This window comes from Nomascus leucogenys, chromosome 12 (assembly GCF_006542625.1).
Source record: "Nomascus leucogenys isolate Asia chromosome 12, Asia_NLE_v1, whole genome shotgun sequence".
NCBI lineage: Eukaryota > Metazoa > Chordata > Mammalia > Primates > Hylobatidae > Nomascus > Nomascus leucogenys.
The window spans coordinates 11,822,093-11,965,121 of NC_044392.1; the positions used below are offsets into that span (position 1 = coordinate 11,822,093).

Consider the following 143,029-nt stretch of genomic DNA (forward strand, 5'->3'; position numbering starts at 1 on the left):
AAAAAAAAAAAAAAAAGAAGAAGAAAAGGAAGAGGGAAAAGGAGAAGGAGAAGAGGAGGAAGAAAAATCACATGATCATATCAGTACCTACAGAAAAAGTATTTCACAGGGCTGGGCGTGGTGGCTCTCACCTGCAATCCCAGCACTTTGGGAGGCCGAGGCGGACGAATCACTTGAGGTCAGGAGTTCGAGACTAGCCTGGCCAACATGGTGAAACACCGTCTCTACTGAAAAACAAAAATTAGCTGGGTGTGGTGGTGCACACCTGTAATCCCAGCTACTCAGGAGGCTGAGGCAGGAGAATCACTTGAAGTGGGAGGCGGAGGTTGCAGTGAGCTGAGATTGCACCATTGCACTCCAGCCTGGGTAACAGAGTGAGAGTCCGTCTCAAAAAAAAAAAAGAAAGAAAGAAAGAAAAAGTATTTCACAAAATCCAACATTCGTTCCTGATAAAAACTCTCAGGAAACTAGAAATAGAGGGAAACTTCCTCAACTTGATTAAAGAATGTTTACAAAAAACCTACAGCTAAATATTATACTTAATGGTGAAAAATGTGAAGCATTATTGTTGCTAAGATCAGGAACAAGGCAAGGATGTCCTCTTCACTATTCCTTTCCAACACTGTATTGGAAGTCTTAGCTTATGCAACAAGACAAGAAAATGAAATAAAAGGTATACTGATTGGTAAGGATGAAATTAAACTGTTGTTGTTGGCTGATGACATGATCGTCAATATAGAAAATCCAAAAGTATCTACAAAATAACCCCGGAACTAATAAGCAATTAATTATAGCAACATTGCAGGATACAAGGTTAATATACAAAAGTCATTTGCTTTCCTATATGCCAGCAATGAACAAGTGGAAATTAAAACATACTACCCCCCATATTGAAATACTTAAGTATAAATCTAATAATATATATATACAGAATCTCCTATTTTGTGGATATGGATATAGTAACACTGTGGTATTGTTTGAATATATAAAGAAGAGTAATGTAAGAGTTTTATTGTAAAATGACAATATCGGCCTGACGCTGTGGCTCATGCCAGTAATCCCAGCACCTTGGGAGGCCGAGGCAGGTGGATCATTTGAGGTTAGGAGTTCGAGACCAGCTGACAGTATGATGAAACCCCGTCTCTACTAAAAGAAATTGCAAAAATTAGCCAGGCATGGTGGCAGGCACCTGTAATCCCAGCTACTCAGGATGCTGAGGCAGGGGAACTGCTCGAACCCAGGAGGTGGAGGTTGCAGTGAGTCGAGAGCATGCCACTGCACTCCAGCCTGGGGACAGAGAGAGACAGCATCTCAAAAAATAATAAAATAAAATAAAATGACAATATCACATATCAGAAATTAAATCTCCTGCAAATATTTGAATTTAAGAAGACAAATTTGTAACTTCAATCTAAAAATACGCGAAGAGATAGTTTTTCAAATTCTTTTTTTTTTTTTTTTTTTGAGACAGGGTCTTGCTTTGTCTCCCAGGCTGGAGTTCAGTGGTGTGATCATAGTTCATGCATTGCAACCTTGACCTCCTGGCCTCAAGCAATCCTCCCACCTCAGCCTCCTGAGTAGCTGGGACTATGGGCATGCACCACCACACTCAACTAACTCTTGTATTTTTTGTAGAGACAGGGTTTCGCCATGTTGTCCAGGCTAGTGTCAAACTCCTGAGCCCAAGTGATCCACCCGCCTTGGTCTCCCAAAGTGCTGAGATTACAGGTGTGAACCACCAGGCCTGGCCTCAAAATTCTTTTAGGAAGTATGTGAGCAAAAAAATTTGAAGACAACTACTCTAGAAGAAAGACAGAGATGTGGAATTCGTTTTGAGACAGTGGAAGATGGAAAAACTGATATCCTAGGTTAGGGTCAAAACCACCCTCCTCTTGAACCGTAATTCAAAATCAAGCTCTTTGTCCATGACAATTGTGAGGCACTGGGATCCAGTCCTTTATGAGGAGAATAGGACAAAAACAGTGAGTCAGAGAAGAAAGGAAATCCATTACCACTTAATAAACACGCTCAAGTCTTCTCACCCATTGCTTCATGCAAACATGTATGGAATAACTTTTGTAAGAGATTGCATATTTTAAGGGGAAATTTGTGATTCCCCCGCTCCCTGATAAAAACTGGGTAAAGGAAAGCCCAATTAAATTGACAGGTCCTTACCAGCTGTCATTTCAAAGCATTAGTCAAGGCCTTTGACAAGCAAAGTGGGGACTGGGCAAGCTGGTTGGAGTTTGGGCCCAAAGCCTGAGCTGGGAAAGAGGCCAAGGGATGACAGGAGCAAAACTCCGTCTCAAAAAAAAAAAAAAAAAAAAAAGAATATAATATAAAAGATCTCTGGGGGCCAGGCATGGTCGCTCATGCCCGTAATCCCAACACTCTGGGAGGCCGAGGCGAGTGGATCATGAGGTCATGAGGTCAGGAGTTCAAGACCAGCCCGGCCAACATGGTGAAACCCTGTCTCTACTAAAAATACAAAAATTAGCCGGGTGTGGTGGTGGGGGCCTGTAATCCCAGTTACTTGGGAGGCTTAGGCAGAGAACTGCTTGAACCCGGGAGGTGGAGGTTGCAGTGAGCCGAGATCGTGCCACTGCACTCCAGCCTGGGTGACAGAGGGAGACTCTGCGTCAAAAAAGAAAAAAGAAAGCAAGAAAACAAAAGATCCCTGGGAATTCACGGAAACGTTGGGGGTGATTACCAGACTTTCCGAAACATTTGGAAGAGGGAAGATGATGTAACTCCAGCTGACACCTGCATTACAATATATATTATCTTATTTCATTTTAATATTACAACAGAAAAGAAACAGAAGATCAGAAAGGTGAAGTGACTTGTCCAAGATTATTCAGCTAAATAGCAGTGCAGGAATCTTAAATCAGCTATTTCTGACTCCAGAAACCATATTTTTTCCAAGACCCAGCATAACTGAGAAGAAAACTTGGCAACAAGTGTGTACTCAGTTAGGTAATGGTTCAAAGAATTGAGCAAATGCTTCATAGAGAAAGTGACAGCTAATTTGGTATTTTGATATCAGATAATCTTATGGAGAGACCAAAGGCAGACCAGGAGAAAGGGGATTGAACAAAAAGTTTTAGGGTGAGGAGCTGTCCTGGGAACATAAAGTACATCAGCTTCGCTGGAGGTTAGGGTGTGGAAGGAGTGTATTGGAAGATACGGTCTGCAAAGGCCAGAATATGGTTAAGGAATTTGGGCTTTATCATGAGAAAGTGGGGAGTATTAACCCATAGAATAATGTGGTCAGAACACATTTTTAGGAAGATCATTTGGGAAGCCAGGGTCAGGGTTACCAGATGGATTTGTTGTAGTAGGACCAGTCAAGGGTTCCCTCCAAAGCAATGTAGTATCTCTGAAACCCTGAAAGCGTGAGGTTAAACCCTGCCCTGATCAAAATGTTCACAAAATAGCCACTAGTTGGCAGGAATGTGCCAATGAATGGATGAGCCAGACTCCCAACTAGCAGCTTCCCTTCTCTCCCTCCAAGAGCTGTGGTGGGGTATGATCACCTAGTGGATAACAGGAGTAGGTGGGAGGGCAATCTCTTCGGAGGAAACTTCAAAGGCCCAGAGGAGAAGGAGAATGTGATCAGAGAACAGAGTGGATGGATGGCTGGAGGATAGGGTTGGGGGTGAGTGGGGGCAGTGGTGAGGGAGAGAGCTTGATCATGAATGACTTGAATTTTCAGGTTAAGAAACACAGACATCAATTATCCTGAGAGAAATGAGGAACCCAGGAAGGTTTTTAAGTAGGAGAGAGACATAACTAGATTTGAATTTTAGGAAGATCATCGATTGCAGTGTGGAGAATGAGGAGGAAGCAGGAAGCACAGAGATCAGTGAGAAGGCAGTTGCAGTGATCCTGGGAGAGGTGATGAGTGGCCAGCACTAGGCCCAGCAATTGTAATAGACAGACGGACCAGAATTGTAGGAGACTTATGAAATAAAAATCACAGAATGAAAAAGGGGTCATTAAAAATGTAGTTGACAGAAGAGAATGATATCCTTTCCCCATTATTAAATACATCCTGAATTGTCAGATCGTCTACCTAAAATTGCACTGGAAGAACTCAGATTTCAGAACTTCTTGGCTTCTAAATTCTACTTCATTCATTCAATAATCCTGACCAGAGTCTGTGGTGGGAAGTGGGGACCAAGGAATGGCTCAGTCCTGTTCCTGCGGCAGCTGCCCTCCCCCCAGCCCCCGCCCCGCCCTCGCCCCCTCCCCGCCCCGCCCCGCCCCGCCCTCGCCCCCAGTGTGGCGGAAAGTCAACTCCGGTACAGCGTGCTTTGATGGAGGAAATACAAGCCAATGTAGTGTTCCCGGGAAAACTTGATCCAGAAGGCTTCCAGGGAGAGGAGATTTTGCGCCTAAGATTTCAAATGAAAGATCTCATAACACTGTCAGTGAAACAACTAAGCACTGCTGGGAAAAGATGGCCTGGAGAACAGTCCTGTTACCTATTTACCTCTTTTCGTCAGAAACCGTAGACGTCACCTTATGCGGGATAGGAACTCGGGTGAGCTACGTCCCCAGGGTGCCCACCGATACACAAGTCTCCGTCACCGCCTCCAGAGTAAACAACCTCGCCTGGCAAGCGGGCGCCCAGGTCGTCCTTAAGTGCCAGCGCCTGGAACCGCCAGGGTGTGATTGGTGGAGTCTTGGAGCCCGCCCCTCATCGGGCCCAACAATGCGTCTCTGATTGGTGGAGACGCCACCTGGCCCCGCCCATCCCTAATCGTGTGCGTGCGCCGCCGGTGGCCGGGCTTAGGGGACCGCTGTGAGGTCTGGAGAGGATGCGCCAGCGACCCCGGCAGTACGCGGCCGAACCTTGGCCCCAAATCTTCTACTCCGGGGTGGATTGCGGCCCGTAAAGGAAAGGCGTCAGGGGACCGGCCGGCAGCTGTGCAGTCGCGGCACTCTGAGCCACGCTGAGGGCGGGCCGGGTTCCCTGCGCCTGCGCTGACATTTTGCAGTTTGGGAAATGGCGGTGCTCGGGGACGTGGATACTGAGCCAGGGCGGGAGGGAGCTACGAGTGGATTGTCGGGCCTTTTCAGACCGGGGTCTGAACCTCCGGGCCGGGGCGGGGCTGGGGTGCTGCCTGGCTCTACCAACGTTCGGGGCCCTCGAGTGTGAATGAGCTTCGCGGGCCATCCGCCTTGTAGTCCTCGCGTCCGGCCACCGGCGCGGGGCTCCCACCCATCCCCACCCCACCCCACCCCACCCCACCCCACCCCACCCCATCTGTTTCCTTTCTGGTCCAGTGGGGACAGCCCTGAGTAAGCAGCGTCGTAGGAGTAAGATACCCGAGTGGCAGCCCTAACAGCCTGGGCCCCGGCCTCTCCTTCTCGCCCTGCCCCCGCATCCCCTCCCGCACGGGGACCCGGATAACTCCTTTCAACAGAAGTCTTTTGGGAGCACACGATAAGGCTTCCTTTGACCTGGCCTCAGCCCTTCATCAGTTAACCGCCCTGTCCCCAGGCTCAGGCAGGGCACATTCTTCACAACCTGCTCTTCTTTGTGAGATGCAGATGGATGTCCTCATAGATTCTTTATACCTAATGGTAGTACATACAGGTATTTCCACTTGCTAAGTACCAGTTTTCCCTTCTCACACCCTTCTTACAACCCCTCTTCATGTCAGGGAGACAAAAGCCTGCCTGTAGTTACGGAAACAAACTTCTCCCAGATTTTGTCAGCTGAGCCTCTAGAGACAAATATCTTTGGTGTTTTATTTCCTCAAGTATTTTCTGAGTGCCTGCTGTGCATCAAGCACTGTACTGAATAGTGCTGAGGACCCACAGGAACCAAATCGGCATCTTCTCATGAAATTCAGACTAGTGGCAGAAAACTGGACTTGTGATGAAGGAGCAGATGAAGTGCTCTGGAAATTCAGGGGTGAAGGAGGAGGATGAGCTGTCTTTAGAGATGAAGCAGTAGTATATAGAAGAACCAGAGGGGGCAATTCCAAATGAAATGAACACAGGGCAGCTTGACAGCTCTCTGGGCCCATACAAAGAACGTGGTTCATTTTGTGTGGGGGGGAGGGGTGCAGGAGGTGGGTGGAGTTAATGGAGTAGGGGTTGTATAGTACCATTGTTAAAAGCAGGGGTTTTAGCTTATTCACTGTGCGACTTCAGGCACATACCCTCTTTGAGCCTGTCAAATAAAGGTACAGTATTTACTTCACATTCAAAATAACGCATTTCAAGCCTGAGCATCACGGTTGGCACAAAACTGCTGTTTTTTTGAACACCAACTATCAAATACGTGATAGAAATGCCTTGAATGTCAAGATAAAGAATGTATATATATTCTCTAGGTAACAGGGATCACACAGATTTTTGAGCAATAGAGGACACTGATGAGAGGTACGTGTAAGGGACTGGATCCTGAGTCAAAGTCTAAGCCGTTGCAGTGGTTGCAACCCCACTTACTTCTGTCTCACTCCCATCCAAACCTCCCTACCCTCAATCCACAAGCATTTCAAAACCATGTTTCTAAAAACCAGCCATTTATATCTGTTTAGGTAAGTAACAGGAGTGAGGTGGTGTATTTACAAGTTGGCTTGTCCAGATATACTATAACTTAGTGTCTGTATTTAATATTGACAACCAAAAATATATATAAATATCTTGCATCTATACACAACAGGGCAGGAGTCTCCGTGTCTTCTTGAGCAGTGAGTTTGCAGGCTCCCACAGGCCCTCTTCTCATGGTGATAGTGTGGCCCTCAGTGCAAAGGAGACTAGAACCCGGCAGCCCAGACTGGCCCTTCCCCTCTCCTCCCTGCACTCCAGTGCTCCCAACTGGTCTCAGGTAAGGAAAGATTAATTTCAGTGGTTGGGTAGGAAGAGATGGGAATGGGCAAATCCTAATGGAGCCTGACCCCTAGAGTGAGGAGATCCAGGCCAGCAGAAGGGGTGGCCATAGCCACCTCCTGGGATAGAAGCTTTGTAGTTCATAGTTCGATTAGTGTGTCCTTAGGACATAGGTCCAGCCCTACAGATTAGCTTGGTGAAGAAGGCAAGTGTCTGGACAGGGCTTAGTCTCCACCCTCAGGCATGGAGCCATTCAGGGTGAAGCCTGGGATGTGGGTACAGGAGACTCAGGCTGATATAAAAATAACAAAATCAGTAATAAAAAAATTATAAAACCTGTTGCTTGTCTGAATAGATTTGAGCAACAGTCTTGCTTTTGTTAAAATCCTGGAGCCGTTAAGTCCTGAATATTCTTCTGGACATCATTGCTGGCTAGAGAAAGGAGCCCCAGGCCCGGCTCGGCTGACATCTGTCAAGTTTGGAAGTCTCATCCAGCTGCCTGTGCTCCTGAGAGATCCTTAGGGCTGCTGGGAACAGGCCGGGCTGGTGGTCTGGGGCGCCTCACACTTGGGAATCAGCCCCCAGGGGATGGAACAGCTCCTCGGGTGTCTTGTCACTTTGGCTGGCTCCCCCCTGCCGGAAGCCGGAAGCGATCTCATCGAAGGTCCGGCCTTTAGTCTCAGGAACTTTGAAGTAGGTGAAGATGAAGAACAGAACCAGGAGCACAGTGAAGATGATGAAGACGTAGGGACCACACAGTTGCTGAAAGACACACAGACACGCTTGGTTGGAGTCATGACCCTACATCCTGGCTGTAGGACTTTGGATAAGTCACTTTACCTTTGGGCCTTTGAGCTGAAAAGGGAACATCCGCCTACCCAGGGATGCTATCATAATTAAATGAGACCACGCTTGTACCTAGAATGTAACAGGCTCCAGGAGCACCATTCAAGGCTAAGGGGAGAACCCTGGAGTTGAGGTCAGCATTCTTGGTCATGTGACCTGGGCTTCCCACCCTCAGTTTCCTCCTCAGCATGATTCCTAATGAGAATGCTGGGCCAGCACTTTGCACAGCACTGTGGGGTCATGCGTGCAGGCGAGAAATGGTGATTATGGACACAGTGGGGGTTCTCACCTCCACATACTGGAAGCACATGCCCACAATGAAATTTGAGGTCCAGTTAGAGAAGCCTGCAACGGCAATGGCAGCTGGACGTGGACCCTGGCTGAAGAGTTCAGCCACGATGAACCATGGGATGGGGCCAGGACCCACTTCAAAGAAGGCCACAAAGCCAAAGATGGCCACGATGCTCAGATAGGACATCCAGGGTAGCTGCTCCTGTTGAGGATGACGGAGAGGGGGAAAAGTTAGACTGGGTTGTGATGGATCCTCAGGGGAAACAGAAGCTACAGAGGCCAGAGCAGAGCTAGGCCAGAAGGCAGGAAGCCTGGGGATGGTCCTGGATTTGTTGTGTATCCAGCGTTGGGCCTAAAATGATTTAAGTCCTGCAGGGTGGCTGCAAGTGTTGAGTCCACCCCCTGGGAGTGGTAATGTGGTATGCATGTGGACGGTGCTAAGAGGCCCCGTGGTCCCCTGTCTGTGCCTGCAGCGCAGTCCGCCTGTGGCAGGATGCAGAAGAACATTCCTGGGGGTGGGGTGGATTCAGGTTCTAAGGCGTGTGAGGTGCCCAGCTCAGGGTGGCACAGAGTAAGCGCTAAGCATATGGTTCTGCATATAACCATTCTCCTTGAGGAGACCAGGGTAGAAAAGTTATGGGCTTTCCACTTGCTGCCTGTCTGGCCTCTCGGCAACCACCAAACTTTCCAAGCCCAGGTTCAGCTGTAAAAGGACAGTCATGGTGCTTTCCTTGCCAGAGGCTGAATAAACAAGTGCCTGTGTGTGAGTGCCAGGCACAGGGTTGGCACAGCGGTCACAGTCACAGGCTTGGGACTAAGGTTGATTCCTGGTTTCATCCTTTATCTGACAAGTTACTAACCTCACTGGGACTTAAGCTTCCTCCCCCATAAAATGGGAAGAACTGAATTACACCTCCAGTCGTGTGAACTGCATGAGGCAAGGTGTGTTTCTGCACCTCTGTGGGGAGGATAGCACTACTTCCCGGGGTTGCTGTGAAGATGAATTGAGGCTACAGATGAAGATTGGAAAGGGTTAATATTAGGCAAAGCAATTCCTTAAGGAGGTGAGAGTTTGGGGTCTGGGACCAGAGGTGCTGCGCTGAGAATCCATCAAGCAGGGAGGAGCAAGTTCAAGAGAGGATGTGTGTGGTTTGGAAGGAGACAACTTCAGGAGCCAGAAGGTCGGACCCACAGCCAGGGAGAGCGCAGCCACCAACAGGCCTGCCAGCCTGGGGCTGAGACAGGCATTTTGGGATCTGAAGCCCAGGCAAACTCTCCCGCATCCCTCACTCTGCAGAACCTAGCAACTCACCAGCAGTGCCAGCGCGATGGTCATGAGTATGGCACAACCCGCCATGCCAGCCAGGCCTATGAGGTGCAGGGTCCGCCGGCCTGCTCGCTCCACCACAAACAGCTGTGGGCAGAGACAGTGTCAGTGCCACCCCTGCCTGGTGCCCTTCTGAACCCATCCACCCAGAGGCCTTGCCTCAAGAGCTGAGAAAGTCACAGGGCACTGCAAAGACCAGTGGAGAAGATGGCACTACCTCCTCCCTGGGGTTTGGCTGGGGGGGCCAGTAAGCAAAGACTCACCGACACGACAGTGAAGGCCGTGTTGACGATGCCGGAGCCAATGGTGGCATACACAGGCTGCTGCACCCCCGCCTTCTCGAAGATGCTCGTGGAGTAATAGAAGACCTGCCAGACAAGAGCAACTGTTGGGGCCTACCTGGACATTGTGGCCCTTCCCTGCCTCTGTAGCAGTGGATGTGGGACCCAGGATGAGTAAAGAATGAAGGGGACAAATACTCAGGCAGAAGGACACTGCACTGCAGTGACCTTACGGGCTTGGGGTCTAAAGGGAAGCTTCTCCTTCGGCAGAGGCGTATCTGTTGTTTCAAGTTTGGGACTTGTTCACCATGCACACTTGACCAGGGGGCTTGGCTCAGGCACAGGAAGGGTGGGTGGGGGCACTCACAGCGTTGATGCCGGACAGCTGCTGGGACAGCTGCAGCACCACAGCGATCAGGATGGGCTGGCGGTAGGCGGGGGAGCGGAACAGCTCCAGGATGGTGACCTTCTTCTCCCGCATCATCTGCCGACTCTCTTCCTTCATCTCCTGCAGGTCATGGGTCACGTCAGCCGTCCCGCGCAGCTTCTTCAGCACTGGGGGGACCGGAGGGAAGGTGGGGGTGGCTCAGAGTGGGAAGAAGGCCGGGGCTCAGGGAGTGGGGAGGAGGGCAGGGCCCTGCCCGTACCACTCTTGGCCCGGTTCTCCTCGTTGCGGTTGATGAGCAGGAAGCGGGGACTCTCGGGGCAGAAGGGCAGCAGGATGCACTGCAGCAGGGCCGGGACGAATATGATGCTCAGCAGCAGGGGCCACAGGTCCTCGTTGCCCATGATGGAGTCCAGGCCGAACACCTGGGGGAAGCAGGGGCCGTAAGCGCCTCTGCCCTGACCCCCCTTCCCACCCCGTCCTGCCGGAGTGGCCTTCCCTACTTTGTGTCAGCTGCTGCTTCAGGGAAGGGCCCCAGTTCTAGAGGCTCTGCCACTAGCATGAGCCCTGTTTCTCAGTTTCCTCATCGGTCACATGGGAAAAGTAGGACCTACCCCAGTGTTGCTGGGAGGACAAATGACAAGGCCACAGATGTGTCCAGCACAGAGAATGGGGGCTGCTACTCTGCCACAGGAGGGTTTTGGGGACAGGGAAGGGGAAGCCTCCTGGAGAGAGGGTACTGTGCATAACAGCCTGCGGCATGTTGGGGGAAGGCAGGCCCTGTGGTTGGAGGCCTAGAGTGAGAAGAAAGGGATTGAGAAGAGTCAAGTCATCTTGCTCTCAACTGGGAGGCCATGGTGCTGTGTTCCCTGGACCTGTATACCATAGTTGTCCTCTGCAGGGCTGTGGTGGCTGGGTGGAAGAGAAACTCTGCCCTGCTGGGCACAGATCCGAGAGCCACTGAAGCTGTGGGCAGGGGCCGTGCCGGGCAGGTAGATCCTGCCCCAGCTTACCTGGGCGATGAGGATGCCAACGACGATGCCCAGCTGATGCAGGGTGCCCAGGGCCCCACGAAGGGCTGTGGGTGACACTTCACCGACATACATGGGCACGAAGCCTGTGGTCAGGCCGCAGTACACACCGATGATGAAGCGGCCCAGGATCAGCATCTCAAAGGACTTGCCCAGTTTCGAGAAGCCCATGAGCACGGCGGACACGAAGGCCAGCAGGTTCATCATCAGCATGGAATTCCGCCTGGGGATGGGATCACAGGTCAGGCCGGTGCCCACATTCCTTGGGCTCCCAGGGGCTGGGTCAGAGGTAATGCCCTGGAACAGGCAGGTAAGTCTCCCCCACTTCCCACCCCATCTGGGACTCCCTGGGCAGGAGGGCATGGGCCCTCCAAGGGCAGTGCCAGGACCTCTCCTACTTACCGGCCAAAGCGGTTAACGAAAAGGCCCACAGAGAAGGAGCCAATCATGCCCCCAACGGAAAAGATGGCCACCGAGAGGGACCAGAGCGTGGTGAGCGTGGTGGGCAGGATGCGCTCCCCGTAGCGGTGGACCCATGTCTGGTTGTAGAACTCCTCGATCACCTGCAGGGGGAGATGCAGCCTGGGTGAGCAAGCCAGGGGCTAGGATTGAGTCCTCCTTTTCCTTTCCCCTTGCACCCCTCCCTGAGAGAGGGCCGGGGCCTGGCTCTGCCACAGATTCACTGCATGCTCTTGAGCCAAGTCCCTCTATTTCTGTGGGCCTCCGTTTGCCCAGGCGAGAAACAAGGCGTTGAAGTTCATCTGAGAGCCCCGCCAACTCTCCCACTTCCCCTAACATGTGGTTTCCAGTGCCCTGTAGTTTCACAGGCTCAGTGTGACTTGCTGGGATGATGGCAAGTGATCAATGGTGGAAATTCAGGCACAGAACAGAGAGGTACAAGACCAAGTGTGGTGGCTCATGACCGTAATCCCAGCACTTTGGGAGATAAAGGCAAGCAGATCACTGGAGGTCAGGAGTTCGAGACCAGCCAGACCAACATGGTGAAACCCTATCTCTACTAAAAATAAAAAAAAATTAGCTGGACGTGGTGGTGCAAGCATGTAATCCCAGCTACGCGGGAGGCTGAGGCAGGAGAATTGCTTAAATCCAGGACACGGAGTTTGCAGTGAGCCAAGACTGCGCCACTGCACTTCAGCCTGAGTGACAGAGTGAGACTCTTATGTCTCAAAAAAAAAAAAAAAAAAAGAGATTCAGAAGGAAAAGGGTCTTCCCACTTGCCCCTTTTCTCCTTTCTCAAAGCCCCAAGGGCCATCTCCTGCCACCAGGCCCTCTCCCCAACCCCTTGCTGGGGAGGAAGCAGGGTTTGACAGACAGGTTCCGCCATCCAAGAAGTACAGACTCCCTGACTGCACTGAGGGCCTGGTGTGACAAACTCACACATGTCACCCTTCAGAAGTGCTTGAAAGACTCACACTGTGGCTTTCTGTTCCCCAGGCCTAGCTCCCTTGTGTCTGGCCTGCGAGCACCCCCTTGAAGGACCCACGGCCTCCTCCCCTCTCCCAAGGGCCCAGCTAGGAGGTATGGGGAAAGGCTCCACACAAGGAAGCAGTTCCAGGAACTGGAAACGCCTGTCCTAGGACAGCCCTGCCCACCAGCCCTGCCCCCACCCTGGCCAGCTCCCACGGATGTGGTAGGCAGGAAGCACCGGTTCTGCCTGAGCACACTCACCGCACTCTCAGTGCCATGGGACTGGCCAGACCCACCCAGCCACACGTATAGCAGAGTGCAGGCCTAGTTACCCAGAAACGGCTTCTTGTGCACGTATACCATCACACACACATACCTGTGCTCACAGAATCTGAATATTCCTGCTTCAGCCAGTCACAAACTCACATGCCCCTCATCCCCTACCACTTACAGCTCAAACTCAATTCCGTGTGAACCCAACCCCTCCCAACACCCCTCCATGTGTGTGCGTGCCGCAACTTCATGCACACACAGCGGTATGCAGCCTCTGCAGCCTCCATCACTGCTGTTGGCCCTCCCTATCCCTTCCAACCCACTGAGGTCTAGCAGAAGAGGAAGGTGTGGGCGGGCACACTTGCCAAACCAGGGCCTGCAGTCCCAGAAATGCCCACCTATTCGAATATGCTGGGCCTGCCTCCTGGTGCCTTCCTTCCCGTTGCCGTGGGTCCTCAGCCTCTAGCCATCTTTTTCCCTGCCCCATCAAAACCTGTCCCAAGTCAGCAGGCATCTGATGGAGGCCAGGCTCCAAGGGGCGAGGATAGTTGGTAGGGCAGAGGCAAGCCCTAAGGATCTGCTTGTCCGTTCCAAGGACGCCAGGCAGGGCAGTGAATAGAGAAACCTGAACTCTGAATCTGGACACAACTAAATTCAGGTCCTAGCTCCACCCCTTATTTCCAGTGTGACCATGAGCAAGTTATTTCATCTGTGAGTTTCCATGGCCCCATTTCTAAAGTGCAGACATTAGCAGTAGCTGCTTCACAGTGCTGCAGGGAATCAGTGAAACAGTGCTCGGTGTCATCATCCCTAAAATCACCCCACTGCACACTGGTGGCCTGAAGGCAGTGCAGACCACTAACAGAGTCTCCCCAAGCCTTCAACCCGTAACTCCTGCCAGGTCTCAATCCAATCTCCTTACCTACCACACCTTTGCGCTACACACCATTTCCCACCCCTTACGCCTTTGAGATGCTACGACTCCTGCCTGGAAGGTACCCCTGGCCTTACTGCTGAAACCTTTCGAGATCCAGGTTTGCCTGACTCCAGGAGTTTATCTTCCCTGAGGAAGACAGTTGATTCACACCATGGTCTGTCCCAGAGCCAGTGCCAGGGATACCTGGTGAGTAAATGGAGGAATCGATGAACCAAAGTTGTTAGGCTCTCCTCTTAGAACCCCTTGATTCTGCTGGGGGCAGACAGAAGGCAGATTTTGACCAAAAAACAGAGCAACAAAACGCAAAGTGTTCTTCTATGGACGAAACTAACCCCAGAGGAGGACTGCGGGAACGGTAATGCCCCGTTTATCAGGCTCCACCAAGAACAGGCTGCTCTGGATGAGGGTGGATATGGGAACTGTCCAGATAAATGGCGCTTGCCCTTCTGAGGGTCCAACCTTTCCTGACCCATTATGGGGTGAAAATGTGAAGAGATTTCACTTTGTTCTCCTGAGCAACCAGACCTACAAGCAGGGCTGCAGGGCAACGGTGTCTGCCTTTGGGGCTCTCTCCAGGGGCAAGGGAGAGGTGTTTGTCCCTGTGCAGACTGGCTCCTGATGGCTAAACTTCTGCATTCCATAGTTCTAAGGAATTCCCCCAACCCTCTGTGGTTCAGAGGCTTGTCTTGTACAACTTCCACACCTCTTTTGAAATTTGCCAAGAAGTCAGCAAATGGAATTTGTTTGAATTGTAAACAAAGAAAGAGTAAATAGGTGCTAAGTAAGGCCTGAAACTACCTAAATAAGCTTGAAGATCTCTTGAGATGTTGGGGCAACTGATAAGAGGGCTGTGTGGAAGTGAGGTGTGACCAGAGCTCCACCCTGAGTTAGGTCTCCTGCCTGTGGTCACACAGTCAGAGGGACCCAACCTTGTCCAGGGCTGGCTCCTGGATGCTGCCTAGCTGCTCGGTTACTCAGACCACTTTATGGGGTGGAGGAAGGGCGAGCAGCCAGCCCTCTGCATGTTAACCTTGGCCTAGACTCATCCTCTCCAGCCCGCAGCAGCACTTCCTGGCCAAGCTGAGGCTGGGTAGTGGGTTTCTGCCTCTTGATGCCTGAGATTTCTGGGAAGAAGCCACGCCTGGTTTTCCAATTCCTACTGCTGGTTCCGGTGCTCTGTGCCCTCTCCTCCCTGCGGATTCATATGGGGTTCCACACTGATTCTTGGCCCAGGAAAGGCAGGGGGATGCTGGAGAATGAGAAGAACCCTACATGGGGAAAAGCTCTGGGGTCACATCCTCCCTAGAAGTGTCTGGGTGCACCTCAGGAAAAAAGAGTCCACTTATTATGCCCTGACAGGATCCCACAGGCCCAATCCCGCTGGCTCCCAGCAGCCTCCACAACCCTGGGTCATGTGTGAGGTGAGACCTGGCACATGCCTGTTCTGAACGCTCCCACCTCACATGCCCATCCCAAGCTTAGGAGTTAGACACTTGATGCCGCCACCACCCCACATCCACCAATCACCAGGTCCTCTCGATTCTGCCTCCGAGTCTGTCCTACTTCTCTACCCAGGCAGCCTGCCCTGGATCTCATCTGGATTCTGCTCCCGACTCTTCCTATCCACCAAAGTCAGACCCCATTTCCCACAGTGAACCACCCCTCAGAATGCAGTCGGAGTCCTGCACACCAAATGTGCCAGGCTCAGCCATCCGCCCGCTTCTCTGCTCCCTTCCCAGCCCAGTCTCTTCACCCAGCTGTGGGGTCTGGGTGGCGGCAAGCGTGTTGAGGAGGGAGGAGCAGTTGTGGTCAGTTCCCGGGGGGGGACTGCCATGGTGTTGGCCGGCCTAGAGCCGAGGGGCTACTACAGATCTCTGTCCAGGTGCCTCACTGAGCCTAGAGGACACCCACCATGGAGACTACCCTGGAGGAGCAGGTTGACTCTGGGCAGCTGAGATCCTTTGGACCAGATGGCTTCTGGTACGCGAAGCTATTCCTCACCCAGTGGCTCTCCTGGGGTGAGGGGGAGGCCTGCCCAAGCCTAAGGACAGCCTGGGAAGCCCCACACCACCTCCCGCCAGTCTAGGCAACTGTGGGTGAGACTACATGTCTGCCCATCTACCAAGGAACTTCTCACTTCCCCTTTGTAGAGGGGCATGAGGTGGCGAACACTGCCTGGCACATGGGTAAGCTGTTACTGTTGTCTCTGTTGCTGTCTCAAGAAGAGAAGTCACCACCTTCAGCGGAGCCTTAGGGACAAGGTTTTCCATTTTGAAATTGCCAGAAATCATTACCCTAAGAATGTAAGAATAAGAAGGAACCTGAAGGAACTATGGGCCTGCCTCAGGGAGTAAAGCTAGTCTCCAGACCCTGCTCGGCTGCTCCTGGCAGAGGAACCCAGCACTCTGTAGCCCCAGAGGGCAGAGGCGCCAGGGCCAGACTCCAGCTCAGGGGAAGGAAGAGCTTTCTAGACTTCAGGGTACGAGGCTGCCCACCTTACAGGTGGTGAGTTCCCTGTAAGTAGGGAGCATGCAAGTCAAAGTGCTCCAGAGCCGGACTGGTAACATTTTATGTAAGAGGCTAGCTAGAATCCATTAGATAGGGTCAGTAAGCCACATATGGCCTCTGTCACTCATTGTTCTTTTTTTCTCAACCTTGTAAAAATGTAAAAACCATTGTTAGCTCATGGGTTGCACAAAAACAGGCTGCTGGCTGGATGTGGCCCTCCTGCCAGCCCTTGATCTAGGATTCTAGACAACTACCAGGAGGGGTGGGCGTTTTGGAACCTCTGGCTGGTCTCACCATCCTTCCTGCTAGACATTCCTTTACCCCAGGAGGACTAGGTCAGTTAGGTCATCCCCAGCAGGGATCCCCGGGCCAGTTTTAAGCTCGGTCTCAACCCTCCCTGTGTTCTACGGGATGCTATTGTGGGGAAGAAGGGGCTAAACTGCCAGCCAAGCTTTCAGCGCCAGTTACAAGGAGGAAGGGGCCAGCTTCTCTGGCTTAGCCTCTCAGCCTGGCCTTCACCCCTGTTCCCTGCCTGCCCCGTCTTCCAGTTGGGACTGGCCCCACACTGCCCCTCCCTCAAGCTCTCAGCCCAGGGCCTTATCTCCACAGCAACTCTCAGCCACACCCCACGGTCAGCTGGGAGATTGGGGCCAGATGTTCCAGGTGGCGCTGGACAGATAACCCTGCCCACTGGGTCCCCTGGGGCCTCACTTTGGGGCCTGGGGGAAGAGGCCCAGGTTGGGGCTAGAGCTGGGCCCCAACCCCCCTGCAGAGGGCTGGACCACCCAGGCTGCTTCCCTGGAACAGCCCTGACATGGCTAGCCTCCAAACCAAGGCCAGGCCAGGCCAGGCCTCCCGGCAGACAGAGGAATCATCCCACCGTGGTGGCCACACCCGAAGCCCTTCTCAGCTCTTGCAATAAAGCGTCTCCTCTACCCCAACTATGACTCACGAGGCACACGCAGTGACTCCCTCATATGACCTAGACACCCCACACCTTTGCTTGGGCCTCATCATCTTTCAGAGCATGCACAGACACTCCTCTGGAAAGCCTGCCTCCCGAGAACCACACCTCCCACTCCACTGCAACTGGCTCTCAGAGACGGTTTTGGCACCCCAGAGGACATCTGCCAATACCCAGAGACATTTTTGGTTGTCACAATGGCTATTGGCATCTAGAAGGCAGAAGCCAAGGACGCTGATAAACATCCTCCAACACAAGGTACAGGCCTCTACAACACCAGCAGAAACATCACAGTGCCAAGCTGAGAAACCCTGCTCTAAGGGCGAAGCACCCTCTCCCTCTTCCTTCCCTCTTCCCACTGCGCCTGCTCACATTTCCGTCGTCGCCTTTAGACGGCTAACTGTAAGGTACCGTGTGCTCCCTCTACAGTAAACCTCAGCACGGCCCTGGAGATGGAGAGTTGACACTAAATGACCAACAAGCCATGAATCTAACTGAAGGGCTTGAGGGGTGATGTGATATGACAGGGTGCGACGGTGTAAGATATTGTGCAACTGTGTGTGGGAAACTTGAGATGTTGGTACATGACTGAGCTTGACTCAGCTCTGAAGTGAGACCGCACACGGCCAGCTGGGTGGCAGTTGGAGGTGAGTGACAGGGTGTTTAGGTACCCATCTGGGACTGTGCCCGTCTTCCACAATGGTCAAGGGCACAGACTAGGGCCAGACTCCCCGGAGTTACATCGCAGGCTTGCCACTTACTAGCTGTGTGTCCTTGCTTTAATTGCTTAACATTCCTGTGCCCCAGTTTCTTATAGAGCAGGGAAAATTATGGTGTCTGCCTAATGGGGTTATTATGAGGAACAACTGAATTACTATTTCTAGAGTATGTATGACAATGCCTGGGCAAGCTGTAACTAAGCAGTAAGGGTTTATGGTAGTGGTGACAGGTGAAGGGGAGAGGGGACCAGAACTCTCTGGATATAGGAGAGAGAAGGAGAGGCTGCCTGGAGCACGAAGCCCAGCTCAGCCCAGTTCAGCCTGATGGGACACAGGGCTTGGGTTGGGAGGCGGGTGTTGCCTCCAGCTCTTTCACTCACCAAGCTGGGTCATCCTGGGCAGACCTCACCTCCTCTGCAGACCAGGTTCCTCCTTCGTCAAACAAGGAGTGTTGTTTGTCAAACAATGAGGCCCTTTCTGGCCCAAACTCTCTGGATTCTGAGGATGCCTTATTCTCAGACATGCCTGACACTGTCCCTTGGGCCAGGACTTCATGGTTTCTCAGTGGCCGTCAGTCACCTCTACTGGCAGCTCAGTCATTTGGGGAGGGGAAAGGCAGTGCTCGGATGAGCCCAGTACGATAGTCAGGATTCCCTGGTTCATTTAGTTGCTCCCTCTATGGCTGGGCTCACCTCTTCCGCCTCTGAACTCCTCCTCCAGGAGGGGGATGCGTGGCAGGAATGTCCTGTCATCACTCACAGCAGGGCAGGGGCAGTGTGCAGGGCTGGGGAGGCACAAGGTCTGGAGCCCACCTCTAGCTCAGCCTCTCACTCTCCAGATACCTCATCTGGCTTCAGTTCCCTCATTTGGAAGAGGGGAAGATGTCAGCCCCGCCTGCCTTGTAGAGTTGCTGTGAGGTGGTAATTTATGGGGAGGTGCTTTGTAAACATAGAAGGTAGTATAATTAATTAACCACTTCCAGGAGGAAGCCCTTTGGGGCCTGTTTCATGGAAAAGAACATGCTTCTGGCATCCTCACCATTCGTGGGGCGAAGTGTCTTCTCAAGAGTAGGCAAACCATGGCCAACCCAATGCTGTTTCCTAAGAGAGGTTCTTCTAAACAGACAAGGGAAGTCAGTGTGCCCAGTGCAGGCAGTTAGCGATTCCGCATCAGCAGAACATTTCACACCCCTGTACCTCTGCAGAAGCCGCTCTCACTGCCCAGACACCTGCCCCTCCTGCCCTATGAGGTCAACTCACCCCTCAAGGTCCAGCATGGCTGCCAAGTCCTCCGTGAAGCCCTTTTTTAATCTCCCCTGTCACCCCAGCCCCAGCATTAGTTGCCCCGTTTGCTCTCACAGCACCTTGAAGCCCTCTGTTAGTGACACTCTGGCTTTCTCCAAGGGGTCTCTCCCACTGCTGTGGAGACAGGGCCTGGCTCGGACTGTGTCGCAGGCAGCTCTCTGAGGGCCAGCATGTGCCTGCTGTGTTCACAGCTATACTTCTCCCTCCTCACTGTCTAGGACAGCATCTGGCACAGCGTGGATGCTCAGGAAGTCCTGGCTGAATGAAAGGGTTGGCCGGATGGAATCTCTGTGTCGCCCTAGGGCAGGCCTTCAGCCCTGCCCAGGCACAGGAGTCGCTCTGCCCTGTTACTACACGTGGGCTCTGAGCCTCACTTTCATTTCTTCTTCTTGGGTCCTTCTGTCCTCTCTTCACATGTTACATGTTTCACTTCTACTCTGGCTCCTGGTTGGAAAAACCACAGCCAGCCTTATGAGAAGTGTTTGTAAAGTACAAAAGTCAACACACCAAGTGTCTGGGTGCTTGCCCAGGAAACACCGCTAGATTTCAGCGTTCTCGGTTCTGGCCACTCACATCTCCAGCTTCGGTCTGCTGGGGCTGGTTCCTGAAGTGACCTTTGGACAGGTGCCCACACATGGTCCTATGAATGCAGTTTACAGCCTCACCTGGGCCCTCTGTGCTGCTGACCAGCCCCGTGACCATGCCCATATTCCATGACAGTTATAACCTCTTGCCTATTTCTGATTAGATGGGAGGCCCCAGGGATCACAGAAGTTCATCTCAGATTTGTCTACATCTTCAGAAGTCTCTCAGTCCCTGGCTGGGCATGGTGGCTCACACCTGTAATCCCAGCACTTTGGGAGGTCAAGGCAGGTGGATCACCTGAGGTCAGGAGCTTGAGACCAGCCTCACCAACCTGGTGAAATCCCATCTCTACTAAAAACACAAAAATTAGCTGGGCGTGGTGGTACACATCTATACCAGTAGCCCAGCTACTTGGAAAGCTGAGGCACGAGAACCACTTGAACCCAGGAAGCGGAGATTGCAGTGGGCCAAGATCATGCCACTGTACTCTGGCCACTGTACTCTGGCCTGGGCAGCACAGCAAGACTCTGTCTCAAAAAAAAAGGTATCTCAGTCCCTCCTGGCCAAAGGCAGCCCCTCCCTTCTGCTCTGACACCACCCTCCCTCCTGGAAGACCTCCGCCCTCACTTCCTTATCTTCGCCCTCTCCTGCTGATTCCTTCCAACATATTTAAAAATAACCTTCATTAAAATAAATAAACAAATTCCTAGCCATATCATCATTCCAAACCTCCTCAACTCTTTTCTCCCTCTCCCACCAACTCTTTTGGAAGAGCCGTCTCCACCCTTTCTCATCTGCCTGTCACTCTTCACCCAATCGTAGTGAGGCTTCTACCCACGCTGTGCCACCCAGTCAGCCCAAGTGGCCACAAGGCCACCATCACCTCTCTGCATTCAGCAATGTGGAGAGGCTTGCCCAGTTCAACCCCTGGGGTACCTGATGGCATTCCTCCACTCTGTTCATCCACTCACTATCTACCAGTGTCTATTACCATGACAGGCACCGTTCTAGGCACTAAGGACACGGCCGTGGACAAACCAAATACCCTGGCCCTTCGATGGCTTACATTCTCCCTCTGTCTTGGGAGGGTATCCTTTCCTGGTTTTAGAGATACCAGCTCTTGTTCTTCTACTTAGGGTCCTTTTCTAGCAATAGGTTGTTCTCTGGGGCTTTGATCTTTTTACTTCTAATTTTTATTTATTTAATTATAAAATTGAAATGAGGTCTTGATGTGTTGCTCAGGCTGGTCTTGAACTCCTGGGCTCAAGTGATCCACCCACCTCAGCCTCCCAAAGTGCTGGGATTGCAGCGTGAGCCACATGCCCGGCCTTAATCTTCATTTCTCTTTTTATTCCACAGTCTCCCTAGAAGATCTTCCTCCACTGTGTGGATACCAGTGAATAACTCTCAACATTTCCCCAGCCTGGGTCTAAGAAACAGACCCATACATGCAGGTGCCTCCTGCACATCTCCAGCTGTGTCACCCCACGCCTCCATTCCTGCACATCCCACGGCCACCTCTCAGCTCCTAGCACACCTGCTCCTTCTTCAAACCACACATCACCCATATGCCAGAAACCTAGAAACCATTTTTAAACCCTTCTCTGTTGCCCTCGCACGGAACTGATGACCAAATCCTGTCCATTCTTCCTCCGAGGGTTTGCTTTTATGTCACTAGTGCAACGGCAACTTTCTTGATGGTTTCCCGTCTCTAGTCTCACATTCTTAAGTCCACCCTCCATACCAGAAGCCTGAGTCATTTCCCTACAATGCAAGTCTGATCACGTCTGCCCTGGGCAGTGGGTCCCTATTGTGCTCATCCTGAAGTCCATGCTCCCTAGCTGGGCCCCCGCGCTGGTGCCCATCCACCCCTTCTGACTGTGCCGTGCCATACTCACAGGGCCCTTTGTGGTCTGGCTCTTGCCTACCTTACGTTGCTGACCTCCCCAACCTTCCCCCTCCTCCTGTTCACTCTAGTGACACACTAAACTACTCACGCTTTACTGAATGCCAGGCTTTCTCTCTTCTGGGCATTTTGCTTTGAAGGCCCCCTGCTCATCCCAACCCTGTTCTGTTTCTGGAAAACACCTCCTCTGTCCTGGCCTTAGAGTCCTAGTTCTGTCATTAACTCACTATGAGATCCCAGTCAAGACATCATTAAATCCGGTAGCTGTCAACCTTGGCCGCACATTTGAATTGGTTGGGAAGCTTTTAGTTGAACGCCCAAACAGCATCCCAGACCAATTAAATCAGAATCTGGGGGTGTCCTGGAAACCCCAATGTGCAACCAAGCGGAGAGCTCAACCTCCCTCTGCTTCCTCCCGGCCTGTCTTATAGACTCTCCATCTGTAAGGATTCCCAAAGGGAGCCAGTTCTGAAGCACACACTTTGGCAAGAGCTGTCAAGAGCACTTAGCAAATGCAGGGCTTGGGGCTGGTCCAAGCATGGGCCCACGGTTGCCATGCCCGGCAAACTTGGAAAAGTCCTATCACCTCCGCTACAGCTGAGCATGACTCAGCAGGCCAAGCCTTCCTGGTGACTTGCTCCTCGGCATCGGGCGTGGCCCCATAGCCACTGTCTGCCTATTTGGAAGAAGCCCAGCGAACTCTAGACACTACCTGGTTCCCCCAAACAGGCCCCTGATCTTTGGGAGTCACCGCACTCACTTTCTAGCCTCATCTGTCTGGACAAGAAATGTGGTCCTGACGTGAGGACTGCCCACTCTCATTTGGTCCTCTCTGGGAAGGTACAGATTTTTAAACTGGCAAGGCAGCTGGTTAGGAAGACAGCCTGAGGCCATGGAAATAACAGAGCTTGGCTTCTGACTCCAGCATTCAGTAGCTTTGTGACCTTGGGCCTGTCGGTCATTTCATCTGCCTGGGCCTCAGTTTCCGGGTCTACAAAATGGAAATCACCACCCAATCTCATAAACACAAGCAAAATGCCTGGTACAGAGGAAGGGCTCTATTTCCTTTCCTGTCCCTGCCTCGTACCCCCTACCCCCCTTTCCGCTTCTCTCCTCCTTACTGCAAATAGGCTGGGCTGGAGGAGATGGTCTAGGTCCCTTCCCAACCTGACATTCAAGTAAACAAGTGAGGACAGATTTAAGATGCATGGCAGGCAGGAGGAAGCCAGCACAGACCTTCACCCGCTGTGGCTCCCTAGGGCATGACGCCTTTTCTGCTTTGGCTGGCACAGGGCCTTCAGGGAGAGGACGCGGTTTCAACCTACAGTTGGATGCCTTAAAAGGAAGTGTGCTGCCTGTGGATGGGTATGAGTGCAGGCTCAAGGACCACCTGGCAGGCAGGTGTTGGATACCAGCTCTGTCTCTGACTTAGCTGGGTGATACTGGGCGGGTTTCCTCTCGCTGGCCGTTTCCCACACCTGCAGGCTGGGAGTGCTGCCTGTTGCCTCCTGACAGTGCTGCAGTGAGCATCAAGTGAGACAAGCCCATGAATGCCTCTGCAGCCCCAGAATGCCACGGAAATGCAGCATTATTGTATTGAGCTTTGCTTTGAGTTTATTATATCATCAAACATATTATTATATGACTGAGTTGAGTGGGGGGTTGGTCAAGAGGGCCTATAAAAGACCCCAGGATTCTGTGGGACCTGAGATTCTGGAATTCTGCCACCCTAAGATTCCAAAGCAAGAGAGGAGTCTCTGACATGGTCAGGGCCAGAAAACTGGCTGGAGAGGCAGACGGGGCGTTGATATAAATGACTGTAATTCAGGTGGTGGTGTGTGACTGTGGGCATGTGTGATGTGCAACAGAGCAGGCTGGTGTCCATAAGCCAACGACGGCACAGTACTCACCTTCTGGGGGGCATTGATGACTCCAGTGTTGTAGCCAAACTGCAGGGAGCCAAGCACTGCTCCTCCCACGGCCAGCATGAGGCGACCCGTCAGTTTCTACAGAGAAACAAACCACAGTTATAGGCGCGTCTGGGAGCAGGTTACTACAGGGCAGGGCCTGGACTGGCAGGTTCTTGTGTTCAGGTATCTTGCCTGACTCTTGGCACCACACCAGTCTTTCTCCCAGGAAACTTGGCCAATTCCCGACCTTAGGTGCCCAAACCAGCCTAGCTGACTTCAAGACACTGGGCTGGCCGGGCCATTTCCTGGGGAGAGAGGGGAATTATGGTCTTCTCTCTCTGTAGCCAGGTCTCAGAGAGGGAGAGGCTTTGGATTCTTGGGGGTCTCATTTCCCTGGTGGAGCCATGCCCAGGGTCTGGTGGTTCTAGACTCTGACTGGGAGGCCCAGGAACCAGCCCTCCTATGCAAGGGGGCCCAAATTACTTGGTAGGAATAGCACAGATATAGATAGGAGAAGCACCCTGGATTTGGAGCCGAAGGTGCTGGCTTCTGATTCCAGCCCATCCGCCTGTTTGCTCTGTGAATTCCAGCAGGCTAAGTCCCCCATGTACCACTTCTCCCTTATCCTCTATTTGCTTGTCAGCAAAATGGCAACGGCTTCGTTTGTCACACTGGAGATGTGATCCCACCTTGCCCTACCCTTCCTGCTGTTCGCAGGGCAGGAAACCGAGCCCTGAGAGGGTGAGGAAAGTTCCAGATCACTCAGGAGTCCGAAGCAGAACTCAGGGCTCCGGACTCCCTACCCAGTGCTCCTCGCGGCAACAATCCCCAAACCATAAGCCTCCCAAGGTTACATGGACATAGACGACATGCTAGGCAGGAATCCACTTTGAAAAGTGCACAAGGTAAGAGTGTGGGGCTAAGGTGTTTCCAATGGGCAAAGGGACGGGAGAGAAAAAGAGCAGTTTGCTTCTGTCCACTGGAAGCCGAGGCCCTGAGGCAGCAGGAAGGGCAGAGGCCAGCAGGTGAAGAGCCCTGCTTAGCCACAGGTGACTGAGAGGCCAGCAGGGTGTCAGCCCTGCTGGAGAAAAGTACTCTTTTCAGCTATAAAAATGAGGAGGTCAGGAAGTATGACATTAGGCAGGCCTTTAACTGATTGTGGGAGAACAAGGCTGCGGGAGGCGTGCCAAAGAAACGACTGCCATTCACTACGCACACTACACCAAGCTGGGCCCTGGAAGTGGGTGGAGCTGGCCATGGCCTGGCTGTGGGTCTCTGGGCCTCGGTTTCCACAGAACCCAGAAGCAGCCTTTACTTCAAGGTCATGACAGATAGCCCTGGGCGTAGCTGTTATCAGGCATATTCCCAGTATGGTCTTTTCATTCTCTGAAAGTGGTCAGTCAGAGCAACCACTGCAAAAGCCAAGGCTCTCACATCAGAGGCTGCAAAAGAGGAAGAAGGCTTTGGCCCAGGAAGAGTGTGCAGCTCAGAGCCCCCTCTGTGTGTGCGTTGCGTCCTTCCCATTAGTCTGTCTACCTGACCCCTTAGCCTGCCTCTGCACATTTATTCCACATGCTGGGGCTTCCCTCATACCACAGGGACTCCATTCCCCCTCAATCCTCTGCATTGCCCAACTAGAAAGACAGCCCCTACCCCCCGTATGTCCTGGCACTGCCCCCAGAATCTCCCTTCTCTCAATTCTCTGGGGAGCCTTCAGGCCCAGAGCTGTTGTTCTGAGTGGGTAGTGAGCAGCTGACAAATTTCTGGGGGACCCCAGCGACACACCAGGTCAAGCCTAATTCATAGGGTGGACACTAATTCAGAGGCTGTGGCAAGGCACTAAGCATCACCAGGAGGGCTCACTGAACAGTGACTGCTAGGCCTGCCACGTGCTGGGCTTTCTGCCTGCGGAATTACCTGCATTTGCTCATGGGATGCAAAGTATATACTGTATTTTTCTGGAACACATTAGAATAGATTAAAAAACAAGCAATGCAGCAACATCGATCTATGATTTAAGAAAACATGACATAGTTATATAATGGAATACATAACCTGGGAGTTCGAGGCCGCGGTGAGCTGTGATCACCCCATGGCACTCCAGCCTGGGTGACAGAGTGAGACTCTGTCCCAAAAAACAAAAGCGAAACCAAAAATAGAGCAGTGTGTATATTGTATGCTACCTTTTGTGTTTTAAAAAAAAATTGGCTGGGGGCAGGGGGAGAATATACACATCTATTTAAAAGAATGCACAAGAGGCTAGGCGCGGTGGCTCACATCTATAATCCCAGCTTGAGGCCAGGAGTTCGAGACCAGCCTGGCCAACATGGCAAAACCCTGTCTCTACTAAAAATACAAAAATTAGCTGGGCATGGTGGTGCGTGCCTGTAGTCCCAACTACTTGGGAGGCTGAGGGACAAGAATCACTTTAAGTGGGAGATGAACATTTTATAGCCTTTGGCACTTTTTTGAATTCTGAATGGTGTGAATGGAATCACCTATTCAAAATAATTTTTATAAGCCCTATGATTTCACAGTACTTAGAACAAAGCAATTTAAATAAAAACATTAAGCGGAAAAGAATACAAAGGATCCACGAATCTGGCAAAAATTATGTTGGTAGAGCATGAGTGAATGACACTGGCTGTGTGAGGTAAGTGCTATTATCACAGGCCCTGTTTTACTGAGGTCTGCATCTGATGTTCCAGGGGTCTGGAGCCTCTGAAGTCATCCCTGGGGCCCCACTGAGCAGCTGCTCGATTGTAGCCTCTGTCAATGGGGGCTGCTGGAGGCCAAGGATATACCCCTCCACTGGACCTTGTCATCGGCAGGTCGAGGTCAAACTCGACTTTAGAAAACCTGTCTACCCATGCCCCGGGTCATATCCACATCCACCCAGGCAGCTGCTGCACTAGGACTCACTAAAATACCAGTGACCCATGCTCTAGGTCTCATGCTAAGTAGAGCTGGGGCTCCGGATGAAACTGGACCCAGTCCTGACACCAAGGAAGGAGTTTCCAGTCCAGTGGGGTGGGGGTAGTGGGGAGGCAGATGGAGATGAGAGGCTAGTGTGGTCTGGGCTTCAACAGGGGGCTGGTATGAGGCACTGTGAGAACCCTGGAGGCAAAGATTTCCAGTTTTGCCTGGGAACAAAAAAGATGAGTTCCCAGGAGGTGACATTGGAGCTGGGCCGTGAAGGACACACAGAGAGTCTGCCAAGTGGGAAAGCAGTGGCAAGGCTACATTCCAGGTGGACAGAACAGTAAGAAATGGGGACCGATCAGTCAGATTAAGAAACAGGGTGCTCAGTGTGGCTCAGTGCTAGGTGTAGGGGGAGAGACATGGTCCCTGCTCGTCAGTAGGCACAAGACACTGCGACCAATGTCAGATTCATGCTGCCACCCTGCTGCGCCCACCATAGCCGGCTTGATCATTGCTGGGCTTAGAAGCAGACCCATGTTTAAATGCAGCAAGCTGCCTCCTTTCACCTTGGAGTTGGATATAAGGCAGCCCTGCTCTGGACCTTGGTTTCCTCACCTAGAAAACAGGGTTGAAAGTTCCTTCCTTAAAGGGTTGCTGTTAAGTTTTCTATCAGTATCCATCATGAAGCCTGGCAGAATTCCCTCCACAAGTGTTTGCTGGATCGGGGAAGAATAGCAAGCTACCCTCGATCAGGCAACCCCAGCACCATCTGCCCCCCCACCAGCCAGTGGCTGGAACTGGAACATGGTAATGAAGTCCATTCACTCAACGTGTATTTATTCTGGTGTCAAGCTGATGAACAGTTGGTGATGACTTAGAGAAGGGTACTAGCCCCACAGAGCTTGTGATTTTCTTGTGGGAGCCTTTTTTACTGGTGGGGAGCAATGTACAGCCCAGAGTCTGGGATCCCCAGCAGCCCATCACCACTCCCTGGGGATAAGACTACTTTCTAGAACATTCCATTCTCTTCCAGGCCTTTGGTCTTGCTAAGTCCTCTGCAGTCTCTAGCTTATTACTCATCTGCCACTCAGTTTGGGAACTCCTTAAGCATAGAACCAGGGGCAGCACGCAGCGATCCCAGAACTTTGGGAGGCCAAGGTGGGCGGATCATTTGAGCTCAGGAGTTCAAGACGAGCCTGGGCAATATGGTGAAACCAGGTCTCTACTAAAATTACAAAACAAAAAACAAAAAAACAAAAAACAGCCAGATATGGTGGCACACATCTGTACCCAGCTACTCAGGAGGCTGAGGTAGGAGGATCACCTGAGCCTGCGAGACAGAAGTTGCAGTGAGCCAAGATCATGCCACTTCACTCCAGCCTCGGCAACACAGCAAGAAAAAAAAAAAAAGAATGGAACCTGGGTCATACCGTGTCTGCAGCCAGAGTGACCGGAGTAGGCAACAGCACATACTAATTGCCAAAGAAAACCTGCCACTTTTCAATTTGGCTTTTGGGCAAAGCTGGCTCTGTGTGTATCTGTTGTGCCAGACCATGTTCATCCTTAGCCATTTATCAAACCCCTGACGAGTGCTGGAACATCAGAGCTCTGAGAGGTAAATACAGCACCCCACAAAACCCTCCACTCCAAGCCCACAGGGCTGTCGAGGAAGGACCTCTGAAGTCAGGCAGACCGAGTTCAAATCCTGACTCTCCTAGGAGAGTCATGGCCTCTCAGCTTGGCCAGCGACTGGGCTCAGGGTTCAGCACAGAGAAGCATTTCTCACGTCCCCACCCCTCACCCTCCCTATCCCACCGCTGGGAGTCTCACGACCCACACCCACGAGAGCCCTCCCTCTCCCAGGAAGCCATGGATGAGGTGTTAAGATTCAGGACCTCTCCCCCAACACTCAGATGCCAGATGGCCCTGGCCACATTGTATAACTTGCCAAACACTGTGGCCTTTTGACCCATGTCAGTGTGTCGGCATTGCGCTCCAGCCCCAGGGTTGGCCTGCAGCAGGTTCTCAATCTATATTGGCACAGGGAGGGCACATGGCTACTGCCACTCAGAAGCAGGGTATTCCTGGCAAGAGGAGGGTCCCAGGGCCGGCAGGCTCCATATGTTGCTCCATCTTGTCCTCTTCCCACAGCCTCCCACATGGGTTCCCCAGGTGCAGGGAAGCAGGGGATGCAGGGCTTTCCAACTGCTTAGTCCACAGCTCAAAGGAGGGTGGGAGGGGATTACCTGAATCCATGACAGCTCCCTTTTAATTTGTTTTGTTGTGTTTCTTACTCAATTAAACGAACTTCTGGGCATTAAAACAAAGAACCTCAAGGCTGGGTGCGGTGGCTCACACCTATAATCCCAGCACTCTGGTAGGCCGAGGCAGGCGGATTGGTTAATGCCAGGAGTTCGAGACCAGCTTGGCCAACACGGCAAAACCCTGTCTACTAAAAATACAAAAGTTGGAGACGGGCACGGTGGCTCACGCCTATAATCCCAGCACTTTGGGAGGCCGAGGTGGGCAGATCACGAGGTCAGGAGATCGAGACCATCCTGGCTAACACGGTGAAACCCCATTTCTACTAATAAAAAAAAAAAAAATTAGCCCAGCGTGGTGGCACGCGCCTGCAGTCCCAGCTACTCGGGAGGCTGACGCAGGAGAATGGCGTGAACCCAGGAGGCAGAGCTTGCAGTGAGCTGAGATCATGCCACTGCACTCCAGCCTGGGCGACAGAGCAAGACTACGTCTCCAAAAAAAAAAAAAAAAAATGTACAAAAACTAGTGGGGTGTGGTGGCACATGTGTATAATCTCAGCTACTTGGGAGGCTGAGGCATGAGAATAGAATCACTTTAACCTCCTGGGAGGCAGAGGTTGTAGTGAGCAGATGTCACACTGCTGCATTCCAGTCTGGGTGACAGAGTGAGACACTCTCAAAAGAAAAAAAAAATAAGACAGCCTTGGCTGCAGTAAGAAAGAAAGAAGCTCAAGAAATTGCAGACTGCTGTAACGTCAGCACTTGACGGGAGGTGCCTGAGGTCAGAGGGCAGGTGCCCAGCCTAGCATACAAACAAAAGCCAGGGTTGGGACTAGAGTTGTTTGGTTTCCTAGCCTGGCATTCTACCCTCTGACCGGTTCCATCCTGCCAAGTCTTTTAAAAAAGAAGAGTGATGGACTAACAGTCCGAAGCCTGACCTTAGGGTGACCTCAAGCATTAAGTGCTCCTGAAGCCACTTCCTTTAAGCCCTCCAGTGATGTCAAGACCCCTGCATGACTGAACCCCCAGACACCCCTGGTTGCCCTCGAGGCAGAAGGCACTCGCCAGTCTTCAAAGTAGAACTGAGGGGAGGGAGCTGGTGCATTTATCAGCAGCAGCAGCAAGCTGAGGCACCCTGTCAGGGGCTGCTCACGCATTCTGATTTAACCACCATGAACAAGCTTTTGGGGAGAGATTGCTCCCTTTTCACAGATGGCAAATGAGAGAGAGGGAAAAGCGTAGAACCAGGGGACTCTAGGCTTCAGGGAAGCTTCCAATCGGGAGTCTCTGATGCCAAATTCTACGCCTTTCCTCCTCAGGTCCTCCCCCTTGTTTCCGGGTACTGGTCTCTGAAGGAAACAAGGTTTCTACCTGGTGCTTTCTATGTAGGTCAAATTCCATAAAAGCAACTCTCGGAGCCTTGCCCACTCTGAGCCGAGACAGCCCGGGCACAAGCTCGGAAACCTTTGGGCCACTTTGCTGCATTTGCTGTAAGCCAAAGTTGGCAAACTATGGCAGCTAAGAATGAGTTTTACATTTTTAAGTAGCTGGGGAGAAAAAACAGACGACTAATATTCTGTGATATGTAAGAATTATATTAAATTCACATTTCAGTGACCATGAATAAAGTTTTATTGGAACACAGCTACACTCATTTGTCTACGGCTGCTTTTGTACTGCAACAGCAAAGCTGAGTGGCAGGCCGAGAACTACATGTCCGACAAAGCTGACAATATTTACGCTCTATCTGGCCCTTTAGAAAAAAGTTGATCGGCCTCTGCTTTAAGCCCCACGTCCCCTGAGCTAGCTGCCCAGCATTCTCAAAGCCTTCCAGGCAAAACCACATCCTCCTTAAATAACCCAAAAGGTATGCATCCTATTATGGAATGTTAAATGTAAATGGCTCCTTGGCCGTGTGTGGGCGTGGGGCCAGGATCTGGACCCTGGGGAAACTGACACCCCTGAGAAGATACACATTTGGTGGTGAGACGGGCAATAATTCAACTAAAAGAACATTAATTTGGTAAGACTGGGCACATGCAAAGTTCACTGTCACTCTCAGCAGACACGTTTAAGTCCCAGCTTCTCCACTTGTGTGACCTTAAAAAAGTCCTTTCTTGGCTGGGCGCGGTGGCTCACGTCCGTAATTCCAGCACTTTGGGAGGCTGAGATGGGCGGATCACCTGAGGTCAGGAGTTCAAGACCAGCCTGACCAACATGGTGAAACCCCCGTCTCTACTAAAAATACGAAAAATAAGCTGGGCGTGGGGGGCGCGCGCCTGTAATCCCAGCTACTCGGGAGGCTGAGGCAGAAGAATCACTTGAACCCGGGAGGCAGAGGTTGCAGCGAGCCGAGATCGTGCCATTGCACTCCAGCTTGGGCAACAAGAGTGAAACTCCATCTCAAAAAAAAAAAAAAAAAGTCTTTTCCTCTAAGCTTCAGTTAATTCTCCATAAGAGAGGATTTTCTATGAATAAGTGATACTGCTAAGGAAAGATTATGCCTGAATGCATGCTCCCAACACTCTTCTAGTCAATGGAAATTCAGCGATAAAACTACACCAAATCCCTGCCTATGGAACTTGATAGATTAGTTGAAGGCTGGGGCAGAAAATAAATACATGTAATACATCAGGTGGTGAGTGGTATGAAGAAGGTGATGGGGGGTGCTATTTCTTAATCATGGTGGGACATGCCTTTAATGAAGTCTTATGCAGCTATTGGAAAGAACGAAACACATCTGTGTTTCACATAACACGTATGTGTTATGAAGAGTACCAGGGTAGATTGTTCAGGGGGAAAAAAGCAATAGGATGTACATATTGTGTAAGGAACAGGGAGTTAGTGAACTTGTATAGTGGCACGTGGTTGTATGTGCAGAGAGAAACACTGCCAGTATTTACCTCTAAGGGTTGGGTTGGTGAACAGAGTGGTTTGCAAAGAACTATGTAGAAAGTGGGATCCAACTACACAAATATTTTATTTATAGGCATGTAGCTACACATGCACAAAAAGTCTTTAGGGTAAACACCAAACTGTCAAAACTAGAAGACACTCTTTCATTTATTATGCTTCTCTGTAGTTGGCTCTGTAACTTCTGCAATTTTTTTAATCCAATTTTTTTTCCAGTCACATCTAAGAACTTTATTGGACACAGCTTGGATGCCAGGACCTGGTAGGCCCCACACACTGCCTGCTAGGCCCTGGACTGTCCAGGGCTGGAGTAAGGGTAGTTCATTCAAGGAAGTGTCAGACCACATGGTAACCCCACAATGCAACACTGTGGTTAGAGACTTTATATAGCTGGGAGATGGAGGGCTGCCCCACAGATGTATGAACAGGTCCAATCTTCCATAAATAAACCTACAGTGGAGAGGAAAATGACACTGGAATTCATCCTTAGACACAGAGTACCCTAGATGGGAGGGGGCATCCTCACTGGTCGGGGGCCAGGATGGGTGACGAGGGGGCCCAGATGTCCACAGCATGGGGCAGGCAGGGGCAAGGATGGGGTCAACAGATGATGGGCATTTGCCCTAGGACACTGCATTCACAAGACCAACTACTGAAGGGACATGTGTGTCAGGCTGTTCATTCTGGAACAAGCAGGAGTGATCTTTATATCATATTCTGTGGCTGGTGGGCTCAAAGGCTACTTTGTGGAGAGAATGAGACCATGCAGTGAAGATGAGGATCAGGATCAGGCCCACAAATAGCCCGGGCTTCTAGGCAGCACTGTGTCCCCCACAGTGCTGATGACACAGCATCAGGGAGACAAGGAGATGCAGTCAATCAGGGAGTTGGGGATAAGGACTTCCACCACCAGGTTGTAGACGGTGATGATGCCAGCCATGACCGCTGGGACACCGGACTTCAGCATCAGCTCCAGCCGTGTAAGGGCCAGGGCCACAATGCAGTGCTGCTCTAGGCTGTGCCACAGACAGCACACAAGGCTGTGGGATGGAGGCAAGGCGAGCCCAGAGCAGACTCTGTTTACCTGGGGCCAGAACCCTCTGGGAATAGCTTCTGCACAGCTGTAAGGGCCACACACAAGTTATCACACGCAGCAGGGAGCTGAAGAAGACACCCAGCTAGGGGCAGAAAGTCCTCAAGAAGAACTGCCACAGCTGGATGCTCAAGAAGCCCAGTGTAGCTGTTTGTTTCTTTCCGCGAACTGGGCCCCCCAGCCCAAGAGAGTCCACCTCTTCCTCAGCAGAGGTGCTTATGGCTAGCTGGCCTGTCTGGGCCCCCACTGTGCTATGAAACTCAATCTGTGCTGCTCAGCACTTCCCAAGCCTGCTGCACAGACCACATGCTCCCCTGGAGCCTCCGTGCCGCTGACCCAGACAGCTAGGTCTCATCCCCGGTACAGCTGAGGACATAAGCTCCAACAAGAAGTGTGGCTGGCCTAAGGTCGAATGGTAGAGCTGTTTCTGATGGAGCCGTTTCCTCCCCACTCCCAAATGCCAGGGCAGGGGGAGATAAACTGGGCTAGGAGGCATAGGCAGACTTCCTGTCCAGCAGAGGCCTCAGTGGCCAAAAGCTCCATCAGCTGAGGCCTGGCAAGAGCTCTCTCCCATTCCAGGGTGCAGAAGCCCCAGGGAGGCAAGTCAGCGTGGTCACAAAGAGAAGAGATGCTGTCTTCTTTCTGCCCAGGTTCAAGGCCTGGGAGCCCTGCTCAGTTACTGCAAAACCCTAATGTTTATGCATCAGCTACTGCCAGGCCTGGTGGCTGGAAGACAGAGCCTCAGGCTCCAGTCCACCCCTCCCGTGGAGGGAGGTAACAATTGGAGGCTTGTTTGGGTAGCCAGGGCTGGGCCCGCAGGCCTGGACACAGCCTCTCTGAGCCCATGAATCTGGTCAGGAGGCCTCCCAGCCTCCGCCATCGTGGGGATGTCGGTTACCAGACTGAGTGAGCAGCTTTATCACCTCTATGCCCAGGAGTGAAGTGGGGGAAGGGGTGACGTTGCAGGCCCCAAGCCAACACTGCACACTTTCCTCTTTGTTCCAGGCCTCCCCAGCTCTGCCAGTCTTGGGGAAGCAGGGAGCTGGATGCCTGTACCCTTGGTACTTGAGCAGAGCTCTGGGCCGACACCCCGTGACCAGGAGGCACTGGGCAAAGCTGAGCTCCTTGAAGTCACAAGCTGATTACGGGGGATTTGAGGCTGGCCCAGCTCCGGGGCAAATAGGGTCGAATCCCTGGATGGCTCGGTACTAGACAAGGATCATCTTGGGGCTGTTTACATCATTTGTACACCCAGACTGGCCTTACAAAGGGTCTTTCCACTTAAAATAGCCACTGCCCTAATTTAGGGCACGGGGCCAGTCTCACCACATCCACTGGGGGTAGCCAAGTCTCTGTTTACTGAGAAGGAAACCAAGGCTCTAAGGAAAGCCACTTCTTCAAGGTCAGAGTTTAGTGGGAACATCTAGTGTTTTGTTTCCATTCACAGTAGAGTTTCAGTTGTCAAGTTACGTCTAATTCAACTTTCAGGCTCGTATGGCACGCAGCAAGAACATGGCAAGTCCTGTGTCTGGGGATTCCTGCTCATTTGGAGTGGGTGGAGGATGGCACAGACAGGCGTGTGGAGAAGAAAGCACCTTTTAAAAAAAAACACAGCTAGGCCGAGCGCGGTGGCTCACACCTGTAATCCCAGCACTTTGGGAGGCCGAGGTGGGTGGATCACCTGAGGTCTGGAGTTCGAGACCAGCTTGACCAACATGGCGAAACCCTGGGAGGTAGAGGTTGCAGTAAGCCAAGATCGTGCCATTGCACTGGGTGACAGAGTGAGACCTCGTTTCAAAGAGACAAAAAACAAAAAACTATGCTCTCTGCACCACAGAGGGGCTGAGGAAGCCTGCAGATTTCTGATTTTTCCTTTTCTGGAAGGTAGAGACTGGCCAGAAAAGTGATGAGTGATGGGCATAGGCAAGGCTAGTTACAAGTTCTTCACGAAGGGTGGGGTGAGACATCTGGGGCAGGGCTCACCCTTGCGTGCTGCCCAGGAGAGATCGTGGGCGAACCCCTGGCTTGGAGGCAAGGCGATTCCATCTGTCCCCTACTTCCTATTCAGCTAAGCTCATTACTGTGAGTTACAGAGGAGTACAATGGAACACGGGGAAGTTAGTTAACTCAGTTCCCATTTCCTAGGAGACAAAGAGGAACATAGCAGAACCAAGGCATTGGAGCCAGACACACCTGGTTTTCAGATCTTGCGTGAAAGGCAAGCGATATGACCTCTCCAGGCCTCAGTTTAACATCATGCACAAAAAGGCTGTGCTTGCAGGTCAAATCAGCAGTCTCCAAAGGGAAGGGCTTTATTCCAGAATGTATATGGAATGATCTACACAAGATTTGGAGGGGAAAATGACTATAACTGCTGTCTTGTATCTATTTGTCTTTTGAAATTTCTATTTTATGAAGGCATATAATCTGTTAGTATCAAAGTGCATGTGCATGAATTTAAAAATACAGCCGGGCGTGGTGGCTCACGCCTGTAATCCCAGCACTTTGGGAGGCCGAGGCGGGCAGATCATCTGAGGTCGGGAGTTCGAGACCAGCCTGACCAACATGGAGAAACCCCGTCTTTACTAAAACTACAAAAACAAAACAAAACAAAACAAAACATTAGCTGGGTGTGGTGGTGCATGCCTGTAATTCCAGCTACTTGGGAGGCTGAGGCAGAAGAATCGCTTGAACCCGGGAGGCGGAGGTTGCAGGGAGCTGAGATTGTGCCATTGCACTCCAGCCTGGGCAACAAAAGCGAAACTCCATCTCAAAAAAATAAATAAATAAAATAAGTAAATAAATAAAAATACAGATACACCACTGTGAAAGAAGTGTTCCAACATTAATTACTGACGAGGTAGACAGTGGAAAATTTGGAGAACACTCCATGAAGAGCATCCACCTGCTACACTATTTAGAACCAGCTGGCACAAGGGGCCACCTTTGAAGATAGGCAAACTCTCTCCCTTCTGCCCAAAATTCAAGAAATGTTGTGGTGAAGAGAGACAGTGGAGACAGAAATGAAATTAAATCTGATGGGCCTGGGCTCAAATCCAGTTCAACCACTTACTAGCTGTGTGACTTTGGCAAACTTATTTCCCTTCTCTGAGCTCCAGGCTAGTGAGTAACCAGCAGGGCTATAAGGTCCGTGACGCTGAATGTAGTTTGGCTAAGAACCTGCTGATTTTCTCCTCCACTTTTCTGTCTCCAGGTAGAATATTCACTTATCCACTCAACAAATAAATACCCATGTCTGGCATAGTATGCTGAATAGATAGTTCCTTCCCTAGAGGAAGTGACAAAAGTGATCTCTTTCAGACGGAAAAACTGAGGCCCAGAAGTTAAGTGGCCTGCGAGAACCCTGAGATATTTGGACTTCCTTGCTACTAGCTAGAAGAGCTTCTCGCCGAACTTTTGTTTAGTTATATCCCACCCTTATGGCTCACCTAGGATTCTGGGAGCCTTCCCCGGGAACTTCCCCGGGGTCTCACCTCAAGTGAGGGCCCAGGAAGGGTGAAGCAAGTCGTCTGGATTCATGGATTCAACAGGTGTGGGGTGGAAGGCCTTTTCCTGCCGACGGTGCGGCCCAGCGTCATCCCGCTCAGTCCCACCCGGACACCTCCACAGCCAGTAGGAAGGGCAGTTCAGAATTCAGTGCTACCCCCGCGTCCCAGCTAAGAAAACAAGAGCCATCCAGGTGCCCTCCCAGCTGAGGAGATGGAAAAATCAAAGTATAATAGATAAAGAGGGGCCGTTTCAAAAGAAAAAAGGGACTTGAAAATATTGTAGACTGGGGGAGGAAGGGAGGTGGAAAGAAACAATGCCCTACACACAGGAGGGGCTCCACAAACATTTGTTGAGAAGAAATCGCTCTGCGGACGCTACAAAGATGCCCCGCAGGACAAGCCCATTTACACAGGAAAACAGAAATCCTATCTAGGGAGTTGTTGGTCCCCAGAGTCCCCATCCCTCATTCCCCAACCCCGTGGCGTGCGCGCTTCCCGCTAGACTTCAGCCTGGCGCTCTTTCCTGGCCCCCGGATCCCCCGCCCCTCTGGTTGCGCTCCCCGCCGGGCCCCGAGGGTAAACCTGCCTCCGGGGAACACATCTCCGCGAGACTGGGCCAAAGCTCTGGGGCCTGCACTCCTCGGAAAGGAGAGCCTCCGAGACCGGAGGTTCATCTCAACCCCCGCGTTCGAGCCCGGGCCTGGAGAAAAGTGCCCTCCCCTCAGCCTCGGCCTCGGCACCGCGGGGGACTGGCGGCAGGAGTAGGGGAGGCCGGTGGGACACCTCGCACCAGGCCGCCCACCTACTGGGGCGCCCGGGCTAAGGGAGCAGACGAAGAGCGGGGGCGGCTCCTGCCTCCTCCGCGCGCGGCCTGGGCCGGGCCGGGGGCTCGGCCCGCTCAGCCAATGGGCGCCGCGCTCGGGCCCCCTCCCCCGCACCGGGAGGGGCCGACGCTGGGCTGCCGCTGCCGAGGTCGTGTGCGACGTGCCGCGCCCGGGCCCTGTGTCCCCAGCCCCACCAGGGCCGCGTGGACGGCGCGGCGCCCCCGGAAGGAGGCCATGTGCTCAGTGCCGGCGCCAACTACGCACGCGGCGCCCTCCGGCCCGCTAGATCCGAAGCCCATCCCCACTGAGGCCAGCGGCCCGGCGGGGCGCTGCGCTCGGGTCCCGCACCGAGCCAGGCTCGGAGAGGCGCGCGGCCCGGCCCGGGCTCACAGCGCGGCGGGGCGGCGGGGGAGGCCCTGGCCGGCGGAAGGCGGGCAGGAGTCCGCGCCTTTGTTCCTGGCGGGAGGGCCCGCGGGCGCGCGACTCACCTTGCTGCTGGGCTCCATGGCAGCGCTGCGCTGGTGGCTCTGGCTGCGCCGGGTACGCGGGTGGCGACGGGCGTGCGAGCGGCGCTCTCCCGCTCAGGCTCGTGCTCCGGTCCGGGGACTCCGACTGCGACTCCGACTCCCGTCGCTTGGTCTCCTGCTCCCTGGCGCGCTCACTCGGGGACCCGCGACTAGCGACCGGCACGCTCGCTGTTACTACCTCTTGCCTCTTGCCAGAGAGCGCGCGGACCGTAGCGTTTATAGGACCCCGGCCATTGGCTGGCGACGCCGGTGTGTCAGGGGTGTGTGGGCAGGACCTCGGGGCGGGGCCTGGGGCCCAGCCTGTCTTGGGCGGCGCTCCGCGGGGAGGGGGTGAGGGGAGTGGCCGGGGCCGGGGCCCCCCCTAACCACTGCCTCGCTCAGGCTGCCGATCGGCTCGCTCTCTGTGCGTTGGAACCGCGGAGGGCATTCGCTATGTGACTCAGGGCAAGTGTGCGCAACTCTCTGAGCCTCCGCGGCATTCTCTAGCAAAATGGTGGAGCCGGTACCCGGCTGTAAGGCAAGCTGGGATGCGCGGAGTAGCGGGTGGAAAGCTGGACTGGAGTTCTCACTCGGCCGCTGGGTGACTTCGGTGCACTAGGGATAGTAACAGTACCACCTCGTAGGGTTGTAGAAAGACCAAGTGAGTTAATATTTGTAAAGTGTTTAGAACAGCGTCTACTGCATGGAAAGTAGTATTTATTTGTTAGAGAGACTCCAGGAGGTCTTGCCCAGTGATTGACTTCTCCCTTCCCCGTCTCCACCCCCCACATTCCCTTTTGTGAGCCAAGCCTTGCTTTTGCACCGGCCGGGCTCTCTTGCCTGGAAATGCATGCCCATCTCAAACCTGGGCTTTAAAATCACCTCCTCTGGGACGCCTTCCTCTACTTCTCACAGTTCAGGTGAGTCTATGGTGACCTGTAAGTGTGGAAAATATAAAAGGCAGGCTAACTGACTGACATGATAGGACATTAAGGACATGATAGACCTCGGGTTTGAACCAGCTCAACTGTATACCGGCCCGGCCGCGATCCTGGGCAAGTTCCTGGCCAGTGAGGCTGTTTTCGTTTTTTTCTTTAATTTTTTTTTTTCTCAGACGGAGTCTCGCTCTGTCGCCCAGGCTGGAGTGCAGTGGCACGATCTCGGCTCACTGCAACCTCCGCCTCCCGGGTTCAAGCAGTTCTCTGCCTCAGCCCCCCGAGTAGCTGGGATTACAGGCGCCTGCTATCACGCCTGGCTATTTTTTTGTATTTTTAGTAGACACGGGGTTTCACCATTTTGGCCAGGCTGGTCTTGAACTCCTGACCTCGTGATCCACCCGCCTCACCTCCCAAAGTGCTGGGATTACAGGCGTGAGCCACTGAGCCCGGCCGAGGCTGTCTTATGAGTAAATGGAATTCTCACACCAATCTCATTGCTATCATGAGAGGTGCAATTTCCAGATAAGCTCATGAAGTGTTTAGCATGGAAGTTCTCATTTACTGGTTGGTGGTATTGTTGGTTTATTTATTTATTTTGTTAGTAAATAAATAAATGCTGGTCTCAAACTCCTGGGCTCAAGTGATCCTCCCACCTTAGCCTCCGTAGTAGCTGGGAGTGCAGGCATGTGCCACTGCACTGGTAGTGATATTGTTATCATCTGACTTCACCTTATTTCCTCTAGACCAGTGCCTTACTTGAGACACAGTGAAGGGAAGGACCCCCAGTCCAAAAGTCTGATCAAAGTCTTGAGGGTCCCTTTCCCGATGGAGGGAGTCATGGTGGGCTTACTGTCTGTTGGAAACCGGGAGGCTGAGCTGACCAGATGACCCCTGGAGTTCTCTGGCAATGTGTCCAGTTCTGGCTGAGGGGCACCTTGGTTGAGTATGGAGCCCTGAAACAGAAGGCAGGTGCATTCTGGGCACCCCCCTGCCCAAGGCTTCAATTCCTATGGTCTCTCTGTGCTCAGCCTGGAAAGCTTGGGCCACCTCTCTCCTCACCCCAGGACAGACCAAGTCCTGCTGACTCCACTGTCTACACCACCTCATCCTCCTTCCCTCCCTTGCTGTCTGCAGGGCCTCCGTCTCCTCTGGTCTTTCGTCCTGCAGTCCTGCACCCTGCCACTCTCCTGCTCATCTGTCTGGAATTGTCATGGAGGGAGTAAGGGCCAAGCCTGGCCATCACGGTCCTTCTTCGGGGCACCAGTTTACATGCTCAGCCTCGCCCCTCACACCAGCAACTCACATCCACACATTTGCTCAGCTTGTCTCCTCTGCCTGGGAAGCCCTCCCCCACCTCACCATGCCAAAAAGCACCACGGGTCCTCCTCCGGGAAGTGTCCCTGGTTCTCCCAAGTGGAAATCTTTCTCTCCTTTACCATTTGGTGTTTTGTAAGTTGCCACTTGTCCTCTGTCTGCCTTCCCTCAGCCTGTGAGCACCTTGAGGACAGGTTCTGCAGCTGAGGCACGTGGGTGAATGACTGAAGGAGGGAAGGAATGCACGAATGAGTGAACAGCTAATCTACCTGTGTTGAATGTTCCTTCCACTCCAGTCCGTCCTGCTGATACTTCCAGTCTTTCCTTAAGCACCTGTTGGGTTTTGCTGCTTCCCTGCTCAAAGTCTCTCCACAGCTCCTTGTTTCTTAGCACATCCAGCCTTTTCCCAGTTGCGGGTCTGCCTTACTCAGCCCATGGGTCACAGTCACCAAACAGCCACCTTGTCCTTCTCTGGGCCAGCCCCATGCTGGCCACTTTCCCAGGGACAGAGATATGTGACCCCGTTGTTAGCCTCAGGGAGGCCCCAAGCTGGAGGAGGAGCAAGAGGGGAAATGAGCAGCAACAATACCAAGTCAAGCGTAGAGGATTAAGAATCTGTACAGGAGCAGAACTTGTACCACAGGGGAAGGAGAGTGAGTAGAGAGAGCATCTGGGAAGGAGGAGGTCATGCTAAGCAGGGTTTGGAAGGCTGAATAGGAGTTCACCAGTTGGATCAAGGGAAGGCCATTCTCAACAGAGAGAAGAGCATGTGCAAAGGCAGCAGACTGCCAGAATGATTACCTAGGGAACTTGAGAATCTCTGGGCCACTCTTAGAGATTGATGATGGAGCCCCAGATCCGGACTCTGAGTCCCAGCTCTGCTATTTACTTGCAAACATTCATGGGCAAACAATGCCTTCTCTTTTCTGAGCCTGAAGACCCACATCTGTAAAATAGATATAACAAACCCTTCCTAGGTAGGCCTGAGTTGAACTGGCTGACTTCGGGCAAGTCATTGTCCCTCAGTCTCTTCAGCTTTGTAACAAAGGGGTTGCAACAGATAAGCGCCGAGACTCTTCAAGTGTCTGAAAGGCTGTTGTTGCTCTGGGTTGAGAAACCTTGTCATAATAATGTTGTGTGTGTTGCTAATTTACTATGTGCCAGTAAGTGATTGGTATGGATTTATTAATATCTCATTTAATTCTCATAACGAATTCTAGATTTACTATTTTTTATCCTATTTCTCAAAGGAGGAAACTGAAGCACAGTTTCAAAGTGATTTGCCCAAGGTTGAGTAGGTCAGCAAGTGGCCGAGCTAAAAATTGAACCTGGTTTGTCTCCAGACGTTGTATAAAATCTAGTCTAAGGCCGGGCGTGGTGGCCCACGCCTGTAATCCCAGCACTTTGGGAGGCCGAGGTGGGTGGATCACAAGGTCAGGAGTTGGAGACCAGCCTGGCCAACATGGTGAAACCCCGTCTCTACTAAAAATACAAAAATTAGCCAGGCGTGGTGGCAGGCGCCTGTAATCCCAGCTACTCAGGAGGCTGAAGCAGGAGAATTGCTTGAACCCAGGAGGCAGAGTTTGCAGTTAGCCGAGTTTGTACCACTGCACTCCAGCCTGGGTGACAAAGCAAGACTCCATCCCAGAAAAAAAAAAAATCTGCTCTACACCTTTATCCTGTTAGACCTCAGTTTCCTCACTTAAAATTAAACTACATGACATAAAATTTACCATTTTACCTATTTTAAGATTACCGTTCAGTGTCATTAAGTGCATTCACACTGTTGTGCAACCATTGCCATCATCCATCTGAACCCACCAAATAATAATTCCCCATTCCCTGTTACCCCTAATCCCTGGCAACCCCCGTTCTACTTTCTCTGTGAATTTGACTACTCTAGGTATCTCATTTAAAGTTTCCTCATCTTTAAAACTACAATAATAAAGATCAAGTGTTATTCGATCCTTCTCCCAGTAGCGCGCTTGGCTCAGACTTGAATTTAAGTCCCAGTTCTATTCACCTACCCCTCAGGCAGGTTGCTTAACCCCTTTGCCTCCCTCATTCACATGTCCCTAAAGTTGGGCTGGTGGACCCTGATGGGACGATCACAGGAGACAGTGGGGATGAAGGTACTTGGAAAGCCCAATGCCACTTCTAGAACTTGTTATACCATCTTCCTGGCGGGCTGGAACCCTGGCTTAGATTTATAGGTGTGACAGCTGGGGAGGCTTTAGAATGGCACTTTGCAACCTGGCCAGTGCCCAACCCGACATTTGGGGCTGAGGCTGGGAGGTAGAAGCCACATCAAGGAGGGCTTTGACTGCTTGGCTATAGAGCCCTCCCCTCAAGGAGCTTACATTCCAGCCTGTACACCTGGTATTGTAAAGTGGCTGGTATAGTCTTTACTTACAGAGAGTGCTCAGGCAGTAGTCTGTCCTGCATGGTTCTTTTAACTGCTTCCCAGAGGCCTGGTCTTGTGGCTGAGAGTCCTAGCTTCCCTATTTCCTTAAAGTGATGATTGTTAGGATATTTCAATGCATTTAAACCAGCTGTCACCAAAAAGGGAGTTTTTTTTTTTTTGTTTTGTTTTTTTGAGATGGAGTTTCAGCTCTTGTCACCCAGGCTGGCGTGCAATGGTGTGATCTTGGCTCACTGCAACCTCTGCCTCCCGGGTTCAAGCAATTCTCCTGCCTCAGCCTCCAGAGTAGCTGGGATTACAGGTGCCTGCCACCATGCCTGGTTAATTTTTGTATTTTTAGTAGAGATGGGGTTTCACCATGTTGGCCGGGCTGGTCCCAAACTCCTGACCTCAGGTGATCCACCTGCCTCAGCCTCCCAAAGTGCTGGGATTATGGGAAAAAGGGAGAATTTAAGAAAGGATATAGAGATTGGATGCAGTGGCCCACACCTGTAATCCTAGCACTTTGGGTTTGCCAAGGCGAGAGGATTGCTTGATCCCAGGAGTTCCAGACCAGCCTGGACAATATAGCCAGACATTGTATCTCAAAAAAAAATTTAAAAATTAGCCAGGCATGGTGGCATGTGCCCACAGTCCCATCTACTTAGGAGGCTGAGGCAGGAAGAGGGTTTGAGCCTAGAAATTCGAGAATACACTAAGCCGTGATTGTACCATCACACTCCAAACTAGGTGACACAGCAATATCCTGTCTTTAAAAATATAAAAAAAGTTAAAAAAAAAAAAAAAGGCTGGGCATGGTGGCTGACGCCTGTAATCCCAGCACTTTGAGAGGCCAAGGCGGGCAGATCACCTGAGGTCAGGAGTTCAAGACCAGCCTGGCCAGCATGGCAAAACCCCATCTCTACTAAAAATACAAAAATTAGCCAGGTGAAGTGGTGCGTGCCTGTAATCCCAGCTACTCTGGAGGCTGAGGCAGGAGAATCACTTGAACCCGGGAGGGGGAGGTTGCCGTGAGCCGAGATCGCGCCACTGTACTCCAGCTTGGGCAACAGAGTGAGACTCCGTCTCTAAATAAATAAATAAATAATTTTTTAAAATCTTTAAAATATATTTTAAAATAAAAAAGATAAAGGATACAGAGGTGTCTCATAAACCAGGCCCAGGGATGCAACAAGACGCTGACGAAGATCTGGATTCAGTGAGTAGGCTGCCACTAGGATGCTCTACCTTTCTCATCTGTGTTATTTCTCTCTTTCAACACAAACAGGGCTATTCTGCCCCACATGGCAGAAAATGACCATGATGCAGTACCAGAGTCTGCATGGGACCATTTCAACAACCCTTAGAAGCTGACTCAGCTGTCTCCTGGCCCTGACTTTTCTAAGATGAGAGGAGCTGATAGGAACAATTTGGGTGAGATGTCTGTCCTGAGTCCATTTGGTTATGGTCAGGTGATACGGTCACAGAGCACAAACAAGGCTGGCAGAGCCCCACTCTGTGTGACTATGGGATGGTGGAAGCATGTGTTCCTCCTGATGTTGTCACACAGGCACACATGGATTCATTAAAAATGTTTTTGGGCCGGGCTCAGTGGCTCACGCCTGTAATCCCAGCACTTTGGGAGGCTGAGGTGGGTGGATCACCTGAGGTTGGGAGTTTGAGACCAGCCTGACCAATATGGAGAAACCCCGTCTCTACTAAAAATACAAAATTAGCCGGGCGTGGTGGCACATGCCTGTAATCCCAGCTACTCAGAAGGCTGAGGCAGGCGAATCGCTTGAACCCGGGAGGTGGAGGGTGCAGTGAGCCGAGATTATGCCATTGCACTCCAGCCTGGGCAACAAGAGCGAAACTCCCTCTCAAAAAATATATAGTAATAATAATAATAAAACAGGTCCTACCTCCCAGGGATACAGTGTGTGTTAACTAAGACATTTATTCACTTATTCCATAAATACTTATTAAGTACCTAGTACGTGATGGTATTTGTGGAAGCTGCTCAATGACTGGCCAGTGGTGGAGGCTTAGTAAGTTGGAGTCACTTAAAGCTCTGCCTTCCAGGTGTGCACAACTAAGTTGATGCTCCACACAGGTGCTTCTGCTCTTGTGGTCTGTGTGCATTCTGAAAATCTAGGAACGCAAACAAGGTGCCGCAGCTATCTATTGCTGTAGATTAACCATGTCAGGCTGGGTGTGGTGGCTCATGCTTGTAATCCCAGCACTTTGGGAGGTCAAGGCGGGTGGATCACCTGAGGCCAGCAGTTCAAGACCAGCCTGGCCAACATAGCGAAACCCTGTCTCTACTAAAAATACAAAAAGGGGCCCCGCTCAGTGGCTTATGCTTGTAATCCCAGCACTCTGGGAGGCCGAGGTGGGCGTATCACAAGGTCAAGAGATTAAGACCATCCTGGCCAATGTGGTAAAACCCCATCTCTACTAACAATACAAAAATTAGCCGGGCATGGTGGCACACGCCTGTAGTCCCAGCTACTCAGGAGGCTGAAGCGGAAGAATCGCTTGAACCCGGGAGGCAGAGGTTGCAGTGAGCCGAGGTTGTGCCACTGCACTCCAGCCTGGTGACAGAGCCCCCACCCACCCCCGCAAAAAAAAAAAAACAAATGAGCTGGGTGTGATGGCACATGCCTGTAATCGCAGCTATGTGGGAGGCTGATGTACAAGAATCATTTGAACCCAAGAGGGAGAAGTTGCAGTGAGCCAAGATCGCGCCACTGCACTCTAGCCTGGGCGACAGAGTGAGACTCTATCTCAAAAAAAAGAAAAGAGAAAAAAAGAGTAACCATCTCAAAACTTAGTGGCTTTAAACAGCAACAACTTATTATTTCTTATGATTTTGTGAATTGACTAGGCAGTTCTGCCCCACGTGATGGCAGCTGGGGTGACTCATGCAGCGGCATTCAGCCGGACACATGGCTGGGCCATTCTCTCCATATGGTGTCGCATCCTCCTCTGTCTCCTGAAGGATGGCTTGGACTTCCTTATAGCGTGGTGGCTGGGTTCCAATGGGGAGTGTTCCAAGGGGACAATCCTCATGTGGAAAAGCTTATCAAGCCTGGTTATATCAATGCAAATCATTCTGGATTTAAGTTGCTTTGTCTCTTGATCTCTCATGAACATTCCACTGTGAGTAAATATTCTTCCCAATGCGATTTTTTTCTTGTTAAAGACAGGCTCTGAGCGGTTCTACCGCCCAGGCTGGAGTGCAGTGGCATAATCATAGTATAATCATAGCTCACTGCAGCCTTGAACTCCAGGGCTCGAACAATCCTTCTGCCTCAGCCTCCCACGTAGCTGAGACTACAGGTGCACACTACCATGCCCAGTCAATCTTTTTTTTTTTTTTTTTTTTTAAAGAGATAGAGTCTTGTTGCCTAGGCTGGTCTCCAACTCCTTGGCTCAAGTGATCCTTTCACCTCAGCCTCCCTAGTAGCTGGGACCACAGGCATGTGCCAATACACTAATTTAAAAAAAATTTTTTGAGAGATGGGGTCTTGCTGTGTTGCCCAGGCTGGTCTCAAATTCCCGGCCTGAAGTGATCCACCTTCCTCGGCCTCCCAAAGTTCTAGGATTACAGGTGTGAGCCACTGCACCCTTCCCCCAACAAGATTTTTTTTTTTTTTTTCTGAGATGGAGTTTCACTGTTGCTGCCCAGGCTGGAGTGCAATGGTGTGATCTTGGCTCACCAAAACCTCCGCCTTCTGGATTCAAGCGATTCTCCTGCCTCAGCCTCCTGAGTAGCTGGGATTACAGGCATGCGCCACCACACCCGGCTAATTTTGTATTTTTAATACAGATGGGGTTTCTGCATGTTGGTCAGGCTGGTCTTGAACTCTGGACTTCAGGTGATCCGCCCGCCTTGGCCTCCCAAAGTGCTGGGATTACAGGTGTGACCCACTGCGCCCAGCGCCAACATGATTTTGAATGGTTGACTGACAGCCCATCATTGATTGAACCAATCTCCTCTTGATGAGTAATTAGGCAGTTTTCATTTGGGGGCAGTTATAAACAACTCTAGGAGGGACAACTTTGTGCCAAGAACTCAGTACATATCATTGTAGTAGAAGGATTACAGGGCCAAAGGACAGGTGAATTTTTAAAGCTCTGCCAAATTTCCCTTCAGAAAAAATGGTACATTTTGCACTTTTATCAGCTGTAAAGAGACCTGCTCTTTCGAAATCCTCCGGTCAATACTGGGTGTGGTTTGTCTTTTCAGTCTTTGTCAACTGAAAAATGGTGTTTTATCATTGTCTTCAAAAGGGAGAAGATTAGAAGTAAGTTACCCAGAGCCAGATGCTCAAGAAGAGTTCTTGTCTTTCACTCTGAGGTAGCCCGAATAAATCAGCAGGGTCGAGGCCAGGGCAATGCAAAGTGTCTCTCTGCACAATGTCAGGCTATTAAATGCACAGTGTCCCTCTGCCCGCTGACTCAGGCTGTAAAATTGGAGCATGGTGCTGACAACAGTGCTCATGGCTGTGGGGATGAGGTCACTGTGTCCTCACTGTGCGGTCGACTGGGACAAGCCCATGGCTTTCCTGTCCCGTGTCTGTGGGCCTTCCGGCAGACACAGGGCTGGTGGCCTCACCCTCCACGCCCGTGTTGGCTTTCACCTTGTTCCCTCTGACCCAGTCTGGAGGACCTGGTGCTGCATCTGGGCCAGGCTGGCTGTAACTAATAAGAGTTGTAACAAGGGGCATCTAAAACAGGACCCTGAGATTGGTCTTTGTTTTTGAGCAGCCAAAGCCATACCTCATAGTGTCCGAAGTATTAAAACTGGGGGATCCTTCTTGTGTGGAAGCAGAGCTCCTGGACTCAGAGCCGACCCTGCTTCTTCCTAGCTGTGGAGCAAGTAGGGGAGCTTTTCCAAACCTCAATTTCTTCATCTAGAGAATGAGGGTGATGGTGATTTAAGGACTATTATCTTCTTCCTCTGTGCCTGATACTTGTGATTCTCACAGAAACCCTCAAAGGTTGAGAGTATCCCACCCACTTCACAGATGAAGCAAACTGAGGCCCAGAGAAGGGAAATTACTTGCCCAAGATCACCCAGCAAGTAAGAAACAGAGCTGGAGATGAGCTCAGGTCAGCACGGAACCACGCAAACTCCTTCTGTAGGCTTTGTAAAGGATTGATGAGAAAAGCAGACGGTTAAGAGCGCTACAACTTCTGTGAGGTAAAGAATATCTGCAGGGCTGGACGTGGCAGCTCTTGCCTGTAATCTTAGCACTTTGGGAGGCCAAAGTGGGTGGATTGCTTGAGTCCAGGAGTTCGAGACCAGCCTGGGCAACATGGTAAAACTCTGTCTCTCTAAAAAAAAAAAAAAAATTAGCCGAGTGTGGTGTTGTGTGCTTGTAGTCCCAGCTACTTTGGAGGCTGAAGCGGAAGGATCCTTGGCCCAGGAGGCAGAGGTTGCAGTGAGCTAAGATTGTGCCACTGCACTTCAGCTTGGGTGACAGAGCCAGACCTTATTAAAAAAAAAAAAAAAGGATATCTGTGATTACAAGATTACAATGCAATTTTGAAAGCCTGCTGTTGTCCAGCTGGACAGCTAGAGTTATTCTCAGTGGTGGGATGGCTGAACTGGGGGCTCACTGTGGAGAGCTGGTTTCCCACTGGAGTTCTCTGAAAAGGTGCCTGATTTCACAGCTCTGATTCTACAGAGGGAGGCCGGGCCCTTCACGTAATTGCTACCCTTTATTTATGGAGATATTCCTCTGTCGGGATGCCCTTTATATGTGTACAGTCTGTGCTGCAGTCGATTCTTACAGTGATTCTATGCAGAAGGTACTTTAGAGGAGGCTGCTGGGGCGCAGGGTGGGTAGGTACCTTGTCAGCATGGTGGGGCTGGGTCTCCAGCTTGTTGGGACCCCACCCTCCTATCATGGCCCAGGAGTGAGGCATTCAGGGCTGGACCACCAGCGTTTGTGAAGCTTTGTGCCCCATTATCCCATCAGAACATCTTCTTGGCCCTGGCAGGCAGCCAGGGCAGGGCCATTCTCCACCTTACTGACGAAGCCCAGGGAGGGGAAGAGGGTGCCCCCCCAACACCTCCATTGCCTCTGCCTGCTTAGTCCAGAATGCAGGATAGAGAAATAATGGGAAAAGCTCCCAAGTGTTGCTGGATCTCTGCCTGCCAGGGAAGCTGTGACCTCAGTGAGGGCAGGGTGTTCCTTCCAGGGAACTCGAGGTGGGGCAGGATGGGTAGGGAGTGAGATCAGAGGGAAGGCCATGTTGGGAAGATGGGAAAGCAAGTCTCTGGGGGTTTGTGGGATAGAGGAAGGGAACACCATAGAACAGGCCAGGAATAGGAGCTTGACCTGGAGATTACTTTGCAGCAGGTTTAAACAGGGGCCATGTGGGAGCGTGGAGCCCCGGGGTCAGAGGTTACTGGATGCAAATTATGACTCTGCCACTTACGGGAATGGTGAGTTTGGACAAATGATTTCCCTGGGCCTCAGGGTCTTCACGTATAAAAGGGCTGAAGCTCAGTGGGTAACTGGAGCACTGCCTGGGTTAGATCCTGGCTCCACCACTTACCAGTGTGACCTAGGGCAAATGAGTTCACCTCTCTGGGCATCAGTGTCCTTGTCTCTAAGATGGACTTGATAATAATGAAACCTGCCCCTCACAGGGCTGTGGTGAGGATGAAGGGGTCTGGCAGCACATGTAGAATTCTTAGAGCAGGCTTTTTTCCTGCAGAGTCTTTGTTGCCATCATCATCATCCTCATCCTCATCCTCATCCTCATCATCATCTACCTCCAGGGATTCTTGGGGGGCTCAAACAAGGCAGGTTGTACAAATTATCTGGCACAGACGTCATTAAATAATAACAGGGCAGAGTGACGGGTGCTGTGATACAGGGAAGTGCTGGGAGAGACACAGGAAAGAGAAAAGACTTCTGTCTGGCTGGGTGGAAGAAGGGTGTGGAAGGTATGGAAGCCAAGGGAAAACTCTCCCTTTGCCCTCTGAAGGTTCACTGAAAAGTCAACTGACAAAAGGCAGATGAATAGCAGAAATGGCATGCAAATTTATTAATGTGCACACAGGGAGAACCACAGAGTGACTGATTACTCCTCACCCTGCAATGGGGTGCAGAAGCTTATATGCCATCTTGAGGTTACAGAAAGAATGGGGGCTTGGGGCCTGAGCGCAGTGGCTCATGCCTGTATTCCCACCACTTTGGGAGGCCAAGGCGGGTAGATCACCTGAGGTCAGGAGTTTGAGACCACCCTGACCAACATGAAACCCCATCTCTACTAAAAATACAAAAAATTAGCCGGGTGTTGTGGTGCGCACCTATAATTCCAGCTACTTGGGAGGCTGAGGCAGGAGAATCGCTTGAACCCAGGAGGCGGAGGTTGCAGTGAGCCGAGATCGCGCCACTGCACTCCCACCTGGGAAACGAGAGTGAAACTCTGTCACAAAAACAAAAACAGTCCGGGCACAGTGGCTCACGCCTGTAATTCCAGCACTTTGGGAGGCTGAGGCAGGTGGATCACCTGAGGTCAGGAGTTTGAGACAAACCTGGCCAACATAATGAAACCCTATCTCTACTAAAAGTACAAAAAATTAGCCCGACATAGTGGCAGGTGCCTGTAATCCCAGCTACTCGGGAGGACTGAGGCAGGAGAATCACTTGAACCAGGGAGGCTGAGGTTGCATGAGCTGAGATCGCACCGCGCTGCCCTCCAGCCTGGGCAACAGGAGCAAAACTCCAAAAAAAAAAAAAAAAAAAAGGAAAGAAAGAAAGGAGGGAGGGAGGAAGGAAGGAAAGAGGAAAGAAAGTGGGGCTTGGATCCTGGCAAAACAGTTTATGAGATGGGGAGAAGAGGAGGCCTCCCTAGGAAAGGTGGTCTTGTTATGTAGATGAAACCTCACAGATAGCAGCTGTCAGAGAGTAGACCTTTGAAGGTACCAGACTCTCATCAGTTAGTCTGTCCTAGATCTGACAAGGGAAGGTCCGCAGAGGAAGCCTGCCTGCATCAATGCAGATGTCCCTATAGATGCAGGTCTCCCCTACAAAAGACAGCTTTGCAGGCCTACTTCTGTTCCCAGGCTCTCTGAACAGCCATCTCAAAATATGTCAAAGAAGTATATTTTGGGGTGAAATATTTGTATTTGCTGCAAAGCCTTGCTCAAAGGACGTGTAGAAGTTCCCTGTGTAGATGAGGGAAAGACAGAAAGATGAACTTGTATCATCTTTGGTTGTGAGAGAGCAACCAAAGATGAGGAACATGGAGCAGTTTCATGGCTGCGTGCTTGGAGTGAAGGGCGTGAGGCTGCACGGGAGCACTGGGGCCAGATTGCAAAGGGCTGGGAATACCTTGCTGGGGGGTTTAAACTTGACCTGGTAGGTGAGGAGTTCTCTTAATTTTTTTTTTTTTTTTTTGAGACAGAGTCTTGCTCTGTCACCCAGACTGGAGAACAATGGCGCATTCTCGGCTCACTGCAACCTCTGCCTCCCTGGTTCAACTGATTCTCCTGCCTCAGCCTCCTCAGTAGCTGGGATTACAGGCACACGCCACCACACCTGGCTAATTTTTGTATTTTTTACTAGAGACAGGGTTTCATCATGTTGGTCAGGCTGGTCTTGAACTCCTGACCTCGTGATCTGCCCGCCTCGGCCTCCCAAAGTGCTGGGATTACGGGCATGAGCCACCGTGCCTGGCCTTGGTGAGTTCTTATCCGTCTAAATGACATAATCACCCAGGGCACTAAAAAAAAATACTGTTTTATGGTCTTCCCCAACAGTATTCTAAGTCAGTAGGTCTCAAGTGGGACTCAAAAATCTTCACATTTTTCCTTCAACTTGTATTTTAAGTTCAGGGTTACATGTGCAGGATGTGCAGGTTTGTCACATAGGTAAACGGGTGCCATGATGATTTGCCGCACTGATCATTCCGTCACCTAGGTATTAAACCCAGCATCCATTAGCTATTCTTCCTGATGCTTTCCCTCCCCCCATCCTACCCCTAACAGGCCCCAGTGTGTGTTGTTCCCCCCCCGCCAATGTGTTCATGTGTTTTCATCATTCAGCTTATAAGTGAGCACCTGCAGTGTTTGGTTTTCTGTTCCTGCATTAGTTTGCTGAGGATAATGGTTTCCAACTCCATCCATGTCCCCACAAAGGGCATTATCTTGTTCCTTTTTATGGCTGCATAGTATTCCATAGTGTATATTTACCACATTTTCTTTATCTACTCTATCATAGATGGGCATTTAGATTGAAGAATCTTCACTTTTTAAAGCTTCTCAGGAAATTCTGATGCCCACCCAGAATTGGGAACCCTTGCCATGGAAGAGGGTGGGGGGATATCTTTAAACAGGAATAGGGTCCATTGAGATGCCCACCCCAGACCTCCAAGATTTGGGCAGAGAGCTTGAGAAGGTGGGAAGTGGGTGTAGAAGACTCTGACCCCCAGCCTTCCACCCCTCTCTAAAGCAGTCCCACACTCTGATGGCCATTTACCACCAGGGCCGACCCCTGGAAGTGCCTCTTCCCTATAGCCCTCTGGCTCCAGCAAGGACAGACAGCCTTCCCTCCTTCCTTCCTTCTTCCCAACAGTTTTTGAGCTTCTCCACGATGTGCTAGGCAAGCTGTTGGTACTGAAAGTGAATGAAATAGGTAGTTTCTTCCCCCAACCTCCTGACCCAAAGCTTTGGGTGATTCCTGCAGTTTTGGCTCAGCTAAGCGTGAAGTGCTGTGTCATCAGGCATGTGGCTAAGCACAAGAGAGCTGGGACAGGAGTCCACCCTGGGGGCTCAAGCAGTGGCCGCAGGGCTCAGTGGTCCAGCCTCCAGGCCCTGTGGCTTCTTGGTTCCCCCTTCTCACAGGCCCAGTCTCTTGTCCTGGCTCTAGCCTTGTGGGCCAAACTCCCAGGCCCTGCCCTCGGTGCCCCCTACCAGGGAGGTCCTGGTGCCTGGGGTAGGAGTGAGCTGTGCAGCCGCCTTCCCACCCTCATCTTACACAGGAGGCAACAGCGTTGGGTAAGGTCTGAGCAACCCTTCCCAGGGGCAGGGTTAAGGATCATTTCCTCACAGGGGTAGCAGAAACAACAAACACAAGGAAATGACAGGGATGCCGAGGATTTCAGAGCACACAGCTCCGGTCCAGGACGGACTCCCACAGAGAGATGGGGGGAACGCTCCCGGGGCAGCTTCCTCACCTCCGTCTTGGTGTCGGCTCTTGTGTCTTCATGCTGTGTTCTGTTGTTTCCTTTCATCAGGATCCCTTGCCCACTCCAACCCCACCCACACCATCACTGATGTCACTGTTTCACTCACTCACTGCCATTCATTTACTTCTTCCTTTCTCATTCAACACATGGGTACCATGTGCCAGGCACAGGATAAAGCCATAGGCAATATACAGCCTCCTGTGGCATTCCCAGTTGGATGGGGTCACCAACACAATCAGACAGCTCTAATATAACATGACAATTGACACTGTGGAGTTGTGCATAGGGTGTTATACAACCAAGGAGTAACCCAGGGAAGGCTGATTCTTGAAGAATGAGTAGGAATTTATGCAGCACATACCAAGCAGTGAGAATAGCAAATGCAAAGGCACAAAGTTTGCGATGGCTAAAGCATGGCAGGTTCAGGGGAGCGGAGGGAGTGGAGGCTGGGACATGAGCAGGGGCATCCATGAAGGGCCTGGAAAGCTGGGCTGAGGAACTAGAACTTTCTGCCTTAGGCAGTGGGCAGCCATTGGAGGATTTTAGGGAGAGAAGGGACATGGTCAGATCTGCATCTTTTTTTTTTTTTTTTGAAATGGAGTCTCACCCTGTCGCCCAGGCTGGAGTGCCATGGTGCGATCTCGGCTCACTGCAACCTCCACCTCCCGAGTTCAAGCGATTCTCCTGCCTCCCAAGTAGCTGGGATTACAGGTGCCTGCCACCACGCCTGGCTCATTTTTTGTATCTTTAGTAGAGACGGGGTTTCACCATGTTGGCCAGGCTGGTCTCCAACTCCTGACCGCCCGCCTCGGCCTCCCAAAGTGCTGGGATTACAGGTGTGAGCCACCACGCCCAGCCAGGTCTGCCTCTTAGAACAATGCTATGGAAGTTGGTTTTGGGGAATGGGTGGAAGAGGGAGAGGTCAGGCAGTGTTCAATAAAGAGGATCAGACACAGGCCAGGTAGGAGAAGCCGATGCCTAGCCTAGGACAGGGCAGGTGGCTCAGCAAGTGTGAACACCTCTCAGTGTAAGAGCTGAGGTGAGAGAGGGGCAGATGGGCTGTGGAGCTGGCCACACTGAAGGCAGCTGTGTGTTTTCAGGGCTCAGGACCAAAGGGAGGCTGAGCCAGGAAGGCGCTCCTGGGCTTTTGGCTTGAGCAGGCTCGAAGTCAACAGATGCAGTTGGGTCTGTGTCTAGCGATTGGGAAGGTCCACAGCAGGACTCCAGCCCATACCTGGGAGTCAGGGCAAAGCCCAGCCTAGGGAAGAGCCCCGAGGAGCCAGGCTGGGTGTCAGGTGGGGCCCTTGTCCTGAAAGGAGAAGAGACTCCAAGGTGGAGCCCCAAGCACACCTGCCTCCGGCACATTCACGTCTCTGGCCACTTCTCTTTTACGGCTCCCTGTGACAATGAGATATGGACACCTGGGAGGCACCTGGGGCTAGTTTCTTCCTCATACCTGCCCCGCTCAGATGAGGCTCCCTCCAGGCTCTGCATCTCGACTCAGTTACAACCTGATCCTGAGCTGGGATCCAAGGGTGTCCTGCTCCTGGCTCCAAGCTCCTGGTGAGGATGAACTTTGGTTTGGCTCCACCTGCTCAAGTGCCTTCGGAAGTGTGCCCACCTTGCCAGCCTCGTCAGAATGCAATCTCAGGATGACGAAAGAGTTCAGGAAATGCCACCCCAAGGTACGTCACTTTGGACTTCAAACTGAGAGCATTTGAGGAACAGCAAATGCAGGGAGGGACTTCCTCTGAACTTCCCTTATCTGCTTCAAGATAAATCCTCCAAAAGGAATTCAATGGTTATAAATCCCCTCCCCAGGAACCTCATCAACCAGAGAAGAGTAAACTGAGGTCACAGGACAGGAGACTGGGGGTCAACACCACCCCCAGACAGACGTTATCACATATCACCTATTCTTCTGAGGGCCCATACATCTTTCCTCCAAATCATTTACTCTCTCCTAAGTTGCCTGAACCCTCCCTCCGCTCACCCCCTGTAAGAGGTATATATGCTCACTGAGGTTTAGGACATTTGCTTTTCTTTCATGTGATGCCCCCATGCATGTAGGATATTTGTGTACCTGTTCTTCTGTAACCCTTTCTTCTGCTGTTAGTTTATTTCATAGACTCAATTACTGAACCCTCAGAGGGTAAAGGGGAAATCTTCCCTCCCCTGCAGTGATGCTCTGGGACTGCCAGACACCTGGTGTCTAATAGACACCAGAGCTCACTCCCAACAGCCCATTTGGGCAATTAGTCACTCATATGATAAACATTTTTTTTTAAGCCCCCAAAGTGTACCAGTCCTTGGACTGAAAGCTGGATTTACAAGGTCAAATCAGATTCAGTCCTTGTGATAGAAGAGTCCATAATACAGTGGAGCCAAACACGTGAAACACAACACAGCCTATTACAACACAACGTGACATGACAGCTTCACACATCCCAACACAGGATACGAGGGCTCAGGTCTGGTTTCTAACTTCTGGGGCCTCAGCTGAGAAAAGGGCAGCTCCCAGTGAAAGGAGGCTTATTAATTAGGGAGGGAGCTTATTGCAATGTCAGCAGTGGAAGGCAGAGGGGAAGAGACTCTAAGTCAGACTAGCTGCTTCAGTCCTGGCACCATAATCTTGGATGGATGACAGAACTCTCTGTGCCTTAGTTTCCACATCTACAAAATGGAGAGAATAATAGTGTGTATGTAATAGGGCTCAAGGATTAATTGAAATAATACACGCACAGTGCCTAGAAGGTATAGCAAGCACAATAGCATTAGCTGTGTGGTTGTTGTTGCTGTAGATTTATAGAACCTGATTATACTCTTAGGTTCTTGGAGTCAGAGAACTGTAGAATCACAGAACCCTGGGACCTTAGAACCTTAAACATAGAGGTTTATAAATCTATATAAATATAACATGCACCAGAATATTAGCTAGGAGGGTGAAGAAGGGAGATCTCCCCATTCCTTCAGATGGAGGCGAAATGTCCTCTAATGCCTGAGTTCCAGGGCTGTCACATTCAGTTGCTCAGGTGGTACACAATAAACCTCTAAAGAAGGCCATTCACATAGACTTTGATGTGAATGGAGTTCCTTAGACGCAGCATGGCATGCACCATTGCGTGAGAAAGCCCACATTTCTCCCAGAGAAGTCGGCTAAGTCCCAGGGGGCTTACACTTACTACCATAATCTCTGCCTCCAGCAAAACATGCTGGCTTTGTCCTGAGCCACACTGACCTGAATGTGATGAAACTGCAACTTGGATTCCATATAAAAATAAAATCACTCTCCTTAAGCATTCCCGAGAGCAGATTATACAGAGGTCCAGAATGTTCTGGAGAGGGATCACATCTTGCGAAGCATAGCTTATTGCTACCCAGATGTACAATGAGATGTGAGCTGTTCCTCCCTGACCTGTCATCTTTCTGCTCACTTCTCTCCCTCCCAATTTGCTCCTCAGGAGCCCAGGCATAAGCCATCCCAGGCTCTTGGTGGGGTCTTAACTCAAAGCCCTTATCAAAGCATTTTCCTCAACAAAAGTCATTCCTTTTCCTAACAGGAATTTGGGCCACATGTTTAGGTAGTAATTTTTGTATGCCTTATCATATTTAGTGCCACTTACAAAAACTGAGACTCACAGAATTTTAATAGCAAATAATCTAAGAAACAAAAATTTTGGAATAACCCAGCCTAAGGACCACAAGTTCTAAGAATTGTGGAGAATTTCAGAATCCCAAAAATCTTAACAATTAGAAGAGGCCTTAAGGGGTCATTGAGTCCACACCTTATTCAACACAGGCATCTCCTCTGCAACATTGCTGGCAGGTGCTGATACTGCCTCTGCAACAACAACACCAAAAAAGCATACTTCTGAGAAAAATTGGAAGACAGCTTGTTATCTGAACTGTGCATAGACTTGAATAATCTATTTTTGTTTTTTTTGAGATGGAGTTTCGCTCTTGTTGCCCAGGCTGGAGTGCAAAGGTGTGATCTCAGCTCACTGCAACCTCCGCCTCCCAGGTTTAAGCGATTCTCCTGCCTCAGCCTCCTGAGTAGCTGGAATTACAGGCATGCACCACCACACCCAGCTAAGTTTGTATTTTTAGTATTCTTTGTATTTTTAGTTTCTCCATGTTGGCCAGGCTGGCCTCGAACTCCCGCCCTCAGGTGATCCACCTGCCTCGGCCTCCTAAAGTGCTGGGATTACAGGCATGAGCCACTGCGCCCAACCTGAATAATCTATTAGAGTCTTTATCTCTAAGAAGGGAAATACATCTGAACTAAAGGGTAAAAAATGGCATGTTTTAATTGGTAAGTCTAAATGCAAAACGATGACAACAAAATTTTAAAGGATTGCTTCCTTCCTAAGCTTTGTTTTCGTCCTCTGCCAGTGTATTGCTAGACTCATCTTTCCCAGACACCCAGACCTCCCACGAGAGTATGTACATTCCATTTGGCTTGATTTCAAGTGCTAATGTATAAAGCTTCTGGGTTCTGGGTCTGGCAAGCTATCTCTCATGTTCTCTGATAAAATATTGAAAACCATCTCTAAGGTCTTCCAAGAGGGGATATGTGGAAGATACATTTCAATTTTCCCCTGCATTTCAACCTCAATATAATGTGATTAGCGACAGCATTGAAAATTAGCTTAATACTGGCCCATCTTATTATAGGGGCCAAGGAAAAACTTTCCCTTTATCCTCTGAAGGTCCACTGTAATCAGCTGACACAAGAGGCAGATTAATAGAAGAAAAGGCATAACCATTTTATTTTAAGGTACATAGCACAGGAGAACTGAAGGAGAATGATTACCGTGCTATCTTAATTTAATTCCAATGTGGTCTGAGAGCAGACATTGTATGGTTACTATTATTTTAGATCGGTTAAGCTGTGCTTTATGGCCCAGAATGCAGCCTGTCTTAGTGAATGTTCTGTGGGAGCTTGAGACGAATGTGTTTTCTGCTGTTGCTGGATGAAGTATTCTATAGACACCAATTATATCCAGTTGATTGATGATGTTGTTGAGTTCAGCTGTGTTCTTACTGATTTTCTGCCTGCTGAATCTGTCCATTTCTCAGAGGGATGCTGAAGTCTTCAGCTATACTAGTGGATTCATCTATTTCTCCTTGTAGGTCTGTCAGTTCTTGCCTCCATACTTTGCGGCTGTGTTGTTAGGCACATACCCATTAAGGATTTAACTATGTCTTATTGGAGGATTGACCCATTTATCATTATGTAATGTCTCTCTTTATCCCTGATAATTTTCCTTGCTCAGAAGTCTGCTCTGAAATGAATATAGATACTCTCATATTCTTTTCATTAGTGTTAACCTGTTATATCTTTCTCCGTCTCTTTACTTTTAATCTATGTGTGTCTTTGTATTTATTTTTTATTCTTTTTAAATTTTTTTTTCTGTGGGGTCAGCCAGGAGAGGGGGGGGACAGGTGACTGGTCCATCCCTGAGGCAAGGATCCCAGCACCTGCCAGGCTTCCCCCCAGACCAACACTCAGCAGCTCTGGGAGGAAGTGGAGAGCCCCAAAGTCTGGCGAACTCGGCAGGACGTGAGAGAACAGCTCAAGGGAAAACCATTCCAGTCCCTTCCATGGCCCCAGGAGGTGGGAGACGGGCCCTCCCCATTCTGCAGATGAGAAAGCAAGGCTCTGAGAGGGACAGTAGCTTGTATAGGGGACACAGCACAGGCAGGTGGCAGGGGCAGAAATAAAACCCTTGTGGGTGGAAGGCGCAGGTTCTTCCACCCCATGGGCGTCCCACCATGGCTGGCTAGGAGGCTGAGACACCCACAAGGAAAAGCCTGAAGTGGCAGCAGAGCCTGGAGATGGGGCTGGGGGAAGAAGGAGGAGGAGCGGGGAGAGGGAGACAGGTGTCTCAGGAGACAGAACCGCAGAGTGAGTTTAGTGCTTAGGGATTAGGCTGACTGACCCGGCTTTGCCACTTACTAGCTACATGACCCTGGCATAGGACTTAGTGTCTCTGAGCCTCAGTTTCTTCATCCAAAAAAATGGAAATGGCACCACCACAGGGCTGTTGTGTCATATGAGAAGGTACTGTGTGTGGGTGATGCATACTCTCTGCCCACCACCTATGGGGCTGGGCTGCCCACCCGGCTCACAGTGGCACACCTGCAGGACACCGAGCAGTGAGGAGCAGCGAGTCCTTGTTGAGATGGGCTGCAAGCAGCCCTCTGGTCCAGATGAACTCCCTCAGGCCGAGCCTCATCTCACCCAGCCCCGGCTTTCCTCCTTCCCAAGACACGGGGCCTGGGGAAGACCCTGCCCTGTCCCTGCACAAGGCCTTGAGCCTTGCCTACACGGTTTTCTGACTGTTGTGTGCTTCAAGGAGATGTGGATAAGGATCCCTCTCCTCATATCATACCTGGTGCTTCTAAGCTGTGCATGCTGCAGGAGCGCCTGTGGGCATGGAGGCAGCAGGCCTATGTCTGGATTCTGCCCTCCGAGGGCCACCAGGCTGCGTGGGGTCATCTTCTAGGCTCACTCTCCTACCACAGAGCTGCTACCAAGGAATCCCAGTCCAAAGCATGGCTGCAAGCGTCTCATTCCCCAGACTGAGCCTGTACTGTTTGGTTGTCTCATGAAGACAAATATGGAAGAGACTAATGGAAAGCCCAAAAGAGAAGCTGAGATGTGGTTCGCCATCTGCCTTTGGTCTTGGCAGCCCAGAGGGTTTGGGCCCTTTTTTTTTTTTTTTTTTTAAACGTGGAGTCTCGCTCTGTCTCCCAGGCTGGAGTGCAGTGGCACGATCTCGGCTCACCACAACCTGTACCTCCTGGGTTCAAGCAATTCTCCTGCCTCAGCCTCCTGAGTAGCTGGGATTACAGCCACATGCCACCACACCTGGCTAATTTTTGTATTTTTAGTACAAATGGGGTTTCACCATGTTGGCCAGGCTGGTCTCGAACTCCTGACCTCAGGTGATCTGCCCACCTCAGCTTCCCAAAGTGCTGGGATTATAGGCGTGAGCCACTGTGCCAGGCCACAAATTGATTTTCAAATGCTAAAACAGCCTTGCATTCCTGAGATTAAACTCTATTCGGACTAGATTTATTAAACTTTATATATATGGCTAGATTTGTTAACTTTTGTTTTTTGAAATGGGGTCTTGCTGTGTTGCCCAGGCTGGAGTGTGGTGGTGCCATCTTGGCTCACTGCAACTTCCGCCTCCTGAGTTCAAGTGATTCTCCTGCCTCAGCCTTCCGAGTAGCTGGGATTACAGGCGCATGCTGCAATGCCTGGCTAATTTTTGTATTTTCAGTAGAGATGGGGTTTCACTATGTGGCCAGGCTGATCCCAAACTCCTGACCTCAAGTGATCTGCCTGCCTCGGCCTCCCAGAGTGCTGAGATTAACAGGAGTGAGCCACTGTGCTTGGCCAACTTTTTTTCTTTTAGGGACAGGGTCTTGCTATGTTGCCTCAGGCTGGCCTGGAACTCCTAGGCTGAAGGCCTACTCCCACACTAGCCTCCCAGGTAGCTGTGATTATAGGCACATGCCACCTTACCCAGTTCCTTCACTTTTGAAGGAAAGTTTTCAGGATACAGAATACTAGGTTGGTGGGTTTTTTCTCCCAACATTTAAAATATTCCCTTCATTCTCTTTTAGCTTGCTTGGTTTCTGAGAACTCAGATGTAATGTCTTTGCTCCTCTATAGGCAAGTTTTTCCCCACTGTGGTTTCTTTTTTAAAAAATTATTCCTTTTTTTTTTTTTTTTGGCCAGAGTACTGTTGGCTACCCCTCTGCTTTCATTCCAAGATTTTTTCTTTATCATTGATTTTAGATTTTATGCAGTTTAAATATGATATGCCTAGGTGTAGCATTTGGGGCTGTGTGTGTGTGTGTGTGTGTGTGTGCGCATGTGTGTGTGTATGAGAGAGAGAGAGAGAAATCTCTCTAAGTTTCCTGGATCTGTGGCTTGGTGTCTGACATTAATTTGGTGAAGTTGCAGGGTGTGGTGGCTCATGCCTGTAATCCCAACACTTTGGGAGGCCGAGGCAGGTGGATCACCTGAGGTCAGTAGTTTGAGACCAGCCTGACCAACATGGTGAAACCTCCTCTCTACTAAAAATACAAAAAAGTTAGCTGGGCATGGTGGCAGGCGCCTGTAGTCCCAGCAACTCGGGAGGCTGAGACAGGAGAATCGCTTGAACCCGGGAGGCAGAGGTTGCAGTGAGCGGAGATCGCGCCACTGCACTCCAGCCTGGGTGACAGATTGAGACTCTAGCTCAAAAAAAAAAAAAAAAAAATGGTGAAATGTTCAGTTATCCTTGCTTCAAATATTTCTTTTGTCCTCTTTTCTCCTTCAGATATTCCCATTATGCATATAATATAGCTTTTATAGTTGTGTCACAGTACTTGGATATTCTTTCTCATGTTTTTTCAGTCTTTTCTCTCTTTGCTTTTCAGTTTTGAAAGTTTCTACTAATATATCCTCAGTCTCGGAGATTCTTTCCTCATCTGTGTCCAATGTACTAATGAGCCCATTAAAAGCATTCTTCATTTCTATTACAGTATTTATTATCTCTATCATTAAAAAAAAATTCTTTCTTAGAATTTTTGTCTCTATGGTTACACTGTCTATATGTGCTTGCATGTTATCTACTTTTTCCATCAGAGCCCCTAACATTAATTATAGTTGTTTTAAATTTTTAGTCTGATAATCTCAACATTCCTGTCGTATCCCAGCCTGGTTCTGACGCTTGCTCTTTTTCTTCAAAGTGTGTGTTTTGCCTTTAATATGTGTTGTAATTTCCCGTTAAAAGCCACACATGGTATACTGGTGTTGGGGCTCAGAAACCGATACAACAAAATACGGTGCTTTGACATGCCAAACTGAAGAAGAAGCCTCAAGGTCTCTCTGACCTTCCCTCATCTCCTGTCTCTCAATCCTCCGTCCCTCCCAAAGCACATGATAAAGTTGTTTTCTGAAGTTCCCCTATCAGCCTAAAGTCCAGTTCCACCAAAGAAGAAAACAATTACCTCTAGTCCCTTCTTTGAGTTTTCATTAACTGAATTCATATCACAGGAAGAAAGACCCAAGTCTGTCAACAAATCTAGACAGACTTTTTTTTTTTTGAGACAGAGTCTTACTCTGTCGTCCAGGCTGGAGTGCAATGGCGTGATCTCGGCTCATTGCAACCTCTGCCTCCCGGGTTCAAGCGGTTCTGCCTCAGCCTCCTCAGTAGCTGGGACTATAGGCTCTCACTACCACGCCCAGCTAATTTTTGTATTTTTAGTAGAGATGGGCTTTCACCATGTTGGCCAGGATGGTTAGACAGACTTTTGTCACAAACCATTGTCTGCTCTGCAGGCCCAACAGACTTTGTCCAAGGAAATTGTATGTTCTTCAAGCCCATCGAATTCGCCTAAAACTCATTTCCTAGCCCCTAAAATCATGTATACTTTCCCATCTTCCTTTCCCCTAAGAAGAAGGGTATATAGTGCTCGCTTTGGCAGCACATATACTAAAATTGGAATGATACAGAGAAGATTAGTCTGGCCCCTGAGCAAGGAAGATATGCAAATTCGTAAAGCATTCCATTTTTTTAACTTAAAAAATTTATAAAAGTTTTCAAAAAAAGAAGAGTACCATCTTACTGCATTGGGATATTGGGTAATCACTCTGTGATTCTCCCCTGTGCGTGCTAATAAATGTGTACGCCATTTCTCCTACTAATTTGCCTTTTGTAAGTTGATTTTTTTTTTTAAAGACAGAGTCTTGCTCTTGTTGCCCAGGCTGGAGTGCAATGGCACAATCTTGGCTCACTGCAACCTCCGCCTCCTGGGTTTAAATGATTCTCCTGCCTCTGCCTCCCAAGTAGCTGAGATTATAGGAGCCCGCCACCATGCCCAGGTAATTTTTGTGTTTTCAGTAGAGACGGGGTTTCTCCATGCTGGCCGGACTGGTCTCAAACTCCTGACCTCAGGTGATTCACCCACCTTGGCCTCCCAAAGTGCTGGGATTACAGGTGTGAGCCACCAAGTCCGGCCTGTAAATTGACTTTTTAGTGAAACTTCAGAGAGTGAAGGGAAAGTTTTCCCATGGCTCCTACACTGGGAAAAAGGAATTCCCGTAAAATAGGCCTTTAGTTATGTGGTGGAGGAGGTGTGGGGCAGGGGTGGCGTTCCACGGTCCTGTGATTAGCTCTCACTCTTTTCATGAGCCCGGGAACCCTCCTGGGCTGTGAAGTTCACCAGGGCTTCTCCATTTTTTTCTCCCCTTAGGTGGGACAGAGATGGCAGTGGAGTTGGCTATTTCCCCTCCCTCAGGTCAGCTAGGCTCTGATAAAGCTCCAGAAGATTGGGCTGGGCTAAAATAGTTTCTCATGAGAGCAGGCCTTGTTAAGAACAGAATGCTCTGGCATATTTCAAAATGGTTGCTTTCCCATCCCCCTGCTGAAAGCAGAGGAGATTTTTCTCTGACAGTCACTGGGAGGACTCGATAGAGATCCTGAAGATTAAACTCACAAACATGTGGGGACGCCCCTATGGCTGGATCTTGCTGGAATGTTTAATGTTCAGATTTGCCCATGCTGAGCCTCCAGCAATTCTTCAATTACAGGTTAGGTTGTCCTGCCCTGGTACCGGTTCTAGAGCAGGTTTCTACTTGGGGGTTTCTGCTTCTCTGTCTCTTCAATTTTGAGGGCAGTGGTTTGCCCTGTGACCTCACTCCTCTAAAGGATCTAAGAAGAATTGTTGATTTTCCAGTTTGCTCAACTTTTTACTTATTATCAGGACAGAGAGACAACGTCCAAGCCCCTTACATGCCTGACTGGACACCAGACTTCTCACTACCATGTATTGAACACCCAGGTAGAATAAGCACTTCTTACATATTATCTCATTTAATCCTCACATCCACCCTGTGAAGTAATACCACTACCCCATGTTGTAGAGGTGATTCTTACGGCTCAGCAAGAATTTAGTGACTCCCTCAAGGTCACACAGTTAGACAGTAGGATTTGAGCCGGGTGTGGTGGCTCATGCCTGTAATGCCAGCACTTTGGGAGGCTGAGGCAGGTGGATCACGAGGTCAGGAGATCGAGACCATCCTGGCTAACACAGTGAGACCCCGTCTCTACTAAAAATACAAAAAATTAGCCAGGTGTGTTGGTGGGCACCTGTAGTCCCAGCTACTGGGGAGGCTGAGACAGGAGAATGGCGTGAACCTGGGAGGCAGAGCTTGCAGCAAGTTGAGATCACGCCACTGCACTCCATCCTGGGCGACAGAGTGAGACTCCGTCTCAAAAAAAAAAAAAAGGAAAGTAGGATTTGAACCTCAGTCTGTCTGTTAACAAAGTCAGAGCATGTCTTGCGCACCATGCCATGCCCCAGAACTAAGAAGATTCGGATTAGGTCTTTAGACCCAGAGGCAGACAAAAGCCAGAAACAGAGACAGGAGCCCAGGCCAAAATAGAGGATGGGACCCAGAGCCTCCGAAAGTTCCCAGGATGTATGTTTGACAGACCATCCCCCAGGTCTCCAGAGGTAAATGTTGGATCTCCCTTTTTCCCCTTTCCAGCTGCGTCACTTGGGTAAGCAGCTTTACCTCTTCTAGCCTCAATTTTTTGGTAGGTAGCTCAGGGCCTGGCAAATAGTAACTGCTCAAAAAAATGGAGGTTTGTCATTGTTGTTGCCAGGTAGTGGCTAATGTTGCCAGCTGGGAGGCTGTAAGTGCTAATCCCCTCCAGCTCTGGCCAGGTGAGGTCAGTAACTGCAGATGAGGCCAGAGCTCTTAGAGGAAGGCACCCTGACCCCAGCTGGGTTGGCTGGAGAGGTGGCAGCACTGGAACCTCGGTGAAGAAGCATTCTGTTGACAGTTATAACGAGATATGCCAGCTCTAGTTTCCCATGGGCACACCAGTTACCTCCTCTCCCTGGTAACTGACCCAGTTGGCACCCAGTGCCTGAGAACTTGACGGCACAGTAGGATCAGTCTTTCTCTGGGGGCAGGTGTGCCGGCTGGTATAAAGGAAGAAGAGCCTCCCTGCTCCAGTGCAGAGCCAGCTCTGACACTTCCTGACCAACTCCAATGCCAACTCTGACGCCACAAACTTCTGCTTTTTCAGAACAGAGTCACAGAGACTAGATTTACCCTCCCTTCTGAAATGCCTTAAAATACAAAACCAAACACACACACACACACACACACACAAAATGGCACTCAAGACACTATCTATACATTAGACAATGGCAAACAGTGATCAATGAGAGAAACGAAGAAATACAGGTTAGTCCTACTGACTTGTCAGCTGGAGAAAATTCCCATGCCATGGCTCCCCTCATTAACAAGACATGTCCAGGGGCCTGGGGGAAGCCAAAGAGGCTGAAGTTTGTAAGGCAGAGCACTGGAGAGAGGAGAACTACAGAGAAAGAGTGCTGGAGATACTCAGAGGGTCCCCGTTAACTATTCAGTTGAGTATTTTTTTTTTTTTTGAGACGGAGTTTCGCTCTTGTTGCCAGGCTGGAGTGCAGTGGTGCGATCTCGGCTCACTACAATCTCCGCCTCCCAGATTCAAGCGATTCTCCTGCCTCAGCCTCCCGAGTAGCTGGGATTACAGGCATGTGCCACCACTCCGGCTAATTTTGTATTTTTAGTAGAGACGGGGTTTCTCCATGTTGGTCAGGCTGGTCTTGAACTCCCGACCTCAGGTGATCCGCCCACCTTGGCCTCCCAAAGTGCTGGGATTACAGGTGTGAGCCACCACGCCAGGACTTCAGTTGAGTATTAATCAAGTGGAAATTACCTGAGGCTGGAGTAAGAAACCACCCAAAAAGGTAAGAGAGAATAGTGCTCAGAGCTCACAGAAAGCTAGGAGACAGAGTCTGTTCCTGATAGCCAGAGTGGATTAATTCAAGGGGCCTCAGGGTATTAGCTGAGTAGTGGGGAAAAAGTAACCCTACATAAATACAGCTCTGGGCCCACCTAACCAAAGGACTAAACTGTTTCCGAGTAACGTAATTACTTTTCAAAGCAAAACTTGAGATTATTTATACATTCATTTTCTTTTTCTTTTTTTTTTCCTTTGGCCCACCACTCTGCTAGAGATCAAGGTTCTCTAATTCTTCTAGAATTCTCTAATTCTTCTCGAAATACAAAAATATATAGTACACAACAAGGTAAAATTCACAAATGTTTGGCATCCAGTCAGTGGTTACCAGGCATGCAAAGAAACAAGAAAACACTTCCCGTAATGGAGAGGTAATCAATTGATTGACACTGACCTAGAAATGACACTGACCATAAAATTAGTAGACAATAACATTAAACCAGTTATTAAATGTATGTCATGTTGTTAAGCTAGAAGAAATATTGACTATATAGGGGCATGAAAATATTTTAAAAGACCAAAGAAAACTTTCAGAGATGGAAACTACAATGCCTGAGATGTAAAACACAGCGGATGGAAATAGTGGAAGATTTGACATTGCAGAAGAGAATATCAGTGAACTCGAAGGCACAGTGTAGAAACTATGGTGAGCTTGGGCAAAATGAAGCACACAGAAAAAAAAGACCTTTAAAAACCGCAATATTTTAGCGAACTACAACTTCCAACAACCAAATTGCTAGTGCAATAAAGCAAGAAAAAGAAATAAAAAGCTAAGATTGGAAAGAAAGAAGTGACGCTATCTTTATTCACAGACAACATGGTTGCCTATGTAGAAAATCCTATGGAATCTATGAAAGAAGCTACTAGAACTAATAAATGAGTTAGCAAGGATACAGGCCACAAGATCAATATAAAAAAATTATGTTTCTATACACTAGCAACGATCTAAAATTTAAATTTCAATGGCATTAAAAAATGAAATATTTAAGGTAAATCTGCTAAAATATATGTAAGACCTACACATTCAAACGATAAAATATTGTTGACATAGATTAGCATGGTTTATAAAAGAAAAAATTGATAAATTTGATTTTATTAAAATTAAAACTTAACTGCTTTTAGAAAGGCATTGCTAAGAAAAGACAAGCCATAGGATGGGAGAAAAAAAGAATCACTGTCTGACAAGAAACTTGTTTCCAGAATACATAAAGAACTCTTACAAAAAAAAAAAAAAAGAAAAAAAAAGAACTCTTACAACTCTGTTTTTTTTGCTTTTTTTTTTTTTTTTTTTTTTTTTTTTTGAGACAGAGCTTTACTGTTTTTGCCCAGGCTGGAGTGCAATGGCATAATCTCAGCTCACTGCAACCTCTGCCTCCCAGGTTCAAGCAGTTCTCCTGCCTCAGCCTCTCAAGTAGCTGGGATTACAGGTTCGCAGCACCACGCCCAGCTAATTTTGTATTTTTAGTAGAAACAAGGTTTTACCACATTGGCCAGGCTGGTCTCAAACCCCTGACCTCAGGTCATCCGCCCACCTTGGCCTCCCAAAGTGCTGGGATTACAGGCATGAGTCACCGTGCCTGGCTACAACTCAGTATTAAGAAAACAAACAACCCAATTAAAATATGGGCAAAGATTTGAACAGACATTCCATCAAATAAAATGGATGGTAATAAGGACATGAAATGAACCTCAATATTATGGGCATTAGGGGAATGCAAATTAAAACTGCAGTGTGATACCACTACACATCTATTAGGATGGCCAAGATTAAAAAGACTGATCATATTAAATGTTGGGGAAGATGTGGAGCAACTGGAATTCTCATACATGCTGGTAGGAGTGAAATGGTATAACTACTCTGGAAAAACAGTTTGGTAATTTCTCGAAAAGTTAAACATATGCCTACCATATGACCAAGTTATTCCACTCCTAATTACTTACCCAGGAGAAACGAAAGCATTACAAGTACTTGTATGTGAATATTCATAGAAACGTTATTTGTAATAGCTAAACAATGGAAATAATCCAGATCTCAGGGCAAAGGAAAAAAACGAAGAGCTTGGCCCAGCGATTACTTAGCAGAAGGTTTAAACGTGGGTCATGTGGGAGTGTGAAGCCTTGGGATCAGAGGCTGTTGGGTGCAAGTTGTGACGCTACTTATGAGAATGGATGAGTTTAGGCAAATAATTTATCTGAGCCTCAGTATCCTCATCTGCAAGATGGCCTGATAATAAAAGTACCTGCCTCACAGGGCTTTGGTGAGGATGAAAGGGTCTAGCAGCATATGTAGAATTCTTTTTTTTTTTTTTTAGATGGAGTCTTACTCTTCCACCCAGGCTGGAGTGAAGTGGCGCGATCTCGGCTCACTGCAACCTCCACCCCCCGGGTTCAAGCGATTCTCCTGCCTCAGGCTCCTGAGTAGCTGGAATTACAGGCGCCCACCACCATGCCCAGCTAGTTTTTTTTTTTTTTTTTTTTTTTTTTTTGAGAAGGAGTCTCGCTCTTTCACCCAGGCTTGAGTGCAGTGGCGCGATCTCGGCTCACTGCAGGCTCCGCCCCCCGGGGTTCACGCCATTCTCCTGCCTCAGCCTCCCGCGTAGCTGGGACTACAGGCGCCCGCTACTTCACCCGGCTAATTTTTTGTATTTTTAGTAGAGACGGGGTTTCACCGTGTTAGCCAGGATGGTCTCGATCTCCTGACCTCGTGATTCGCCCGCCTCGGCCTCCCAAAGTGCTGGGATTACAGGCGTGAGCCACCGCGCCCGGCCGCTAGTTTTTATATTTTTAGTAGAGACGGGGTTTTACCATGTTGGCCAGTGTGGTTTCGAACTCCTGACCTCAGGTGATCTGCCTGCCTCTGCCTCCCAAAGTGCTGGGATTACAGGCATGAGCCACCGCGCCTGGCCCATATGTAGAATTCTTTGAGCAAACTTTTCACCTGCTAAACCTTTCCTGCTATCGTCATCATCATCATCTGCCTCAGAGGGTTCCTGGGGACCTGAAACAAGGCAAGCTATACAAACTGTTTGACACAGGCATCACTAAATAATTATGGGGCAGAGTGATGCGTGCTGGGATATAGAATGGTGGGAGGTGCTGGGAGACTCACAGCAAAGAGAAAAGACTTCTGACTGGCTGGTTGGAAGAAGGATGTGGAAGGCTTCCCAGAGGAAATAGTGTTTTAGCTGGCCTCAGAGGACATGTGTGGAAGTTTCCCAGGTAGACAAGGGGGATATAGAAAGATGAACTTGTGTGAAGACTCAGATGTTAGAGAGCCTAAGCATGTCGGGAACATGGAGTGGTTTCATGAGACTGCGTGTCCGGGTGAGGGCAAGGTGCGAGCCTGCACAGGACATGGGGGCCGGATGGCAAAAGGCTGGAAATGCCTTGCCTGAGGTTTTAAACTTGACCTGGCAGGTGAGGTCCTGTTAATATGGCAGAATCACAAAGGGCACTTAAAAGAACAAATTCTGTGGTCCTACCCAGCAACATTCTAAGTCAGCGGGTCTCAGATGGGACCCAGAAATCTACAGTGTTTATTTTTATTTATTTGGTTTTTTTTTGGAGACAGAGTCTCACTCTTGTCACTCAGGCTGGCGTGCAGTGGCACAATCTCGGCTCACTGAGCCTCAACTTCCCAAGGTTAAGTGATCCTCTCACCTGAGCCTCCTGAGTAGCTGGGACCACAGGTGCGTGCCACCATGCCAGGCTAATTTTTTTGTATTTTTATTTTTTTATTTATTTTGAGACGGAGTCTCACTCTGTCGCCCAGGCTGGAGTGCAGTGACACGATCTCAGCTCACTGCAACCACTGCCTCCTGGGTTCAAGCAATTCTCCTGCCTTAGCCTCCCAAGTAGCTGGGATTACAGGTGTGAGCTACCACGGCCAGCTAATTTTTGTGCGTTTAGTAGAGATGGGGTTTTGCCCCAGGCTGGTCTCGAACTCCCGGGCTCAAGCGACACTCAGGCCTCAACCTCCCAAAATGCTGGGATTATATGTGGGAGCCACCGCACCTGGCCTATGCTGTTTATTTATTTACTTTATTATTTTATTTAATCTCAGCTCATGCCTAAGGAATCTATAGTGTTTAAAGCTCCCCAGGGCCAGGCGTGGTGGTTCACAACTGTAATCCCAGCACTTTGGGAGGCTGAGGCAGGCGGATCACCTGGGATCAGGAGTTCAAGACCAGCCTGGCTGACATGGTGAAACCCCATCTCTACTAATAATACAAAAAAAAGCTGGGCATGGTGGCATGCACCTGTAGTCCCAGCTACTAGGGAGGCTGAGGCACGAGAATGGCCTGAACCTGGGAGGCAGAGGTTGCAGTGAACCAAGATCACGCCACTGTATTCCAGCCTGGGCAACAGAGCAAGACAGAGACTCCATCTCAAAATAAATAAATAAATAAATAAATAAAAGGCTCTCCAGGAATTTTTTTTTTTTTTTTTTTTGAGATGGAGTCTCGCTGTGTCACCCAGGCTGGAGTGCAGTTGCGCAATCTCGGCTCACTGCAAGCTCCACCTCCTGGGTCCACGCCATTCTCCTGCCTCAGCCTCTCTGAGTAGCTGGGACTACAGGCACCCGCCACCACGCCCGGCTAATTTTTTTTTTGTATTTTTAGTAGAAACGGGGTTTCACTCTCCAGGAAATTTTGATGCCCACTGGGATATGGGAACTCCTGCCATGGGGAGGAGGGCGTCTCTAAGAAGGAATAGGCCCTATTGAGATGCCAGCCATAGACCTCTAGGAGTTGACCATCGAGCCTCAGAAGGTAAGGAGAGGGTGTAGGAGACCCCTGACTCTGACCTCCACCCTCTCATTCCTCTCCAGGGGAGTCCCGCACTCTGATGGCCACATCTGGTGCCAGGTAGTTTCTCGTAAAGATCTACACTCACATTAGACAACCCACTAGTAGGTATTTACCCAAGATACCTGAAAGCATATGTCTACCCAAAGACTCGTAAATGAATGCAACTCTATATGTAATAGCCAAAATTAGAAATAATCCAAACGTTCATCAGCAGGTGAATGGAAACACAAGTTGTGATATGTTCATACAATGAACTACTACTCAGCAATAAAAAGAAATGAGCTACAGATACAGATAAGGAAACTTTTGGATGTGATTATGTTCATGATCTTGTTTGGGGCAAAGGTTTCAGGGATGTATACATGTGTCAAAGCATATCAAATCGTATAATTTAAATATGTGCTGCTTATTGTATGTCAATTATATCTCAATAAAGCTGTTATAAAAATCTGATGCCAGTTCTGTGCACTCACAGCCAGTGACAATCCCAAGGCCACACTGAATGATTACTGTGTATGAGGTACTGTGTGCTGAGCACTCTATGAGATTTTTCCTTTAATCCTCACAATAGCCTTAGGCACTATTATTATTAATACCTCTGTTATTAATGAGGTATTAATTGGCACTATTATTAATACCTCTGTTTACATAGGCAGAAAGGAAAGCTCAGAAAGGTTAAATCACTTCACCAAGGAAATGTCACCTGACTGAATTCCAGCCCCAGCTTTACCCCTAACCTAATTCACGCCGTGTTCTAATTTGTTTTTATGATTATACAAGCATTGTAATCAGTATGGAAAGCAAAAGAAAACATGTTTCAATTGCTTTCAGTCAACCCCTGTACATCATTGACTCCCTATATGTGTAGTGATTTTTTTTTTGTTTGTTTTTTGAGATGGACTCTCACTCTGGCTGCCCAGTCTGGAGTGCAGTGGCACAATCATAGCCCACTGCAGCCTTGATCTCCTGGGCTCAAGTTATCCTCCCAGCTCAGCCTCCCAAGTAGTAGCTGGGACTACAAGTGCATGTTATCATACTCAGCTAATTCTTAATTTTCTTTTCTTTTTTTTTTTTTTTGGAGAGACCGGGTCTCACTATGTTGCCCAGACTAGTCTTGAACTCCTGGGCTCAAGCGATCCTCCTGCCTCAGCCTCTCAAAGTGCTGGATTACAGGCATGAGCTACCACACCCAGCCTAGCCAGTTTTTTTTTTATCACTATCATTCAATAATGTACACAGCATTTTGTTTGCCCCACCCTTCCTACCCCAACCTTATCTCTTTCCATGTGGTTTTTGTTGTTGTTGTTTTTGTTTTTGAGATGGAGTTTCACTCTTGTTGCCCAGGCTGGAGTGCAATGGCACAATCTCGGCTCACTGCAACCTCTGCCTCTCGGGTTCAATTGATTCTCCTGCCTCAGCCTCCTGAGTAGCTGGGATTATAAGCGCACCCCACCATGCCTGTCTAATTTTTGTATTTTTAGTAGAGACAGGGTTTCATTCACCATGTTGGTCAGGCTGGTCTCGAACTCCTGACCTCGTGATCCACCAGCCTCAGCCTCCTAAAGTGCTGGGATTACAGGCATGAGCCACGGCGCCCGGCCTTCCATGTGGTCTTATACTGTTCTACATAAAGAACACCATGAACAACAGCTTTTAGGGAAGGTGATTTTTTTTGTTGTTTTTAAGAAAAGCCCTGGGAGTGGAATGCAGGGCTCAAAGTGTTTATGCATTTTTCTCTCATCTGGAAAAACACAACTGAACCTTTTTATTGCTTAGTCTAGATTGGAACCTTCCTGGCACTCTAATCCAGACCCTGAAATTCCTGTAACATTTGTAAGTTTGGCCACTAAGCATCTGTTCTACCCATGCCTGAAGGAAGTAGCTCATGCCCCAGGACCAGGAATAGGTTTTGATGGGTCTTAGCCAATCCCCATGTCCCACCCGCCGTCTGCAGCCATTTGTTCAGGGCTGGCTCTAAACCAAATCAGAGCCAAGGAAAGCAAGAGACTTTTTTGGCATTCTTTTTTTTTTTTTTGCTCTGTCGCCCAGGCTGGAGTGTAATGGTGCCGCCTCGGCTCACTGCAACCTCTGCCTCCCGGGTTCAAGTGATTCTCCTGCCTCAGCCTCTCAAGTAGCTGAGACTACAGGCACGTACCACCACACCTGGCTAATTTTTTTGTATTTTTAGTAGAGACGGGGTTTTGCCATGTTGACCAGGCTGGTCTTGAACTCTTGACCTCGTGATCCACCCGCCTCGGCCTCCCAAAGTGCCGGGATTACAGGCGCGAGCCACCGCACCCAGCCTTTGGCATTCTTGAGAAAGAGAAGTGGCTTCCCCCCACACCCGTGGGTGCTACCAGGGAGGCCTCCTTTTCTGGGACAGTGTAGGGAGGGACAAGGAATTCTTTAGCACAGTGGTGGTATGTCGTGGATAGTGGGTCATCTGAGCATGACGTTGCAGAGATCAGAGCAGGTTGAGAGAGAGAGAGACCCCCTCTCCATTCTTGATTATGTTGTTTGATTCACTTGAAGCCAGCTAACAAATTCCATTTGCTTAAACCAGTTTCCATTCATTCATTTCTTTGACCAATATATACTGATCACTTACTATGTAGACAACTTCTAGGAACCATTTGAGCTAGGTTTTCCATGAGCATAATTCTAAATCTAATCTTAACCTAACCCTTAGTCATAAACTAGAACTCTGACTCTTTTCTAGTGAAGAGCTTTTAGTGGCAAGAAACAAAAGCCTGGACCACTCACACTGACCCAGTCAAAGGGGCATTGGTGTAAGAATATGCATGAATCACTAAGTGAAATTCCAGGAATATTACAAAGATTTTACCAGCAATGGGCCCCATGAGGGCCCTAACTGATGAGGAATTCAGTCCCTCCCTACTACCTGTGTCTTCAAAGATTCTAAATGTCAAAGACCCCAACTAATAAAGAGATCCTTAAATGATTCATTCCCTGGACAAACTCCATGACCACCTATATAGATCTTTAATAGGAATCTCCCCTGGACAGATTTTTTTTTTTTTTTTTTTGACTGAATCTTATACTCTGTCGCCCAGGCTGGAGTGCAGTGGCGCGATCTCGGCTCACTGCAACCTCCGCCTCCTGGGTTCAAGCAATTATCCTGCCTCAGCGCCCAAGTAGCTGGGACTACAGGCACCCGCCACCACACCTGGCTAATTTTTGTATTTTTAGTAGAGATGGGGTTTCACTATATTGGCCAGGCTGGTCTCAAACCCCTGACCTCAAATGATCCACCCACCTTGGCCTCCCAAAGTGCTGGGATTACAGGCGTGAGCCACCACACCCGGGCTAAGAATGGTGTCTTTCAAAGAGCAAAAGTTTTTCATTTTGATAAAGTCAAAATGAAATCTTAACCTAAATAAACACCATCTTAACACAAAATGTTGATTTTGTGGATCTTTTTTTTTTTAATGATTTCTGTCTTTTATGTTCTCTCTAAGTCTTTGCTTAGCCCAGGGTTTCTCGGCCTCAGCACTATTGGGATGTTGGCCCAGATAATTCCTTGCTGTAAGAGGCTAGTCTGTATACTGTAGAGTGTGTAGCACCATCTCAGCTAGGAGAAACCAACTGCAAGGTCATGAGCAGCTCTATGGAGAGTTCCATGTGATGAGGAACTAACTGAGGCCTCTGTTAACAACCATGTCCAGCCCCCAGATGACTGCAGTGCTGGTCAACACCTGGATTCCAACCTCATGAGAGACCCAGAACCAGAACCACCCAGCTGAGCTGCTCCTGAATTCTTGTGGAAACTGAGATAGTCAATGCTCATTTTAAACCACTAAGTTTAGGATAATTTGTTACACAGCAATAGATAACTAACACATACATCTTGCACATATTTAATTAAGTGTATCACTAAGTATTTGATGTGGCTTTTTTGTTTTGTTTCGTTTGAGACAGATTTTTGCTCTTGTTGCCCAGGCTGGAGTGCAATGGTGCGATCTTGGCTCACCAACACCTCCGCCTCCCGGGCTCAAGCGATTCTCCCGCGTCAGCCTCCTGAGTAGCTGGGATTACAGGATGCACCACCACACCTGGCTAATTTTTGTGTTTTTAGTAGAGACAGGGTTTCTCCATGTTGGTCAGGCTGGCCTCGAACTCCTGACATCAGTTGATCCACCCGCTCGGCTTCTCAAAGTGCTGGGATTACAGGCGTGAGCCACTGCATCCGGCCTAAGTATTTGATGTTTTAATGTAATTTTAAGAAGTGTTTGTAAAATTCCAGTTTCCAATTGTTGGTTGCTTGTATATAGAAATATAATTGATTTTAAAATATTGACTTTGTGTTCTGCCACCTTGCTAAACTCACTTAGTTCTCACTTATTATTAGTTCCAGTAGCTAAGAAGTCTATAATTTTGACATGTTAAGAACCTAGTGTGATGCTCCTCAACGCCTGGCTGTGAATACTCTCCTCCTCCTTTCCCGGAATGCATTTTTAGAAACAGAGTACTCACAAATTCTAGGTCTGTGGTCTTTCCCCTCCAATGCTAAGAACCTTTAGGACCACCTGTAGCAGGAGGGCACGAACTTTTACTTTCACAGTTCGACATTAACACAACAACTCGACTACCATCCACACCTGCTTCAACTCACTAACTCAATCCTTTTGATTTCTCTGCTCAGTCACTGGCTTGAACAGGCTCAGATCTCTGGACCTCTCCATATCATGATTTCTTTGCCTCCATTTTCCCACTATGTTTTCCCAATTCAGGTTCGCAAGGTGAGAATCTAGTTTGGCTCATCCCATCTTTTCCCTCCATGTCACTGATTGTCAGGCAGCCCTTGAGTCAGATTCCTTCTTCTTCCAGTTGGCTCCATCCACAGAGGATGTCTTAGTCCATTTAAGCTGCTATAACAAAATGCCATAGACTAAGGGGTTTATAAACAACACAAATTTGTATTTCTCACAGTTCTGAAGCCAGGGAAGTCCAAGATCAAGACACTGGAAGATGTGGTATCTGGTTAGGGCCCTCTTCGTGGTTCATAGATGGTACCTTCTCACTGTTCTTACATGGTAGAAGGGGCAAGGCGGCTCTCTGCACCCTTTTTTTTTTTAAAAAGGCACTCATCCCATTCACGAAGGCTTTGCCCTCATGACATAATCACCTCTTAATATTATCACCTGGGGGTTAGGATTTCAACATATGAATTTTGGGAAGACACAAATATTCAGACCATAGCAGAGGACAAGGTTTAATGGTCCAAATATACCCACTTGGGCTATGGGGGTTCTGGACAGAACCATCTTCCTAGAAAGGAATGTGATGGGGCAGGCCCTATGATGGACACTTCCCATATAGAAGATCACCTGTCTTGCAGATAGTCGCCTCTGTTGCAGGTGGACACCTGTCTTGCAGACCGCCAGTCCTAAACCCGCATTCCTCCCAAGCCGTGAGGTTCACTGTTACCTAACACTGCTCTTCATCTAGCCTCTAAGAGAAACTGAAACCCCATTTATAGGACTGAATGTTTTTACTCTTGAGCATTGATTATCTTCTTCCTTCCTCGTAAGCTTCCCACTCCTTCTTCCTCTGCTCATTCACAGTCAGAACTGAAAGGACATGGAAAAATCACACAGTCCAATCTGGGCACGTGGCAGGTGAGAACAGTGTGACCCAGAGAGGTGAAGTGACTTGCCCAAGTTAATGCGTAGGCTAAATGTAAGTATAGGCCTCCTGATTTTTACTATGAGTGTTTTCTCCCCACTAGCCAGTAGTTGGCCCCAGTAGGCATGCCTCCCCCCGACTTCCACTAGGGTCTAATGGGGCAGAAAAACTGGTGCTGCAGCCCGATGGAGGCAGGCAGGGCCAAGAAGCAGGTGATAGCTATGACCCAGACCAGGTGGTGGGTAGCAGGAATCCCACCCCACCAAGATCAGGCTTTGGGGTTCGGTGGGTGAATGCATGAAGGCCTAGGTCCAGATTTGGCTAGAAGATGAGAAGTGCAGAGGCAGGAGACTGGCTGATTTGGAGCCAGAATCAGTAGACCTGTATTACTTTCCTGTGGCTGCTGTCATAAATTATGATAAATTGGGTGTGTTCAAACAACAGAAGTGTATTCTGTCACAGTTCAGGAAGCTAAAAGTCTGAAAGCAGGGTATCAGCAAGGCTCCAGTCCCTCCCCAGACTCTTGGGGAGAATCCATTCCTTATCTGTTCCAGCTTCTGGTGGCTGCAGGTGTTCCTTGGAATGTGACTTATCACTCTCGTCTTAGACTCTGTCTTCACATGGCCTTCTCCTCTATTTGGGTATGTCTTCTCCTCTCTCTCTCCTCTCTCATACGAACACCTGTAATGTCATTTAGGGCCTACTTGGACAATTCAGGTTAAGCACCTCCTCTTAAGAACCTTAACTTAATCACATCTTTTGCCATATAAGATATTGCTCACAGGTGTCAGGGATTCCTGTTGGTATCTTTTTTTTTTTATTTATTTTTGAGACAGGGCCTCACTCTGTCACACAGGCTGGAGTCCAGTGGCACGATCGTAGCTTACTGCAGCCTCGAACTTCTGGGTTCAAGTGATCCTCCTGCCTCAACTTCCTGAGTAGCTAGGACAACAGGCACCGTCAGCACACCCAGCTAATTATTGAATTTTTTGTAGAGACAGCATCTCACTATGCTGCCCACTGTGTTGTTCAGGCTGGTCTTGACCTCATATGCTCAAGTGATCCTCCCACCTCAGCCTCCCAAAGTGCTGGGATTATAGGCGTGAGCCACCATGCCCAACATAATGATGTGGATATCTTTTGAGGTACCACATTTGGCTTCCCCCAAACCTCACCACCCCACACTACTATCCTCCTTACGATGGCTTCTAGACTGTGGGGGAAGGGGCAGCAGCCAGGAATCTTTCCTTATTCCATCCCAGAAGTAGAGGGGAAACTGAAGGTAGGAAGGGAAGAGATGCTCTTCTTACTCTGGACTCAGATGCGTTTGCTTATGTTCTTACTGAGTCGTCTCAACTGGATTATCAGATAAGAATTCATATTCCAATATTATGGTATTATGGGTGAAGAAACTGAGGCTCATAGATGAAATAACTTGCCCAAGAAACTCGCCCAGCTAATGGGTTTCAGAGTCAGGATTCAAAGCCAAGTTGGTCTGACTCTGAAATCCATACTGACTCCACTGTCCTGGGAATGACAATGGGAAACCTACAGTGAAGGTTCCAGCTCTGCCTTGCTGCTATCACTGCCTCTGCCTTCTACTCTAAGTGCACACTGAGCGTTCACAGCCTCTTTAAAACAGCACCCTGTCTTTGGCCCTCAAGAACCCCGGATGCATTCATGGCTGTCAGATCTCTTGGGGAAGGCAGTCACTGGGAGACAGGGTTCCAAGTACTGGCTTACCCTTGTCTGCACTGGCTGAAGCCATGCAGAGAGGAGTTAAGATATTTCAGTTGAGGTCTGTATTAGTCTGTTTTCATGCTGCTATGAAGACATACTCAAGACTGGGTAATTTATAAAGAAAAAAAGTGGCCGGGCGCGGTGGCTCAAGCTTGTAATCCCAGCACTTTGGGAGGCCAACGCAGGCGGATCACAAGGTCAGGCGTTCGAGACCAGACTGGCCAACATGGTGAAACCCCGTCTCTACTAAAAATACAAAAATTAGCCGGGCATGGTGGTGCTCACCTGTAATCTCAGCTACTCAAGAGCCTGAGGCAGGAGAATTGCTTGAACCAGGGAGGCAGAGGTTGCAGTGAGCAAAGATCGTGCCACTGCACTCCAGCCTAGGCAACAGAGTGAGACTCCATCTCAAAAAAAAAAAAAAGAAAAGAAGTTTAATTGATTCACAGTTCTGCATCGCTAGGGAGGCCTCAGGAAACTTACAATCATGGCAGAAGGCAAAACAGTCACGTCTTATATGCTGTCTGGCGAGAGATGTGGGTGCCCAGTGAAGGGGGAAGCCTCTTATGAAACCATCATATCTCATAAGAACTAACTCACTATCGTGCTATCATGAGAACAGGATGGGAGAAACCACCCTCATGATTCAATTATCTCTACTTAGTCCCTCCCATGAAACGTGGGGATTATGAGTACTGCAATTCAAGATGAGATTTGAGCGGGGTCACAGTCAAAGCATATCAAGGTCCAAGCTGGACAACCTCTGTGAGTGATCGCTGGCAGTCTGTTTCACATTCTGGGCCTCAGTTTCCTCATCTGTCAAATGGGAGAACTCAGTTAATCTGTAAGATTATGTTCAAGTCCTGAACTACTATGATTTAAAATATTATCATGACACAAGCCCTCGTATTCGCACAGCCTTCTCTGGTTAGCAAAATGTTTTCACTCATTGCTTACCATTCCACCAACACTGACTTCCATGGGCATGTGCTTAAGCATATGTTGGGCAATGCTGGGCAGTAGTGGCACAGAGAGATGGAGACCATTGCCCTCGGGGAGCCACTAGTTCAGGTATAGATGCAGATAAAAAGGGAGAAGTAGGTAAGAGCATGCATAGGTTGAACAAAGAGCCCTGGGTGCTGAGGAGGGAGCTGAGGGGGAGGGGTAGTGCTGCACGTGACCCCAATCCCATCAAGTGGGAAAGGCATCTTTGCCTCCATTTTACCGATAAGGAAACTAAGGGTCAGAGAGAGAAATGACTGCTCAGATGCACATAGCCAAGAAGTGACCAGGCCTGCCTTCACTCTGGTATTTGTCTTTTGGCACAGTTTGCTTACCCTATAGGGGATATTGGGATGGAAGACGGGGGAAGGAATCTGAGCCATACCTGAAGATACGTGCAAGGAATACTGTTTGGTGGGGAGGTGGACACATCAGCATGCTACTCTGGATTTTCAGGAAGCACAGCTTGACCACCTTGTAAATGTCAGGACTTGGGCTGCGAGTCGAATCAGAGGGTTTCCTGGCCCAGGGGAGCTGCAGTCTGACCACATTAGGGTCAGAGCAGTGACAAGCTGCAAGAAGCCCCAGCCTGGGCGTGCCTAGGGTTTTCTATCCAAATGAATTCATGGACGTGCATTCACTCATCCACTTATCCATCTAATCTTTCTGAACACTGGTCTGAGCACTGAGCACCTGGGGCTGTAGCCTGTCTGCATCTGTGTTCGTGCCTGTTGCTCATCCGCCTCGACACCTCCAGGGCAGGGGCCTGGTCTCACTCCTCTTTAGCTAACATAGAGGAGACTGGGCCAGACTATTCGGCGCCTCAGAGCCTCTCTCTGCTGCTCTCAAGGCTCCCTTTCCAGGAATGGGGGCTCCAGGCAGGCTGCCCGGGTAGAGGAGAGGGCGTGACCATGTCGGCCCCTCTCCCCAGGTCGGCCCTTCTCCCCAGGTCAGCTGATAAGCTCCAAAGCAGTCGGAACGGAGGGCCTCGGAGCACAGCCATCAGCCACCCCGTGCCCCACGGTACTAATGAGGCAGCCACCTCCACGCCCCAGCGCTGGGATGGGGGGGCCTGGCCTCTTAGCTCTCTGTTCTCCCTCTCTATTCTGGGTGGTCTTGCCCATTTGTTAGCTTTGGTGGGGGGATGGGGGATTCTTTTGCAAAAGATTGAACTGTGGGGGCCCCGGGGGAGGGCAGCTGATTCCAGTAGAGAGGACACTTCCCTCCCAAAGTGCCTTTGTTCCCTAAGAGTCTGACCCAATTCTTTTCTTCCATCTGCCCCTGGATTGCCCTGCACAGAGGACAAAGGGCCCCGGCGAAAGGGGTGGGGGAAGAGCAAGGAGGATCTCAAGGGGTCATTCTAGGGTTCACTCTCCAGCACCCCTTGACAGGATCTCTTGCGTGTGGGGAGCACAAGCCGACCTGTGCACGTGTGTGAGGTCAGGCGTGGACAGGTCTGTGGGACCACACGTACGGGCATGCGCACGGGGATAGTGAGTTCCATGGAGGCATCCTGTGGTAGGGAACCCGCGACGGTGACGCCACAGATGGTGTGCGGAGGCTCTGGTGGCCTCCAACCTCCATCAGGCCAGCCCTCCTCGCTTCCTTTGATGTGGACAAGACTGCTTTTTTTTTGTTTTTTTTTGTTTGTTTGTTTTTCGAGACGGAGTCTCGCTCTGTTGCCCAGGCTGGAGTGCAGTGGCGCAATCTCGGCTCACTGCAAGCTCCGCCTCCCGGGTTCACGCCATTCTCTCGCCTCAGCCTCCTGAGTAGCTGGCACTACAGGCGCCCACCACCACGCCCGGCTAATTTTTTGTATTTTTAGTAGAGACAGGGTTTCACCGTGCTAGCCAGGATGGTCTCGATCTCCTGACTTCGTGATCCGCCCGCCTACGCCTCCCAAAGTGCTGGGATTACAGGCGTGAGCCACCATGCCCGGCCGACAAGACTGCTTTTTAACCTTGTTGGAAAGAACCACTTGGAGATCAGCCCGTCTAGGGGGACTCTTCTCGCCTCTTAGAGAAGAAATTCCGGGGCGCAGAGCCGCGCACCCGAATATCCACGCATCCGAATTCCAACTCCGCTCAGAAGCCTGGGGCGGACTCCCCGTCCCACCCAGCGAGCGGGCATGCGCCCGGGACATGGGCGAGGATTTCCTCGCCAGCCCTCCTTAGCACAGAGCTGTGCATCTCACGACTCCCTGCGCGACCCCGGGCTAGGCCCTATTAGGGTCTGGGCTTCGGGCATCTGGTCTGCAAAACCGACTGTGCCGCTTTTCTCGGGCCGCGGCTCCGCTGGGGAGGTTGCGGCAGGGGAAGGCTCGGCAGTGCGCAGGCCGCGGCCTACTGTCCCGAGCAGCCCCCGCTGCCCTCCCCTTTGGGGCCCCGGCACCCCGCCAGACAGGTATCGGGCAGCCCCGCCCTGCTGCCGGGACACACTGGCAGCTTTGTTACCTGCCCCAGCGCGCCCGGCCTACGAGCGCTACGTGCTGCCGGCCCGCGGCCCCCTCCCTCCCCTCCCCTCCCCGTCCCCGCCCCACATTCCCGGGCCTGGGGCTGCGGCAGCTCCAGCTGGGTCTTTGTGAAGCGGGACTCTGGCACCCCTCGCCTGCGTGGGCTGTTGGGGTCGGGGCCTTAGCGCCCTTCGCCCACTTCATCTCGCCCCTTTCCCTGCTCGGCCCCCCTCAAAGAAGCCACACTTCGCCTTCCCATCCCCTGCGACCCCCCCTCTTGCAATGGCCGCCTTCCCCACCCTCAGTCGCACCCTAAGGCCCAGTTCAAAGGCTGCTTCTCAGAAGCCTCCGCTGATTCCCAGTTTTAATCACTCTCCCTGGGGCACCCGCTTTGCCCTGATCGCTTGTTTTTGAACCCCTCTAGGTCCTGGGAGAGGCCGGCATTACTGCCTGGCCGCCCAGGAAAGTCTTCCGTGGGTGATAGGATGAGTGAAGCTGGAGACCGATAGGAATGGAAACCGAGGTCTCCCAAGTCCAGCGTGGAGTCCCGTCCACTGCCTGGGCTGATGTCTGAGCTTCCCTCTCGGGACTCCGTGTGTGCCCTGAGGCCCTTCATTCGCGGGTCCATGCTCAGCCACACTGCACACCCGGTACTTCAGGCCTCCCAGTCTTTTCCTAGGCTGTGCCTTCTGCCGGATACAATCTCCAGCCACGAGAGCAAAGCCGGCCACTCCAAGGGCCATCTCTCCTGGAGAAGCCGTGCCTGATCCTTGGGGCTTTGTGGTAATCAGTTCACCTTTTTGTTCCAGAAGCTTTACATGTAAGTTACATTTGCCCTTCACTGCAACCCTGCAAAGCAGTGATGCGATATGGCCCGAAAGTGGCTGGCCTGGGATTTGACCTTGGTTCTAGAATGACGTCAGACTTCACAAGACATCAAAGACGGGTTCTTTCTTCCACCGCGTGCTGTGGCCTTTCTCTCCCAGGCCTTCCCCCAAGGACAGCTGTTCCTCCCCACCTAGCCCCATCGCTGCTGCTTTCAAGCTGGAGCAGGGCAGGGTTGGGATTCTTGCTCTAGGGCTAGGCCAGGGGCTGGGTCCCCTGTGGCTTTGGGCCTCCTTGAAGAATTTCGAGGGAGGATGTGCAGGGCGTGGGGAGAGGTGAGGCAGGAATGTGGGGCTCGGGAGGGAAAGCAGTCAAAAGTGGAGAGGGCCTCCGGAGGTGGCTTTCCCAGGGCCCTGGGAAGCAGCGGCCTGTTTGAATGACAAAGGTTCCCTGGAGAGCAAAGGAAAGCTCTAGAGGATGGGAATGTGGGAGGAGGAGGGTCAGAAGGGTGGGGAGGAAGCTGCCCCGTGGGCTCCCATCTGCAGCGGCCCTTTCAAGTCCTGCTAAACCCTTAACAATAAGAGGAACTGACCAGTGGACACACGCAAAGGATGATTAACGTAGTTCACTGAAGAAATACAAAAACCTGTGAAAACGCTAGAAATCCCAAAGTACAAATGAAAAAAAGAGTCTGCTTTTTCCTATCTATAGAACTGGTCAAGATAATAGAAGTGAAAACACCAGATGTTGGTGAGGTGTGGGAAAGGGAGTGCTTTTTTCACTGCTAAGGAGGTAAATTGTACCACTTTTCTGCAGGACCATGTCACAGTATGTACAAAAGCCTTTAAAAGAATTGGAATTTGCCTTAGCAATTCTGTTTCTGGGCCATATCCTAAAATAAAAGATTATTTATCCCAGCCTTATTTATAACTGGGAAAAACTGGAAATTCTCTAAATGTTCAATGACAGGGAATTGGGTAAGTAGGTTATGCCTTATTCGCAGACTGAAGACTGCAGAAATTAACTGTCACGTTCTTGAAGAATATGAAAGACATGGGAAACACTGAAGATAAGCTGGGAAGTGAAAAGAGGAAGCTGTAAAACAGCATGACTCCAATTTTATACAGTGACTGTATAAATAATATCTACCATGCATGGTGCTGGACTGGGAGCCAATCCCAATCTCCCATTCGAGCATCACAGCAGCCCTGGAAAGATGATTCTAGTAACTGCATGAAAAAAATATATATGGCCGGGCGCGGTGGCTCACGCCTGTAATCCCAGCACTTTGGGAGGCCGAGGCGGGCGGATCACGAGGTCAGGAGATCGAGACCATCCTGGCCAACACGGTGAAACCCCGTCTCTACTAAAAATACAAAAAATTAGCCGGGCTTGGTGGTGGGCGCCTGTAGTCCCAGGTACTCGGGAGGCTGAGGCAGGAGAATGGCTTGAACCGGGGAGGTGGAGCTTGCAGTGAGCCTAGATTGCGCCACTGCACTCCAGCCTGGGCGACAGAGCGAGACTCCGTCTCAAAAAAAAAAAAAAAAAAAAAAAAGAAAAAATATATAGATATATATTGAATATACATATTATATATATTGAATATATATTTTGCATATATATTATGTATATATTGAATATATATATTCAAAAAATATATATGTGAGGAAATTCAACAAAATGTTAACAGCAAGGGGAGAGGGCATGTGTTTTTACTTTTTTCCTTTATACTTCCTAATCTTTTCCCAATTTTCTTTTTTTTTTTTTTTGAGACGAGTTTCATTCTCATTGCCCAGTCTGGAGTGCAGTGGCACGATCGCAGCTCACTCACTGCAGCCTCCGTCTCCCAGGTCCAATTCTCCTGCCTCAGCCTCCCAAGTAGCTGGAATTACAGGTGCCCGCCAACATGCCCAGCTAATTTTGTGTTTTTAGTAGAGATGGGGTTTCACCATGTTGGTCAGGCTGGTCTCGAACTCCTGATCTCAGGTGATCCACCCGCCTCAGCCTCCCAAAGTGCTGGGACTACAGGGGTGAGCCACCACACCCGGCCCCAATTTTCTTCAATAAAAAATATAATGAAGACATTACAAAATTTGAAATCACAAAAATCATTTGTTCAAAAATATCTTCAGGATCCCCTGTTTTGGGGGGTGGGTGGAAGTTTTCTCTTTATTAATTTACTGGGGTTGCCATAACAAAGTACTGCAAATTAAGGGGCTTAAACAACAAAAATGTATTATCTCACAGTTCTGGAGGCTGGAAGTCTTACATTAAGGTGTTGGCGGGGTTAGTTCCTTCGGAGGGCTGTAAGGGAGAATCTGTTCCATGCCTCTCTGGTATGGAACATGCCAGGTGAATTCTGGTAGCTTCCCATGTTCTTTGTCTTGTTTCTTCTTGTGTCTCTTCCCAACTTTTTTCCTCTATGCTCGTGCATCTCCTTGTCCAAATTTCTGTGCCCTCCAGCCAGTTTTTTTTTTTTTTTTTTGAGATGGAGTTTCGCTGTTATTGCCCAGGCTAGAGTGCAGAGGCGCTGTCTCGGCTCACTGCAAACTCTGCCTCCTGGGTTCAAGCGATTCTCCTGCCTCAGCCTCCCAAGTAGCTGGGACTACAGGCGCATGCCACCATGCCCGGCTAATTTTGTATTTTTAGTAGAGACGGGGTTTCACCATGTTGGTCAGGCTGGTCTCAAACTGCCAACCTCAGGTGATCCGCCAGCCTCGGCCTCCCAAAGTGCTGGGATTACAGGCGTGAGCCACCGCCCTCGTCCCCAAATGTCCCCTTTTTATAAGGATACCTATCATATTGGTTTACGGTCTACCCTAATGGCTTCATTTTAACTTGATTACCTCTGTAAAGACCCTGTCTCTAAATAAGGTCATATTCTATGGCACAAGGGATTAGGACTTCAACTTATGAATTGAGAGGGGAGGGGCATAAAGTTTGCTCCCTCTGAAATGGGTGTGGCAGGGAGGAGAAGTCCTCTGTAGGGGTGAGAGTCTATGTTGCACCACTGTGTGACCTTGGGGAGGGTCTTTAGACTTCATAAACTGGGGCTGACATTACTAACCCTCCAGGGTTGTAGTGAATGAGGGTAATTGCTAAAAAGTCCCTTCCCCGGGTTGGTCATCCCTAGGAAGTATCTTATCTGTCCCTTGTTCCTTATCAACATGGACGGCTGGAAGAGCACTGGCCCGAGGACATCGCATGGAGCTGGGTTTGAGTTCTAGCCCCTTCTCTAGCTGTGTGGTCCCTGTGAGCCTCTGTTTCCTCATTTGTGAGATGCGAAAAGTATCTATTGAGTTGTAGCTAGAAGATAAGATGAGGAAAGCCAATGGCAGTAAGAATGTTCTAGAAGACAGGAGACGGTGGGAGGCATCAGCCTGATTAGTCTGAGGTAGCTGGCCTCTCCTTTAGGAAGTTTTCCTTGAACCCCACAACTTGGATTAGACTCTCCCTGCCATCCTGGGCTCCCATAGTCTCCTCTGCTACCCTCCACACCCCACCCCTCTGTTATGGCACTTGTCACACCCTACCATAGCTGTCTCTCTAGAATTATAGAAGGCTCCCTGAAGGAAGAGACCATCACCTGTGCATGCCTGTTAAAGTAGCAAATATGAATGAAAAAATAGTAAAACCCACTGCTGGCAATGTTGCAGGTGTTGAGGCTCAGAACAAGATAGCCCAATGTATGGCACTTTGGCATGCTGAGTACTTGAACTCAAAGAGAAGCAAAATATCCAGTCCCTGTGTCTCCCGCTCCTCTTTCTCCCTTGAAGCAAATCACAGAAAACAGAATTCCTCTTCCCCAAAGCACGTCATAGAAACTAGAACCTCTCTCCCCCTAAGCCAGCCATAAAATCTAGAAAGGCTACACTCTCCCTTTTCCCTTGCCCCTTGAAGACCCTCATCCCAGAGCAGTCCTGCCTCATATGCTGGAGGAAGGAATGCTGCGCAAAGAGACCAAAAAGAATCTGGATAGGCTTTGCTGGACCTCTGCGCTCAGTCTGTTACCATGAGGTCATGCCCCTTTGTCCAATCACATCTCCACATGGCTGTTCATTTTTCATTGAAACTAAACACAAAACACAGTTTTCTCTGGGTTTTTGGGTCTTTATTTCTGAAGGCTCCTATGTCATGTAAAACTTTGATTCAATAAATTTGTTGTGCTTTTTTCTTGTTAATCTGTCTTTTATTATAAGAATAACCTTGCTTGGTGTGGTGGCTCACGCCTGTAATCCCAGCACTTTGGGAGGCTGAGGCAGGCGAATCACCTGAGGTCGGGGGTTCAAGACTAGCCTGACCAACATGGAGAAACCCCATCTCTACTAAAAATACAAAATTAGCCGGGCGTGGTGGTGCATGCCTGTAATCCCAGCTATTTGGGAGGCTGAGGCAGGAGAATCGCTTGAGCCTGGGGGATGGAGTTTGCGGTGAGCCGAGATCGTACCATTGCACTCCAGCCTGGGTGACAGAGTGAGACTCCGTCTCAAAAAAAAAGAATAACCTTATGATGGATGAGGAAAGGTATCATACCATTCCTGTATACATAGTGGTGATGTGAATAAACACAATCCTTCTGAAGAACTATTTAGCAGTTCTCATAAAAGCCACACACTTAAGTATAACCCCTGACCAAGAGAAACCGGTTTGGGGGAATATATTCCAAGTATCTAATGCAAAGGTGAAAAAAAAAAAAACTTACTGTATAAAGATATTTTGAGCTGACTATGTATCATAAAGAAGAGTGGAAAAATAATGGTGCAATGAATTTGTAAATTGCAAACGATGGCAGCTTGGTCCACACTGTGACAATTCAGCACAGTCCAGGAAACATTAACTGAGTACAGAGCGTGTGTGAGGTCCTGGATTCCACTCTGGGAACCCAGACAGGTCCCTGCACCAACTAGTGGGTAGACAGGCAGATAGAGTATCACCATATAGTGTGAGCAGAGGAGAGGAGTGGGGGTGAGCACATGTGGAGGAGTTAACTCATGGGAAGGAGGATCAGGAGAGCTTCTTGCAGGGGGAGATATCTGAGCTGGCTTCAAGTGGACAGTGGTGGGAAGGAGAATAAACAACCTAGATGAAGGCAAGGGGCATTTGCGAAATGGCAAATCATAGGTGTGGCTGGAGGGTGGAATACATGCGGGCTTGATAAGGCTGGAGAATATGGCCAGAGGCCAGATCATCAAGGGCCTTGAATGCCAGTTTGTGCTTTACCCAGCAGAAGTGGAGAAGCCAACAGACATCTTTAAAGAGGTGAGCAAGAGGATCATCTTTGTGATTTAGGAAGATCATGGGGTCGCCATTTGGAGGATGGACTGGAAAGGCCAGCAGGCAGGGGGAGCCTGTTGTAGGGTCCAGGTAAGACATGGTGACAAGGCCTGGGGATGGAGAGAGGGAGGCAAGGTCATGAGATATTTATGAGCCAAAAGTGACAGATAACTCTTGGTGACTGACAGGATGCTGGGGGAGAGGCAGAGGCAGGATTGTGGCAGGTAGTGCCAGCAACTGAGCAGGGAACATGAGAGGATGAGCCCGTTTGGGGGGAAAAGGGATGAGTCCAGTTTGGTATCTGTTGGGTTTAAAGTACCCGTGGGACGCCCAGATGGACAGGGCAGCAGGCAGCTGGGTATATGAATCTGGAGCTCAGGAGAGAGGACTGGGCAGAAGATTAGGTTTGGAAGGAATAGACTAGAGGTACGAATTGGAGCCCAGGGCCACCAGAGCCCACCCTGGGAAACAGTTTAGTAGGGGAGAATTACCTGGACAGCGCCCACTGTAAAGGGTCGGAGGAGCAGCAGGCACTCTGGAAAGGATCTTGAGAAAGATCCAAGAGGTGAAAAACCAGGAAGATGTGTCTCATAGAAGCCCAGGGAGGAGAGTGCAAAAGGGGAACAAGAGCAACAGTATTTTAAGTGTTCAGTTTTTGCAAATTAAAACCACAATGAGATACCACTTTGCCTTAATGCAAGAATGACCATAATTAAAAAGTCAAAAGACAATAGCTGTTGGTGTGGATATGGTGAAAAGGGAATACTTTTACACTGCTGGTGGGAATGTAAATTAGTACAATCACTCTGGAAAACAGTATGGAGATTCCTTGAAGAACTAAAAGTAGATCTACTACGTGATCCAGAAATCCCACTACTAGGTATGTACCCAAAGGAAAAAAAGTCATTATTTGAAAACGACACCTGCACATACATGTTTTTAGCAGCACAATTCGCAATTGCAAAGATATGGAACTGACCTAAGTGCCCATCCACAAATGGATAAAGAAAATGCGGTATATATACACCATGGAATACTACTCAGCTATAAAAAGGAATGAAATAATGTCTTTTGCAGCAACTTGGTTGGAGCTGGAGGCCATTATTCTAAGTGAAGTAACCCAGAAATGGAAAACCAAATATTGTACATTCTCACTTTTAAGTGGAAGCTAAGCAGCCGGGCATGGTGGCTCACGCCTGTAATCCCAGCACTTTGGGAGGTCAAGGTGGGCAGATCACGAGGTCAATAGTTCAAGACCAGCCTGGCCAACATGGTGAAACCCCGTCTCTACTAAGAATACAAAAATTAGCCGAGTGTGGTGGCGCATGCCTGTAATCCCAGCTACTTAGGAGGCCTAGGCAGGAGAATCACTTGAATCCGGGAGGCGGAGGTTGCAGTGAGCCGAGATTGTGCCACTGCATTCCAGCCTGGGTGACAGAGCAAGACTCCATCTTGGGGAAAAAAAAAAAGCAGGAGCTAAGCTATGAGGATGCAAAGGCATAAGAATGATATAATGGACTTTGGGGACTCGGGTGGGAAGCTTGGGAGGGGGTGTGGGATGAAACACTACATATTGGGTACAATGTACACAGCTTGGGGGAACTAGAATGTCCAAAATCCCCACTAGAGAACTTATCTATGTAACCAAAAACCACCCGTACCCCAAAAACTACTAAAATAAAAAGTGTCCATTTCTGAGTGGAAGCCTCAATAACTGCCTCTTCTTGCTGTCAGACAGGAACCCCCTCCCCAGGACTTCCTGGGCTCCCTGCCTCCTCAGCTGGAACTCTGAATACCCCAACTACCTATGTGTCCTTCACTAGCCCCAAGGCCTTTCTGGGTCTCGGTTTCTTCCTCTGTCCAAGTAACATTGTGATTCCTCTGCCTGCCCTCCAGCAGGAATCAGTGCTTCAGAGGAGAAACTGACGAAAGTGGTTTATAAACTGCCCAGGGAATGATCCTGCTTCATCCCTTTGCAAATCTCAGGTCTTCCACCAGAGGCTTGGTTGGTTTTGTTTTCTCTTCTCTTGGAGGCTCCTTGGCTCACACTTCTCTCCTCTGGCCGTGTCTCTGTTCCGACCTGCTTGGTGGTGGCTGGTCTGTGGCTGGCCCATCCTGGGGTTTACTGAGTCATCAATTCAGCCCTGATTTATTGATGGCAACTCAGTTCTGGGGCCAGCTCCTTGCTTCATTGTTCCTCCCTCTCCTATATCTTTAAGATCTTCTCCTGTCTTTCTCATCTTTTTTCCCCTAAGAGACTCAAAGATACACCATATTTTAAAACAGGAAAAAAATCCCTCTTCTGCTTCTAGCCCTCCTCCAGCTCTCCCTTCATCTGCATCCCCTCTTAACCAAGTGTCTAAAATAATCATCGAGGGTAGTCCTGGTGGCTCACGCCTGTAATCCCAGCACTTTGGGAGGCCGAGGTGGGAGGATTGTTTGAGCCCAGAAATACTAGACCATCCTGGGCAATACAGGGAAACCGTGTGTCTACAAAAAACTTTTAAAAATTTAGCTGGGCGTGGTGGTGTGTGCCTGTAGTCCCAGCTACTCACTATACAGGAGGCCGAGGTGGGAGGATCACTTGAGCCTAGGTGGTGGAGGTTGCGGTGAGCTGAGATTGTGCCACTGCACTCCAGTCTGGAGACTGTCTCAAGGCTGGGCGCGGTGGCTCACGCCTGTAATTCCAGCACTTTAGGAGGCTGAGGCAGGCGGATCACAAGGTCAGGAGTTCGAGATCAGCCTGACCAACATGGTGAAACCCCATCTCTACTAAAATTACAAAAATTAGCCGGGCATGGTGGCACACGCCTGTAATCCCAGCTACTTGGGAGGCTGAGGCAGGAGAACTGCTTGAACCCAGGAGGCAGAGGTTGCAGTGAGGTGAGATCGTGCCACTGCACTCCAGCCTGGGCAACGGAGCAAGACTCCTTCTCAAAAAAAAAAAAAAAAAAAAAAAAAAGACCTTGTCTCAAAAAAATATATATGTAAAATAATCACCTACGTTTCTTTACCTCCTCTTTGTTGATCCTCTGCAATCTGGCTTCCACTTCCACCTCTCCACTGAAACTCTTTGTAAAGAAAATTGCAGTGGGTTGAATAGTGACCCCCCAAAAGACGTGTCCAAGTCCTAATCCCTGGAACCTGTGAATGTGACCCTAGTTGGACAAAATAGGTATTTGCCAGTGTAATTAAGAATCTCAAGATGAGGCCAGGCACAGTGGCTCACGCCTATAATCCTAGCACTTTGGAAGGCCAAGGTGGGCGGATCACCTGAGGTTGGAGTTCGAGACCAGCCTGACCAATATGGAGAAACCCTGTCTCTACTAAAAATACAAAATTAGCCGGGCGTGGCGGCGCATCACTGTAATCCCAGCTACTCCGGAGGCTGAGTCAGGGGAAATGCTTGAACCTGGGAGGCAGAGGTTGCAGCGAGCCGAGATCGCACCATTGCACTCCAGCCTGGGCAACAAAAGCGAAACTCTGTCTCAAAACAAACAAACAAACAAAACAAAACAAAAACGAATCTCAAGATGAGATCATCCTGGATTTAGGGTGGGCCCTAAATGCAATAACAAGTGTCCTTATAAGAGCAAATCAGAGGGAGACTGGAGACAGAGACACAGAGCAGGACGGCCATGTGGACATAGAGGCAGAGATTAGAGCAGTACAGTTCTAAACCACAACACCAAGGACTGCCGGCAGTCACCAGGAGCCAGGAGAGGGGCATTAGTCAGCGCCCCTTCAGAGCCTCCAAAGAGCCATCCCTGGAGACACTGCCCTCCAGAGCTGTAAGAAAATATGCTTCTGAGCTGGGCGCGGTGGCTCACACCTGTAATCCTAGCACTTTGGGAGGCCGAGGTGGGCGGATCACGAGGTCAGGAGTTCGAGACCAACCTGACCAACATGGTGAAACGCTGTCTCTACTAAAAATACAAAAATTAGCCGGACATGGTGGCACACACCTGTAATCCAAGCTACTCAAGAGGCTGAGGCAGGAGAATGGCGTGAACCTAGGAGGCAGAGGTTGCAATGAACCGAGATTGTGCCACTGCACTCCAGCGTGGGCAACAGAGCAAGACTCCGTCTCAAAAAAAAAAAAAGAAAAAGAAAATACGCTTCCGTCGTTCTGAGCCACTCAGTTTGCGGCAGTGTGTTATGGCAGCTGTGGGAAACTAGTATAGTAGTAATAAGAGCAGCCAGCATTTATGAAGTGCCTACGCTGTGCCAGGCACAATTCTAAGTCCCCCCCGCCCCAACGAAATGAAGTAGACACACAGTAATAGAAGCGAGATTAACACAACCTATTACTAGTTACTGACGGTTTGTCCCGTCTTTGGTATTTAAAAATTGAATCTTACACTGAAGGTTCAATAATACTGAATTTTATCTGAGGGTAGAAGAAGAACGTTTTATTATTCTTCTCTTTTACAGAGAAGGAGGCTGCAGTCCAAAAACTTACATTGCCCGAGGTCATACAGTGAATAGCTGTGGAGCTAGGGTTTTAGTCCTAGTAAGTCCTGTTCACGCTCTTAAATGATTTGCACTTCTTCTGAGGCTACTGGTGAGAGGAAACTAATAAGGCTGATGGGTGAACTGACCGAGACATGGGTTCTGTACAACTGGAAGGATGGAAGAGGCCAAGGGATTGGTGAGTTAGAGAAAAAGATTCACCAGGATGAGATTGGTAGGATAAGCCTGGTCCAGAGGGGCTGAGAGATAGGGAGGAAGAGATTGGGGGCCTCGATAACCTCATAGAGCAGGTGTCCCTGGAGCAGGAAAGCCAAAGGTATCTGTGGTCATCCAGGAAACACTGGAATCTAAGATCCCAGAACCGGGTAATGATAGGGTTTAGATCCGGCCATGGGGGTCATCAGTTGAACAAAAGTAAAGGAGAGTTTGTCAATAGACTCCGCTAGGTTGAGAAACCTGGAGGACAAAGGTGTTGCTGAAGGAAGTGATAAACTGCTCTGGAGTTCAAAGCATTGAGTAATCACTCCTTGTGCTTATCATGAAAAACATTGAAACCTGAGTTGATTCTTGAACAATAGATGGGAGAGGACAGATGTGAAAGTGGGAAGCCTTTCAAGGTGAAGGTACAGCCAAAGTCATGGAAGGGTGAAAGCAGGGGGCATATAGTTTTAAGTTGGTTGTACTTAAGGGTGCATGGCACAGTGTGATGGGAATTATGCCTAGGCTTTGAAAGTGTCCTGATTTGGGCACCTCACAAAGTAGATGCTGAATCAAAGATTTAATAGGGTGGGCAAGTATTTTATTTGAGAGGATGTTGAAGGGAGCACTGTGAAGGAGTGGCGAAGAGAGGCAGAGAAGAGAGGAAAGCCAATAAAAGATGAGTAAGTTGGGTAACTGAGGACCCTCTGAGAGACTCTGTACAACACACTTTAGAATTGTTCCACAGAGAGGCAATGATGTTGGAGTATTTGTCTGTCTATTCTGGTAGGTCCAGAATTCCGGTGGTTGAGGGGTGCTCCCCGGGACATCAACTCTCTGGCTATTCAACCCTGCCCAGGTGGGTGAGCCAGCTCCAGCCACCAGAGAAAGCCCTGGGGCAGAGGACTGTGGATGCTTGAGGCATGAAACCACCAGTGTGTACAAGAATCCTTCACAAAATCTGTAGGTGACTTTCCAGATGGGCTAAGGGGCATGGGCAGGGTACAAATAGCACCTGTTTTAGAAAGGAAAGTGAGAAGTGTTCATGGAAGCCCTGCAGTCCCACTAGAGGTTTGCTGTTTATTTCTTAGGCAATGAGAAGCTCTCACCAGCTCCGGAATGTGCTGTGGGAAGAGGAGGTGAGATGGGATGCAGTGGATCCTGGGCAGAGGCTGTGTACGCAGCAGGGCCAGGGGAGCGGGAAGATGGACGGGAGGGGACGGCCTGGTGAAAGACCATTGCAGGGTTTGAATGAACAGGATTTGGCAACTGATTGGGTGTGGTGCAGGGGTGGGGTGAATGAGCAGGGGAAAGACAGAATACCAAGAGCATGGTGCATCTCAGCAGGAATGAACATCTCTAGGACATGTCTTATTTAGGAAGCATCAAAAGGGTGAAGCTAGCAGGGAACACTATGTGCTGAACAGACCAGGAAATCTTTTCTGAGCATTAGTCAGTTGGATTTCTCTTACCTTTAGCTTCCTTAAAAATTATAATAAAGTCCATTTTTATTTATTTTATTATTTATTGATTGAGATGGAGTCTCACTCTGTTGCCCAGGCTGGAGTACACTGGCACAATCTCAGCTCACTGGGTTCAAGCAATTCTCCTGCCTCAGCTTCCCACGTAGCTGGAACTACAGGCACGTGCCACCATGCCCGGCTGATTTTTGTATTTTTAGTAGAGACGGGGTTTCACCATGTTGGCCAGGCTGGTCTCAAACTCCTGAGCTCAAGTGATCCACCTGCCTTGCCCTCCCAAAGTGCAGGAATTACAGGCGTGAGCCATCGCACCAGCTGTCAGTGTCTTTCTCTTCCTACAGCCACGTGACCCTTGGTTAGTCCAGCTCTGTTGACCTTGATGGACTTTTTCCCTGTTTGTTACAGGAATTGGGTCTCTTTGATTCGTACCTCCCCACAGACTGGAAACTTATTGAGGACAGATTATATCTGATTTATCTTCATATCCCCAGTACACAGCATATAATACACCTCAATGGATACTGGATGATGAGAATAATGATGATAGTTTCCATTTATTGGGTGTTTAATCTGTGTCAGACACTGTGGTGAGCCCTTTTCAGATATTACTTCATCTCATGATTGGTATATTAAAACTTCTTGGCCAGGCACATGGCTTCAGGAGGCCAAAGTGGGCAGATCACTTGAGGTCAGGAGTTCAAGGCCAGCCTGGCCAACATGATGAAACCCAATCTCTATTAAAAATACAAAAATTAGCTGGGTGTGGTTGCAGGTGCCTGTAATCCCAGCTGCTCAGGGGGCTGAGGCAGGAGAATCACTTGAACCTGGGAGGTGGAGGTTGCACTGAGCCGAGATCATGCCACTGCACTCCAGCCTGGGTGACAAAGCGCGTCTCCATCTCAAAAAACAACAAAAACAAAAACAAAAAAACTTCTTTGGTTGTGGGTAACAAAATTAAACTCAAACTGACTTAGGAAAAAATAAAAAAGATGTATAGCACCTAATCGAAAGTTCCATGAATCAGTCTAGCTTTAGGCTTGTCTGGAACCAGGCACTCAAACACTGTTTCAAGGAGGCTTTTTCTCCATCTTTTGGCTTGGCTTTCTTCTGTACTGGCTTTGTTTTTAGAAAGATGCTCACTGTACTTAGCAACCCCAGCAGAAAAAGAGCATCTTTTCTTCAACACATCCAGCGAGGGGTCCACGACAGACCTTCAGTGCATCAGCTTGGGTGTGTGCACAATTCTGGACCAATCATAAAATCAGGGAGATCAAATTTGCTAACTGGCCACACTTAGGTTATATCCCCATCCCTGAAGCCATGGGAAGGGGTCAATCTACCCAAATTTAAAGGAAAATCAGATGCTATCTCTCTTTGTCCAGACAATGAGCAGAAAGAAACAATAGCTACTTTCTATAATAGGTATCTTTGTTTTCCAGATAAAGAAACTGAGGCACAACAAAAGGAAGTACCTTCCAAACATTACTAGCAGGTGAAAAGGCAGGATTGAATTCAGGTCTCTTTCTCTAGAGCCTGTGCTCTTCCAGGGCAACAGATAGGGTCTTTCTCATTTCTGGGTCCCCTCACTCACGCCCCCAAGATCTTAGCCTACAATGGGTCCTCGATTCCAGTGGTCCTCAAAGTGTGGTCCATGGACCATGCAAATCAGCTAACTCCTTGTTCCTAGACCACAGTGAGTTAAGTACCAAAATCCTGAGTAAAAAATTAGAAATGTTTTATAGTAATTTGGAATTGCCACAGCATGCAAGGGCTGTGACCTGAAAAGATGGGTCTGAGATTGATTGTAGATAACTCGAGAAACACTGCTCTATTCAGTTATACCTAGAAGGAAGGCATGAGCAGTGGGCCTGCAGAGGAAAGCATGGGGCCTCCAATGGATCCACCACAGGGAGGCAGGTGGGCAGACTGCCCATCCTATCAGTCAGATGGTGGTCTCCTCTTGGCCAGCCCAGAGAAGTCTTCCTAGGAACCCCACTATTACCATAGGCCGCTGCAGCTGATGAGCCTCTCCCACTTCACAAGAAAGGCAGGCAGGGAGGCTCAGGCCCAAGCAGCTCCAGCGCCCAAGGGCTCTTGGTTCTAGTCCAGCTGGATACTGGCCGATCCTGCCCAGGGCCTGCAGACATCTGGCACCGTCCGCCTGGGCTGCACCCACCCCGTGCTTCCACCCTGTGCCTAGAGGGAAGATGATGGCTGACACAGACTCGGTGGAAAAGCCACCCCAAAACCAGAATTTATTTTTAAGCTGAGGTGGAAGGTCAGCTCCAGGGACACGCTGCCACCTCCCGTCTTGATATGGGCCTCCTCGAGTTGGCACGAGGATGTAGCATGGCTCCCATCCTTGCTTCCCCTTTGGTTGGACACTCTCCAATGCCATGGTCACGCACCAACAGAGCAGCTCCAAGAAAGCGCATTTTCCAAAGCCCAGATGACTCAGTGGTGAGTGTGACCAGAGGGCCAGAGGGGAGGTTCAGCAGCCAGCTCAGACCTTTGTTTGGGAGTTAACGATTCCTCCATGCTGATTTCACCTGCCTGTTCTATCGTGCCCAGTGCAGTGAAAACACCCCGAATACTCTGTATTACAAGGCCAGCTCTGCAATTTTGCTGAGTAACTGTAGGCTGCTCGCATAATCTTTCTGTATTTCAATGAGATGACTGCATTTGGAAAAAGTTGGTGCACCCACATCACAAGCCAATTGTGGGGGCGAACTGAGGTAATGCTGTAAAGCACCTCCTATGCACAGACCCATAGAGCATGGGAGTGGATATGAGAATGTTCCCTCACCCCTTCCAGGAAGCTGGGAGCTGACAAGGACTCAGGCTCAGTCACTTCCAGCTGTGTGACCATGGGTAGGTTTCTCAGCTTCCCTGAGCCTTGATCATCTCATTTATAAAGAACAAAATACCCAAGTGGCAAGGCTGGCGGTAGGAGTAAATGCAACCGAATATGCAGAAGAGTGTGGCACACAGTAGATACTCACTCTATGCTCATTAATTTCACACCTATTTATTGTTAATGCTAGGGACTAGGTCAACTAGGTCAGGCATTGAGGCTACTATGGTGAGCAAAGAAAGACATACCCTGGCCGGGCGCGGTGGCTCACGCTTGTAATCCCAGCACTTTGGGAGGCCGAGGTGGGCGGATCAGGAGGTCAGGAGATCGAGACCATCCTGGCTAACACGGTGAAACCCTGTCTCTACTCAAAATACAAAAAAATTAGCCGGGCGTGGTGGCGGGCACCTCTAGTCCCAGCTACTCGGGAGGCTGAGGCAGGAGAATGGCGTGAACCTGGGAGGCGGAGCTTGCAGTGAGCCGAGATTGCGCCACTGCACTCCAGCCTGGGCGACAGAGCCAGACTCCATCTCAAAATAATAATAAATAAATAAATAAATAAATAAATAAATAAATAAAAATACAAAAATTAGCCAGGTGTGGTGGTGTGTGACTGTAATCCCAGCTACCTGGGAGGCTGAAGCAGGAGAACCACCTGAACCCAGGAAGTGGAGGTTGCAGTGAGCAGAGATTGTGCCACTGCACTCCAGCCTGGGTGACAGAGTGAGACGCTGTCTCTAAATAAATGATAATAAAAAGGGAGACCAGAGAGCTGGCTTTCTATCCTTCTGTGCTCACACGCCAAGGAAACATGTGAGGACATTGTAAGAAGGTGGCTGTTTGCAAGCAAGAATAGAGCCCTCACCAGAAATGGAATCAGTTGCTGCCTTGATCTTGGAATTCCCAGTCTTCAGAGCTGTGAGAAATAAATTTCTGTTGTGTAAGTCGGCCAGGCTACGGTATCTTGTCATGGCAGCTCCTAACTAATACAGCCCCTCTTCTGTATTTTCTTTCTTTTCTTTTTTTTTTTTTTTTGAGACAGAGTCTCACTTCGTCAACCAGGCTGCAGTGCAGTGATGTGATCTCAGCTCGCTGAAACCTCTGCCTCCCCAGTTCAAGCGATTCCCCTGCCTCAGTATAATTCCCGAGTAGCTGGGATGACAGGTGTGCACCACCATGCCCAGCTGTATTTTTTTTTTATTAGTAGAGATGAGGTTTCACATGTTGGCCAGGCTGGTCTTGAACTCTTGACTTCAAGTGATCCACCCACCTCGGCCTCCCAAAGTGCTGGGATTACAGGCGTGAGCCACCGTGCCCAGCCTGTAACTTCTCAAAGGGGTCATACCTCCTTTCCCTCATGATGGGAAGCTTACAAACTCCCCAAAGCGCCCGTCCATTTTGGAAGAAGAGCTCTGTCTGTTAGCAAGTTCTTCCTTCTTTGGGGCAGAAACCTGCCTGCTGAAACTTCCACACGACAGTCCCAGCTGTCTTCGAGATTCACACAGAACAAGACTATGCTGCCTTCCCTGTGCCCCTTCAGGTGTTTTCAGGCAGAGATCACAACCATCTACCCATTTTAGGTTCCACGAGGACAGAGGCCGTGTCCGTTTGGTTTATTTCCGAGTCTCCGGCACCTTGCACAGTAGTTGGCCCAGAAGAGAAGCCTTGCACTTGTCTGTTGGTTGAATGAACACAACTATAATACTTTTCTCTGGGTTAAATATTTCTAGTTCCTTTAACTGTACCTCCAAGACTTTGGTTTTGAGCCTTTTCTCCGTTCTCCTTATCCCCCATATTTCTGTGCTCATTCTTCAGAGATAGAATTTTTACTCCTGCAAAAGAATGAAGTTTTTATTCTTATGGCTTGATGGATTGTCAAACACTCCTCCTACGTCTTCCTTTCTGCTGCTCTGCCTTCTTTGTCTTTCCACAGTGATACAGACTCCCCGCTAGAAGACAAAGAATGTCATAAAAAGCACAAAAAGGGAAAGAAGGCCAGGGGCAGTAGCAGGCGCCTGTAATCCCAGCACTTTGGGAGGCCGAGGCACGTGGATCACCTGAGGTCAGGAGTTTGAGACCAGCCTGGCCAACATGGCGAAACCCCATCTCTACTAAAAATACAAAAAATTAGTCCAGTATGGTGGCAGGTATCTGTAATCCCAGCTACTCGGGAGGCTGAGGCAGCAGAATCGCTTGAACCCTGGAGGCAGTGGTTGCAGTGAGCTGAGATCTCGCCATTGCACTCCAACCTGGGCGACAAGAGTGAAATTCCATCTCTTAAAAAAAAAAAAAAAAAAAAAAAAAAAGGAAAGAAAAGCTGACACTTTTTGCGTTCACAAATGCTACCCTAAAGATGCACCGTGGTGTTCAGAGGAGGCTAACCGAGGACCGGAGGAGAGGCAAGGTGGTGTGGGTGTTCAGGATAGGAGCGCCAGAACCCAGCAGGACCGTGTGCCTATCTCAGTTCCACCATGCCAGAGCCGTGTGACCTGGCACAGGTAGCAACATCTCTGAGCCTCAGTCTCCTCACCCCCTCATCCCTCCACCTCACAGGTGAAGAGTAACCCTGAGACACTGCCCTTAGCAATGTGCCTCCCACAGAACACCCTGGAGCATTGATGGTGATGATGAAGGGGTGGAGGGAGGTGGTGGGTCCTACAGTAGAAGGGTGAAGGCATCTCAGCCAGAAGGAGCTGGGTTCAAGTCCTAGCCCACCCCCTGTCTGGCTGGGTCCCCTTAGACAAGTAACTTTACTTCTCCAAGCCTCTCACTCCTCATCAGGGAAAATAGAGACAATGATACCCTCCCCACAAAGTGGTTGGGGGGATTCACTGAATGGGTGGCATGAAAGTCCCCAGCACGGTGACATTCCCCTCAGCAGATGTTTCTGCGCTGTCCCTTCACGTGTGGCATGAACTCCTGTGTCTCCCTGTCAACGAGTCATTTGGAAGGAAAGGCTGGTTACTTTGAATAGACGCATAGCTCATTACTGAGGAGAAGTCCTCACCGAGGACTGTTGGAAAGAAGGCCTGTGTGTATTCATGCTCGAGTCCAGCCCCCGATCTGAACCCGTTTGAAATGCCTCCCTCCCTCCTGCCCCTCCTCCCTGTCCTCATCCTCCTTTTTCTTCTTCATAGTGATCTTGTTCTGGACCCGCTGAACCTGCTGCTGGACAGCACTTAGAATGGTGCCCTGATGCCTGGTACACAGTAGATACTTGAATATTTATTAAGTGAATAAATAAATGTTATAGAGTAAAACTCAGTCCTTTTTTTAACTGGTGGAGGTAAGTCATTATTTCCTGCATTTGTGAATATTTTAAAATTACAAAATAAATTTATATTGATTCTAGAAAAATAATTAGAAAATAGAGTTGATCAAAAAGAAAAAATAACAGTTCCATGCAATCCTATTGTCCAGCCTTCACCACTGGTGTTAATTTGCTATACAGGTCCTTCCAGGCATTCTTCTGTGCAAATACATTTAAATATTAATCAAACATGTTGTTTGGTAACTGGCTTTATTTTTCTTTTCACTTAGTCATATTCTGAATGCCTCTTTGTTCATTGAATATTCCTCTAAATCATTTTTAGATTTTTAATATTTGTATGGCATCCTATCATATGAATGTCAAATGAGCAAATCTCTAATGTTGGACATTTAGGTTATTTCCAATTTTCTTCAAATGTTTTTTCTTTTCTTTTCTTTTTTTTTGAGACAGAGTCTCGCACTGTCGCCCGGGCTGGTGTGCGGTGGTGCGATCTCGGTTCGCTGCAACCTCCGCCTCCAGGGTTCAAGTGATTCTCCTGCCTCAGCCTCCCAAGTAGCTGGGACTACAGGCACGTGCCACCACGCCCGGCTAATTTTTGTATTTTTAGTAAAGACAGGGTTTCACTATGTTGGCCAGGCTGGTCTCTAACTCCTGACCTTGTGATCTGCCCACCTCAGCCTCCCAAAGTGCTGGAATTACAGATGTGAGCCACCACGCCCAGCTTCTTCTTCTTCTTTTTTTTTTTTTTTAAAGACAGGGGCTCGCTCTGTCCCCCAGGCTGGAGTGCAGTGGCGCGATCTCTGCTCACTGCAAGCTCCGCCTCCCGGGTTCACACCATTCTCCTACCTCAGCCTCCTGAGTAGCTGGGACTACAGGTGCCCACCACCATGCCTGGCTAATTTTTTGTATTTTGAGTAGAGAGGGGGTTTCACCGTGTTAGCCAGGATGGTCTTGATCTCCTGACCTCATGATCCGCCCACCTCGGCCTCTCAAAGTGCTGGGATTACAGGCGTGAGCCACCGCACCCAGCAAAATTGGGAAATTTCAACACAGAAAAGTAGTACGTGACTTGTCAAAGGCCACACAGCTAGTGAGTTAAGTGGTGGGGCCTGATTAACATCCAGGCAGACAAGGATTCCAAGTCTGTGGGCTTAATCCTTACACTCTACTGTTTCTCAATGCTCAAATGAACATACCAGCAGCTAAATCTCTGTACATATTTTTAGTTGTTTCTTTGCTATAAGTGCCTAGATGTGAAATGACTGGGCCAATGGGTATGCATATTTTACAGTTTTTAATGCAAGCTGTTCCAAACTGTGTTGCTGGGTTTTGAATGTGTCAACTCTGACTGTCTCCTACCCTCAATGGTCATAGCTTCCTGGTCTGGCAATTTAGGAATGTGGCAAAATTCTCCAAACCCTCTGAGGGCGTGTCCTCCTGTCTGTCTTCTCCTCGGGGAGGTCTTCATGGTCCCCAAGTCAGCAGCTCCCTCCTTTAATGCTCGTGTCCCCTTTTATGGCCCTGACTGTGCTGGACTGCGGCAGTGTGTGTTGAGCTCTGTGAGTTCCTGGAGGTGGGGCCTTTGACTGAGGCCATTTGTGTACTCAGTGCCCAGTGTGGGACTTGGTGTGCCTGGCGGCAGTGTCTGGTCACCTCTGTTAAGTACACGAATGAGTGGAGTGTACATGTGGGGACAATGGGTACAGAGCATCTGACATTGGAATGGTTCTCAGCATTCCAGGCCACTGTTTTTTGGTTTTTTTTTGGAACAAAGTTTCGCTCTTGTTGCCCAGGCTGGAGCACAATGGTGTGATCTCGGCTCGCTGCAACCTCTGCCTCCCGGGTTCAAGTGATTCTCCTGCCTCAGCCTCCTGAGTAGCTGGGATTACAGGCGCCTGCCACCACGCCCGGCTAATTTTTGCATATTTAGTACAGACAGGGTTTCACCACGTTGACCAGGCTGGTCTTGAACTTCTGACATCAGGTGATCCACCCGCCTCAGCCTCTCAAAGTGCTGGGATTACAGGTGTGAGCCACCACGCCCGGCCACCAGGTCACTGTTTTATCCCTAACACTCCATCTGGTACCTGGCCCATCATAATATGCACTCAAAAATATAATTTGATGGAGTGCACAAATAAGCACTTATTGAATGAAGGAGTGCTTAGAAGCCTACTTTTATTCTTCCTCTAGTACCTATGTTCCACCATTTTTCTTATTTAAAAAAATTGGAAAATATAAAAAAGTATGAAGAAAAAAACAAAATGCATCCAATTCAACCACTCATCAATAATCACAGAAACATTTTGACAGACATTCTCCCTGGCTTTACTCTGTTCATAAAAACAGACGCACGTTTTTTTTCTTTTTAAGAGATGAAGTATTGACCGGGCATGGTGGTTCATGCTTGTAATCCCAGCACTTTGGGAGGCCGAGGTGGGTGGATCACGAGGTCAGGAGTTCGAGACCAGTCCAGCCAACATGGTGAAACCCCGTCTCTACTAAAAATGCAAAAATTAGCTGAGTGTGGTGGCGGGTGCCTGTAATCCCAGCTACTCGGGAGGCTGAGGCAGGAGAATCGCTTGAACCCGGGAGGCGGAGGTTGCAGTGAGCCGAGATCATGCCACTGCACTCCAGCCTGGGCAACAAGAGCAAAACTCCATCTCAAAAATAAATTAAAAAAATAAAAATAAAAATAAAAAGTAGAGATGGAGTCTTGCTGTGTTGCCCAGGCTGGTCTCAAACTTCTGGGCTCAAGCAATCCTCCTGCCTCAGCCTCCCAAAATGCTGGGATTATAAGCGTGAGCCACTGCATCCAGCCTCAGATGCACATTTTAAAAGCAGAACCGCCATCCTACTGCTAATTCTACTTGGCCTGCTTTTCTCGTTCAAGACAGCAGGAGCTGGTTACAGTGGCTCATGCCTGTAATCTCAGCACTTTGGGAGGCCAAGGCAGGAGGATTGTTTAAGACCAGGAGTTCAAGACCAGCCTGGACAGCAAAGCAACACCCCCCATTTCTACAAAAATATTAAGAAATGTACCACGTGTGGTGGTGCATGCCTGTAGTCCCAGCTACTCAGGAGGCTGAGGCAGGAGGATCACTTGAGCCCAGGTGCTCAAGATTACAGTGAGCTGTGATCACACCACTGCATTCCGGCGTGGACTACAGAGTGAGACCCTGTCTCTAAAACAACAAAAACCTCTTTATGGAGTTTTTGAGATTATATAAGTTAATATATTTAAAATCCTGACTAGGCATGGTGGCTCACACCTCTAATCCCAGCACTTTGGGAGGCTGAGGTGGGAGGATTCCTTGAGCCCAGGAGTTCGAAACCAACCTGGGCAACAAAGCAAGACTCTGTCTCTATAAAAAAATAAAAAATTAGACAGGAGTGGTAGTACGCACCTGTAGTACCAGCTATTCAGGAGGCTGAGGTAGGAAGATTGCTTGAGCCAGGGATGAGCTTATGTTTTTTTTTTTTTTTTTTTTTTTTTTTTTTTTTTTTTTTTTGAGGAGTTCGCTTTTGCAGGTGGAGTGAGTGGCGATCTGGCTCACTGCAGCCCCCCCGGCGCCACCCGCCAGCTCTCGAGAGCTGGATAAGCGGACCACGGCTATTTTTTTGTATTGTAGAGACGGTTACCGAGTCTCGATTCCTACTCTGATCCGCCTCGCTCCAAGTCTGATTACAGCGTGGCCACCGCCCGCATGAACATGATTATGAACTGAAGCTTAGGCAACAGGGTGAGATCCTGTCTCAAAAAAAAAAAAAAAAAACCCTGAGCACAGAGAATGCCCAAATGTCATACATAATCAACAAACACAAGCTAATGTTATTATTATTATTGTAAGGAAGGTATTTTAAGCCCCAGTTTACAGATGAAGAATCATATAACAAATAGCTATTTATTATATGATTGTGACTTGTCCATTGACACAAATTTAAGGGAGTCTAAACTCTGGCTCCAAAGGAAACTAGAATTTGTTAAGTATCTATAATATAACATACATTGTATATTGCATATGTATAGGCATTTTACACGTTTTTGGATAATGTCATCTTTGGCATCATTTAGGGTCTGGTAACATGGCACATAGAATATCCTAAATCATAATATTGCATGAATTTTATTATTCTCGTTTAGTGGAAAAAAATTGAGATCCACAAAAGCTAAGAGACTTGCCCAAGTTCATACAATTGGCAAACAACAGGGCTGGGAGTGGAACCTTGGACCATTGTGGTCACCTGTCTCTCGAGCAAGCCTCAGAGAAGCGAAGTGGCTTGTTAAGGTGTTGCCACAGCTTCTACTCTGCTATCCCACCTCATCAAACAGTCTTGTGGAATTTTCCAGGATTCTGGGGCTGGAAGCCACCTCTATGGTCATTAGATGTTTGACAAAGATGACCAGGACAGCAACATCCTGACTGTCAGAAGGTCACACTGAGTACCCAGAAGGCCAAGTAGGTAAAATGCAAGAATCCCAAACTGGAGCTCAGAAGTCTCTCTCTGCCCGTCCTCCCCCCACCCCGCCCCGCTTCCCTCCCTTCCCTTTCCTTCTTCCTTTAGCCCAACAGGAAGGAGTCGTTGCTGTTTGCTTCAGGAAGCAGCTCATACAAAGAGACAATTCCACACCTTACCACGGCCCCTCCTTTCCCCTCCCTTCCACATAGTGAAAGTAGGAGGAATAATGATTAATCAGGACAGTACTTCCTGAGTGTTTATTATTATGTGCTAAGGACTTTTCATAGGTTGTCCCCCAAGTGAATCTTCACAACAGCCTTTAAGGTTGGCAGCTACTCTTGTCCCTGTTCTACAGAAGAAGAGACTGAGGTTCAGAATGGATGAGTAGTTTACTGAAAGTCTTACAGAGAAGGGGAACTAAACTGGACCCCAGTCTGTCTGATTAAAGAGCCCTTGATCTTAATCATTATCACAGACTGCAAAGTAAATGTTAGTACCAGGAACACCGTGGGAAGAGGGACCTGGAATGACACGGCTTCGGGAGGAGTGTAGTTGGAGGGAAAAAAGAGTATGGAAGTCGCATCTGAGATGTGATTCTGGGTTGTGTCTTGTCCCTGGTTTCCTGTATGACTTTGGGCAGATTACTTCACCTCTCTGTGCCTTGAGAGACTTCGTTTGTGCAACAGGGATGAGGCTAAGAGGCCCCACAGCCGACTCTGGGCCATGCGAGGCGTGAGGATGGCAGCAGGAGGAAAACAGGCAGCAGGGTAGGGGCTCTGAGTACTGAGGGAGCTCTCAGGACCCACCTGGGCCCTGCTGATAGTTCTGTGGCCTTAACTCTCCGTTAAGAGCATTTATCTAAAGGGAAGGTCATCTCTACCAAAGTTAAGTTGCAATAAAAACACCACCAAGGGAAAAAAGTATATATGAAATATTTATTTTTTTCTTTTTCTTTTTCAGATGGGGTCTCACTCTGTCACCCGGGCTGGAGGGCAGTGGTGCAGTCTTGGCTGACTGCAGCCTTGACCTCCTCAGCTCAAGCAATCCTCCCACCTCAGCCTCCCGAGTAGCTGGGATTACAGGTGCACATCACCATGCTCAGCTATTTTTTTGTATTTCTAGTAGAGACGGGGTTTCACCATGTTGGCCAGGCTGGTCTCAAACTCCCAACCTCAGGTGATCCACCTGTCTTGGCCTCCCAAAGTGCTGGGATTACAGGCAGGAGCCACCGCACCTGGCCTTGAAATATTTCTTTAGGAAACAAAAAGAGTACTGAAATCCAGCTCCGAAGACCCAGGCCTTCGTCTGGACATACGATTGTGATTACCAAGGGCATAAGTCAAGGCTCAGCCTGACCCCAGCTTGAGTTGGTCTCTGGACCCAGTTCCATTTCTCCTCTGGCCTCAGTTCTGTAATCTGTAAGCTGAAGGTATTTTTTTACAGAGTCTTTCAACATACTTGCCCTGAACACCTCTGTGATCACTAAGCCCTGTCTCTACCTCAGTTCTTCTCCTCATGCCCCTCTGGGCCTGCCTGGTTCTCCAGGTTTCCAGGTCCAGGCCTCGGTGAGGACACACGGACGGAGGCCCAGGTGGGCAGAGGACGGGAAAGGGGCACAATGCCACAGGACAGACTGCTCCCGCCCTGGCCCCTGGGTCCCCCCTCCCCGGCCCTACTCCAAGTGGGGTGGGGGCCTGGCCTGAGATCAGAGGTCCACCCGCGTCAGCCCGGCCCCTGCTCGCGTCAGGAGGCGCCTTCTCAGTGCAGAACAATTGCCGGCTCTTTGAAGGGCAGGGCAGCAGGGGTTGGGTGTTTCTCCAAACACAGGGCCTCCTTTGCAAAACAGGCTTTGATTCCCAGGCCCGGAGGCCCCAGGTGCCTGTTGGGCGGCAGGCGGAGGCTGGGGGCTTTGTTTGGCAGGAAGAGGGGCCTCGAAGACTCAGGAACAAAGCCTGGGACGGAGCTGGACAAGGCTACAGCCCAGCCTGGGCAGGCGGGTCAGGGCTGAGATGCCAGTGGGGGCGCGGCTCCGCGTGTATCAGCCCCCGCCCCCTCCTCAGTCTGGCCCACTCAGGGTGGCCCTGGGCTCCTCTCTCCGTGGATCCTGGCTCTCTCACTTATGCAGCAGGCACTGTTGGATTTCCAGGCTGTCATGATGGTCCACAGGCTCCACACATCCCTGCTTGGGGATGAAGTGAATAAAGCTGGAGTCCAGGACTTGGGATCCAGGCAGCAGGGAGGAAGGAGGCCTGAACGAGAATCCACCAGCCTGTGCTCTGGGCTTAGGTCACTAAGAGGAATGAAGGCTGCCACTTTCTGCCAAATACCATGCTCGTTACTTGACACACACGTGTCTCTGATTTAATCCTCATTTTCCCACACAACAGTGATCTGCAGGGCACCCTAGGTCCTTTCTGGACTCATCTTGTATCACTCTCCCCTTTATTCACTGCTGTCAGCCACCCCGGCCTCCTCACAGCAAAGATTGAAGTTTGTAGAAAGACTGAGGCAGCCTCAACACTGCAACACAGAAACTCTGCGTGAGTTGTGCACCTGCTGGCTTGTCCTGTCGACTTCAGACTCAAGGCTACAACATTGAGTCTTACCTGAATTTCCAGCCTTCAGACCTACCCTACAGGCTTCAGACTTGCCAGCCCTGGTGATCACATGAGCCAACTTCACACACACACACACACACACACACACATGCACGCACAAACACACATACACACGCACACATACATGCACACAGACACACGCACGCACACATAAACACACACGCACACACACATACGCACACACACATACGCACACACACGCACACATACATACACACATGCACGCACACAAAGAGCTCCTATTGATTTCATTTCTCTGGAAAACCTTGATGAATAAAGTCCTCAAGAATACTAGAGTTGAGCCGCATGAAGTTGCTGTTTCTGTGAGTAAAAAGTGGTTGAATATTGGCAATTGCATATGATTGAACTTAATATTTGTAGAATGAGTAAGTGAAGGAACTGCAAAGCAGTCATGAGGTAGGTGTTATCTTACCAATTAGGAAACCAAGACTCAGAGAGGTGAAGCCACTTGCCAAAAAAGGTGCAGTGAATGCATGGTAGAGCTGAGATTCAAACTTCAGACTGACTTCAAACAAACATAGCAGTGTCTGCCTTTTTAAACTAACCAACCATGGGAGTCCCCAAGCAGAGTATATCACATTTGTGGGCCTCAGTATGAGAACTCAATGAAATAGTAGTCCCAAATCTGACACGTCTAAATGCTTTCCAACTGCAAGCTCTGAGCTGCCAGGAATATGGCTGTGCCAGCCTCAGCTCCTTCATCTAAGGCACATCTTAGAGCTGCTGGTGACTTTCTTGGACCCAGGGTTTCTGCACAGCTAGCTGGTGACACACCTGGCCTCCATCTCTCAGGGGGTCCTGAAGGGAGGATGACAGTCTGACAGAAGGGCATTGCCCCGCATCTCACCAGAGACTGGAGGCACATGGGAGGAAGATGTGAGATGCACTAGAGTGTGGTAGCGAAGGTGGTGTTGGGGCTGGCAGACTTATCTTTGCCACTCAGTGCCCAGGTTATCTGTCCACTTATTTAATGTGTCTGAGTTTCAGGCTCCCCACATGTAAAATGAGATAATGCCCTACTCCTGGATTATTTCGAAAACTAAATGAGATAATGTGCACAAAATACTTCAAACCTGGGCTGGGTGCGGTGGCTCATGCCTGTAATCCCCGCACTTTGGGAGGCAGAGGTGGGCAGATCACCTGAGGTCGGGAGTTCAAGACTAGCATGACAAACATGGAGAAACCTCGTTTTTACTAAAAATGCAAAATTAGCCAAGTATGGTGGCGCATGCCTGTAATCCTAGCTACTTGGGAGGCTGAGTCAGGAGAATTGCTGGAACCAGGGAGGCAGAGGTTTCGGTGAGCCAAGATCGTACCATTGCACTCCAGCCTGGGCAACAAGAGCAAAACTCCGTCTCAAAAAAAAAAAAAGTACTTTGAATCTGGAGTGCTCAATAAATGGTAGTAGATAGTATGATTACTTTTAGCAAATAGTAACACCACAAAGTTTTTGGTTATTACAAGCGGCAAAGAAAAGAAGGCAACACTGTTTATCTTGGGGCCCTGATTACATCTCTTGGTCCTCTCCAGGATTCTTTCACCCTTAACACAAACCCTTAGAAGAGGATCTGACTGTAGTCATAGACAGGCTTTACTGCAGCGAGTTTATAGCATCCTGGGGGATGTTCCTTTGTTTAGATCTGAGCTTTCATTCTGGCCCTAAAGGCTTTGGCTGCTGTTAAAAAAAAAAATGCCACTATTTCAGTCTGTTGGAAATGACACACCCACAGCCCATAATTATAATACTTTGCATTTTTTATGTAGAGTGGTGTTTATGCTAAAACCATATGGGAGGTTTGCTAGTGACAGGTGCTCTAATTCCAATTTTAAATGGATGGAGATCCAGCCCTAGAGGGGAGACACGGTTTGTCAAAGTTGTGGGTGGCAGACCCAGGCTACACGCTCCCTGCATGCTCCACCCTCCCCCTGTCCTGTGAAAACAGTCTCGCTCCGGACAGTGCGATTTCCAAAGTGGGGACGCAAGACAGTCCTCTGGGCTTTAGGAAAAACCTCTCTTTGTTTTTTTTTTTTTTTTTAAATAACAAAAAGTAATTACATCTTATTACTGTTTAATATGGAGATAAACAAACCTAAAATTGAAAAAGAAAATGTACCTATATAGAAGCTGCATAACTCTGATTATTTTTAACCAGTAATGGTATGAGATCAAAGAGGTCTGGAGACCACAGCTCTGGGGGACCATCCTGAACTTCAGCTTTCAGGATGATTTCCTTCCTGCTCTGGGGCTCAGCTCGGGCCAGTCCCTGCGGGGGGCCAGTGGGACCAACAGCATCATCTTTCAGACACTGGTGGATCCTCAGCCTCATCAGAGTCGTCCACTCTACCCGGCTCCCAGATTGTCCGGCTCACACTGGCCTAGGAGGTTATCAGTACTGGAGCCTCCAACAGCCTTCCCTGTACCAAAGTCCGAGTGTCCAAGAAGGCTCCCAAACCTCCTGCCCCTTCCCATCCTGCTGGGTTACAGTCTGTCCTTGGAGAGAGAGTAAACAGAGGAGGTGACAGAGTCAATAAATGTCTCCCGTGTGGCCTTGGCTAGCACATATGCCTTCCTACCAAGAGACACAGGTACGTTTGTGCTCGTGGCCCTTCCTATGACACACACAAGAATAAATATTAATAAGACAGGAAATAGTAAGAAAAATAAAGAAAAGAACAAAAAGGAAAAGAATGTTTATGGACTCTGAAAGAGGTCTTAAAAAGCTAGTTCTGGGTAATCCGAAGTCCTGCCTCTCAAACCTTGTCATGAGTAGGGGATTTGGGTCAGAGCCAAAGTCATCCAAGAATATGAATTTCCCAGTCACGTACAAATATTTAATGAACATGTGTCGTTTAACCCATTAATTAATGAGGGAACTGGTAAGATGTTACGACTGGTTCAAAGGAGAACTTAAAGAACCACATGTGTATAGGCTATAAGAATGCTGATGAATTTAAAAATATTTAGTCCAGGTGCCATTGCTTACGCTTGTAATTCCAGCACTTTGGGAGGCTGAGGCAAGAGGATTGCTTAAGCCCCAGAGCTTGAGACCAGACGGGGCAACATAGTGAGACTCTGTCTCTACACATTTTTTTAAAAAAAATTAGCTAGGCAGTAGCATGCACCTGCAGTCCCAGCTACTTGGGAGGCTGAGGTGGGAGGATCACTTGAGCCTGGGAGGTGAAGGCTGCAGTGAACTGTGATTGCATCATTGCACTCCAGCCTGAGCAATAGAGCGAAACCCTGTCTCAAAAAAAAAAATTGGAATTTAAAAATTGATCTATCTTTAGAGTGATACCCAGTGCCGAGTGCGGTTGCTCACGCCTGTAATCCCAGCAATCTGAAGTTGGGAGTTTGAGACCAGCCTGACCAAACATGGAGAAACCCCGTCTCTACTAAAAATACAAAATTAGCTGGATATGGTGACACATGCCTGTAATCCCAGCTACCTGGGAGGCTGAAGCAGGAGAATAGCTTGAACACGGGAGGCAGATGTTGCGGTGAGGTGAGATTGTGCCATTGCACTCCAGCCTGGGAGACAGAGTGAGACTCCATCTCAAAAAAATAAAAAATAAAAATAAATAAAAAGAGTGATACCCAGTTGCATTCCACTGGACACAATTTACTTGCATTTCTATGGAAAAGAATAATTTGCATTATCAATTTTCCACAACCTAGAGAGTTGTAAAATGTCTCGAGGATAATAAAATGTGAAGATAACCTGGAAGAGAACTCCAGACAGGATACCCAGTAATCTTTTACGCCCTCACAAAGTCTTTCTCACAATTTTTCCTGAGACCAGAAATGTGAGTTTGGCCAATACACCCAAAGGTCTTCATGTAAAACTTGACTCTATTTGAATCCAAATGGGAGATGAGTCATTGCAGATTTCCATCTTTTTCTCCATATGAGGATTCAAGAGAGGACAGCCTGCTCTTGAGCTAGGAGACCAGGTTCAGGTTCCATCTCCCCGCTCTGTAGTTGGGGATCCAGGGCCTTTCACTTCTCTCTGAGCCCATGACCTCTACCTTATAAAGTGGCACCAATACAGTGAGGCTATGGGGGAAATGCTTCACAGCAGGCCCGGCACAGAGTGTGAACTCAGGATACAGGGGTTTTCTTCCCGTTTTCTCGAAATGACCCCCAGGTCTCCCTAATGCATCTCAGTTTTTTTCATAGCAAAGGCTGCCTACTTCAGCTCCCTGCCACTTACTTCCATGCCACTGAGACCTCAGGTGGATGAAGTTTTGTCTATGTGGAGCTCCAAAGACACAGAGCAGGCCTTGTGGGAAATGTGGCCAAAGTCTTCTTTGGAGAAAAATGGAACCTGGCCCCCCAGTGTCACCAAGGAGCAAGTCTCTGGGGCTGTAGGGAGGGGAGGAAATCGTGAACCCAGTGCAGAGCTAAGAAGAGATTTGGAATTAGCCGGGCATGGTGGGGCACACATGTAGTCCTAGCTATTCAGGAGGCTGAGGTGGGAAGATTATTTGAGCCCAGGAGATCGAGGCTGCAGTGAGTGAGCTATGATAGTGCCACTGCACTCCTGCCTAGGTGACGGAGCAGGACCCTCTCTCTTAAGAATTTGGAAAACAAGAGAGAGAAGAAGAAATTTGGTTGAGAGGAAGACTTGGAATAAATCAGGGGTTCATACCTTTGGAGGAGTGGTAAGAGATGTCTGAAAATCTGACAGAAACCCACTCCCTCTCCTTGGAAATATATATGTATATAGGCTGGCAGAGGCTGCCCCTGGGCCTCCCATAGTGGTGCTGGGCTTGGTATGGGGCACCCTCTTTAGCCCCCTCCTTTCAGTGAGTGTCTCCAGTTTCACAGGAACTGGGGGCCAGCTTTGTAGGAGAAATGAGAGGTGGTAGATGAAGTGCCTTCTTAGTTCCCTCCCTGTCACCTAAGCAATGGGGCCAGGTGGACTGCTGTGGCTTAGATGGGATTCAGGCACCTAGAGCCTTGCCTTTCTTATCAGGGTGTGTGTGTATGTAGGGGGCCTGCCCTAAGTCTCCATCACCCCAGTCTCCAATGAGTCCTCACATCAGAGGCCAGTATGGGGCAAGGCGGTGGTGGCATAGGACATCCACAGGGAAGACATCGAGCCTTGACCTTCTCTTTCTCCCCAGCTCATGGGGACCCTAGGAGAAGGTAAAAAATGTGAGCTTTGGAGCCAGTGTGGGATTTGTGTTAGCCACGGAACTGCGTCTCTCAGCTCCCCCTTCGAAAAAGAACTTACTGTTCAGTGTGTATTCATTTGCTAGGGCTGCCAGAACAAACGAACACAAACTGGGTGGCTTAAAATAACAGAAATGTATTGTCTCACAGTTCTGGAGGCCAGGAGTCTGAAATCAAGCTGTCGGCAGGGCCATGCTCCCTCTAAGGTGCTAGGAAGGGTCTGTTGCATGCCTCTCTTAGCTTCTGGTAGCTTCAGGGCAGCCTTGGCTTGTAGATGCCTTGCTCCAATCCTCTGTCTTCACCTGGCGTTCTTCCTGTGTCTCTGTCTTCACATGGCCATCTTCTTATAAGGATACCAGTCATATTGGATTAGGGGCCTAACCCTATTCCATTATAACTTCATTTTAACTAGTTACATCTATGATGACACTATCTCCAAATAAAGTCACATTCAAGAGGTAATGGGGGTTAGGACTTCTACATATCTTTTTGGAGGAGACAAAATTTGACCCATAGCAAGCTACAAGGAGTGCAGTTAGCAAACTCTCTCCAGATGCAGCACCCTCAGGTGGCTACACTCTCCCCAGGCAGCTCTCAATCAGTGGCTGAGCACAACAGGGGGATCAGAGTCTAGTCATTTCTGCTCAATGGGGACCCGTCCACCAGGCAGTCTTGGTTCTAGAGCACCCCACTGAGCCTATGGAGGCTTTCTCAGATCTGCATCATGGTCTGAAGGCTCGCCCTCCTCTTCCTGTTCCTTCCCCTTCATCTTTCACAGGCATCTCTCAATAAATATTTTGCACTCCTAACTCCAGACTGTGTCTCCTTTCTAAAGGATCAAAACTGACACAGGAGGCCAGATGGGCTCATTTACTGGATCATCTGCTGTCCAGCTCTCAGAGAAGACTCCATCCCCAAGGCATGTAGGGTGTGGGTAGTCCCTGGCATAAGGTGGTGGCTCAATTGCTAAAACTTTCATTGGTAATGACTTGGTGAAGTCTTCAACAGAGGGAACACCCTGGCCACACACTGAGTCAAGTGTTTGAAAAGTACCGGGGTGGTGTATAGGAAGACAATGAAGTTAGCTGGTGTTAAGTGCATCGATTCTACAGAGACATAATGAAAAGTTGAATGCATTTAAAAAAACAAAAACTAAGTGTGAAGGTATTAATAACTGGAGTCCTGTCCAGAGTCCAGCTCACAGTGGACCCACTGGGCACATGAGACAACGCAGTAGTCATTTTTTCAGTCTCTGAATGAATAATTGGGTTGACATAGTTGGCAGATGGAATAATCCCCACATTGGGCCTTTGCCCTGTGGGGCAAGAGCTATCATAGTGGGGAAGGGCAAGTGGAACCCTCTGAAACTGCACCTCCACCACGCCTTCCCCTCTACTGTCTATTTTTCACCTGCCCCACTCCCCACCAAGATATTAAATCAAAAACAATATTGCAACCTGGTGTGGCGGAGATAGATAATACAGTAGTCCCCCTTTACGCACAGTTGTGCTTTCTGAGGTTTCAGTTACCCACAGTTCACCGCAGTCTGGAGATACTAAATGAAAGATTCCAGAAATAAGCAATTAATAAGTTTTAAACTGTGTGCCTTTCTGAGTAGTGTGATGAAATCTCGTGTTGTCCTGCTCCATCTGGCTCAGGACATGAATCATGCCTTTGTCCAGTGCATCCATGGCACTATGCCACCCATCATAGTTGCATCTGTGCCCCTCTCTCAACTCATACCTATGGCTCTATGGGGGATCATGTACTACTACTTGAAAGGGAAGGAAAAAACTTGAGCTCGGTTTGTGGCAAGATGGGGACCATGCTCCAGATGCAGCATACACACTGAATCAGAAATCTCATCATGGTTTCATGGAATCAGAAAAATACATGGGTCTGAGAACCAAAGGATGGAAGCAGGCATGGTCCCACTTATTCTCATTTCCAGTGACCCGTTAGGGACCTTGTACTTTCCATCCCTGCAGCTCTGGGCTCTGCAAAGGTAGAGGTCCTGGTCCCAGAAATGGTGAATTCTTGCTAGAGAACACAGCAAGGCCTCATTGAACTACAAGTTATGGCCACTGCCAAAGCACTTTAGACTCCTTGTGTCCAGAAATTATAAGGTGAAAAGTGGGTCACCATCTTGCCTGGAGTAATTGGCCCTGAGCTTCAGAAGGAGGTGGCTGCTTTTGCAGAATGGGTGGACACACAATAAAAATCTAAAAAATAAAATGGGAGGACTATGTGTGGAACCAAGATGATCTACTTGGGATCTCTTTGTCCTCCCCTGTCCCACTGTGACTGTGAATGGACAAGTACAGCAACCCCAAGGACGTGATTGCCAGGAATGAGGGTTTGGGTCACATCATTCGACCTGCCAAGGTGGTGATGAGCACTAGGTGAAGCCCCGAGATGGACTGCAGTGGTGGGGGCTGGGGTTTATCCCACTGACCTCCCTCTTCTAAGTCTCTTCCCCTTGGGAAGAGAGGTCCACTGGGAGCCTGGGAAGTACATCCTGTGGTGCCAGTGGACTGCAGGAGCCAAGAGGTACACTACTCGGACCTCCCTTCAGTGAAGAACTTGCCACTCAGCTGTGAGTGACCCAGGAAGGTGACAGCCTCCAGCTGCAGTGCCTGCAGGCTGAGGTCATCTCTCTGGGATGCTCCTGGCCACTGAGAAGGACTCGGGTACTGCGAAGACCTGGCCATTTCTGCTGAGTGTGGAACTCTTCTAGTGGGCAGTCCTTGCTGGGGAGTTCCCCACTGATTTGGTAGGACCTTGTCAGTCTCGCATCATGGTCTGAAGGCTTCTCCTCCCATCTCCTCCCCTTTGTCTTTCACGAGTCACTGCAATCAACCTTTCATACTCCCAGCTCTGTCTCAGCTCTTGCTTCCCAGAAGACTCATAGACAAAGAGTTTAAATTCTAGCTCTGCTATTTCCCAGTTGTGTGAACCTGAGCGAAGGTCTTCAGCTCTCTGAGTCTCTCTTTCCTCACTGGAAAATGGAAAGGATAATGCCTCCCCACAGTTGTTGAGAGGGTTAAATGAGATGCTGCCTGCAAAATGGCTGGCACTTGAGGCCACTCCATGGTAGGCTTGAGCAGGATAGTCAGCTCTGCCAGGCCACTGATTGGACCCCCAAACCCATTAGGGGCTCCCTTTGCCCAGGTGGAGGTCCCTGGAGAAAGACGGAGCCTCTTGTTCTGTGAGTTTCACTCATAGCTCCAGCTCTGGAGTTACAGGGACTTGGGTTTGAATCCTCATTCTTCTACTTTCTGTCTGTAGTGGTTTTGAGTAAGTGACTTTACCTCCTGTGACTCAGTTTCTTTATCTGTAAAATGAGATGGTCTGAAACTGCTAAGGGTTACTGTGATAATTCAATGAAATGATACATGCAAAGTGCTTACTACAGTGCCTGGCACCCAGGAAGCACTCAATAAATGGTAGCTAGAGTTATTCATTTGTTCACTCAATACATTTCCTAAGCAGCTGCTCTGTATCTAGTTCTCTGCTGTGAACATGGGTCACAAAAAGAAAAACAAAGCTCATTCATCATGCTGGGAAGGAGACATAGTGATCTATACTTCACTGAGGAAAAACCAGAGGCTCAGAGAGGTGAAGTGATTTGCCCAAGACCACAGAGCAATTCCCAAGTGGTGGAGCTGGGACTTGAACCCAGATCCAATTGCCTCTAATACCTTGACCTGCACCAAGGCAGCTGTTTGGAATCATTAGCCCTCAGCAAGTGGTAGGGGAGGACGTGGGGATTCCTAAAACCTTGCTTCTCAGTGGCTTCCTGTTTTCCCACGACATGGGCAAACAAAACAGTCAACCAGCGGACATCCTGATAGCAACATGACCAACTTTGGGGGTCTGGGGTCACACTAAGTAACCCTGGGCTTTCAGGGTCCTGTTTGATGGATCTGGGAAGTGAGAGGGTCATTCACCAGCTCCTTTGGAAGGCCACTTCTTACCACTGGACACCCCTGGAAGTTGAAATGACACAGGCTTTAGGGCAAACTTTTCTGTGGCCCGTGGGCAGCATGCAGCCTAGGATGGCTTTGAATGTGGCCCAACATAAATTCATAAACTTTCTGAAAACATAAGATTTTTTTGTGATTTTTTTTTTTTTTCTAGCTCATCAGCTATTGTTAGTGTTAGTGGATTTTATGTGTGGCCCAAGACAATTCTTCTTCTTCCAATGTGGCCCAGGGAAGCCAAAACATTGAATACCTCTGATTTAGGGTCAGACACAGCTGGGTTCAAATCTCAGCTTCTTTACTGATTGGTCACGGAACTTCAGTCTCTGTACTTCCTGAAGAGGCCTCATCTTTATCATCTCTCTGATTCCTGTCTCTTTCTCTTCCTCTTCCCATCCATACCACATGCCCAGCCAGATGTTGCAGGGGCAGATTCTCAGGCAGGAACTGCCAATGAGCTATTAAGGAAAAGTCTCCATTTCCAAGACCACTCACTATCCTCCTGGCCTCTCATTCCCTCTCCAGGATATCTGTCTCCTCTTATTCAGGCATTTGGGCACCCGAGTTGAAATTTAACAAACTTTCTTGAGTTCCCTACTTTGTACCAGGTCCTCAGCTAGGTACTTTCCCATAATAACCTCCATGATAACCCAATGAGGGAGGCCTTATTATTATGCCCATTTGATGGATGAGCAAACTGAGGCTCAGCAGAAGTCAGAAAGTAGAGCTGGGATTGGTCCCTAACCCATGGCCCTCCAAGCCAAGTGCTCTGCCTCCATGCAAGCACAGCTGGGTGCAGTCATTGCCCAGAGCTGTGTGGATGGCATCAGAGAAGCCTGACTCCAGCCTGCCCTGGCCTGAAGTGTCTGTGTGCTGAATTAGGCAGCTTGAATTGCTGTGGAGTCAGGGTTGTCTTGGGCAGGCCCTAAAAGCTCCCTGGAGAGTTTGGGATTACCAGAGCCCTTTGGATAATAGCAAAAGTCATGATAATGACATTAACTGTGATTTGTTAAATCCTTACTACATGCCAGGTCTCATTTAATCCTCCGGGCAGCCCTGAGAGGAGGAATGGTTGCCAGAATTCCCCATCCAGGTTTGTGTGACTCCAAGGCTCACCTGGTTTCCCTTGATGCAGGTGGGATATGCATCTCCCCCAGTCATGCCTGATAGCTCCACATTGGCTTTCTTCCCAAGAGACCAGGCCTTGGCCCGGTCCTCTGGCCCTGCTCTTGCCCTGGCTCCTCAGAACCCTGCCCCTAAGCCCTCAGTTTTGAGTTGAAGTGTGAAAAGGATAAACCCTTCCTGGGTGTGGCTGAGTCCCTTCTCCCTGCAACACTGAGACCTAAAAAAGATGGAAGAGACTTTCTGAACCCCATTCAGACCAAGGGAGGAAAAAAAATAAGGGGCAGGGCTTCATGCTTACAGACAATATAACATAACCCAAATGATCATGTCTTCTCTATCAAGGAGAAAGCTCTTCAAACTACACAAGTGGAAAAAGTCTGGCTCACGGGAAGCTGTGGGCCTGCCTGGGCTGGGACCTGGCTGCTCCCAGCTGCTTTTGCTCCATTCAAGGCTGCATCAGGCAGAGATGGGGCCATTCCAGAGGCTCTTCTGGGGAAAAGGGAGGTGCCAGGGGACAAAGCCAGAAACATGCTATCTCAATTTAAGCATGGGGAAAATATGGTGCAGCTAGCTTATGACAATCCTAGGCAAAATTCCAGAAGTTCCTTTCCTAAGCAGGGATTATTGGGAGCCAAGATGGGTTCACTTAGGTCAAGGCATGACTAACTCCCCAGATTACTCTTGGAGGAAGGGTAATCAGAGCATGTGTGGGAAAAGGACCACAGACTCAGAATGTAAAAATAAGACTGTGCTGTTATTGGAACTGCCCTGAGGAAGAAAGAAGAGAGCTCATCAGCCAGGGTCTGAGATCCACTTCACCCCAGCCCATCACATATCAACGCTATAGGCTTCCCTTTCGAGCAGGTTGACTCAAGGATACTGCCACAATTTGCCTCTTGGGTAGCAATGGAGGAGGGGCCTTGGGACATTCAAATGAGGAAGATGAAGAATTTAGAGGCAATGGATACTGAAAACATCCATTTCAGAGGGGGTGGTAGTATTTGTCCAATAAAGCATTTAGGATCTTGAAAGAGGTTGCAGTTTGCCTGGGGGAAGAGAATATTGAGAGTCTCTTAGAATGCACGACATGAAGGTCTGCAGGTTAAGGAGGGGCTGGTTTCCTTCTCAGGTACCACCAGCATCACAGCTGATTTTGCTGTGGATGAGGCTTTTGAAATGTTTCTCACACATACCTTTGAGGGTAAATGGAGAAATATGGACCAAATCTTAGGGCAGCTCAGCCTTTGCATGGCTGTTTGCACCCCTCTGCCCAGAAGAGAAGGAATGCATTGATTCTGTTGGGTGCGGCTCTGCCTCCCTTATGACCCGGAGCATCAAGCAGTGTGGTCCTTTCACTAACCCATATTGGTCTGCTCTTGGGGCGCCCTGTGAGGAAGGCTGGGTACACAGCACGGGAATGTCTGTCTACTGTATAAGAGGGACACATTGCTGACGTCCCTCCCCGAGTCCTGGGATTGGTCCTGCACTACTGTCCACCTGCCTGCACGGCATGGCCATTTCTACTGGATGCCATGGAATGGAGAGGTTAAAGGTTCAGGTTCTGGAGTCAGGCTGCTCCCTGTTCCAGGCTCAGCTCCACCATTTTTTAGTTGGGTGATCTTGGGACAAGTTACTTAATTTATCTGTGCTTTATATTCTTTATCAGAAAAGGGGGATAATAATGATGCCTAGTTCATAGGGCGAGAGCATTGGCTTTCCTTTTTTTGACCTGTGACCCACAGTAAGAAATATATTTTATGTCAACTCCCAGTACACACATTCCTACATATATGTACATACATGTGTGTGTATAACTGAAAAACATTTTTCCAAACAACCCCTAACCTTAGCGCAGGTTGACGAACCATGGTCTATTCTTTTCTTTCATTAAGCAAAATGCTAGTTGAGAGCCATTAAATTGATTTTACTATATACATGGGTCATTGGCCACAGTTTAAAAATCTCCAGGTTAGGCCGGGCGCGGTGGCTTATGTCTATAATCCCAGCATTTTGGGAGGCTGAGGTGGGAGGATCGCCTGAGGTCAGGAGTTCGAGACCAGCCTGGCCAACATGGTGAAACCCCGTCTCTACTAAAAACACAAAAATTAGCTGGGTATGGTGGTGCCTGCCTGTAATCCCAGCTACTCAGGAGGCTGAGGCAGGAGAATCGTTTGAACCCAGGAGGCGGAGGCTGCAGTGAGCCGAGATCGTGCCACTGCACTCCAGCCTGGGCGACAGAGCAAGACTCTGTCTGAAAAAATAAAAAGAAAAAAAAGAAAATCACCAGGTTATGGTATAGCTGGAGTAGCGTAGTTTCAAATGCTATAATTTTCTTCCACATGTCACATGCGAAGAGAACCATTTTCAAGCTAGAAAGTGTCCAGAAGAGAATGACCAGCGTATCCCATTCCATTGCTCCTTTTCTTCCTTCCTCTTCCCTCACTCATCCACTCATTCAATGATTATCTCTTCACTCACTTAGTCACATATATAATTGATTTAAATTCCTGTTTCACCTAGAAAAGAGACTCCAGGGAAATATATGCTCTGTAAATCGTGGGAAAGAGGGATAAATCTGTTCCTTGCAGGCCTCTGGGCAGAAATGGGACTTTCTGATGGAAGTGACAGGAAGACGCGTGGGGGTCATGGTAGAGGAAGTGTTTTCCAGCCCTGGGTGCCAATGGATGATGGGTTCGGCTGCCCTGTGGGGACTTCTCTCTTGGAAGTATGTGATCGGAGGTGGAGAAAGGGGGTTTTCAGAATTGGGTGAAGGGTCGGCTGAGGTTGTTCCTTCACCCTGTGCTCCACTGAGCTCAGGGATCTGCTGCAGCCACCACCTGGGCCACTATGGAGGCGGAGAGGAGATCACGTAGTTGGGTTCTGTGTCCTCACCTTACAACCAAAGCAACTCCATCCCTGTTTTATACAAGAGGATTCTCCCTGCAGTTTATTTTGGAGTGGAGAAAGCCCTGAAAACATTCCACTGCTGCTAAAAAAATTTTTTAAGCCCTAAACTAGGAGCTAATTAAATCCCTGTGAGTCTCAGAAGCAATCATTTCTAGGATTCTGGGACTCAAATTTTTTTCCTATAAAAACAAGTCCATTAAAATTATAGCATAAGCCTTTGTTTTGCACGCTTAAATCCAGATATAATTGAGAGCAAGAGTTAAAATAATTATAAGTGTGGCAGGAAAATGGATTGAGATGTTATTTTGTGTTGGTGGTTTTTGTCCTTCATTCCAAGTATTGGGCGGTACCTTTGTGCTCCTTTGCCTTGGGGGTGGTATTGCTGAAGCCGGCTGAAATGAGAAGTCCCTGGTAGACAACTGGTCTTGCAGGCCTTTGTTGTTTGAAAGCCTGAGTTTTTTGAGGGGATTGGGCTGGGAGAAAGAAAAGGAGGAATGAGATGGAATTGGGTAAGTAGGTCCTGGGAAGAACTAGCAGGATCTCAGAGGCTAGTGGTTATGTGCTCCCCATTAAGGAGCCTGGATTCCAGGCACCCAGGTGCCTTTGATCCTCCAAAGCTGCAGAGATGTCAACCTACTGGGGTATTTGGGGTTTAGAGGGGACCATTATGGATTGAGGTCTACAGTGTTTCTCTAACATTAATGTATTCAGGAATACCTGAGAATCTTGATAAAATGCAGTCTGATTCAGTAGGCCTGGGGTGGGGTCCTAAAATTATGCATTTCTAACAAGCTCTGAGGGACTCTGATGTTGCTGCTCCAAAGACCACACTTTGAGGAGCAAGAAGCTAAAAGGGCTGGTTCCATGTTTTCTGGGCACAACAGAAGGCTTCCAGACTCTTGCATTCTCAAAGCAGGGAGGGCCCTTCCAATAATAACAGAACTGGAATTTCCCATCAGCACAGCATAAAGGGATGCACTACCAGTTTTAATTTTATTTGAAAGAACTTGCAGACTTGAGTTTGTGATTACAAACGCATAGCTGGGGCCCAGGTTGCTCAGGTTGAGTTGTATCTTTATGGGAATTTGAGGGTTATTCACCCTGCCATTCCTCCTGTCTTGCCCCAGGGTTGGATTTAGCGAGCAGCATACATCTGCTCTCCCTTTCCTGGGTTATAAATTCTCTGGGCTTTGTGTACATTGTTTGGGGTTTTCTGAGAAGCTGGGAGTTAGAGGCCTCTTCTCCTGTCCCCCCTTCCCACTCCTGGGCAGTTTAAGTCCCTTGAAGAGCTGCTTATCTTAGTTTCTTTGCCTGGAATTTTATCTGTTCCTTATCTTATCTTTGTCTGAAAGCACAAAATCCACCTTTATGTACCCCATCCCCACCCTCACGTCAACCTAGGATAAGAGAAAAACCAAGGAGTAATGAAAAAACCCAGAGAGCACCCCTGTTTGATGACCTCTCTTTTCAGGAATGGAGGCAGTGTTAGTGTCAATTCTGCTCGATTATCTCTTCATCTCTACTTCCTTTGCTTGCTTAATGCGCTACCTGGGAGTATAAATTATTTTGTAAAGAATAGACAAAGTATAATCCCAGAACTTCGGGAGGCCAAGGTGGGTGGATCATCTGAGGCCAGGAGTTCGAGACTAGCCTGGCCAACATGGTAAAACCCTGTCTCTACTAAAGATACAAAAAATTAGTCAGGTGTGGTTGTGGGCACCTGTAGTCCCAGCTACTCGAGAAGCTGAGGCAGGAGAATTGCTTGAATCTGGGAGGCAGAAGTTGTGGTGAGTTGAGGACGCGCCACTGCATTCTAGTCTGGGCAACGGAGTGAAACTCCATCTGAAAAAAAAAAAAAAAACAACAAAAACGTAAAGGGTTACCATTCCCAGGCTAGCCCTCTGTAGCTACAGCCAACCTCAGGAAACCATTCTTCTTCTTCTTTTTTTTTTTTTTTTGAGACAGTCCTGTTCTGTCGCCCAGGCTGGAGTGCAGTGGCGTGATCTCAGCTCACCGCAGCCTCCGTCTCCTGGGTTCCAGCAATTCTCCTGCCTCAGCCTCCTGAGTAGCTGGGACTACAGGTGCCTTTCACCACACCAGGCTAATTTTTGTATTTTTAGTAGAGATGGGGTTTCACCATATTGGCCAGGCTGGTCTTGATCTCCTGGCCTTGTGATCCACCCACCTCAGCCTCCCAAAGTGCGGGGATTACAGGTGTGAGTCACCACGCCTGACCAGGAAACAATTCTTAAAAGGGGCTTCACCTTCTCTCCACAGAATCCCTAAAAACCCGTTTGTAAATGGAGCAATCTGTAAACACCCGTTGCTTGGAATGGAACGGTATCTCATATTTGCAGAGCACTTTACACTTTTCAAAGGGATCTGGCAGTGATCCAGCATCTACTTGCACTAGGGGTGCTGCCTCGTGTAATCCTCCCAGCAGCCCCCATGAGGAGGTATCACCACCCCTTCTCCATTTATTTTATTTATTTATTTATTTATTTATTTATTTATTTATTTTTTGAGACAGAGTTTCACTCTTGTTGCCCAGGCTGGAGTACAATTGCACAATCTCGGCTCACCGCAACCTCCACCTCCCAGGTTCAAGCGATTCTCCTGCCTCAGCCTCCCAAATAGCTGGGATTACAGGCATGCACCACCACGCCCGGCTAATTTTGTATTTTTAGTAGAGATGGGGATTCTCCATGTTGGTCAGGCTGGTCTCGAACTCCCGACCTCAGGTAATCCACCTGCCTTGGCCTCCCAAAGTGCTGGGATTATAGGTGTGAGCCACCACGCCCGGCCCTTCTCCATTTATTCATCCACAAATATTTAAGCGAATGAGCCTTCCTGACTTAAGCAAAAGTTGTAGAAACAAAGGTAGACATGCTGACTATATGAAAGGAAAAAAAAAAGGAGTTTAAAGGGATAGAAAGCTGTACCTCTGGCTTCCTTGGCCCAAAAGGTTGCCCCTCTTAGTATCTAAGGGGTAGGAAAAAGTGATCGATGGGAAGCACTGAGATGGTGGTGAGAAGGGAGTCTGATCTCCTCAGCTAGGCAAAGCCATGGGAGGAATTTCTCTCCTTGGGTCTACAGTGAGTCAGTTCTCTGGGAAGTGGGTTGGGTGAATGCTGGAATTTTGTAAGTGGTGGGAGCCTGAATGTGCCGGGTCTTGTATCTGAAGAGGTGAGAGATTTAGAGCAAGGCTGTGCCTACGCTTGGAAACTAGGTGACAAGCCTTGTCCAGCAGCACTGGCACCAGGAGTCCCAGAGTTGAGCTCGGCTTTTCCATTGACCACCCATGGGGCTTGGACCAGAACCTTCCAGGTTCTACACCTCAGTTTCCCCTTCAGGAAAATGGAGTGCTTGGATGGGATGCTCTGAGGGTCTGAGACTGCTCTGGTCTTCTGGGGTTGACAAGGGAAATGGCTTCCTTGCCTTGAGGCTGAATCTGATTTCTTTCCTTCTTTTTTTTTTTTTTGAGACTGAGTCTCGCTCTGTCGGCCAGGTTGAAGTGCAGTGGCAGAATCTCGGCTCACTGCAACCTCCGCCTCCTGGGTTCAAGAGATTCTCCTGCCTCAGCCTCCCGAGTTTCTAGGATTACAGTCTCTTAGATTACCATCACGCCTGACTAATTTTTGTATTTTTAGTAGAGACGGGGTTTCACCATGTTGGCCAGGCTAGTCTCGAACTCCTGACCTCAGGTGATCCACCCGCCTCGGCCTCCCAAAGTGCTGGGATTACAAGTGTGAGCCACCCCTCCCAGCCTGGATCTGTTTTCTTTAGGGGGAGTGGGGTTGGGAGTGGGGTGAGGAGCACACGCAGGTACAGTCACACGCATGGGAGGCCATCCTGTGCCAGGTGCTGGAGAGGCAGAAATGAGCAGCGCTGACCCGGGTCCTGGCCCTTGCTCTTGGGGAGCTCACAGAATGTCAGGAAAGACAGACACTGAACAAGGAATTAAATAGTTAGTACTTCACTGGGGTTAGGAGAGAGACCACAATGATGAGAAGGAGCCCACATGTGAAGGGCAGAAGAGAGTTCCAGGCAGCGGGAGCAGCCACACACAGGCTACAGGCAGGAACACAACCGCCATGCTTGGGGAACAGAGAAAGCCTGAGTGGCACAGTGGTGAGGGGAGATGGATGGGCAGTGACATCTCGCTCACAGTCTGGCTTAGGTACAGAGTCCTGTTTGGAGACAGGAAACAGGACTCGGCGAGCCCCCTCTGTTTCTTTCTCCCTGTGTAGGGAAGACACACATACCCCCTTGGATATAGCCAGGTAGGGGCTGCTGCTCTTCAGCTGAGCTTTGCAGCAGATCATTCAAGTCAGGAAAAAGTCTGTTCTTCTCCCCCCACTCCCAACGGTGGGGGGACCTTGGGGTCTCGCCCAAGGAAAGGAAGCAGTGCTTCCTGGTTTATGTTGAGATGGGAAAGACTTGCCCAAGAACAATGGCGTTTTTGCAAAACACCACTTTGTTCTGGTGAGACCAGGAGGTGGTTTCCTTCGGGACCTAGCCTGGTCCCACTGCCCCAGACCTGCCAACCACAACAGCCACATGGCGTTCTCTCTCGGACCAACCTTTCATCTGAGACACTTGCTCACGCAGAGCTCTGACTGGCTTAACCCTTTGGGCCCCACCCTGCCCCGGCAGGAGCATCTCAGGGCTAATGGAGATGTCCTTAGAGATCCCAGGACATGCTGACCAGGGGAACCAAGGCTGATGGGATGGGGGAACCAATCAGACATTCTGTTTTACCATTCAAAAGGACCTTCTGGAAAAAGAACTCAGACCTATCCCAGGAGTGTCTCAGCTCAAAAAAATCTTTGGAGCACCAGAGTCAGAAGGTCATACTTTTCTAGGTGGGGAAACTGGGGTGGGGGAAAAATAAGCGAGATTTTCAAGGCCACGCATACAGTTAGTTGTAGGACCAAGTCTAGAATGCATGGCTCTGACTCTCAGCTTTTAAACATGTACATGTAATCCCCTCACAATAAGTCATAGACACGATGATAAGAAACATCCTTCAAAGGTGTGTTCTAAACACTTGTTTGCAGAGTTCTCTGGGAAACAGTTCAATTCCCTGTCATAAAACAGCATGCAACACATCTCGGAAGAAGCATGGGTTCTTTCCACATGCTGTTCTGCCCTACAGGAAGTTTAAAATTAAGAGAGCAAAGGGAAGAAAATCTACATTGGAGGGTCAGACAAATCTGCAGTGGCCTGGAATGTCTGGAGGGAGGTGGGAGGGAGAAGGGTGTGTTGGGAGCTGGGCTTATTGATGTCACAGGCAGTAGGGGATGAGTCCCGTGACCACTCCCGTGTTTTTCAGGCATGCATGGCTGTTCCTCTATGAATCACTAAATGAATCAATTTAGCGAAACAATCATGTCTGTTCAAAGGGGGATATTAAGGGAAAACAAGCGTGCATGTCATTGTATGATCAGAACAGTAAGTTAGAACTTTCCTTTTTTCTCTCACTGTTGTTGTGACATTTGGCCTGGCATAGAAACGGGTACAGATAAACAGCAACGGTTTCTCATTCTAATGGAGAGGTACAGTCATGGTGACCGTGTTGGGGCTGATGGTGTGTTCATGGCGGTGGGGGTACTGGTGACAACTATATCATGGTTATAGTGATGGTGATGTTGGTTGTGGTTATGGTGACACTGGTATTGGTTATAACTATGGTGGTAGTGATACTGATGGTGATGTTTAGTGGTGATGTTGACTGCAGTTATGGTAAGGATGGTGGTGGTGGGTAGTGTGACAGTGATGGTGGTCTTGCTTATGGTAGTGGTAATGGTGATGGTGGGGGCATAATGATGTTGATATGGGTGACAGTGGCAAAGGTAGGGTGATGGTGTTGGTGTTGCAAGGAATGGTTATAGTTTTGATGGTAAAATGACAATTATGTTCAATGGTGTTGATAGTGGGGTTGGTATAAGGAGGTGTTGTTGGTCAAAATGATTTTAATGATGCTTTGTGTTGGTGATAATGGTGGTATTGGTGTTTGTGTTAGTTACGGTAATGTTTTTAATGGTATTGGTGACACCTGCCTGTCTCAGTAGGTGACATTGATGGAAGTGCTAGTGGCATGGGTGCTAGTGTGAGTGGTGAACTTGATGGTAGTCTTGCTGTCATGGCTGATGGTAGTGGCACCAGAGGTGGTGGTCCCAGCAATAATGGTAGTAGTAGGGAGGGTGGTGGGAAGTTGGTGGTGGTAGCAGTGGTAGACGCAGAGATGATGACCAAGAAGGTGGGGATTACACGGAGAGTGGTACGGGTTCTGGCAATGATACCCTTAGATACCATGAGTCGACTGCAAGCTGTCTTTGGAGCTGACAGCATGCTGGACGTGGGGAAAATGGCTCACCACATTCCCCCAGAGCCCTTCTTTCCGCCTGCTGCAATCCTGGTGAGGATTAATTCTCTGTGCAGGCAGAGATGGCTGTTTTCTGGGGGTCTGTGGGGATGGTGCTGAAAAACAGGTCTGTTGCTGGGAAAGTGGACAGAGAGGGAGGCTCAGGATTGCTGAGCTGGAGGGTGCTTTAGGGGCAGGTCAGCAGGAATGAGGCACGTGAGGGTATGCTGATGGATGGCAGGGGCCACGCTGGGGCTGGGGCTGGGGCTGGGGCGGCAGGGAGGCAGTGGTGGCCGGCGTGCAGGGGCTCACGTAGCTGGCAGAGCCAGGGCTGTACTTCCTGCTGACTCAGCAGAGCAGGCAGGAACTGATTCTTTTCGACTAATGTGTCTTCTCCCGGGATTAGCTCATACAGCTCTGGCTGGGAAAAGGGGAGAGGCAGCCTCTCCCATCTCCCCAGGCTTAGGGGCCCTTTGGAGGAGAGGGCAGGCAGACTATGGGGCCCCAGCAGGACCACTAACTGACTCTGTATGTCCTCGATCTCATTCTCAGTGGGCTGCCATTTGGCTGGCAGGGAGCCAGCTCCCCAAATATCAAGGGATCTAGCTATCATACCCCCACCCAAACCCAATCCATGTGGCTGCCCAGTTCTGCTTCGCAAAAGGTCTACCCTGCCCAGTTCTGCTTCGCAAAAGCATAGCCTGGGGGTGGAGAGAGTAAACTGGAGTCAGACTGTCTAACCTCCTTCGCCAGGTGTCCCATGTGTTAGCTGTGTGACTGTCTGTATCTTGGTTCATCATTTGTGAGTTAGGGACAATGACTGCTGCTCAGAGGCTGTTGTGGGGATAGATGAGTTAAGCCTACAAAGTGCTTGAATAAGGTCTGGCATGGAGTGGGTATTCAAAAAGTGTTTGCTATGATTGCTACTACTGAGTGTTGAATAACTTTAAGCAAGACTCTTAAGCTCTCTGAGACTCAGTAGTCTCACCAGTAAAATGACGATAATTTCTTAACATGCATACTTGATATGAGAATTAAAATGGATTAAATGGATGAAAGCATCCTGTACAAAGTAGCACATCAGTTATTACTATCCTTGTTGTCGTTAGCACAGGGGTCAGCTTCAGCATCCTTCCTGGAGCGGAAATGGGGGGTTTGAGTGTCCTTTTGGCGTTTGGATCCTTAAGAGTTTATCTTGTGATCACTGCCTTTCCACAAGAGAAATAACTCCTCGTGAGTGGGAAGATTTGAGCAGATCAGCTGTTCAGTTTGTAGCCTCTTGTCCCCCACCCCTTGCCCTGCTCAGTACTCATGCCCTGGGTAGGGATCAAGAAAGAAAGAGAAGGTTCTGGGAGCATCCTCCTATCCTGAAATTTCCGTGGAATCTTTTTTTTTTTTTTCCATTTCTTCATCCTAGCTCCCTTTCTTTCTCTTTTCTTTCCCTTCCTTGTTCACTACTCATTCATTCATTCATTCATTCATTCATTCGTCTATGGGACATGGAAGTCATGGGGTCTGCCCTGGAGAAGCCTGTAAGTTCCCACTCTTAGGGAGAACGTGGCTCAGGCTCTAATCAGGGCTTCATTACATGATTCTGTGCATGCAACAGAGGGGCGGGGATGGCACATCAAATGAAAATTCAACTTTCTCTGCATTAAGGAAAACTATCAGCAATGATGCTATGTAGGGACTGTAAAACCAACATCTACACAAAAGAACGACTGTCTAACTAGTTGATTGCCTCAACTGTAAAAAAGATTAAAATGGTACACTTCTACAGATTTGGTCTTTTGTTTCTGCTTGTTTGGACTTCAGATGCATGGAGTTGAGCAACTCATACTCCTTCCTCCGTGCTAATGTAATTTTTCTCCTTCTTCCCAGATTCTCATGCTCATTCCTTACTCCTTTACTCACTCTAGGAATCCACTCCAATATGTTTTAAAATGTGCCCTTAAAATGTGTTTGTCTTTATAAAATATGCATTTGGTTAACAATCAGTTGCACGAATGCTTCTTGTTTATACCTCACCATGATGTAGCACAATTGACTCCTCCACATACCACTGATGCTCACGGTGATCCATGTCCAGCGCTGGGTACCAGACTCAAGCTATGAATTTTACAAGGCCCATGTCCTTGAGTTGCTCACAGGCTAGGGAAATAGACAATTTAGGACAGGGTTGGGACACAAAGGAGTCAGTGATCAGTTCTGCTGGTGGGGGCGGGGGGGCGGGGAGGGCTTCCCAAGGGCAGAGCCACTTCAGCAGAGCTTTAAAAGGTGAATAAGGCCGGGCACGGTGGCTCACGCCTATAATCCCAGCACTTTGGGAGGCCGAGGCAGGCGGATCACCTGAGGTCAGGAGTTCGAGACCAGCCTTACCAACGTGGAGAAACCCTGTCTCTACTAAAAATACAAAAAAATTAGCTGGGCGTGGTGGCACACGCCTGTAATCTCAGCTGCTCGGGAGACTGAGGCAGGAGAATCGCTTGAACCCGGGAAGGCAGGAGAATCACTTGAACCCGGGAGGCAGAGGTTGCAGTGAGCCAAGATTGTGCCATTGCACTCCAGCCTGGGCAACAAGAGCAAAACTCAGTCTCAAAAAAAAAAAAGGGCTGGGCGCAGTGGCTCACACCTGTAATCCCAGCACTTTGAGAGGTCGAGGCGGGCTGATCACAAGGTCAGGAGATCAAGACCATTCTGGCTAACAAGGTGAAACCCCATCTCTACTAAAAATACAAAAATTAGCTGGTCGTGGTGGCAGGTGCCTGTAGTCCCAGCTACTAAGGAGGCTGAGGCAGGAGAAAGGCGTGAACCCCGGAGGCAGAGCTTGCAGTGAGCTGAGATGGCGCCACTGCACTCCAGCCTGGGCGACAGAAGAGACTCGGTCTCAAAAAAAAAAAAAAAAAAAAAAAAAAAGGTGAATAAGAGCTCACTAGGTGTATAGCAGGGAGGAGGAAATGGGAGGAGGTGCTCCAAGTAGAGGGAGCAGTATATGAAAAGGGTTGGAAGCATGTAGCAGCTTAGCATGTCTAGGAAATTGAATGATTTTGTTGTGGCTGAGGCAAATGGTATGAAAAGAAAGGGCAAGAGAAAACAGCTGGCATTTATTGAGTGTGCCAGGTGCTGTTCTAAGTGATTAAGTACTGAATTTCTTTTAAGCCACACAACAACCCGAGGCATTGTGAAAGGAAATTAAATTTTGGGACCCCAGATGCATTTAGTCGAAGGGAAAAGTCAAGCTGGGAACTGGATCACGCAAACCTGCCTCCCACTTTTAGTTCCTAAGATGGCTGGCCAGGCACGGTGGCTCAAGCCTGTAATCCCAGCACTTTGGGAGGCCGAGGTGGGCAGATCACCTGAAGTCAGGAGTTCGAGACCAGCCTGGCTAACATGGTGAAACCCTGTCTATACTAAAAATACAAAAATTAGCTGGGTGTGGCTGCAGGCGCCTGTAATCCCAGCTACAATATGAAAAGTTACCCATATTTTGCCCACAAGGAAATTCCTAGTGAGCTGTTAAAACTTCACAATGGCAATGCATATTGGTAGCTTATCTTTACAAGGCAGTCACCCCAGCCCACCAGACGTAAATGCATATCTGATTGTTCCTCTACCCCATTGTGTCTGTGTTATCTTATGTAAAATGCAGATTCCTCCCATTTTTCCTCTACCCCTTTGTTTATGTCATCTTACCTAAAAAAAATGCAGATTCACTTACAGGAAAACTGTGTACTTCTCAATATCCCACCCTTTCCCCTTTAAATTGGGAGCCCTGAAAATCATCTTTGAAGAAAGGCATAAAGCTGTCTCCCAGGTGCGTCCTTAACTTTGGCAAATCAATCTCCTAAAATGATTGAGACTTGTCTCGTTGTTTTCCTCGACTGACAGAGTGTACTATTATCATTCCCACTCTACAGGAAAGGAAACAGAGGGCCAGGGAAGTTAGTAACTTGCTTACAGTCACGTAGCTTATAAATGAGGTACCCAAAACTGCATCAGGCTGCCTGGGTTTCTAATCACAATGCTATGACCTCCAAAAGATGAGGAAGGTGAGGAGGTCAGAGGTGAGGCTACAGAAGACCTTAAATGCCAGTTGAGGGGCAAGGAAGAAGGCAATAGGAGGCCCTGAATCAGAGCCTGAGTGCCATTGAGATGAGTGAGTGTGAGTGACCACAAGTGTGCATGAGGGTGCACATGCTACAAGCGAGGTGTATGGGTGAGTGTGTGGGTGTGCTTGGATGTGTGGGTGTGCTTGGATGCATGTGAGTGTGCCACAGTGCACATGTCTGTGCCACAATGTAGGACACACGTGTCTTTGTGAGACTAGGCGAGTGTGCATGTGTATGAAAAAATCTGTGGTTGTGCACCTGTCTGAGCATGTGTCTTTGTGGGTGTGAGTGTGGGCCTTGGTCTTCCTGCCACCATGGGGCCCCATGGAAGCTGTCAGGGCCCATCAGCCTGGCCTGGTGTGAGAGGCCTGTTCTTGGCCTCAGATGCTAGATGGGCATACATCAAACGCAGCCTGAGCCTGGGACCAGTGGGGTAGAATAATTTAATGAGAATACAGAAGGGAGGCTGCAGCTGCTGGGGAGTGGAAAGGGGGCCCATTTCTGCCCAGTGCAGCTTCCGGACTCCAGAGCCTAGCATCTGGGGTCTGTGTGTGTGTTGGGAAGGGAATATGGCTGTATTGGGTGCCTGGCCATGACCCCCTCCTGCCCCATGCAATGGCAGAACTGCATCTAACCCGGGTATGCCAGGACACCAACTAGTCTTGGTGTTGTGCCCCCTGCCTGGACACCAACCTAGTCCCCAGGTGTCCCATGAGACTTCAGGGGAACCAGGACACAAAGTCCAGCATTTTCATCTCTAAAGCTGTTCTGACATTTCCATGAGATGGAACACATAGAAAATCACTTCTAGACCAACTAGTCCAACCCCCTTGCCTTACAGAGCGGAAACCGAGACTCAGAAAGGGGCAGGGAATTGCCTAAGGTCACCCAGCAAAATTGAGTTTGGACCAGGCTTAGAACCAAGAAATTCTCAGTTGGCATCCAGCGACCTTTTCACACTTTTAGACCAAGACCAACAACACACATAAACATCAGCAAAATGCAAGGTTGTTTATTTGATGGCCTCTGCCTCTATGGCCTGGCCACTCCTTTCCTCCCAGGCCACCCACCTCTGCAGAATGGAGGCCGCTTCCCCAGTGCCCACAGCCAGAGGTGCTTTGTGAGGAAGGCCAGGGACAGGGCTGACAGAGCATCTTCATTCTCCCCCTGGATGGAAGGTGTGGTGTGTGTGTGTGTGCTTGTAGGGGGGTTGCCCTTTTGTGCTGGCCTTAGGTCAGAGAGAGAAATGTGAGGGGACCCAATTTAGTCAGTTTTTCTATCTAAGATGTGGGTAGAAAAAGGAGGAATTTTGCTCCGGGGTAGGAGAAGGGGTGAAAATGACGTGCCCTGGCCAGGACACAGCCGTGATAGGGCAAATCAAAACCTTGTCCTTGTCCTTAGTATCTTGGGCAACACACACACTGTCCTGTCGTGTCCAACAGTCACAGTGTGAAAGATTTTTTCTGGGAGGTTCCCATGACAACTGTCGATTCATGGCAAGAACCTTCCACGGGTCTTAGGCCACCTACAGAACCGGGCTCGGACTCCTCAGCTCCACCTGCAAGGCTTCTCCAGATTCTAGGGTCTAGATTCCAGAGTCCAGAACCTGGGGCTGCAGTTCAAGGTCTATTGCTGAACCTAGTCCACAATTCAGGCTCTTTTTTTTTTCTGGTTGCCACAAGATTTTGTTGTTGTTGGTGGTGGTGGTGGTGAGGCAGGGTCTCACTCTATTGCCCAGGCTGGAGCACAGTGGTGTGATCAGATCATAGCTCATTGCAGGCTCAAAGTCCTGGACTCAAGGGATCCTGTCACCTTAGCCTTCTGAGTAGCTGAGACCACAAGCATGTGCCACCACACCAGGCTAATTTTTATTTGATATTTTTAGTAAAGATGAGGTCTTGCTATGTTGCTCAGGCTGGTCTTGAACTCCTGGGCTCCAGTGATCCTCCTTCCTTGGCCTCCCACAGTACTGGGATTATAGGTGACAAATACTCCTGAATGTAAAAGCTTTCGACAGGGCATGGACTCTCCTGTTAGAAACAAACGCCACTACTCCCTATTAACCTATGCCCTCCATTTTTACTCAGCTATATTACCTTTCTGGCACCTGAAAGCACTTAAATTTAGGACCCCTGAGCCTGAGCTCCTTGAGGGACCAGGTCCTTATATTTTACATGCCATCATCTAGCACACAGCAGACTCTCGGTAAACGTTTGCTGAGTGCTTGCCTCTAATTGGCCTCATCTTCTATACCTTCACCCTACCCTCTACTTCAGTTCACACTTAAGCTGTTCTCTGAAACATTTTTCTCTCTGCCTCAAAAGCTTTTTGGTGAACCCCTATTCACCCCTCAAGAAACTGCTTAAGTGGCCTCACCTCTGGTCCAACTTGTCTGCTTCCTGCCCAGTGCTCATCTATTAGAAGATGTTGACAGCTATCCTTCTTCATAGACTAGGTTTTGAGATTAGTTGTATTTGATATGTACATAGTGTTTCAGTCACCGAGTAAGACTTAGTTGGCTTAACTGGCCCATCTCAAAGTGTCCTGCAGAAGCCTGAGTTAGCTAGCTCACCAACCTTGGTAAACCCCGTTAGCAGCTCTGGGTCTCTGCCCCCAAATCCCGGTGCCTCAATCCTCGTCTTCACTTGGGTGTAGGAAGAGGCCTCATGACTCAGGGTCTGGCCCATGGAGGGAGGAGCATCCCTAAAAGGGCTCCAGGCAGAAGACAAATATTGGTGAACAAGCCGGGGCCAGCCCTGCTGCCAGCCCGGCCCAGACACTTTTGACCCATGACTTGGCACTTGCTGGGGCTACCTGCCGGGCTCGGCCAAGGTGATGTGGGGCGAGTTGCCTGGGCCTGTGGGGAGCTGCTGGCAGAATACACTCCCCAGGGCTACAGACGGCAATGGCAGGCACACCCACGCAATGCTTCGGTGGTTCCAGGGCACCCTCTCTTAAAGGCTCAGTGTGTACTCCCACCCCAGGGTCCAGCCTTAGCTGTGCAGGGCCCCAGTCAGGGTCAGCTTATCTCTTCCGCATCAAGAGGGTGGGTACATGTGAGAGTGGGAGTGACGGAACATGGGTATGCGTTGTGTGTGTGAATAGATCTGTGAGCATGAGGATTGTGTGAGAATGAGTGCATGTGCATGTGGATGGTGTGTGACTCTATGTCCATGTATGTATGTATGTATGTATGTATGTGTGAAGGGTGAATGTGAATGTCTGTGCGTATGCTCAGCGGTGTATGTGTATGTAATGTGTATGCTCACGGGTTTGGGCGTGAGAGTCTATGAGTAAACTATGTGGTTTGTGGATGCGTATACACGTGACTCCATGTGACAACAAAGACGTGAATGTCATCTTGGTTCTGCCGTTTCATAACTGTTGAAAACTTCAGCAAATCCCTTCCCTTTTCTTTTTTCATAAAATAGAATGAACAGCATAAGACGACTTTTTTTTTTTTTTTTTTTTTTTTTTTTTTTTTTTGAGATGGAGTCTCGTTCTTATTGCTCAGGCCGGAGTGCAGTGGCGCTATCTCGGCTCACTGCAACCTCCACCTCCCGGGTTCAAGCTATTCTCCTGCCTCAGCCTCCTGAGTAGCTGGGATTACAGCTGCCTGCCACCATGCCCAGCTAATTTTGTACTTTTTAGTACTGAGATTACAGGCGTGAGCAACCACACCCAGCCAAGATGATCTTTTAAGTCCCCTTCCAGCTTCGATATGCAACAACTGGCTTAGGGGTTGTGTACAAGTGTGTGAAGGCTCTGCGTGCACCTGTGTGTGTGTGTGTGACAGCAGCAGAGTGGTACTGTGCAAGGGGCGTGGCTTGGAATTCTGATTCCATATTGATCAGCTGTATGGTCTCCGATTAGCCCCTTCCCCTTTCTAAGCCTCAGCTTCCTCCTCTGCCGATGGGGCTAATGATTCCTACAAGGCTGCTTTGAGGGCTAAGAAATATTGTTTGTAAAGCGCCTAGCCCAGAATCTAGCTCAGCTCCCTCTCTGAGATGTGTGTGTGTGTGCATATGTGTGTTCCCCACATGCACACATATGGGTACTCATGTGCACGTGCTCCACTGTGCCAGTTGGTCCAGAGTACAGGGGAAGTGCTCTAGATCACTCCTGCCTTCTGCAGTTTCTGACTTCTGTCTGCTGGGAACACAGCCACCCAGGAGAGATAGCCTTGGGTAGACAGTCTCCCAACTACCTGTCTGGACCCACGTGGTCCTGAGGCCTCCCTGCTGCTCCAGACTGGCCGTCACATGGGTGCAGTGGCCTGGAAAGGAGGATTGGGGTGGGCAGGAGACAGGCTCCCAAATCCGATTAGTGCCCACCCGCCATCCGGTGTGTTAGAGACTAAAGAGATTCTTCTTCTTAAAGGGTCAACTGCAAGTCTGGGATGGTGGCTGAGCTGATCTTGGGACCCCAGGCCCCTTTAGAATGAAGTCTCAGCATGGGAGCCAGGAGCAGACAGGGTCTCAACCTCAGAGAGCTTCCAGCCTGATGGAGAGAGCCGGAAGAGTCAGGTTGGCTCTGTGGCTGCCCGTGGTCTCGGGGCAGGAGGGCTCCAACTATGGACCTGGAAAAAGGAGGGGAAGAGGCTTGAGGGACTGGTAGAGACTGGGGAGAGAAGAAAGAGACAGGGTGTTCTAGGCAGGAAAACCAGTATGGGCAAAGTGGGAAGGCTGGAATGAGTAACGTACATGTGTGTGCACGAGTCTGTATATACCAGGGAGAGCGTGCCCTAGGGGCCTTGGAGAATATAAAATCCAGTTTTTCATTTTATTGGTGAGGAAGCTGAGGCTAGAGAAGGGAAGGGACGTGTCTCTGGTCAGAGTGAGGTCCTGACTGACTCCAGCTCAAGTCGAGGTTCTGCCTCCAATTCCTGGGTTCTAAAGACAGGGATGTCAAGCTGAGCTGCCAAGTCCCTCCTTCTCCGGCTTTTTGCTGGTCCCATAGTGGTCTTGGTGATGCAGAGCAGGGGCTTAACAGTGATGTCTGCCTTCTGGCCAATGGAGGGTCTGGGGCTGGACACTCTATCCCTATTCCAGGGGTCCCAAACAAACCCGGAGTGGCTGCTTACACCTGGGCCCGATCCACAAGGCATGTCCCAAGCCCAGACTCTGGACACCCAGAGAAGAACCCAACACTGAACCCCAGGCCGGATGGTCTCCAACACCCAGGCTAGAGAAAGCCCCAGCCACCTGACCCAGAGAGAACTTACAACTGGGCTCAGAACACAGAGAAAAGGTCCCAGCACCTGGCCCAGACGCATCTACACAGGCTGAGTTTCCATTGCAAACTCAGTACTGGATCCCTACAGCCATCCAGAAACTCCCGTGAAGAACACAACATCCAAATGCGAGCCCCCAGAGAGGGTCCCAGCACCCAAACCCTGAACACTAAGAGGAGATCCCAACACCCGAACCAGGTCCATTTGGATCTGCTTCCAACCCAGACCCAGAACATCCCGATTAGATGCCAGCAATTGACTCAGATCCGGAGCCCAAACCTGGAATGGACTCACCCAGGCCTCCCTCCTCCCCAACCAGCCTCGGTGAGGCTCATCCTGAGAGGTCTTCCAAGTTCGAAGACTTTTTCTGCCGATATGTGTGACCATCGATCGGGATGACTGCGACTGGGGAAGGGGGCAGGAGGCCAGGCCTGTTCCCTTTGGGGGAAAGGGGAGGGGATCCAGTTTGCAGGGCTAGGGTGGGAGCGGGAAGGCGGGGTGTGCGCCCCGGCCGCTTCCACTCGCCGCGGGAGCTGGGACGGAATCTGTGCGCCCTCGGAGACCCTGCAGTCCCCTCACCGGGCTCTCCCAAACAGCCCGCGGGGCGCTGGGCGCGGGGCCAGGAAATCCGGCGCCGGCCCTTGAAGCGCACCCGGGCCGGGCGGGGGCGGCGGGGGCTGGCTGGGCGCTGGCACCACGACCGCCCGCAGAGCAACGTGACTGCGCGGGCTTGGGTCCCCACCTGGGACAAGGCGGCCTCTGTGCCGACCCAGCTGATTCCTCTCGGGCTGCAAATCCCTTCCGGCTGACAGCCCTGCCGGCTGGGGCCAGGCAAGGGAACGGCAAGCGGGGTTGGGAGCGAGGTGGGCGCTGAGGATTGGAGCCCATTGGCCGGGGGTCCCCCGGAAGGCCGTCTACTCGGTACATCCAGGGTAGCAAAGGTTACCGTTCCCGGACAGAGAAGCCGAGGCTAGGAGAGGTCCAATCACTAGCCCAAGTCGCACAACCTGTTTCTTGGTTAAAGCCGGAGTTCTAAATGAGGCCCCATGATAAACTCTGTATTTGTTGTTGAGAGTTAGGTGGCGTTATTAGTCTCAGTTTATAAATGAAGGAATGTGAGGCGCAGAGTTGAAGCCGCCCCCCCAATGTCCTAAGACAAGAAGGGAGTGAGGCTGGGACTGGAGCCCAGGACTGCCTGCTCCAAACATGGGGGCCAGGCAGTCCCAGCAGACCCCTGACCCCAGGTACTCACTGACATCCAGCCGGAGGCCCTACCATGGGCCTGTCACAGGGTCCCCCTGCTCAAGGCCTTTTGTCTGGTTAGTTCAGTGTGGTGGACCCGGGGAATGAGTTCCGTTAATCTCCTGGAGGACAGATGTGGGGCTGAAGGAGGGAGATAGGGTGAGGGTGGAGGCGCCAGGTGGCTGGTGGGGGGACTGGAGGGCAATGCATCTGGGAAATGACTTTTCAGAGGCCCCTCTGCCCTCCCCCTGCAGCTGGGGACGGAGCGGGAACCCCAGAGGCTGGAGACAAGGCCATGAGGGTGGACTGGGGAACCATCCAGGATCCAGCCGCACCCTGGCCTCCCGGGAACAGGATGAGGATTGTCCCGTGAATTCTGTGGAATTAAAAAATGGCGCCTTCTCAGGGGAAAGGGAGCTGGGCTGGTTCCCGGGACTGTCTGGCTTCTGTCCTGACTCCTACAACTCGGCGGCTTGGGACTTTTTTCCATTCCTTGACCAAGATTTGACCTAGACAGGGAGTGCGGGGGCTCAGGGGAGGAGGGAGGATGGCAGGGGCATGGGGGCGACTGCTGAGTGGACACGTGACCTCCCGCTATGCATGTGCCAGTGCGTCTGCACAGAATGAATATCTCTGTGATGTGCTTATGCACATGTGCCTCTGAGAATGGATAGTGGTGGCTCTGGCGGGGTGGACGTATTGTATATGTGGGTGCTGTTCGTGCCTGGGCACCTTGACCCTGCCAGGATCTGCGTTATCTCTCTGGGTCTGTGTGTTTGTGGCTGAACCTGTATCTATGAGCCTTTGTGTGTGTCTGAGTTTCCGCCCCCAACAGAGCCCTGAATGCCATTTTGCTGCCTGAATGTGCAGAGGAATGTAGGGGGCCAAGGGAGAGGGGAGCACATGTCCTGGGCTGTGGGCCTGCTGGTTATGGAAAACTACTGAGGCCTCCTGGAGCTGGGCAGGCCAGGCCTGGCTCAGAGCCAGGCTCTGCAGCTTTTGCCCTTCCAGGCTGCTCCCACCCCTTCTCTGCAGGGCTGGGGACCTGCTGAGATGGGTTCTTGGTGGAGCAGAGAGCATGGCCTCCCTCCCACCACTCCCCAGATGGTTTGCCAGGCCTGGGGGAAAAGTGAGGGGGTGAGATTAGTTTCCTCTGAAGTCCTTCCCAGCCCCAACATTCTCTCCATTCTGTGAATGTTAGAGGGATTTTAAAAAGGCAACTTCACGTCTATTTTGGGGGATGGTGAAAGCAGTGGGGTCTCAGACTGTTAGAGCAAGAAGGGCTTCTAAAGGTTATCTAGTCCCATCCCCTCCGTCTTACAGATGAGGGCACAGGCCCAGAGTGAGGGATCTGGATCCCTCGATCACCTTCTGGAAGGGCAAGGACCATGTTATCAGGTCCGCTGTCTCCCCATCGCCACAGGCCTGTCCCTCATCATGCTGCATGACCTACCCTGGGTAGAGGAAGAGGAATTTGAGAAGGCCTTGGAGGGTGGGAGCATTTCGACATATGGAGGTGGGGTTGAGACTCTGGGTGGCAAGAAGACATGGGTTAAGGTGTGGAAGTGGGCAGCTGAGGAGTGCAGTCAGAAGGGAGAGTGGGACAATTGGACACACTGGGTCCTAGGACTGAAATGGTGTCTCTGAGCTATACATGAGGGTCCCCTCAGGCCAGGTGGAAGCATGTGGACTTTATCCTATAGGTGATTCTGGTAAAAGGTAAAATTGCCATGTAGCTGAGTGGTTTAGGGCACATGATGTGCAGTCGAATCAGATTATCTTGTATTCCAATCCCAGCTCTAAGACTTTGGTAACTGTATAACCACACATCCCTGAGCAGGTTACTTAAACTCTCCATACCTCACTTTTCTCATCATTGGAATGGAGGTAATAGGCCACGCATGGTGGCTTGCATCTATAATCCCAGCACTTCGGGAGGCCGAGACAGGACAATAGCTTGAGTCCAGGAGTTTGAGACAGCCTGGACAATGTAGTGAGGCCTTGTCTCTATTAAGAAAAAAAAAAAAAGAAATGGAGATAATGATAGTATTTCCCTCCCATGGTTGTCTTGAGGAATAAAGGAGAATATAGGCAAAGCCCTCAATCCCTGACACTGGTCAGTGCTCAGTAATAGCTGTGATGCTCCTGGTGGTGAGGCCTGTATTTAAGGCCAGCCCGGAGGGACAGAGAGAGGACAGGGACACCAGTGGGGAGTCCACGAGAATCATGTGGATGAGATGCCATGCTGAGGTCCCTGACGCTGTCCCCTGGGTTAACTGGCTGGAATCCTCAGCTGGGCTGCAGGAAGGTGGGCAGAACCCCCTCCACTGAGTGGCCTTGAGTTTGTCCCTGGGTGACCAGCACCTGAAAAACCATTTTCAGAGGAGGATTGGTGGGATAGGGAGGAGACTGGGGAAGAGATGGGGCTCAGCTGCTGACAGCCTGAGGGTAGCGGGGTGGGGCCCAGGAGAGATTTGGGAAGCGCAGGTCACTCATTGCTCATGGTGCTGGAAGTTACTGGTTTGGGTGAGGTCATGCACCAGCCTAAGAGAGAGGAAAGGGGCCCTGCAACCCAGGGAACCCCTTTTGAGCCAGACCCTTGGGAGAAGCAGCAGCCACAGGGGCTGAGGAAACCAAGGCAAGCTGTGGTCAGAGAAGGTGAGGGAAGAATGTGCTTCAAGGAGGGAGCAGTCAAGAGAGCCCCGTCTGGGTAAACAGCCAGGTGAGGAGGTAGAGGTGGAGGAAAAGGCAGCATAGAGGCCATGGGCTTTGGCATTGAAGAGGCCACCTCTGTAGAATCTGCTTTGCAGAAGAGGGAACAAAACCCAAGCTGCGGCTAGATGAGGGATTAATTAATGGGATGGGGAAGTGGAGACAGAGGCAGATGTCCTGTGACTGCTCAGAAGCTTGGCTGAGGAGAAGGGGGAACGACTTATGGCAGCCAGACAGGGGAGGTTCGGAGCCTTCTGGGGATGGGGTGACAGGGGTGATATTTTCATATTTCCAATGGAGAAACTGAGGCTCAGGTGGTTAAGAAGCTTGTGCAAAGTCACGATAAATTATTGGGGGAGGGCAGCCCAACGTCTCTGACTCTTAATGTAGTAATTTTCTAAATGGACAATTGAAATAGTGTAATACACACACACACACACACACGCACGGATATTAGTTCTGATCATAGAAGTAAAACATGTTCATGGGAGAAACCTAGAAACATATGCAAAAGTGTAAGAGAAAACCACAAAAATCACCTGTAATTCTACCACACAGAGATAAGTGTTTTTACCATTGTGTGTCATGACTTTCTACTTTTTTCCTCCGCAAGTATACGTAAGTACATACTGGGATCATGTTGCACAAGTTGTTTTGTAAATCCCTTGTTTCATTTAGCAACATAGCATAAATGCTTTTCCATAAGAATAAATATTCCTTGAGAATTTTTTTTTCTCTTTTAGCTCACAGTCCAGGCAGGAAGATAAGACTTACAGATGGGATTCTACAGTCAGCAGTAGAGCAAAATTCATGAGGTGGTGGGGAAGTGGCTGGATCCCTGGACTAGGAGCACAGTGAGCTGGCTCTTTGGCTCCTGACTTGTCCACTGATTGGTTATGTGGCCTTCAGCACACATAACGTATTTGGGCCTCAGAATCCCAGATATCTCCAAAGGGTTATCAATGAGTCTCTCAAGGCAAGCTGTCATCATGACAAAAGGGTTGAGGGAGAGTCTTAGAAAATGAACCCACGCCGGGCGTGGTGGCTCACACCTGTAATCTTAGCACTTTAGGAGGCCGAGGTGGGCGGATCACCTTAGGTCAGGAGTTCAAGACCAGCCTGGCCAACACGGTGAAACCCCATCTCTAAAATACAAAAATGAGCTGGGCATAGTGGCACGTGTCTGTAGTCCCAGCTACTCGGGAGTGTGAGGCAAGATAATCACTTGAACCCAGGAGGCGGAGGCTGCAGTGAGCTGAGATCACACCACGGCACTCCAGCCTGGGCAACAGAGCAAAACTCCATCTCAAAAAAAAAACTCAACAACAACAAAAAGGAAATGAAACCACATTATCATCATGATTCCGCAGGTCATTTCTTTATCTGAAACTTGGGAAGCGTGTTTACGTACCTTGCCTGCCAGGATTGGTGATAATAAAATTAGATTAATTATTATTTTTTTTGAGACGGAGTCTCGCTCTGTCACCCAGGCTGGAGTGCAGTGGCATGATCTCAGCTCACTGCAGCCTCTGCCTCCCGGGTTCCAGCAATTCTTCTGCCTCAGCCTCCCAGGAAGCTGGGATTACAGGCATGTACCACTATGCCTGGCTAATTTTTGTATTTTTCATAGAGATGGGGTTTCACTATGTAGGCCAAGCTGGTCTTGAACTCCTGACCTCAGGTGATCCGCCCGCATTGGCCTCCCAAAATGCTAGGATTACAGGCTTGGGCCACCATGCCCGGCCTAGATTAATTATGATGTCTAAAAACAACTAATATTTGGACAATGTTTTGCTGTTTACCCACATTATCTCACTTAATCATTCCAACAATCCTGTGGGGTAGGTGCTGTTTTTGTATTCTGTTTCCGGATAAGGAAACCATGGCTTGGAGAGCTGGTGTCACTTGCTCAAGGTCAAAGGTAGTGAGTGGTAGAGCTGGGATTCAAACCTAGCTCTCCTTATTACTAAAGCCATGAATCTTTGCACTGTGCCATTGTGATGTGTGATGCAGGCCTGCAGAGCAGTAGAGGGACATGGAAAAGAGGAAAAGAGAAAGAGTAGAAAGTCAAGCTGCTTCATCCTTGGTTTAGCCGTGGTTGTCCCAGGTACCAACATCTGTGGGGAGTTGCTGCCCCCTGGTGTTCTATATGTGATATATCCTGGAAAGGAGGAGAGCTAGCAATCTGTCCGCTCCACAACAAAAGTGGGGTGGAACCAGCTCAGAATAACCCCAGCTTGTCCTTTTAGGGTCCGGACGGAGGGTGGGGGTGGTGGTGGTGGTGGTGGGTGCATATTTCACCCAACAGTTCTGGGTAGAAGCTTGGTATATTTCAGCCCCTACTTGCTCCTTATCTGGGTGCCCTAGTGCAGGGTTAGTGGCCACTTTGACAATATTCTATTTCTGACTCAAGTGCTAGTTAGAAGGGTGTTACATCATAATTATTCTTTAAACTGTCCATTAATGTTTCATATGCACTTCTGTATCTATGATACAACTCAATAGAAAAAATAGGATTTTTGGCAATTCTTAGGGAATAATTTTTACTCTAGGCTGAAAAAATTTGTCATTGGCATAGCATCAAATGGCAGAGTGGTACAGCCAACACCTGAAGATGTGTACTTTAAAGGGCTTTTTCACCTGTTACCTCATTTTACAGTACCATAGCCTTCCAAGGAAGGTATTTATTTTCATTTTACATATGAGAAAGTAGGCTCAAGATTCCCCCGACCCCGCCATCCACCTGTTTGAAACCAGGAAACTTTCCAGAATCCCACACTGCCCCCTTGTGGCAGCCCTTGTGGCTCTCTCAGTAAATAGGCCATAGTGGCACGCCCAAATGAGATCCATGTTGCCTCCAAAATCTAATGTGATGCTTCTTTCTTTGTGATGGGAGATGCCAGATGCAACAACTACCCTTCATCTTGCGAGTGATATTTTCATGTTCACCTTATAAACGATATTTTGATGTGCTAGAGAGCCCTGGAAGCAAGAAATTTCACTAAGGTGGTAGATTCCTTAGTTTTTGTTTGGGATTTGTTCCATACCTTCTGGTATATATGTGTCTTACCAGCGTGTCTAGGGTATCAAGTAGTACTCACCTAGTCCAATCAGTATGATTTTATCAGTGTAGTAGGCCAGCATGATCTCCTATGAAATGGTGAAATGATTAGGTCCTAGCAGGCTAGAGTTTGATAGAGGGCTGAACAGTTGATATAGCTTTGAGTGAAGAAAGTGGGCCAGGCGCGGTGGCTCACGCTTGTAATCCCAGCACTTTGGGAGGCCGAGGTGGGTGGATCACGAGTTCAGGAGATCGAGACCACGGTGAAACCCCGTCTCTACTAAAAATACAAAAAAATTAGCCGGGCGTGCTGGTGGGCGCCTGTAGTCCCAGCTACTCGGAGAGGCTGAGGCAGGAGAATGGCGTGAACCCGGGAGGCAGAGCTTGCAGTGAGCCGAGACACCCTGGTGGTGTTAGGAGATGAGGCATGGCAAGTGGGGGAGGGGTGGGGGACAGGGCTCTCCATTGAACAAAAGGTGGGGTCCTGGAGCAACATGAGCGAAGAGACATGAGCAAATCTAAGGAGGCACCTAAACTGGGTTTGACACAACCCACCCTAGCATCACTCAGATCTGTTCATGTCCTCTTATGATATGTGGCTGTCATATCCATGTGGAAAAGGGGATACTGCTAGTCCATGGGATGCAACATTAATGCAGTTACTTAAATTATTATCTATAAATG

At 49.4% G+C, this 143,029-nt stretch overlaps 1 protein-coding gene, 1 long non-coding RNA gene and 1 other non-coding gene across 3 annotated transcripts; 2 read left to right on the plus strand and 1 right to left on the minus strand.

Annotated features, from left to right (window-relative positions):
- Window positions 1-6,521: 6,521 nt before the first annotated feature.
- SLC2A1 (solute carrier family 2 member 1) lies at window positions 6,522-38,086 on the minus strand. Its single transcript, XM_030823635.1, has 10 exons — window positions 37,555-38,086; window positions 23,545-23,640; window positions 11,413-11,573; window positions 10,993-11,233; window positions 10,242-10,404; window positions 9,962-10,149; window positions 9,577-9,681; window positions 9,299-9,400; window positions 7,985-8,188; window positions 6,522-7,611 (listed from the first exon to the last, which is right to left on the minus strand). The coding sequence occupies exons 1-10, from the start codon at window positions 37,570-37,572 to the stop codon at window positions 7,411-7,413; spliced, it is 1,479 nt and encodes a 492-aa protein (XP_030679495.1). The 5' UTR covers window positions 37,573-38,086; the 3' UTR covers window positions 6,522-7,410.
- On the plus strand, window positions 37,964-56,799 carry LOC105740604. Its single transcript, XR_001116671.2, has 4 exons — window positions 37,964-38,492; window positions 43,514-43,659; window positions 47,220-47,434; window positions 56,566-56,799. It is a non-coding gene; the product is annotated as an uncharacterized LOC105740604 (long non-coding RNA).
- Window positions 56,800-61,913: 5,114 nt separating this feature from the next.
- Window positions 61,914-62,020, plus strand: LOC115837704. The gene has a single exon (XR_004032764.1). It is a non-coding gene; the product is annotated as a U6 spliceosomal RNA (small nuclear RNA).
- Window positions 62,021-143,029: the final 81,009 nt, after the last annotated feature.

Coding starts and splice junctions, on each gene's coding strand:
- SLC2A1 (XM_030823635.1), bottom strand. Junction 9,401..9,576: donor CGGCCTTCACTGTCGTGTCG/GTGAGTCTTTGC, acceptor CTCTGCCCACAG/CTGTTTGTGGTGGAGCGAGC. Junction 8,189..9,298: donor CCATCGCGCTGGCACTGCTG/GTGAGTTGCTAG, acceptor CATCCTCAACAG/GAGCAGCTACCCTGGATGTC.